General features: G+C 43.1%; 2 protein-coding genes across 12 annotated transcripts in view; one reads left to right on the top strand and one right to left on the bottom strand.

Annotated features, from left to right (window-relative positions):
* The window catches only part of SPECC1 (sperm antigen with calponin homology and coiled-coil domains 1), a 206,620-nt gene extending 194,292 nt beyond the window's left edge, over positions 1-12,328 (bottom strand). Inside the window, exon 1 of the mRNA XM_089900267.1 lies at positions 12,106-12,328. The gene's annotated coding sequence lies outside the window, so the exon portion shown is untranslated. The remainder of the gene's footprint in view (positions 1-12,105) is intronic.
* Positions 12,329-75,470: 63,142 nt separating this feature from the next.
* On the top strand, positions 75,471-142,920 carry AKAP10 (A-kinase anchoring protein 10). 11 transcript variants are annotated; one of them, XM_022560993.3, is made up of 15 exons: positions 75,471-75,539; positions 83,224-83,271; positions 88,599-88,781; positions 91,265-91,804; positions 101,509-101,607; positions 105,809-105,893; positions 106,702-106,825; positions 107,944-108,080; positions 110,309-110,453; positions 112,406-112,579; positions 123,735-123,844; positions 126,678-126,760; positions 131,476-131,528; positions 132,143-132,238; positions 142,422-142,920. In XM_022560993.3, the coding sequence occupies exons 1-15, from the start codon at positions 75,518-75,520 to the stop codon at positions 142,485-142,487; spliced, it is 1,965 nt and encodes a 654-aa protein (XP_022416701.1). In that variant the 5' UTR covers positions 75,471-75,517; the 3' UTR covers positions 142,488-142,920. The 11 variants fall into 11 exon arrangements, 7 of the variants coding, with proteins under 7 accessions (XP_022416701.1, XP_089756392.1, XP_022416702.1 ...); XM_022560989.3 differs by lacking the exon at positions 75,471-75,539 and adding an exon at positions 76,001-76,231; XM_022560990.3 differs by lacking the exons at positions 75,471-75,539; positions 142,422-142,920 and adding exons at positions 76,001-76,231; positions 136,989-142,415.
* The last annotated feature ends 1,259 nt before the right edge of the window (positions 142,921-144,179 follow it).

Here is a 144,179-nt window from a genome sequence, read left to right as displayed (position 1 = left end):
TCTTTGTTCCTACCAGGGGCCCCTCAGTCAGGTGGGACAAGGGGCAAGGCCCTATGATGTCAGTGGCACAGCTTCCAAGGAAACAGGCGGCCACTTCTGAGTCATTCTGTTCTATTTCCTCTAGAAAACAATGCAAACACTGCAGGGCATGCCACCCCCAACCCCAGTACCCCCAGCAAAACCCTCTGCCCTCCACCACTCACTTCAATGCACTTGCCCTACAGAGATGGGGGGCACGCAAGTCCCCTCCCCCAGCGCTACAGGGCACAGATGTAAACAGGGGCCCTCCGTCCACGGGCGGAGAGATGGAGCCCCACCCCACATCCACCGCCCCCCTGGGCTCACTATACGTTAGCCACATGGGCCTCTGGCCATGTTTCTGATCTTGTGTGTGTCTGTCTGTATGTATACCTGTGTGTGCATTGTCTGTGTCTGTGCCTCTGTGTGTCTGTGTGTGTGTGTGTGCATCTGTGTGTGTCTGTGTGTGTGTGTGTGTGGCAGTGGGAACAACCGATTTGTTTTAGGATTTTTTTTCTATTGGGGTATAGCTGAGGTACAGTGTTGTGTTAGTTTCAGGTGTACAGCAAAGTGATTCAGTTATATATACATATATATATTCTTTTTCAGATTCTTTTCCCTTATAGGTTATTACAAGATATTGAATATAGTTCCCTGTTCTATACAGTAGGACCTTTCTGGTATCTATTTTATATAGAGTGTATATGTTAATCCCAAGCTCCTAATTTAGGAGTTTGGGAACAAGCAACTAAATAAGCAAAGTAAATCTTGAGCTCGACAAAATGAAGAACTTGTATAGGGAAGAAACCAAGACGGACTCTGGTTGCCTTCTTGCTTCTTACTCAGAAAGGGCGGACTTCTCCTCTGATCGGTACCTTCAGAGGCCTGTGGTCCCTGACAGACTCACAAAGGACCCCATTGGCGGCTGTGGGTTTTCTATAACGATGACATTATTCTGAAAAGGCAACCCCGAGTCATGGGAGCTTGAAGGGTTCAGAGTGGCAGGGTCTCAGCTGGAGATCAGCCACGCTGCGTGCTGTGGCCCAGGAGTGTCGGGAGGCCGGCCAGGGTGGCCCCTGGCAGCCCGTCCATCTGTCTGCCTGTCTGTCTGTCCAAGGCACTGAAGAACCTCCCGGGAGAACTCTCATCCTGGGGGCCCAGGGAGGGAGGCAGGGACTCGGCCGGGAAGATGAAGGGCCCTTTCATCGTGTCTTTGGGGGCATATGGAAGCCCTGGCTCTTGGTGTTGGCGGAGGAGCGGCAGTGGGCAGGCCAGGCTCCCAGCTGTGGCCCCAGGAGCTGGGTCTGCAGCACCTCGAGTGCAGGGACAGGACAGCGGGGCAGGGGAGGGACAAAGGGAGGGACCGCACAGCTGCTGACCCTGTTAGCGGTCTGTGTTTGCTCCTGGACCACAGGAGGAAACGAGGGGGAAACAGAACTTTCCTGGAGCTTCTACAGGCACAGAGCGTGCAGGGGCCTGACTCAGGCCCGCACGGTGGCACTGGCCACCCCAGGCGTGGCAGACACCCCCTCTGGGTAAGGGGCAGAGTCCGTCCCTCCAGCAGGGCTGTAGGGCTCTGCCATTGCTCTGGACTTCCTTATTGTTACCGTCTTAAGTTAAATCACTGGACGTGCTGATTTCTTTTTTGTTTTCACATTCCTGAGATATTCTCTTCTAAGCCACAGGCTTCAGCTATTTTCCTGTAGTGCCAGCCGGCTCATGAAAGCAACTGCTGTCCTTTGCAGGGTTAACGTATTCAGCGCCTGGAGCATGCCCTACCTTTCCCCAGCACACCACACTTTGAGGATTGTGTTTTAAATATATACAATAGCCACAAATATGAGGGATCGTGTACAGGCTGCTCCTGGGACGACCTTGTCATCATGGGTGCCTCGCAGGGGTCTTGGGAGCGAATCTACAAGGAACAGCAGGACAGCAGCGGCTCTGTGGTCCACCCCCAGGGTAGGAGCCTGAGACAATGATGCCACAGCACTGTGGCCGCCCCCTAAGGATGGGCCCTTTGTGATACGGAAGAAAGATAGTCCCCTGTCCCTCAGGGGACCCGGCATGAGCCATGTCACCAGGCTGCCCCCACCTTCTCTTTGTTCTGGGATGAGGCCCACCGTGTGCTCTGCCCACGCCTGCCAGGCGCCCTGCACTCAGATCCCAGCGCCACAAAGGATGGGCAGCTATTCTGCCACCAGCCTCCAGGCCTCCCCACTGCCACTCCACACCCAGGACAATGGCTCCCCACCCCCACTCCTACTTTCAACCTAACCCCTACCGTCCTGTCCTGCTCCCCCACCACTAGGAGTGTCCACAGCACCCCAACCAGACTGACACCCTGCTGACTCATCTCCCACCCCGGCTTCTCGGCCCAGTGGATCCTGGAGCAAAGGACCATCTCATTCCTCTGTGGTTTCACAGCTCTCCACCCACTGTCCGGGCCATAATCATTGTTGTGTAAAGACAGGCTGAAAACCTCAATAAAACTAGAAAGCTGCTAGAAGAAGACAGGAGAAAATCTTTGTGCCCTTCAGTCAGGCAATGATTTCTTAGAATCAACACCAAAAGCATGATCCATAAATAAAATTTTTTTAAAAACTGATAAATTGGACTTCATCAAAATTTAAAACTTCTGCTCTTCAGAAGACATTGTCAAGAAAATGAAAAGCCAACTGGAAGGGAAGCATCCGCAAAACACAAAACTGATAAAGGACCTGATTCCTGAATTTAGGAGGAAACTCAGCAAAACTCAACAATGACAAAACACACAACTCAATAAAAAATTGTCAAAGATTTAAACACTTCACCGAAGAAGATAACTGGACGGCAAATAAACACATGAGAAGATGCTCAGTGGCATGAGTCATTAAGTAAATGCAAACTGAAACCACAGGAAGATATTACTACACGTCTAATTAGAATGGCTTGAAGCTTAAAAAAATAAAAACAAGTGCAGGCAAGGATATGGAGCAGCTGGAACTCCCATTCATTGTTGATGGAAATGCAAACTGGTGCGGGTGCTTTGCAAATCAGTGTAGCCATTTCTTATTGTTAAAAAAAAAACCCCAAAATTTAACTGAGTAAATTTTAAAGATCTTATTGGCTTTACTGAATGATTCATAAATAGAGCAGCATCCCATCTAGCACACAGAGAGGAGCTCCGAGGAACTGTACAAAGTGAAAGACTTTTACAGGCAGAAGGAGCGGGAACAGGAAGTTATACTCGGCAAAAAGCAGGCTGGTTACTGCAAGGTCACTTCCCTTTAAGGGATGCAGGGGTCCGCCCGGCAGGTGACCTCACTGGTGCTGATCAGGGGATTCCCGATTCCCTGGTTAAAGATCCTATTTCTGGGAGAGGCTGAGACTGTAATTAAGTGAAATTTGGTGGCGTGGGGCTCAGCATCAGTGACTCCATTTGGGGCCTCTTGTTTTTAACGTTACAAAATTAAACATGCGCTTGTCATACAATCTAGTAACCCCACTCCTCAGTATTTATCCAAGAGAAATGAGAACTGTGTCTGAGTGGGAAGCCTGATTCACAGGCTTGGGTTCTGATGAAATAAAACGCCTATTTTAAGGCAAGACAAGAAAGATGTAAACAGAAACTTTTTTCTCAGCTTTTGGTCTCCTCCCCCGCCTCCAGTGTACACTGTGTATCTGCATTAACCAGACTTCCCCCCAATGGCAGAGATAACTGCTCAACCGTGCAGATCAAGTTTTCTCCTTCTGCAACAAGGACCTACTGTAATAGCACAGGGAACTATACTCAATATTCTGTAATAACCTGTAAGGGAGAAGAATATATATACATGGATATATATATAACTGAATCACTCTGCTATACACCTGAAACTAACACAACACTGTAAATCAACTACACCTCAGTAAAAAAATAAAATTAAAAAACAAAAAAACAAAAATGTTCTCCCTCTGGTACCAGCCATGTAACTCGTGACAAGACAATATTCCTTTCTCAGTCCTGTAAGGGGCCACGATGACCACCACTGGCCTGGTGCGGGCAGACATCTTTGGTGGACTTTATATATGAAGCCAATATATCATTTCCCTTCAAGACAGCGATTGGTGCAGAAGAGACTGGTCAGAAGACCTAGAGAGATACGGGGCCACACCTAAAGGAAGTTCTTAGCTGAAATACTTACTTATGACCTTACATTAGCATTACTAGCTATGTTACCTGTATCCTGCCTATTTTACAAAAGGATGGCTTCTTACGTCACCAAACGTGTGACTGAGCCTCAGATAAAGTTAATGATGATCAGGGGACTTGAAACGACTGACTAAATACATAGTTCTGCAAGATCAGTGATTGTAACAGTGTAACTCTAGAATTGGGAGGAGGCCACAGAGGGAACCGTCTCCTAGACCATAACAGGCTGGAGGACAAGGGGGTCCAGAGGTTTTGGGCAACTATTAACAGGGCCTAGTCCAGTATCAGCACATCGAGGGGCACATCAACAAAATCCTCACCCGACCTGGGAATGAGCATTCCTAGGACCGTGGGACAAATTGGTCACTAAATGCCTCCCAAACCTTTGTCAAAATTAAGACCAAAAGGGAGGGGCCTGTAACATAAAGAATGTAGCACACCATCCATCCAGTTCCACAAGAACCAAGTCATCAGCCACTGCAGTCAGTGACCCATAGGACACCTTGAAAGGAATTCTGAGCAAACACCAGGATGAGGCACTTTGTGTTCTGGGAAACCTGGCAGAGCCAGCCCTCAGACAGTTAGACATTTCCAGGAGAAATTTTTTATGAACCTGGATTCTTGCATCTTCCCATACTTAGAAAAGCACTTAAAAAAAAAAAAGCATTAATTAAGGTGTCTGTTCCTAGTGACCAGCAGCAACCTTCTACTGAGATGAGTGCTTCATTGTACGTACCCCCTTTGCCAAAATCACAGCCTCCCCGCCTTACCTCTTGGGAACAGCTCTCAGAGTTACCTGACAGGCCGTCTCCCGGGTTATAATCCCTGGGTTGGCTCGTATAAAATGTCCATTTCTTTCTTAGATTGACTATCAATTAATTTTTGCATCGACAGTTCATAACGGCAAAAACTGGAAACAACCTGTCTCCATGGTGGGTGGTTAGACAGACTGGAGTGGCCGTGCAGTAAAACACGCGGTGAAAAACAGTGAAAAAGAAGGAGCTAGTGGTACATGCAAAAAAGTGGATGAATTATGCTTAGGAAAAGAGGTCAGCCTCAAAAGGCTTCCTGCTACGGGACTCTATTTACATGATGTGCTGGAAAAGGCAACACCCTGGGGACAGAGCACAGACCAGCAGTTACCAGGGCCTGGGAGTAGAAGGAGGGGTTGTGTATATGAAATATATCTGGCCTTTGCCTGTGGTTCCTGGTATGGGGCTGGTCACCAGGAAGACCAAGTGATTAGAGGGTTGGGACCTCAGCCCCTTCCCCCAGCCTCTGGGAAGGGGGAGAGGTTTGCAGATTAAGCTCCATAATCTCTTGGTGGACATGTACACATCCAGGAGGGTGACACACACCAGGTCCACAGGGACAGGAGCTCCTAAGGAAGTGCTCGGGACCCTTCTGAACCACCCCCTCTGTACCCCTTCATCTGGCTGTTCATCTGTATGTAGCCTTTATAATATCTTTGATAATGAACTGGCAAATGTAAGGAAATGTTTCTCTGAGTAGCAAATTAGTCAAATCCGAGGAGGGGGTCCTGGCAACCTCTGATCTATAGCCGGTGGGTCCGAAGCACAGGGGTCAGCCCGGACCTGCGATCAGCGTGTGAAGGGGGGACAGTTAAGCCTTTACACTCTGTCCAGGTGGACAGCGCCAGAGCTGAGTTAACTGCTTGGTGGCTGGAAAACACCTCAGAGGGGCTGACTGTAAAGAAGAGCCAGGAGACCTGGGGGCGACTGTGGCGGAGGTCACACTTTGCAGGCATTGGTCAAGCTCATGTGGGCTGAATGAATGCCATCTCTCCTTGGCCCAAGCCCACCTTCCCAAACTCGCTTCTGCTCCCCCCAGCCTGGGCTTCCCTAGCCCCCAGCAGCCTGGGATGCCCACATCCCAGGCCTGAGCTGCCTTTCTCACCCTCACTGCCCTTTACTCAAATCTCACCCATCCTTCAAGCCCCAGATCAGATGTGACTTCTTCCCTGTAACCTCATCTGACTGCCACCTCCCCACACCCACAAAAAGCTGGAAATTAGGGCTTCCCTGGTGGCGCAGTGGTTGAGGGTCCGCCTGCCAACGCAGGGGACACGGGTTCGTGCCCCGGTCCGGGAAGATCCCACATGCCGCAGAGCGGCTGGGCCCGTGAGCCATGGCCGCTGGGCCTGTGCGTCTGGAGCCTGTGCTCCACAACGGGAGAGGCCACAACAGTGAGAGGCCCGCGTACAGCAAAAAAAAAAAAAAAAAAAAACCGTTAAAGGGCTTCCCTGGTGGCGTAGTGGTTGAGAATCTGCCTGCCAATGCAGCCCTGGTCTGGGAAGATCCCACATGCCATGGAGCAACTAGGCCCGTGAGCCACAACTACTGAGCCTGCGCGTCTGGAGTCTGTGCTCCGCAACGAGAGGCCGCGACAGTGAGAGGCCCGCGCACCATGATGAGAGTGGCTCCCGCTTGCCACAACTAGAGAAAGCCCTCACACAGAAACGAAGACCCAACACAGCCATAAATAAATAAATAAATAAACTTTTTAAAAAAAGAAAAACGTTAAGGAAGAATAAAATGTTGCCTCTCAACACTGCCTCAAATGTTGCCTCTAAAATTCCTAAAATTGTGAACTTTCCCAATCCCGAGCCTCTACAGCTGGGATCCTGCTCCCTAAAATTTTCTGGCCCGTGGGCCCGGAAAAGTGTCTATTTATGTATTTATCTTACACAAATACAGACTCATGAAAAACTCAAACATGGACGTATATCTAGAAAAAGGTAAAAGAGACCTTGCCCTAATTCTCCCTACCTCTCCAGAAGTAACACAGTGAACAGCTTGATATATCCAGAACTTTTTAAAAATGAACTTTTATATTCATACAAATAAAAACCTAGAGTTCAGGTTTCTTAACATAACGACATTTTTAATGTAAATATGATTACGTTGGATGTGCTTACTTGAAAACATGTACAGTATTTTCTAAGACATTAAAGGCTATTACACGTTTTGGTAGGTTTTGTAAAATTGCCGTACAAAAAAAGCTTTGCTAATTCTTGTTCCTATTAGTTGTGACTGCCAGTGCCCATCTCCATATGTTCTCTTTGATGCTGCCTATCTGCTACAGGGAAAGTGACATTTCATTAGTATTTGAATTTGCATTTCCAAGATTCTTACCGAGGTATCTTTATTGGCTGTCAATATTTCTTCATATATTTATGGAAATAAATATACATTTCTATTTATAAGTTGCCTTTGCCCACTTTTCCTGTGTGTCTTTGCCTTTTTCTAATGGATGTGTGGAAACTCCTCTCTTATAATGGTTAGCAGCTCTCTGTGGTAAGGGCACTACACATAGTTCTCTCTGCCACATGCCTGTCTTTCAATATACCAAGTTTTTGAATGTGTATAGAGTCAAGTGTGTCATCTTTTTCTGTCTCCCAAGATTACATGAAGGGTTGTCTTAAGTCATAAAGGGAAAGAATGACACATTTGACTCTATATAAGAAATACAAGGGAACCCTCCTACACTTGGTGGGAATGAAAACTGGTACAACCATTATGGAAAACATTATGGAGGTTCCTTAAAAAAAAACTAAATATAGAACTACCAGATGATCCAGCAATCCCACTCCTGGGCATATATCCAGAGAAAACCATAATTCAAAAAGATACACGCACCCCAGTGTCCATTGCAACACTGTTTACAATAGCCAAGACATAGAAGCAAGCTAAATGTCCACCAACAGAGGAATGGATAAAGAAGATGTGGTACATATATACAGTGGAATATTACTTAGCCATAACAAAGAACGAAATAATGTCATTTGCAGCAACATGGATGGACCTAGATATTGTCATACTGAGTGAAGTCAGTCAGACAAAGACAAATATCATATGATATCGCTTATATGTGGAATCTAAAAAAATGGTACAAATGAACCTATTTACAAAACAGAAAAGGAGTCACAGACATAGAAAATAAATGTATGGTTACGGGGGGGGGAAGGGGGATGAGGGATAAATTGGGAGATTGGGATTGACATATACACGCTACTATATATAAAATAGATAACTAATAAGGACCTACTGCAGAGCACAGAGAACTCTACTCAATACTCTGTAATGAGCTATATGGGAAAAGAATCTAAAAATGAGTGGAGATATGTATATCTATATATATAGATAGATATAGACGTATCTATATAGATTTATCTATATCTATATATATATCTGATTCACTTTGCTGCACACCTGAAACTAACACAACATTGTAATAAATCAACTATACTCCAATAAAAATTACATTAACAAGAAACACACAGAATGCATATTTATGTATATAAAATAGATGTACAGGGGCTTCCCTGGTGGCGCAGTGGTTGGGCGTCCGTCTGCCGATGCGGGGGACGCGGGTTCGTGCCCCGGTCCGGGGGGGGGGATCCCGCGTGCCACGGAGCGGCTGGGCCTGTGGGCCGTGGCCGCTGGGCCTGCACGTCCGGGGCCTGTGCTCCGCAGCAGGAGGGGCCACAGCGGTGAGAGACCCGCGTACCGCAAAAAAAAAAAAAAAAAAAAAGATGTATACATATATATATATATGTCTCTACGCATATCTGTGTACCCCAAATACTTTTTCAGTATTTCCTTGTTTAACTTTATTTCCCCACCCCAGCAACCCATGGCGTGGACACTATAACCATGCCCGTTTTACAGATGAGAAGACTAAGGCCGGGGAGGCTGAGATGGAGCCCTCGCTGCCAACGACTCTTCCTTTGACTCAGCGTCCCTCCACACAACCCATTCTCTCCACACATCTTAAGACACAGCAAAATCAACAGAGTGACAACAGCTCAGACACGGTCAGCTCCTATAAATAAAACAGACAATCCAGATACCACAGAACAGCTGAGGGTATAAACTGACAAAATTATCAAATATTAGAGAACATAGAGATCACTCATAAATGACAATGGAAAAACCGCCTAGCATTATTTTGTTTAAGTCAAAGTCCACTTTTCACATCAGGCACCAAAGTAATAACTAGAAGGAAATAAATCCCTTAAAAAAAGATAGATTTCTAAAGTGAGAAGAAAGAGTTAAAAATGGACAGATGTGACTATGCAAAAATGTTAAATGGCTGTATGGTTTTAAAAAACTCATTTTAAAAAGGTAAAACATAGTCTGGGGAAAATAACTGATGAAACTTTGAGAGTAAATCTTTTAAAAACCTTTATGGGGACTTCCCTGGTGGTCCAGTGGTAAAGAATCCGCCTTACAATGCAGGGGACGTGGGTTTGACCCCCGGTCAGGGAATTGAGATCCCACATGCCGCGGGGCAACTAATCCCATGTGACACAACTACTGAGCTCACGCGCCTCAACTGGAGAAGAGAAAAACCGCACACCGCAACTAGAGAGAAGCCCGTGCACCGCGACGAAGAGCCCACATGCTGCAACTAAGGCCCAATGCAGACAAAACTAAATAATAAATAAATCTTAAAAAAAAAAACTTTATGAATTAGCCACCCCCACAAAAAACTCATTAAGACCCTAATAGATGAATGAGCAAAGAGAAGGTACAATTTGTAAACAAACGTGAAAAAAAAGTTCATCGTAACTATATTAAAAAAGATGGAAAATTACCAACAGGTGCTTCTGTTTTACCTGTTCTTTTTTTTTTCTTTCATGGTGCTGTCACTGGAATGGATAAAATTAAACTGACATCTCACACACAGTGTTGGTAGAAAAGCAATCTAGCAACACATACAAAGCACTGTTAAAAATTCCTGCGCTTTGGGCTTCCCTGGTGGCGCAGTGGTTAAGAATCCGCCTGCCAATGCAGGGGACACGGGTTCGAGCCCTGGTCTGGGAAGATCCCACATGCCGCAGAGCAACTAAGCCCGTGTGCCACAACTACTGAGCCTGTGCTCTAGAGCCCACGAGCCACAACTACTGAGCCTGCGAGCCGCAGCTGAGCCCGCATACCACTGCTACTGAATCCCACGCGCCTAGAGCCCGTGCTCCACAACCAGAGAAGCCACCGCAATGAGAAGCCCGCGCACCTCCACGAAGAGTAGCCCCCGATCACCGCAACTAGAGAAAGCCTGCGCGCAGCAACGAAGACCCAACGCGACCAAAATTTAATTAATTTTTAAAAATTCATGCGCTTTGACCCAGTAATCCCACCTCTGAGAATCCATTCTACAGATAATCCAAAAACTTGGGGAAAATTATACGGACAAGACAGTTACTGACGTGTCCTTTATCATAGCAAACAAACAAACAAAAATCAATCCCATTTTCAAGAACAGGGAATAGTTAATTAATTTATGGAACAAACCCTTACTAGAACATTATACGCCATTAAAAATAATTGTGAACTAATAATATAAAGAAGTATGCTATAATATTTAATTGTACAGGTCCAGAGAAATATAGAAATTTGAAGTCGTTTTAGTGCATGGGATTGAGTCACTCTTTCCTCTGATTTCTAAACTTACTCCGGGTTTCGAAAGACCTGCGTTCCAATCCCAGACCACCCCCACCCACCAGTCAGTCTGCCCTTGGCCAAGTTACAAGACCTTTCTGTGCCTCAGTTTCCCCACCTCGAAAGTGAAGACCGCACATGTGGGCGCCTCATGGGACGACAGTGAGACTCAGAGAAGATGATCCTCGGGGAGAGCTCAACTGCTGTGTCTGCCACGCAGTAAGCAGACAAAAGTGGTATGTTTATCATTTTTAAAAATATTAACATGTTTGAAAAATAAAATTGAAGCGCGGGAAAAAGATGCTTCCCATGCAGTGGCTTTTCCCAAATGAAGGTGTGGTCTTGTCTGTTTTGCACTCCCTCGACTTTCGCGGGTGTCTTCTGCTGAGACAACACAGCGACTTCCACGTAAACTCACTTGGCAAAGGAGAGATGAAGGGAAGTGAAATGGCCACTCTAGCCAGAGCCATGTAAAAATGTATAGTCTGTGGGGCGCAGCTGCAGAGAATGGACCCAAGGTCCAAGGAGCACATGTGTGTCTCCACCTTTGCATCCTAATGGGAGGGGGCAAAGCACATTTCTCGAGTCAACTTAAAAAATGGACTTTCTACATAACTGAGCTAAAGGTTTGATTCTACCAAGAGATTAGACTCAATGGGGAAAAAAAAGGGGAAAATAAAACCCAAACTTAATTTCCAGCAGAGTGGTGGAGACCTTTCAAAGTAGCTGGAGCCCTTTGCCAGGGCGGGTGGGGCAAAAGACCGTCTAAACAGAAACCATATAACGAGTAACTTCCTAGAAAAGCCTCTATCTTTGTCATATCTTTGAAACTCTGCCATCTAGGCCTTGCAAGCACAATGTTTGGCCCAGATACTGAGCACGGGCACGTTATCGGGCCCTCTGCAAGGAGGGGTGGGTGTGCTCCCCAGAGCTGGTCTTCCAGGGGAGAAGGCCCTAGAACCTCCTGGGGTGAAGAACCAGGCAAGTGGGCGGCTCCCCCCATGGGATTTCAGACTTCCACCCTTGGCGAGAAGAACGCACAGAAGCAGCCCTCTTCACCGCGGTTGTGAAACATAGATCTCCACGCTGCTAGGAATTAGTACCCACCGGGAGGATTTCTCTTCCAAAGACCTTTAGACGTTTAACCTAAAGTTAGCATTAATTATCCTTACTTGGCAAGACGAGAAAAGTGACAGACAGTGAGAAAAGACAGTGTTTTCAAGCTGTCAGAAGATGTCTGAAATCCATTTTTAGGCCCCCAAACATACACGTAGCATGAACTTGCCCAGTCCACAAACCACAGGACGATATATTAATAACGCTGTAGTCACAGCAGGAGTCACCGGGACTTGAGACGTTACAGCCACAAAAGAAGAACCTCTTCCCACAGATACAGCTGTTCTAAGAGTTTCCACCTCCATCTTAAAGAATAACCAACCGGGTACTTACTGCAAAACCTTTGGCTTCTCCTGCTTCTCAGAGCGGCTGGCCTCAATCAGCAAGCCAGCCGCACTATTTTGGGGTTTGGTGCCGGCCGGGAGGAAAACCACACTCGAGGGGCCAGGCACTGAGCACTGGAACGACGCTTCGCTCAGGAAACAGGCGGGCTCTGCTCTCCAGGGTTTCCGACGGCCTCTCCCTCTGCCTCTCCCTCCCCTCCACCCCCCACCCACTCCCCTCAAAAACCTGCAAAATCACTTCTATCCTACTGGTTCCTGAATACTTCCTTTGAACCTCTCTGAAACATAAGGATTTAAAGATGTAGGCTGACTAGTTTCTCGCTGATTGCTCCCTGAGATATCAAACAGAAAAAAAAAAAAAAGCCAGTCTGCTCTTCAGAGGTGAGTCTGCCCTGAAGCCTCAGGGTCCCTTCCTTTCGAGCCTGTGACTCGTAGAATGTTCTAGGTAGGATGGGAAATTCAGATTACAGCCAGGAACATTTCAAAGCAGGTGGTTCTGATCAGCAGACTCTAGGGACCTTGGAGGTAAGGCGTCTGGATCTCCAAGGCTCCGTGATCGGTTGAGATTTCACTTTTCACTCAAGATACTTTCATACTTAATTTTGAATTCAGAGAGCTCCAAAATCATAAGAGCACCCTCACAACAGGTGGCCTACAAGCCCCATGACGGTAAGATCTCCTGTTACAGGGGGCGAACATGCTGCATGGAAAACACACATGGAAGAAATTTTGTGAAGGTAAACAAGCTACTGTGCTGTATCCACACTCACCAAGAACTGAAGGGAGCAGGGCCAGGCAGAGCTTACTCACGGCCACAAACTGGATTTTAGTTGCTATTTTACTGAAAAATAGGTGTGAAAAGCAGCCGAGTAGCTCTTACATGGCGGTGTGGGTCGGCAGAGCCTCGGTGATGCTGAGTCCCCAGTGTTCACCGCGGTTCCATCCCCATCCCAGACCACAGAAAGGTGCTCTGCTCACGCAGCTTAGAACCGCTCCCCACTACCTCCACCGCCAGGGGTGTTGCTCTAACTGTGGCCCCATGCCCCCCTGGCAAACGCTGCCGCCTCTGGTGGCCCCCCTCTTTGCCTTAAAGAAAGCGAGAGGCACAATGCACGGGACACGCCCTCGTGGAGGAAGGTCCATCCTCCGGGGTGCCGGGGACGCACGGGGACCTAACTCACCCCGGGGTTCCTCCAGCGCATGGCCCCGTGGCACAGTCACAGGAGGTGGCCATGGTCGGGACTCTGCAAGTGACAGAACTCCGCTTAAGCAAAATAGCAAACTTACTGGCTAACTGGCTAGTCTGGGGATGACTTCAAGCTGGCTTTAAGCCAGTTATACCTGGAGGTTCAAACGCCATTGGGAAGCTGTTTCTCATCACCTCTCGGCTCTGCTTCCCTGAGTTCGCGTCACTCCAACACAGGTGCTCTTGGGATGGGAAAGCCTTTCCCAGCAGCATTCCAGGACTAGGGGGCTTTAAGCATTCAAGATCTCAGGAGAAGAGACCTCAGAAAAGAACCCCAGAGTGATACACTGTCCAACCCAGTGGAGGGGAGAGGGACCTGGGTGATTGGTGACTCCACTAGTTGTAAGAGCAGTTCCCAAAAGCAAAAAAAAAAAAAAAAAAAAAAAAAAGCTGGACAGACAAAAAAGTACAAGCTAGCCACCCACTAGCGTCTTGGATTTAAGCCTTTCACATGATCATGTCTTACTTCCCCAATCAGACTGTAAATCTATTAATAGAAAGATATACACAAAATGTTAACAGTGGTTATCTCTGGAATTGCAGGTCATTTTTTTTTTTAATTCACCTTGTAGCTTCTAAATTTTCTAAAACAAGTAGGTATTAAATTGTGTAATAAAATAATTAATTAAATACGTTATTGCATGCTAAACAAATCCTACTTACAAAGTAAAAATATATATATATAAAATATCTACGGGGCTTCCCTGGTGGCGCAGTGGTTGAGAGTCCGCCTGCCAATGCAGGGGACACGGGTTCGTGCCCTGGTCCGGGAATATCCCACATGCCGCGGAGCGGCTGGGCCCGTGAGCCATGGCCGCTGAGCCTGCGCGTCCAGAGCCTGTGCTCTGCAACGGGAGAGCCCACAACAGTGAGAGGCTCGCGTACCACAAAAAAATAAATAAATAAAAATGAAGCATTACAAGAGCTAGAAGAAAATAGAGGAGATTCTATATCTAAACAAGATGAAAAAGGCCCCTCGGAGCCCACCTGCCAAAGCAGAATACATAAAGAAAAACAGATTTGCCTACTTAAAAAAAAAAAACTCTGCAAAACAAAAACTATAAACAAAATGTAAATGCCAATGACAAGATGAGCTGAGCATCTATGCATAACCTTTGGTTCAGTTATTCCATTTGTAGAAATGAATCCTATGAAAATAATTATGAAGGAATTTACAGCTGTGTGTGCAAGAGTTATAAGCTTATCCTTGATTATAACAACGATGACAACAAAGGAAATAATTAAAATCTAATTGGTTAGATGATGGTATATTCACATGATTAAACATTATGCACTGTTAAAAGTGACATATATCAACCAATATTCCCTATGATACTGATGCAAAAATCCTCAACAAAATACTAGCAAACCAAATTTAACAACATATATAAAGGATTATACACCATGACCAAGTGGGATTTACCCAGGAATTCAAGGTTTTCCAACATATGACAATCAATCAAAGTAATACACCATATTAATAGAATAAAGGATACGACCACATAATCATCTCAATAGATGCAGAAAAGCATTTGACAAAATCCAATGCATGTTCACGATTAAAAAAAAAAAACAACACTCAACAGGCTAGGAATAAAAGAAATTCCTGGGCCTGATAAAGAGCAACTACAAAACACCCAGCAACTAACATCGTACTTCACGGTGAAAATCTGAAACTTTTCCTGTAAGAGCAGTAACAAGGTAAGGATGTCTGCTCTCACCGCTTCTAGTCAACAATATAATGGAGTCTTTAGCCAGGGAAATTAAGAGGAAGAAAGGAAGGAAGGGCGGGAGGGAGGGAGGGAGGAAGAAAGACAAGGTATCCAGACTGGTAAGAAAGTAAAGCTATATTTATTAGCAGATGACATGATCTCCTATGTAGAAAATCCTAAGGAATCTACAACAACAAAACAGAGCTAATAAATTTGTTCAGCAAGGTTGTAGGCTACAAGATCAATATACAAAAATCAATTTTATTTTTATACACTTGTAATAGACAATCCAAATATATATTTTTTAATTCCATTTACAATAGCTTCAAAAAGAATAAAATATTTAGAAATATATTTAACAAAATACATGCAAGACTTGCAGTACACTAAAAACTATACAACATTTAAAAAATTGAAGAAGTCTTAAATAAATGGACAGACATCCCAGGTTCAAGTACTGAAAAACTTGAGACGGCAATGCTCCTCAAATTGATCTACAGAATCAACACCACCCATATTAAATTTCTAGCTGCTCTTTTTACAGAAGTTGACAAGTTAATTCTACAACTCATATGGAAATGCAAGGGACCCAGAATAGTCAAAACAATTTTGAAAAAGAGGAACAAAGCAGGACTCACACTTCCCAATTTCAAAACTTACTATAAAGCTACAGCAGTCTAGACCATGTGGTACTGGCATAAGGATAGACATATGTAGATAAATAGAATAGAACTCAGAGTCCAAAAACGAACCCATACATTTATAGGCAGTTGATTTTGGACAAGGGTGACAAAACGATTCAATGGGGAAAGAACAGTCTTTTCAACAAGTGGTGTTGGGACAACTGGACATCCACATGCAAAAGAATGAAGGTAGACTCCTACCGCATACCACATGCAAGAATTACCTCAAAATGTAAGAGCTAAAAACAGAAAACTCTTAGAAGAAAATATAAGTATAAAACTTCATGACCTTGGATTAGGCAATGTTTTCTTAGATATTACACCCAAGACACAAGCAACCAAAGAAACACTAGATAAGCTGGACTTCATAAAAATTTAAAACTTTTGGGGCTTCCCTGGTGGCACAAAGGTTGAGAGTCCGCCTGCCAATGCAGGAGATGCGGGTTCGTGCCCCGGTCCGGGAAGATCCCACATGCTGCGGAGCGGCTGGGCCCGTGAGCCATGGCCGCTGAGCCTGCACGTCCGGAGCCTGTGCTCTGCAGCAGGAGAGGCCACAACAGTGAGAGGCCTGCGTACCACAAAAAAAAAAAAAAAAAAAAATTAAAAACTTTTGTGCTTCAAAGGACACTATCAAGAAAGTAAAAAGATAGCCCACATAATGGGAGAAAATATTTGCAAATCATATATCTGATAAGGGTCTATTATCCAGAGTTTAAAGGACAAGTAACCCAACCAAAAAACGGGCAAAGGAGCCAAACACACATTTCTCCAAGGAGAATATAAAATATACAAATGGCCAAAAAGCACATGAAAAGATATTCACCATCATTAGGCATCAGTGGTATGCAAATCAAAGCTACAATTAGCTACCACCTCACATCTACTAGGATGACTATAGGCAAAAAGACAGACAGTAATAAGTGTTGGCAAGGATATGAAGAAATTGAACCTTCATACATTGTGTGACCCAGGAATTCCACTCCTTGGTATATACCCCAAAGAACCAAAAACAGTTTAAACTAAAATTTGTACACAAATGTTCACAACCACACTATTCACAATAGCCAAAAAGTAGAAACAAAACGTTCATTAAATGATGAATGGATAAATATAATGTGTAGGTCCATATGATGGAATATTATTCATCAGTAAAAAGGAAAGAAGTAAAAAAAAAAAAAAGAGTGAAGTAGCGGCACATGCTACAACATAGATGAACCTTGAAAACATTATGCTGAGTGAAAGAAGCCATGTCAAAAAGGCCACATGTTGTATGATTACATTCATATGCAATGTCCAGAATAGGCAAATCCATAAATACAGAAAGTAGATTAGTGGTTGCCCAGGGATGAAGGGATAGGTTAGAATGGGGAGTGACTGCTAATGGCTCCAGGATTCCTTTTTGGGGTGATGTAAATATTCTGGAATTTGATAGAGGTGAGTGTTGCACAACTTTGTCAATACACAAGAAAAACTACTGTATTGTACACTTTAAAATTGTGAATTTATGGTATGTGATTTATAGCAACTTCACAAAGGATACTGTAACATATTTGATCATGTAGAACAATGGTGACAATAAATTAGTGGAAAATATGATTGTAAAAGGTGTATACAGTAGGAAACCATATTTACAATAGGCATAGAAAAAAGACTTAGAGAAAAGTCTATATATTAAAAATGTTATTATTGACTCCCTTGTTGAAGAATGAGTTGACCATATAGGTGTAGATTTATTTCTAGAATCTTTATTCTGTTCCATGGGTCTATATGTGTGTTTTTTATGCCATACTGTTTTGATTACTATAGCTTTGTAGTGTATTTTTTAATTAGAAAGTGTGGTGCCTCCAGCTTTGTTCCTCTTTCTCAAAATGATTTGTGGGTTTTTTTGCAGTTCCATATGAATTTTAGAATTGTTTTCAGTATTTCTGTTAAAAAATGCCATTGGGCTTTTTTTTTTTTTTTTTTGCGGTACACGGGCCTCTCACTGTTGTTGCCTCTCCCGCCACGGAGCACAGGCTCCGGATGCACAGGCTCAGCGGCCATGGCTCACGGGCCTACCGCTCCGTGGCATGTGGGATCTTCCCCAACCAGGGCACAAACCCGTGTCCCCTGCATCGGCAGGTGGACTCTCAACCACTGCGCCACCAGGGAAACCCGCCATTGGGCTTTTGACAGGGACTGCACTGAATCTCTAATGGGGAAAAGATAGTTTCTTCAACAAATGGTGCAGGGGAAATTAGATATCCACATGCAAAAGAATGAAACTGTACCCTTATACCATACACAAAACCAACTCAAAATTGATGAAAGACTTAAACATAAGATCTGAAACCATCAGACTCTTAGAAAAAAGAAAAAAGGTGAAAAACTTCATGACATTGGTCTTGGTAATGATATCATGGATATGACACCAAAAGCACAAGCAGCAAAAACAAAAATAAACCATCAGGACTACATCAAACCCCAAAAGCTTCTGCACAGCAAAGTAAACAACCAACAAAGTGGAAAGGCAACATACAGAATGGGAGTAAATATTTGCAAACTATATATCTGATAAGGGGTTAATCTCCAAAATATATAAGGAACTCCTACAACTCAATAGTATAAAACCTAATATCCAATTAAAAGATAGGCCAATGACTTAAATAGATGTTTCTCCAAAGAAGACATACAAATGGCCTACAGGTATATGAAAAATGGTTAACATCAGTAATCATCAGGGAAATGCAAATAAAAACCACAATGAGATATCATCTCACACGAGTCAGGATGGCTATTATAAAAAAGAAGACAAGAGTTGGTGAGGATGTGGAGATACTGGAACCCTGTACATTGCCGGTGAGCACGCAAAACAGTGCAGCCACTATGGAAAACAGTATGGAGGTTCCTCAGAAAATTAAAAACACAGTTGTCCCTCCGCGTTTTCAGGGGGTTGGTTCCAGGACCCGCCAGGGACACCGAAATCAACAGATGCTCAAGTCCTGCAGTCCACCCTCCGTATCCATGGGTACCACATCCACAGAGTCAACCACCCATGGCTCATGTATTAAGTTTGCATCAGCACTGAATTGAAGATGCAGAACCTGTGGCTACAGAGGGCCAACCATATATTTATTTTTACAAATCTGTGTGTAAGTGGACCCATGCAGTTCAAACCCATGTTGTTCAAGGGTCAGCTGTGGAACTATCATATGATCAGGTCATCACACTTCTGGGCATTCACCTAAAAGAACTGAAATCAGGATCTCTAAGAGATATTAACACTCCTGTGTTCATGGCAGCGTTATTCACAATATCCAAGACGTGGAATCAACCTAAGTGTCCATTGACAGATGAAGGGATAAAGAAGACGTGGTGTATACATACAATGGAATATGATTCGGCCTCATAAAAGAAGGAAATTCTGCAACATGTGACAACATGGATGAACCTGAGGACATTATGCTAAGTGAAACAAACCAGTCACAAAAGAACAAATACCGCATGATTCCACTTAACGTGAGGAAATCTAAAAGAGTCAAATTCACAGAATCACAGAGGAGAATGGTTGTTGCCAGGGGCTGGGGGAGGGGAATGGGTTATAAAGTTTAATTATTTAATTGCTGGGCATAAAGTCTCAGTCAAGCAAGATGAGCAAAAGCTCCAGAGACCTGCTGTATAACGTTGTACCCGCAATCACCCAACAGGTATTGTACGCGTAAACATTCAAGAGAGTAGATCTCACATCAAGTGTTCTTACCACGTTAAAACAAAAATTTCAAAAATAAATTACAAAAAAGAGGATGTTATCTCTGGGTGCTGGGACGATGGGAGGTTCTAATTTTCTTTACGTTTTTAAGATTGTTCTACACTCGTTACAATGAACGTGTAACGTTGTACAATTTTAATAATAGTATTTAAGCATAACAACAATTATGCATCTGAGAGCATCAGACTCTATTTGTGACTTGATAGCTTATACTGCAGAAAGTAAGTTCAATGTGACCCAAGGAAGGCTTTCTTAATTGTAGAAATAAGTAAACCCTGGACAAGACTCCCTCTGCAGGGACTGAGAATCTCAGAACAGAGGGAGGTGACAGACCACAATGGCATGTCCAGGTGTCCACTGGCACGGAGGCTGCACAGTACAAGGATGGACCAGCTCCTGGGCTGGGTCCATGACTCCAGACCAGCGCTAAAGGAAACCTCTGTGCCAGCCAAGTTCATAAGCGCCTCAATGGGAAACCTGCCAGCTCTCCATGGAACAGAATTTACTAAACCTTAGCCAAATATCAAAGCCTTAAAATGTTCTGTTTTGCTCTTGGAAAAATAAATGTATCAACCCTAAAAATAACTAGGACAAAGCCAAAAGATGAAAGTGGCTCTGAATGGGTTTCAAACAGATGTTTGATGAATTTTTGCAAAGACTGTGAGAGTCCCCAGGACCCCTCTGCATTCTAGCAGAGAGGTGCCCACAAGGATCTGTGATGATGCACCTTGAAAGGGCACCCTCCCAGGGGCAAAAACAGCTGGAAAATCTTCACGGGTTTCTACATTCCACCTGCCAGCAACAGATCCAGCGTTTCTTACTGGAAAATGAGTATAAATAGAAATTGCTGGCACTTCCCTGGTGGCGCAGTGGTTAAGAATCCACCTGCCAATGCAGGGGACACAGGTTCAAGCCCTGGTCCAGGAAGATCCCACATGCCACGGAGCAACTAAGCCCATGCACCACAACCACTGAGCCTGTGCTCTAGAGCCCGCAAGCCACAGCTACGGAGCCCAGGCACCACAACTACTGAAGCCCGCTGGCTCTGGAGCCTGTGTGCCACAACTACTGAGGCCGAGTGCTGCAACTGCTGAAGCCCACATGCCTAGAGCCCGTGCTCCGCAACAAGAGAAGCCACCGCGATGAGAAGCCCGCACACCGCAACGAAGAGTAGCCCCCACGCGCCGCAACTAGAGAAAGCCCACGCGCGGCAACGAAGACCCAACACAGCCAAAAATTAAAAACAAAAAAAGAAAGAAAGAAAGAATAATTGTTTACGTGATGGGTTAGCAGGTCATAATGAATATGCTGATCTACTATAGAAACTCTGCAACCTGACATCAGCGTGTAGGATGTACATTGCTCTTCCTTGTAAATATCTACAAGGCCTGACTGTAAACACTCATTCCTCCTAAGAGCAACTTGACTTTTATGTTAACCCAACCGTCTCTTTAGACGACTTTTTAATTTAGTTCTAAAGCATAAAATTTCACTGTAGGAAATTACATAGAGAGGAGTAATTACAGAGGGAGACACACTGCACCAGGAAAGGGGTGGTTAGTGAAGTTGGCCTTCATAAGAGCTCTGGGCAGGGGTCACTGCACCCTCCCTAAGAAAACACAAAGGCCAGGCTCTTTCTGTAAATGCGCCGCTAGGAACAAGAGTTCTGTCAGCTTATGAGTTACAATGCGTTGATATATTGTCATAAAAAGCACTCCTGGAGGGCCAGATGAATTCATATGCCCAAAGGAGCCTGGACAGGTCACATCACCATGAGGCATATGTGGCTCCAGGGCTGGACCCCCTCTGCTGACCTCCCACCGCAGCCCAGACCACCCTCGGCTGCTGGTGCCATACACCTGCCACCCATACTGCACTCCCCTCCTAGCCGTGTGAGGGTGCTGAGTGAGGCAATGCGTATGTTTGAATTTGTTTAATTAGCCAGGAATAGGAAAGCAGTGACTCTTTTGGCTTCAAAGCAGATGTTAAGCTAAATTTGGGAAAGAACAAGAGCCCCAGAGCGTCTGAAGAATGACTCAGCCTTGGTCCCCCACAAGTCCCATCATCCCTGGAGATGTGCCCGTCTACCTGACTCTCCTGCCATCAGCATTCCGAACCTGAAAGACCCGTCTCTGACATCCAGCGGCCCCTCTTCCAGCTGTCCCACCACCTCCTCCCTCCCAGCCTGGTTTGCCCCTGCACCCTTCCCAGACTCGTGTTCCTTCCCTCCCCTGCGGGTCCCACAGGCCTCCCGGCCCAGTCTGAACCCCAAGACCACCTGCTTCCGCCAGGCTCCCCACCAGCTCCCTGGATGCCCTTACTCTGGCCCTGCTCAGTCAGCCACCAACTGGGGATCCACCAAATCACCCATTTTTCTTTGTTTCCAATCTGGGTCTCCGGATGGAACTATGGAGACTGAACTCCCCTGCGGGCATGTAGCTCTCATAGCCCCTGAGCAGTTGATTTGTTCAGCTCTAACTGGCTTCATGTCGAACCTTCCAAAAAGCATTTGCTCTAAGACTGTCTTGGTTAAGTTAACCCAGAGGGAAAGGGTCGTTAGCCTGACTAATCCACAGGTCAGGCATTATTCTTCAAGCCAGCCTTATTATTAACAAAGCTGACACGATCTCCATCTGATGCCTGACTTGTTTCTTCCTGATTCTGAACCGTCTGTATTGGTAATGGGGGCGGGGAGGGGGGCACGCGGGGCGGGGATGACGCCAACAGTTACTCTCCCAACCCCCAACAACCATTGAACCTTTGCTCCCACCTTCCTATGTGCGCACAGAAAGCAGAAGGAAGAAATGATAGTAGTACATCCACCGAAGGTAGAAGGAAGTAATGAATAAAGAAAAAGCAGCAATTAACGAAACAGAAAACATTTTTTAATGGTCCAGAAGATTAATCAAATTAAAAGCTGGCGTTTTAAAAGGACTAACAAGATAAAAAAAAAAAAAACCGCTGGCAAATTTAATCAAGAAAGAAGAAAAGGCATCCAAATTAGAAACAAGAAAGAGAACATAATTATATATATGGATTTGTAAACTAGGCAAAATGGATAATTTTGTGGGAAAACACATATTACCAAAGTTAAGTCAAGGAGAAACCAACAGTCCCAGAGGGAAAAGAAGGGAAAGGTAGGAAAAGGCAATTCACAAAAATATTAAAGACTAATAAACATATGAAAAGATGCTTAATCTACCCAGTATCCAGCAGACATAAACTAAAGCAATGAGATACTTTTTTTTTTTTTTTTTTTTCCCCGGTACGCGGGCCTCTCACTGTTGTGGCCTCTCCCGTTGCGGAGCACAGACTCCGGACGCGCAGGCTCAGCGGCCATAGCTCACGGGCCCAGCCGCTCCGTGACATGTGGGATCTCACCGGACCGGGGCACAAACCCGTGTCCCCTTCATCGGCAGGCAGACTCTCCGATGAGATACTTTTAAACCCATCATATGGACTCCTATTTTTTAAAAGGGACACAACAGTGTGAGCAAGAAGGCAGGAAACAGGCAATTTCACACACTTGTATGTATGGCTCTCGGGAGGCAGCTGGACTGGAGATTGTAAAAGGGGACTTTTCATATTTTACTCTCTGTACTGCTATATTTGGATTTTTACAAGAATGTGTTTTATGTATTACACCTGGAATTTTGAAAATGGAATTTCTGGGCTTGTATACACAAGGATTAATGCCACAATTGTTATCGTATGTTTAGATTGGAGAAAAAAAGTAACCTGAAATGAGGACACAGACTTAAAATAGTTTATGGATCTGAAACATAATAGGTAAGAAAAAGGGGAAATAGAAAAATAAGCAGCAAAGTACAGACTGGATATGATACAGAAGGAAATCCCACACACAAAAGCCATTAGCTCCGTGACGGCAGAAGCTCTGTCTTATTCTCCCTGCCCCCTGCCGGGTGCGGAACACAGGGCACTTAGTAAATGTTTGCTGAATACTGAAAGAAAAACTGGAGGAACACATCAAAAGGTACTCTGGGAATTTCAATTTCAAAAGAAACAAATGCGACAATTTTGCTCACATGTATTTTACAAACTTGAAATGTTAAGATTATTCTTTTCACTGAAATCCTGTTGCACTCCTCATATAACTGTTAAGTTTGAAATTTATACTTGCACTCGTCATTTTTCTGCATCTAACCTTGAGTTAAAAGGATGTGGTTCATCTTGGTTGGTCTGTTACTCTATTTTCACTGTATATTTTCAAAATATTGGTGCACTGGTGTTCGTATTTGTTAAAACTCAGTTTTTATCTTTTTATATTTTGTAGCATTATATCAGTTCAGAAAAATTGATATAGCAGAGAGGTTCAAGGAAACATAAAGGTCAGGTTGAGAGTATAGATATGACTCAGCAATCAGAAGGGTCACTGTTTTTTTTCTATTTTGAATCAACGTTTTTTTAATTGAAGTACAGTTGTTTGGAAGGGTCACTATTGAACAGGACTAAAATGTAAGCTGGAGAGATGCATGTCCCATACGTTGTGACGTGCCACCCAGCCAGTTAAAACAGGGATGTTCAGGCAGAAAGCACAGCAGCGAACACTGAAGAATTGGAATTTATTGGCCCATTGATGCATTTGTTCCTAAGGGCTAGAGCACTTTACTGCTTTTATGAAGCTTCTGAAATAGTGGCGGAAAACCACGCATGCCCTCCACGTGACTTCCAAACAAAGCACCGTGGCCTCTTTGGTAAACCAACCAAGCTCTTCCTCAAGGGCAGAATAATGTTTCTCAGGGCAAAACCGATGCATTTCAAAGGAAAACTAGAGAGGCCTCATTTAATGTTGTACCCCTCAGAGATAAAACGGGTACAGAACACACACTAACGGAACGTTTTTTAGAACTGCCCCAAAGTTAATGATACATGTTTTGGTCAGAGAGAAAACAGAACAAGATGTTAGCAAAATTCCTCTATCAAATAATGCTCTGAATGTCAAGGAATACCTATGGCACGCCACGTGGAAGAGGAATTGCAGATAATTTCAACCCACCGTTGACTGAAACCTCAGGGAGCTAGACAGGTGGAGGGCCTGTCACTGGTGCAGCCAGGGAGAAAAGGAGCCGCAAAGTAGACTCAGAGACATGGCACTCAAGGCCCATCCACACCACTGCTGTTTTCCTCGGACAAGAGATGATCTGAATAAACCATCTGATCTTCACTCAGGGCTGAGAAAGGGATAAACACTCGGACTCAAACTACGGTCATGGACGATCTCTCTCTTCAGTGTGCAGTACGGAATGTGACACCAGGGTTTGCTTTTCACACTGGACAGGCACTCACACGGGTACTTAAAATGAGGAATCACAGAAAACTATTTCTTCAAGACATTGATGATGCCGATTAAGACCGTTTCTATGATCTCAGGTGACTCGCTGACACGGTATATCTCAGTAATCAATATTTGGAGCAGCCTGAATCTTAACCAAAACATCCAGGCTTTTAATGCTAAGATGTTAGGATACCTTTTTTAAAAATTTTATTGAAATACAGTTGATTTACAATGTTGTGTTAATTTCTGCTGTACAGCAAGTGACTCAGTTATACATGTATATGTTCTTTTTCAGATTCTTTTCCATTATGATTTATACAAGATATTGAATATAGTTCCCTGTGCTCTACAGTAGGACCTTGTTGTTTATCCATCCTATATATAATAGTTTGCATCTGCTTATCCCACACTCCCACTCCATCCCTCCCCACCCCCACTTGGCAACCACAAGTCTGTTCTCTATGTCTATGAGTCTGTTTGTTTTTTTGTTTTTTGTTTTGTTTTGTTTTATAGATAAGTTCATTTGTGTCATATTTTAGATTCCACATATAAGTGATATCACATATTTGTCTTTGTCTGACTTACTTCACTTAGTATGATAATTTCTAGGTCCATCCATGTTGCTGCAAATGGCATTATTTCATTCTTTTTTTGTGGCTAATGTTCCATTGTATATATGTACCACATCGTCTTTATAAGATGTTAGGATGCCTTGATGTGACCAAACTACAATGGGCAACTAAGTCTCCATGAGCCTGACTTGCCCAGTAGTTGACAGTTTTCTTTACAAATTAAATACATTTTTCACATATCATTGGCATATTTAAAAACTATACTGAAATGCTGCAAAGCAATATAAACAAGTATTCTTGTGATGGCTGAACTCTCTCCTGCATGAGATTTAGGAGATGAAGCTGCAAAGCAAGAAGGGCTCAAACCTCAAATATCTTTACCTGTGTTGCTAAGGTGTTTGGACTTGATAAGCCCTAGTCAGTGAGGAGGATTTAAGCAAAGAAGCAAGGCGATCAAATTCACATTTTAGGACAACTGCTCTGATGGCGGCGTGGAGGATAGATTATAAGGGAGTAAAGCTGGAAGCAAGAAACCAGTTAGGAGGCAATTTAAACAGTCTAGATGAGATATAATATACTAAGAGAGGGATGGAGAAATTCACAAGAGGTTGAACCTACAGATACCAAAATGGAAATAACAGGACTTGATCACCAGTTGGATCTGGGGGAGGAAGGAGGTGTTTCCGGTTTGGAAACAATTTGCTGAGATGGACAAAAGAGAAGGTTTGCCATGCATATTCGTTATCTACTGCTGTGTTAACAAATTAGCCACAAAATTTCCCAGCTTGAAACAACCAGCATTTATCATCTCACAGTTTCTGTGGGTCAGGAATCCAGGAGAGGCTTTGCTGGACTGTCCCTGAGCTGGGGCTGCAGCATCCAAAGGCTTGACCACAGCTGGAGTTCCAAGGGGTTCGTTCACGTGCCTGGCAACTAAGCGCCGGGTGTTAGCAGACCTCAGTTTCTTGCCAAGTGAACCTCTACAGGGTTGCTTGAATAGCCTTCAATTATGGCACATGGCTTCCCCCGGACCAGGTGACCCAAGAAAGAGCAAGGAGGAGGCCACAATCTTTTTAATGACCCTCAAGTCTCACACATCCTTTCTACCTTATTCCATTCATTAGGAGGGAGTCATTAAGTCCAGCCCACATTCAAGAACAGGGAATTAACTCCACCTCTTGAAAGGAAAAGTATCAAAGAATTTGTGGATGTGTTTTCAAATCATCACACCACTCAAGTGGAGGATGAGTTCAGTTCATGCTGAATGTGAAATGCTGGAGACATTCAGCTGGAAGAGTCCAGAGGGCAGACGGACATACCCCTAGGTGGTCGCTGCTGAACTCAGCGAGGACAAAGTCTACAGAAGACCGAGTTAGAAGCAAGGTTACGGAGTTAAGGAGGAAATGAGAGACAAGGGGAGTCAGGCTATTCCTGAAAACTTAGGCATAAAAGGAAGTCAACAGTTAGAGGTCAGAGTAGGGGATTTGGGTGGACTTCTTTTTAATAAGATTTTTTTTTATTTTTTAATTTATTTTTTTAGTTTTGTCTGTGTTGGGTCTTTGTTGCTGCGCACAGGCTTTCTCTAGTTGCTGCGAGCAGGGGCTACTCTTTGTTGAAGTGCGCGGGCTTCTCATTGCGGTGGCTTCTCTTGATGCGGAGCACAGGCTCTAAGCGCGCGGGCTTCAGTAGTTGTGGCTCGTGGGCTCCAGAGTGCTGGCTCAGTAGTTGTGGCTCACGGGCTTAGTTGCTCCAAGGCATGTGGGATCTTCCCGGGCCAGGGCTCAAACCCGTGTCCCCTGCATTGGCAGGCGGATTCTTAACCACTGCGCCACCAGGGAAGTCCAGGACTTTTTTTTTAAGACAGGAAAGCTTTGAGCATGTTTACAGGTAGAGGGAGAAGAAATCAGTGGAGAGGGAGAAGTCAGAGTACAAATGAGTAGGGGGTAGTTGACAAAGGTCCCACTGACAGCACAGAGGAGAGACCACTTTACTTGAGAGAGAAGGAAAAGAAGAAAGAAGTGGTGCTACTTAGGGTGGTCCTGTCTCCAGGACAAGTAGGTACACGACCAACTGTGTCGTTCGGAACGTGGATGCAGCCCCATGCTGGGAAACACACTGAAGTCAGCTTAGCTGTTCCCTGAGCCTTCCCACCTTCTCTTGTTGCTGTATGCAGACCCTTGCGACAAGCCCCTGGCCTGCTGTAGGTTTCACCGTTCTGACTTACCTGCTTTCCTGTTCCCTAAGCTCTTATAAGGCCTTTGATTGGCTGCCTATCTAAGAAGATGACCAGCTTGGCCTCAGAATCTCCTCTGTGGAAAGTTCCCATCAGCAGCCCTGACAGACTTGGTATCTTGGGGGCTCTGCCTGCTCCCGGTCTGTAGCCTAATAGGATCCCAGCCTGGACCCCTAGTTGTACGGATGAGGTAGTAAAATTCCTCTGAACCGCAGTATGTCGCATTCCTCGCGGCGGAACAGAAGAAACTGGTGGTGCTCATGTTTCTGCACTAGAACCCTGTTCTGGTGTCTAGATTTATTACCTTTCAGTTATACTAAAATTTTGCAGTGTTACATACAAATGTAGCTCCCTTTCTGTTATTTTGGACCTCAGCAAAATCTGACCAAGAGTAGATGAACATTAAACTATGATGATTCATGGAAATGAATAAGCCGATACCAGCAAGTCCCCATGTTAGCAGTTACCATGGCGACCATGGGCATGAATGGCTATTTAAACGTGCTTTCTTTGAAACATCCCATTAGGCACAAGATAGTAAACCTAATGAAATCATGGGGAAGCTTCTTGTTTTTTAAATTTTAATGAAGAAGGCAATTAAGCAAGAAATATTTTAGCTACTATTTATAAAGCAACTATTACAGATCCAACACTTTCCTAGGGTTTTTTGCTTAAATTGGCACATTTAATCCTTAAAAAGCCCCTATGAGCTACGTATTACTTTTTACCCTCAGCGCAGTTGAGGAAACTGGGGATCAGAGAGGTTATGCAATTTGCTGAAGTTCACACAACATGTGTTAAAAAAAACCCTGAGATTTGCATAGAAAAAGCCCATGCTTTTTCCATTTTCCCACATTGTCTAATGAACGGTAACTAACTTAAAGTATAATTATAGTGCCCTTCCACCAGATAGTCACTCTCACACCACCCTGCTTAACTTTCTCCGTAGAACTGATCATGACCTGAAGTTTCCTTATTGCTTGCCTATCTTCCCACTGAGATGATAAACTCAACGAGAGCAGGGTCCTTGTCTGCTTCACTCCCCACCCAACCTCAGTACCTAGAACATCATCTAGCATGGAGCAGGGAATCAAGAAGTATTTGTTGAATTAATAAATGAATGAAAAACTTCCAAAGGAAAGTGAAATTGAGCAGGACCCTGCAGGGCCTTCCTGGGGACAGACAACTCGCCACCTTCCGTGTCCCCTGCCTGTTGTTTGTAGAACAGCTTTGGCCTCCTAGGCCTTCCTCAAGTTCCAAAGAGCAAAGTTCATCAGAAAAGTCAGAAAATGCAGAAACAAAGGAAAAAAGTCTAGCAAGACGAAATAATAATAGTTTAGCCATAAAACAAGTCAAGGACCTTTAGTTCCTCCTCAAGGGCTATAGATAACATCCTGAGCCGTATCCTTAGCTGTTTGGCAGATACTGAACCCCCCCCACCAGGTGGAAGAAGTTAGCTGCATGCTGACCACCAGCACGCAGACCCCAGACCCACTGGAACCAGAAGGCCGATGACGTTGACTCCTGATTACCTCACCACCAACCAATCAGAGATCTGTGCACAAGCTGATCACACACCCTACAGCCCTCACCCCTAACAGTGTCTTTAAAAACCCTTCCCTGAGAGCCCTTGGGGGGTTCGGGTCTTTTGAGCATGAGCTGTCGGTTCTCCTTGCTTGGCCCTGCAATAAACGCTGTACTTTCCTTCACCACAGCCTGAAGTCAGTAGATTGGCTTGGTGAGAGTGGGCCCAAGTTTGGTTTGGTAACAAAAGCACTGAAACAAATGCTTATATAAATATGCGTTTTTAAAAGAAAGCATTTGACAAGTCCAAGACAGAATTTAAATTATAAATTTTAAAAAGAAATACCCAAGCGCTTATTTGGGACATAATGTGCTGTATTTTTCCATGTACTATTTTCAGTAAAGCATTTAGCAAACTTGCAAGATCATGACAACAAAGATGTGCTTCTATAGCTCTGAAATTGTGCCTAAAGGAAGTTCTTCTTTACCAGCTCGTGCACACATTTGCCCAAAAAAATTGTAGCTTTTTTTTTTTTTCCTGGAGACTATCCATGGCCAGTTTAATCAAAGGAGGATGCTTACTGAGGTGAAGCTATCAAGTATGAGCCTAAGTTAGTGCCGATATATTCTGGAACAACAACAAAAAAAATCCTAATTTCCTCTACCAACCCTGAAAATGCATTTCCTATATCACTGGGGAGCCAGGGTAAAAGACTGTAGAAAAGTCCTGATTTCTATCAGCAAAATCAATTCAAAGCAAGTAGGTAAACGGATGTCCTAACAATGAAGAGCGGGTTATGTCCAGGAGAACCATCTAAAATATCTTACTGTGAGGATGCTACTAAAATCTTTCAATGTGATTTCTCTCCGAAATAATATTATTGAATTAGTATTTTTATAAAAAATATTATAAGACTAAATTTTTAAATGTTTGACACTGGTATACATCAATAAATAAACAGAGCAACAGAATCGATAAATTGAGAACTCGGTCCATACTGCATAGCACATGGAAATATACTCAATATTTTGTAATAACCTATAAGGGAAAAGAATCTAAATATATATATATATATATATGTGTACATATATATATAAATACATATAGGTATAACTGAATCACTTTGCTATACACCTGAAACTAACACAACATTGTACATCAACTATACCTCAATAAAAATTAATTAATTAATTTTTAAAAAAGAATTAGGTCCAAACACACACAGGAATTTAATACATGATAAAGCTGGTATTTCAAAGGAAAAGATGGATGGGTTCAATAAATGGTCAGCTGGACAGGCACCTGAGGGGAAAAGTGCAGTTAGACACCCTACTTTCTCCTTACCCCCAAATGACTCCAGCAATACTAAATATTTCAAAGAAAAATAAAACTAAAATAAGTAGCAGAAGAAAGGGCAAGAGAATATTTACAGTCAGAATGGGGAAGGTCTTTCTATTTATAATATGAAAACTCAGAACCTAGGAAAGAAAAAAATCAACTACATACAAACCAAATCTTTCTGTATATTTAATTAAACACAGCACAAACACAGTTAAATAAACATCACTGAATGAACAGAGAAAAAACACTATTTACTCATATCCAGGCAAAGAGTTAATTTTCTATACATGAAAGGTGCCTACAAACCCAAGGAAAAACCACCGTTAACCCAAAATAAAAATGTGCAAATGTAACTGTTCACAAAAAATACAAATGGCTCTTCAATATATAAGATGCTCCACCTCAGTTTTTAAAAAGGAAATGTTAATTAAAACTATAAATCTATTTTACCTATCAGCATGGCAAAAATTTGAAAACTCTGGTTCCTCACAATGTTGGTAAGAATGTGAGGAAATCAGCACTCTTATTTTTTGCTAGAAGGATACATATTGATATCTTCTATGGAGGGCAATTTGGAACGTCTATTAAATTTACAAATGCATATCTTCTTTGACAAAAGCAATTTCACTCTACGAATGTATTCTATAGATTTATTCTTTCCAGACTCGGGAACTGGGGACTAGGGAACAGTGGTGAAAGAGGAACTTCTTTTTCCCCATATCTCCTTTTGAACATGTTGAATTTTGTATACTGTCATTTGTTACTTTCTCACAAAACACAATTTTTAAGCTACATGCCTGTGAACTCTTATAAAAGAAGACATATTTATTTACTCTTCTCTTCAGTTAAAGTCAAAATAGAGAGGGAAATTTGGCAAGTAACAGATTTCTCTATATTAAGAGGTAGAAGCAAGGAACATCCCACCGAGGGCTCTGGTCCCCACTGAAGGAAGATACAGGAGAAACAGGTCATCACAGAAGAGCTAATAAGACGACAGTAGGAGATGAAAACAACACAAATGGAAGAAAAAGGAAGCACCATCCCATGGTAAACGTTACACGAGGAAGAGCAAGAAGTGAAACTGAAATGCTGAAAAAGCCAGGGAAATAGAAGATTCATTTGAGAAGATGGAACAGAGGAAAACAGGGGTGAAAGTGACTAGAAAGATGTTTGTTGTGGAAGATAAAAATGTGATGCACACGTAATTGCTACATTGAAGAAGAGAGCAATGGGACAGGAAAGGGAACGAAAGATGTACTATAAGAAAACTCTCCTGAAATTGAAAAAGTTCACCGTAAATCAAGGAAATTGGGAGATGGCAATCAAGACAGGCTCTATCCTGGCAAAGTTGACTGGTGCTCAAGGACACAGAGATAACCTAAGAAAATGAAGCAGAAGCATCAGATCACCTATAACAGGGAAACAATCTTCTCCAGCCATCTCCATGACATCAGAAGTCAGAGATGAAAGAGCCATGTCTGTGGAGTGTTGAGGAGGAGAAGAGATCCAGGAATCCTTCACCAAGTTAGAATGTGACTCATTGAAAGGGAAAAAAGGCAATTTAAGATATGAAAGAACTCAAGAATCTTTTAGAGGGAGAGATAAATTAGGAGTTTGCGGTTAACATAGGCACATTACTGTATATAAAATAGATAAACAACAAGGACCTACTGTATAGCACAGGGAACTATATTCAATATATTGTAATAACCTATAATGGAAAGGAATATGAAAAAGAATATAATATATATATGTATAACTGAATCACTTTGCTGTGCACTTGAAAGTAACAACATTTTAAATTAACTACACTTCAATTTTAAAAAAAAAAGAACTTTTAGAAAAATGTAGTCATAATGCAGCCAGTTATAAGTTAGATGTAAACAATGTGCTCGTTGACAGAAATTTAATGCCTCTGGCGTGAAGTCCAGAGGCATAAAAAAGAGATTTATAATGTTACTATGTAAAAATTCAAGACTTTTATAGGGCGCCAAACCCCATAAACAAAATCAAAAGACGAGAAACAAACCAGATTAAAAATATGTGCAACACTGCTAATATCACATAAAAATAGAAAGAGCTCTTCGAATCAATTATAAGGTAAACAGTCCAGTTGAAAAAAAGAGAAAAGAACACAGATGAAATACAAATGGTTTAAAAATACATGGGAAAGGTCGCTCACACTGATTAATAATTTTAAAATACACAGTAAAACAATGATCTGTGATACTTGCTAGACTGGCAAACATAGACAATACCAAGGCGAGAGGGTGGGGGAATATTTATTATTTGCTGGGGACACATTATGTGTAAGGAATTATTCTGGGTGCTGGAGATACAAATATGAATAAAATAGAAACAATGTTCCTGTCCACACTGAACTTATATTTTTAGGGGGTAAATAGGGGAGGGGGAATTTACATAATTATTTAAATGCAATTCTGACACGTGGTACAGAAGAGAAATACAGGGTGCTTTGAGAGTGTAGGAAAGGGAAGATCTGCTTTAGTTTGGAGGGGGGGTGCCTTCTTCGCCACTGTAAATTGATCAGCTCTTTAGGAGAACAATTGGCAAAATCTTAAATAGCCACAACTTTTTTTTTTTTAAGTCTAGTTGATTTACAATATTGTGTTAATTTCTGCTGTACAGCGAAATGACTCAATTATGCACACATATACATTCTTTTTTATATTCTCTTCCATTATGGTTTATCCCAGGATATTGAATATAGTTCCTTGCGGTCTACAATAGGACCTTGTTGTTTATCTATTTTATGTATAGTAGTGTGTATCTGTTAATCCCAACCTCCTAATTTATCCCTCCCACCCCCACCTTTGGTAACCATAAGTTTGTTTTCTATGTCTGTGAGTCTATTTCCGTTTTGTAAGTAAGTTCATCTGTATCATTTTTCTAGATCCCACATATGAGTGATATCATATATTTGTCTTTCTCTTTCTGATTTAATTCACTTAGTATAATCACCTCTACTCCTAGATATCATTTCTACCAAAATACATAACTGGGCAAAGATACACACACAACAATGTTACTGAAGCATTGCTTATAACAGGAAAAAGATGAGAAATAATCCAAATGTCCCTCATCAGGATATTGCCTATACGAGAGTACATACACAGAATTCAATCATCAAAAAGAAGCATAAAGATGTCCACATATTGACATACGAAGATGTGTGTTATGTGACAACAAAACCAACGAGCAGTACAGTGTGATTATGTTAATATGAGCAGATTCCTGAAAACAAATATAGACTATGTGTTCCAGGGCACACACAGGAAATGTCTGGAAGAATAGAAACAAAACAGCTGGGGGAACATTAGGAATTTTCACTAAGTCGTATATCTGTGTTGTTTGCAATTTTTACACCAAGCAAGAATTACTTTTTGAAAAAAAAGAGATTAAACTCAGGAAACAAAACATTTCTTTAAACCTATTGGTCTTAAGCATCGCCAACTTTTCTCGTATTTTGATATCTAAGACGCACACGTGGAATGCCTCTAACTCTGTCAGTGATGATGGAATAAAAGTATTCTTCCTGATCATAAAAAAATAACACACACACCCTTTGCTTGATAAATACTGTGTTTAATATTTTAGTCTTTCCTTTTAGGTTCTGTCCCTTCAGTCAACATGCAGGTTATAAATAACGTCACTTTACATGTGCCTTCTGCCAAAGCCCACTTAAAGTCAACCAAAAAAACTATAAGCTTGCAGTCCCTTAATATTACAATCTCAAAGCTAGACTCGGTCTGCAACCACCCTGTCATTTGGAACACTTTTTAAAATGCCACACCACAGCTCCTTTAAAGAAAAAAACAAACCCTAGCATATGGTGCTAGGCATCCTTTGTTACTACTTATAATGACTAAGTCCTGCACTTTTAATACAGCTTTCACTTAATTACTACACATCAAAAGGTTTTATAGGTTTTTCTCATTAGACCTTAATTAAATTTGTTTAGGATACTGTCACACTCTTTTCCAGATGAAAATGAAGAAAAGAAATTGAGCAACTTACAAAATAATATTGAGGGAGTTTAGGTGGAAGTATAGATAAAACACGTTTGGTCACGATTTAATCATTGTTGAAGCCAGGTGATGGGTACATGAATATTTATCATATGAGGCTGTATATTTTTGTGAATGTTTGAAATTTTCTACAATAAAAGTTAAAAGAAAAAAAAAAAGGAAATTGAGCAACTGACTTAAAAGTCACAAAGCAATACAGAAGGAGCACCTGGCAGCAAGAGAAAAACCCTAGTTCACTTACCCAGAGGCTGGACACCAGTGGTGCACTGTTACCTGTAGGGTGAGCTATGAAGCTCTGAAAGTCACCTTCAGCAATGAATGATTCATTCCAAGTGAGGCATGTCCCACTGCCTTACCTGTAAGACCAGCCTCAGATCTTATTATAGCCATTGTAGCATGCGGAAGCCAATAAAATGTCTGCCGTCCTGCAGAGAACTTGTTGCCTGCTTTAGAAGAAATACTAGAGGAAGTTCTTCAGTGTAGAAGCAAGTGGCCCCAGAAGGAAATTCAAATTCACACGCAAAAATAATCAAAGAGCACCAGTGAAGGTAATTATGTAATTATAAATGATAGTAAAAACACAGGTTTTATTCTCCTCTGAATTGATTTTTTTAATTATGTAAAATATTATGCATATAATGTATTGTTGGACCTGTAACATATAGAAATATATGTGTAATATATTTGCCAACAGCTACACAAAGGAGATGGGTTGGAACAAATCTATATTGGAGGGCTTCCCTGGTGGCACAGTGGTAGAGAGTCTGCCTGCCGATGCAGGGTACACGGGTTCGTGCCCCGGTCTGGGAGGATCCCACATGCCGCGGAGCGGCTGGGCCCGTGAGCCATGGCTGCTGAGCCTGCGCGTCCAGAGCCTGTGTTCCGCAACGGGAGAGGCCACAAGAGTGAGAGGCCCGCGAACAGCAAAAAAAAAAAAAAAAAAAAAAAAAATCTATATTGGGCTAAAGAAATCACTGTAGATGGTTCAGATGATAATTATAACAATGTACGGTCAGGTTTGCAATATTCATAGATATAATATGTAATACCACAAAAGGGGAGCAAAGGGAATAGAGCCATACAGCAATAACGTTGCTATAACTCATTGGAACTAAATTAATATAAATCTGTAGTAGATTCTGATAAGATATACACGGTATGCCCTGCAGCAACAACAGAGAACATAACTCAGATATGGTGGGGGGGAAATATCACTAAAGAAAATAAAAGGTTTGTATTCGTTTCCTAGGTCTACAGGAATGAATTACCACAAATTTAGTGGCTTAAAACAACAGAAACGTCTTCTCTCCCAGTTCTGGAGTCTAAAAGTCTGAAATCAGGGTGTCTCCTCCCTCTGAAGACTCTAGGAAAGAACCTTTCCTTGTCTCTTCCAGGTGCTGGTGGGTCAAGGCGATTCTAGGTATTCCTCGGCTTGTAGCTGCATCTCTGGCTGACTTTGGGTGGACTGCTTTCTGTGTGCCTCTGTGTGTCCTCTTCTCTTCTCATAAGGACACCAGTCATTGGATTTAGGGCCCACCCTAAATACAGGATGATATCATCTCAGGATCCCCAACTAGTTACATCTACAAAGACCCTATTTCCAAATAAGGTCATATTCTGAGGTTCTAAGTGAACATGAAGTAGGGGGGAGACTATTCAGCCCACTGAAATGTTATATTAGAGAGCACTCAATGCAAAAGAAAGCAACGAAGGGATAACAGAAACAACTCTACTGGTGATAGTGAAGAGACTGAATTAGTAATTTAAAAAACTACCCTCTCAGCTCCGTGCTTTGTGATGACCTAGAGAGGTGGGATAGGGAGGGTGGGAGGGAGGCTCAAGAGGGAGGGGATATGGGGACGTATGTATGCATATGGCTGATTCACTCCGTTTGTACGACAGAAACTAGCACAGTGTTGCGAAGCAATTATCAATAAAGATCTACTAAAAGAAAAAAAAACTACCCACAAAGAAAAGCCCAGGCCCAAAAGACTTCAATGTTGAACACTACTAAACCTTTAAATAATAATTAACATCAATTCTTCACAAACTGTTCCAAAAACAGAGAGGAAGGAACACTTTCCAACTCATTTCATGACAACAGTATTTTCCTGATACCAAAACAAGATAAAGACATCACAAGAAAACTACAGACCAGTATCTCCTCTGAATATGGATATAAAAATCCTCAACAAAATACTAGTAAACCAAATCTGGCAATATATTAAAAAAATTGCATACCATGACCAAACGGAATTTATCTGAGGAATGCAAGGTTGGTTTAACATCCAAAAATCAATTAATGGAACAAATAAAAATCACACAATCATCTCAATAGACATAGGAAAAGCATGTGACAAAATCCAAGACCCTTTCCTGATAAAAAACACTGAACAAGCTAGGAATAGAAGGGAACTTCCTTAACCTGAAGAAAGGTGTCTACTAAAAACCCACAGGCAACATCATTCTTAACAGTGAAACACTGGATGCTTTCCTCCTAAGATCAGGAATACAAGGATATCTTCTCTGCCACTTCTAGTGAAATTGTACGGGAGCTTCTGGTCAGGGCAATTAGACAAGAAAAAGAACAGGCAGCCAACAAAGTGTGCTTCATCAAGCAAATTACCACTGTGAGTACCTGAAGCTTAATCCCACCAGGTAACTCTGGGCGCCAGCATATACAATACACTCCTTGGCGTTGTCCCATGGTAGGGGGAGGTGCAGGGAGCTGGGATGGTTATACACCAACTCCGTCACCTTTGGCAGAGGGTTTCTGGGGAGTTGGGAGGGTGTTAATTCCCTGGCACTTCCACTCTGCTGTTCTGGGCAGCAAAGTAGGCACCTGTGGGCCCCAGGAAGCCCAGGGCAAAGACACGCAAGTGCTAATCACTGGGAGTCGGGCCAACGTCCACCGAAGCGGTGAAAAGAAGGGGATACGGACAGGGTACCCATGCTTCTGCTACCCATCCTAACCTGGGCATCCAAGTTCCTCTTGGATTCCCCATCATGGCTGGTATCCAAGCCAAAAAAAAGGTGTCAAAACGAGCTCTTCCACCCCCACACCCAGGACCCTGAGGGTTCCAGGCCCTCTCGTCATCCCCACTGTGAAAGCCTTGGCTCACACACCATCGAGGTTCCCAACTGGCTCCTCTACACTCAGCAGACTCTTTCTCTTCTTGACAATCCTCTAAAAAGTGGCCCGTGTGAATGTTCTAAAATGCACATCTATTTACCCACCGTGTTACCACCAAACTTCAGTGGTTCTTATAAGGTACCTAGAGTAGTCAAATTCACAGGGACAGAAAGTAGAAGAGTGGTTACCAGGGGCTGAGAAAAGGAAAATGAAGAGTTGGTGTTTCATGGGGACAGAATTTTAGTTTAGGAAGATGTAAAAGTTTGGAGATGGAGGGTGGTGACGGTTGCACAATAATGTGCGTGTACTTCACGCCTCAGAGCTGTACGCTGAAAATGGTTAAGAAGATAAATTTTATGTCATGTATATGTTACCACAATAAAAAATTTTAATGCTTCAATGGTTCCCACTGCCTAAGGAATAAGGTCCAAGCATCTTACTTTACACATCAGCCCCATCCCCCAGCCCTTGCCCATCCCTCAGCCTCACCTCCAACCATCTCAGCTCTGAGCCTCCCCTCCCAGAGCTTCCCTATATGCAGTTTCCAGAGCACATCTTGCTCCTCCAGGCCCATTTGCCTTTGCACTTTCTCGTTTCTCTTCCTGGAGCGCCTTTCCCACCCCTGTCTACAAGCAATTTCTCTTCCTTCCTCAAAACACATTCATTCATTTGTTCAACAAGTATCTACTGGGTCCTTGATTCCTGACTTAGGAAACAGACAGCAGTGAGAAAGACAGTGGGGGCCAGTAGTTTGAAGCACAAGTGTACACGGGGTCCTTGGGAAGCACCCCAGAGGAGGGTCTGGCCTCACCTGGGAAACTCAAGACTGAAAGCTTGACCACCTCCTCCTTAGGGAACCCTCAGACACAGCGAGTCTCTCTCTTCTTGATGCTACTTCTGAGCCTTGATATTCTTTTAATTCCTGCACACGCCGTATTGTTTATGCTCATTTTATAAGCTTCTGGATTAGTCATGATTCTCTAGGTTGCAAGTGACATGAAACTAATCTGAACTAGCTTCACAAAGAAAGAGGGAGGGATGACCGGCTTCCGTACATAAACCGTGGAAAGCGCAGGGATGGATGCGGCCCAAGAAATACTGGGTCCGGGGACACCCACACCCCATGTCTTTCTGCGAGTTGTCTTCACTCTCTCAGTAAGGAATGGGTTCAGGCAGCACCAGGTTCCTTCGCTTAACTAACTGTGCAAATACCACAGTCTGTCGATTCTAAGACACACATTTTAACATCCCTGAAGTCAGCATGCCGCCTACGGTAGCCATTGGCCGGGCGTGTTGCTCGGCCGGTTACAAGATAAGCTCCCTGGGCTTCCCTGGTGGCGCAGTGGTTGAGAATCTGCCGGCTAATGCAGGGAGACACAGGTTCGAGCCCTGGTCTGGGAAGATCCCACATGCCGCGGAGCAACTAGGCCCGTGAGCCACAACTACTGAGCCTGCGCGTCTGGAGCCTGTGCTCCTCAACAAGAGAGGCCGCGACAGTGAGAGGCCCATGCACTGCGATGAAGAGTGGCCCCCGCTCGCCGCAACTGGAGAAAGCCCTTGCACAGAAACGAAGACCCAACACAGCCAAAAATAAATAAATTTATTTTTTTTTTAAAAAAAAGATAAGCTCCCTGAAAAAGCGCAGTGACTCGGCTTCCGTTCCAGGTGGCCTCACAGACGACTGCAATCCTACAATATTTCAGCCTACACACCAAGACGGGCAATCGAAGGAGTGGTGTGAGTCCTGGTTGCTTTATCAACACCTTCTGCTGATCCCTTCGGTGAGATAAGGAAGGGCCGCCATCAAATTTGAAGAATGGGTGTCACAAGCTCAAAAGAAAATCCTGGAGACAAGTGAGGAACAGTTTTACAACCACACGTTACCAGGGTTTCTGATGGCAGAGGGGACAACATCTGCAAGAAGTCACAGACAGATGACCTGGAGTCAAAGTGACTCAGAAGAGGAGGTTTTAGCAATGCCCTAAGCAGTGTGCTTCATTTACACTTTCCTTTCTGTATACGAACAAGAACGCTGTATGACGTGAATTGATGTCTTGAATACGTGTAAACGACCTTTTAATAAGCCTAAAATAAAAAGTGCACATAATAAAAAACATTACATCACAGTTTAATTGACAGTATTTTTTTTTTCTTTTTTAGTGGAACACAAAATAATTGTTTGAAAATGGATGGCATCTTAGATTTTATGAAATGATGTTGACTGGGCACTCACTATGCACTGGAGACACACACTGAACCAAACAAAGACCAAGTTCATAAATTTAAAATAATCAAAAAACCCCCAAAGACCAACCTCCCGCAGAGCTCACACATCCTATGACCCCCAAGAGCGAAGGGGGCTCTGGCCCCACCAGCTCCATCTCCAGCAACTCAAAAGAAAGGGATTAACCTGGTTTGGAGACATGATTATCCTTGGAAAAGTCTCTGTGAACAAGGAGTGTGAAGTCCTACAATGGTCTCAGTCTGGGTCACGGCCAGTGCTTGTGCCTGAGGTGAGGTCTACTTGGACAAAAATCAGAGTCGTTTTAATGTGTTTGTCCTATAAGATTGTGGGCACCCAGAAGCAGGGCTCTTGTCTACACTGGGCTGGGTCCAATCAGGAAAACAGAATTCAAGAGCAGTAGTTCAGTAGAGGGAACCTAATACGGGAACTGGCCACAAGGTCTGGGAAGGGCTTGCCAAGTCGGGGGACGAGCCGATCCAGAGATTCCCAACAGCGGGACTCCTCCAGCATGTTTAATAAGGCTGGAGGGACAAGGGAAGGAGGTGGGACAAAGGCCAGAGGCCACTGTCACTCAGTTGGAGCTGGAACCACCCCGAGACAGGGTCCAAGGCAGCAAACGGCGGAGAAATCCCCTGGCTTCCACCCTCCTCTCACCTCCCCGCCTCCTACTCACACCCATGGCCGCCGGCAGAGGCCAGGGGAGCACCGGGGACCAGCCTGAGGGCGAAAAGGCAAGTGACCGGCATCATCTAACTTAGCTCCGTATCTGCAGTGCCCACCACAGGACCAGGCTCCAACAGAAGGAAATCAACTAAGTATTGAGAGAGGCTAAGAATTACAACTGAAATGCACGATGAGAGGTCTGAACAGTGCTCCCTGGACCAGGGAGAAGAGAATAACCTAATTCCACACCAAGGACACAGGAAAGGGTCACAAAGGACGTGAAGAAGGAAAACGTAAAGAAATAAAGAGCAGACGTGTGCCAAGGAAACAAAAAGGTGAGGAAGTTAGGAGGGAGACTGCACACCTGAAGGCAGGGCAGTGGAAGCTTCTCAGGAAAGCACATGGTTCAGCGTTGAATTCCATGAAGTGCGTTTTCAGTTTCTCTCAAGGTGATTACACAGCTTTCCTCTTTTATTACTTACACAATAAATTAAACTAACTTATGTCCTAATATCAAAGCATTCTTCAATTCCCAGAATAAAACTTACTTGGGAAAATGTATTCCTCTTTAACTTCTGCTGAATTCATTTTGCTATTTTATCTAGGATATTTGCATACATCCATATGTTAGCTTGGTCTGCACTTTACTTTTGTGGGCTTGCACTGTACTCCATCAGGGTTATTTTAACTTTGTGAAATTAACGTTCTGTGTTTTCTTATTTTCTGACACACCATCAACCTTTTTTTTTTTTTTTTTTTTGCAGTACGCGGGCCTCTCACTGTTGTGGCCTCTCCCGCTATGGAGCACAGGCTCCGGACGCACAGGCCCAGCGGCCATGGCTCACAGGCCCACCCGCTCCGTGGCATGTGGGATCCTCCCAGACCGGGGCATGAACCCGTGTCCCCTGCATTGGCAGGCAGACTCCCAACCACTGCGCCACCAGGGAAGCCCCCACCATCAACCTTTGATAATTCAAGCACATGTAACTGTGTGTGTGGAATTTTTACCCAGTCTCTGTCTTGTCATTCCTGTTCCCACTTTTTGGCTGGTTACCACCCCTACTACATCCACCCTGAGCCCCATTCCTTGCCACCACAAAACCCAGATCTATGCTTTCCAGCTATATTGAGCAAAACTCTCGCCTCTTGGATTTGTAGATGAAGTACATAAAGGCCCTGCCCGTCTTGCCTAATTCCTCTCCCCGCTCATTTCTGATGCCTCCTTCTTAGAGAAAGTCTTCCCTGATATGCCCTACCCTAAACCCTGATGCCCGATCTGGGCTCACCCAGTCCTGGCCTGTTATCCTCCCTTGTCTGTCTCCCCACCCAGACCTCGAGCCTAAAGACTGAACTTGTGTCTCATCCATCACTATAATCTCAGCACTGGCACACAGTAGGTACCTGCTACGTAGTGACTAGGTGAATGTTATAACCGTGCACCTTAGAAACAACAGAAGGAAGAAAACATTAAGTGAGCAAACGATAGTCTGTGGGTCAAGTCTGGGCCAAATGAACGAACCACATTTATTCACATACTGTCTACGGCTACGTCTGAGCTATCAGGGCAGGAGCAGAATGGTTGTCAGAGCGCGTATGACCCCAAAAAGCCTAAAATATTTTCTATCTGGCTCTTTACAGAACAAGGTTTTAGACCCCTGGTTTGGAGCCTCCACTCATATGCGGACTCCACTAAGCCACGGCCTTTTTTTTTTTATGCATCAAAACAAGAAACAACCCAGGAAAGGTTGAAAAGAATGAGTTACTACTGCTGAAAGATGGTGGGCAGTGCAATAGGTTTTCTGTTCCTACATTGACACTCATTGGATGTCGTGAGAACGGCAACCACACTGTGCTCCCAGCTCCACGCCCACTTCACCCCATAATCGAGTTCACTTAACACCCTCATGCACACTTACTACCACCATGCTTGTTTATTTCAAGGTGCTGCTCCACACACAGCAGGGGCTGGTCATAAGCTCAAAAGACCACACAACCAAGAGGTCACAAGAATGAGTGAGGCGAGACAGCCCACCACTCGGTTACCCTAGCCAACATCGAAGCACGACTGATTCAACAGAGGCTAGAAATCTGGATTTTTATGTGGAATGTCTTGATTATTAAAATGTTGTCAATCAACAAACATAGGCATTTATCTTGGGATCTGGGGGCAAATTTTTTCTTCTGAACTAAAGTTAAATGTTGTGTTAATTCTGTACAGCAAAGTGACTCAGTTATACATATATATATATTCTTTTTCATATTCTTTTCCATTATGGTTTATCACAGGATATTGAACATAGTTCCCTGTGCTCTACAGTAGGACCTCGCTGTTTATCCATCCTATATATAACAATTTGCCTCCGCTAATCCCAAACTCCCACTCCTTCCCTCCTCTACTCTCCAAATTGGTTATTTTGATTACAGAATTAAGGATTTCTACTCAACAAAGATACCAACCACAAAATGAATGGACACATTACATATCAGGAGAAACCATTTGCATCATCTAAAAATCAACAAGTGGCTAATGTCTAAAATATTCTAGTCAGAAATTCCAGTTGAAAACTGGGGGGCATGGGACTTCCGTGGTGGCGCAGTGGTTGAGAGTCTGCCTGTCAATGCAGGGGACACGGGTTTGAGCCCTGGCCAGGGAAGATCCCACATGCCTCGGAGAAACTTAGCCCGTGCACCACAACTACTGAGCTTACGCTCTAGAGCCCACAAACGACAACTACTGAGCCCACGGGCCACAACTACTGAAGCCCGGGCGCCTAGAGCCCATGCTCCACAACAAGAAGAAGCCACCACAATGAGAAGCCCGTGCACCACAACGAAGAGTAGCCCCCGCTCGCCGCAACTAGAGAAAGCCCACACGCAGCAACGAAGACCCAATGCAGCCAAAATAAATAAATAAATTTAAAAGAAAAATGGGGGGCGGGAGGGAATTCCCTGGCGATCCAGTGGTTCAGACTCGGACTTTCACTGCTGTGGGCACAGGATTGATCCCTGGTCGGGGAACTAAGATCCCACAAGCCGAGTGGCGCAGCCCAAAAAAAAAAAAAAAGAATGAAGGAAAAATGGGGAAAGAGCGGGAACAGGCAATTCATGTTACAGGAAATTCAACAAGGCAGCAAGCATATATAAAGATATTCTCAAACTCGGTAGTAACCAGAGACATGTAAATAAAAAGAGTAAGGCTGCTAAAAATTAGAAAGCTGGACAATGCCAAGTGTTTGCAGAGATAAAGATCTTTGGAATCCTGTGCACTGCTGGGGGGAGGGGGGAATGTAGGATGGTGCAGCCTCTTTCAAGAGCAATCGGTGGTACTGGGTTCTATTAAGTATAGGCACACACTATGAACAGGCAGTCCTCTCCTGGCCTGAATCCCAGAGAGATGCTCCCAGAAGTCCATATGGGACAAATACAAGAGGTTCATGTCTGGGCGTAGGAATCAATGTGGGCGTCCATCACCAGGAGAGAGACAGGCAGAATGTGGTGGATACACAAACCAGATGGTCACCATAGCAACAGGGATGAGCCAAAGAAACATGGCGGTGAGTGATAACACTAGGAAGAGCTATAACGTGACACCATTTATGTAAGTTAAAAATACTTGCACACAAGGGCTTCCCTGGTGGCGCAGCGGTTGAGAGCCCGCCTGCCGATGCAGGGGACGCGGGTTCGTGCCCCGGTCCGGGAGGATCCCACGTGCCGCGGAGCGGCTGGGCCCGTGAGCCGTGGCCGCTGAGCCTGCGCGTCCGGAGCCTGTGCTCCGCAACACGAGAGGCCACAACAGTGAGAGGTCCGCGTACCGCAAAAAAAAAAAAAAAAATACTTGCACACGTAGCCTGGATGGGAGGGGAGTTTGGGGGAGAATGGATACATGCACGTGTATGGCTGAGTCCCTTTGCTGTGCACCTGGAACTATCACAACGTCGTTAATCAACTACACCCCAATATAAAATAAAAAGTTAAAAATAAATAAAGAAAAAAATACATGCACACAAATTTTTAAAAATATGAAAAAACATGCACACAAAACAGTACACATTCTTAGGAATACATTCCAACAACAATATGGAAATATTTGGTGGGGAAGAGACTTTCATTCAAATGCAAATATTTTGGGAAGATGTAAGCACATTATCTAATGAAGTCAAGATAGTGACTAAATTGAGTTACATTTGGGCCATACAACTACAAATAAAACCACAACTGACGCTGAAAAAAAAAAATACATACAACAAAAGCATATGTATTAAACACATTAGAATAGTCGGCTGTGGGGGGAAGAGAATGAGAGAGTGGGGTACACAGAAGAAGGAAGGAATTATAAATGAACCAACAAAAGCATGAACAAGCGCACAAAACAAGAGAGGGGCTTGGACGGACCAACGATGATAAAGTGCTAAGAAGGAGCATGTGATTAATTCAATTCCCCACACCTGAGGTCTAAAACCATGGGGAGACAGAGGAATGAGGTCTACAACTGGACACAGCCCGTAGAGTCAGAAAAGATTTGACAATCTAAGTCCACACGCAGGTTCAATGACCTCAAAAAGCCTTTCCAACGGAGACGTTTCGTTATACCATCTGCTGCTTGGGAAGACAGAACTCAGACAACCCAGGCTGTTAATGTCAGCTTGGAGCTTTCCCTCACCATCCTCAGCACAGAACAAGTCAGCAACGTGGGGAGCAGGGAATAGGATGAAGAAGAGACAGCTTCCTGTGTCCTTATAGCTGAGACAGGCTGGGACCTGGGACTCTCTCCTGCAGTGCTGCAATGCTTGCCCCTGGACACACCTCTCCGGGAGCAACAAAATACAAAGAAACTATATGGGACTAAAAATAACTGCACGAATGCTCAGCTGGGGCAAATTCTGGACCCCAAAGATACAAAGAGACCAAAAAACTCAACTGCCACTTCCGAAGAGCCTGGAGCAAAAACAGGGTGCCGGGAGCAAAAGCAGGGTACTGCGCATGCCCCCTGCACACAACACCACCTAAGGGGTGGGCAAAACAGCTAAGTCACCCCTCTGACCCGTCACCTGGACACACCCCTACCCTCACCGCATATAAGGAACAAGCTCCCCCCCCCCCCCCGCCCCCTGCCTGCCCGCCTCAGAGAGCAAGCAAGCAAGAGAACCGGTTTTTTCTAGCTTCCCCCAGCTGCAGCAGGGGCCCCAATAAAGCCTTGCCTAAATTTCTTGTCTGGCCTCTGGTCAATTTCTATTAATTAAGGAGGCCAAGAACCTGGTCTGCAACACAGCTGTTCCGTCAAGCAGCGCTTACAGGGACCAGCGTAAGCAGTCACCCTGGCAGGGAGGCTCTGGGTCCATAGCTACATGTGATTTGCTGTTTGATCCTCAGGGAATCCTCAATCTTGTGGGAGATTAAACTTAGACACAAAGTGAAGCAACAAAAGCCACTGAACACAGCCACGGAAGAGAAGTAAGAGGTGAAATGCCCCATGAGCAGAGCCAGGGCCAGAGTTTGGGCAGCAGAGCCTGCCACGGATGGGGTGACCAGAATGGACCATGGAAAAGGTAGGCATGACACTGGGGACTGCCATGTTCACGATGAGCCACCAGTTGCCCTGCAGTGACCAAAGACCAACAAGAAAACCAATGATTTAACAGTCACCCCATGCTCTGCCCCCTCAGGGCTGCTTGGCACGTGCCATACTTTGGCTTCTTTCAAAGTCAGGAAACAGTTCTTTACCCATCACTGCATCTTAATACTCAAAAAAAGCTGCTCTCTCGAGAGGGCAAAAAGCACTTGGTAAGCTGGATGGGAGATGTCAGCTCCAGGTATGGTACCCATCTTTTTCTGTGGAAAACAGGAGGCACACTTTACAAAAAAGGGTTAACAGAGCAGGCCTGAGATGGCTCTTCTGAAAAAAGCCCTGCTTGGCAGGTTGGCCCTTGGCTGGGAACTCGGGTTTTACTTCCTGACATTTGTAGGACTGTGAAGAGAGGCTCTTATTGCTCCTAAATTGTTTGTGCGAACACGGTGGTTTATGCTGAACACCTGCTTTCCTTCCGGGAGTCCGGAGTTCGGATAGGTGCTAGGCAGAGGACGCCCGTGTGGCCAGCCCCCAGGAAAGAAACCCTGGTGCCGAGTGTCCAGAGAGCTTCCTGGCGGACAGCGCTTCACCTGTGTTCTCACGACGCGACGCCGTGTGACTCAGCCAGGAGAGGACTTTTGGAAGCCTGTGCCCGGTCCCCTGGACCCGACCCCATGGGGCTTCTCCCTTTGCTGACCTTGCGTTGTATTCTTCCACTGTGATAAATCGCAGCCATACAGACGGCAATGTGTTGAGTCCCCTGAGACCTCCTGGGGAATCACTGAATCTGGGGGTGGTCCAGTGGACCCCTGACACAGAAATAAGTTCAAGATAAAAGAAATATTGGAGATCAGACCAAGAAAATGAACTAAACACATACTTCTGCCTTCCGGGTACCCTAAAATTCTTTGGAATGACAGAAGTGGTTTTAAACCACTAAATCAGTAAGAGACCTGGGAAACAAGAAACAGGGCCACTGGCCAACTAAAGCATCTAAGACACTTTTGAAAGGTGGAGAGTTCTCAGGATCAGACGGCCTGAGTGAACCCCAGCCCAGTACAAGCTTGGGCGGAGGCCGTCATGCAGGGGCAAATGGTAACGGGTTTCAGGCTCCAAATCAGCAGACAGAAAGAGGGGCAGGGATGGGATCTGACAAGATGAACTGGGGCGCGGCGGCTGGGATGGCCAGGGCCCTGGGATGCTTTCCCCACACGCTGAGCAGCCACAACATGAGCCCTTCCCCTGGGCTACACACTCCGCCCGGCAGCACGTCACAGCTCGCCAGCAATCACCAGAGGCAGCAAAGAGATAGGCAGGGAAACAGGAATCCTCACACTCAAAATGAGCACACACACGGGCTTCCCTGCTGGCGCAGTGGTTGAGAAACTGCCTGCCAATGCAGGGGACGCGGGTTTGAGCCCTGGTCTGGGAGGATCCCACATGCCCCGGAGCAACTAAGCCCGTGCGCCACAACTACTGAGCCTGCGCGTCTGGAGCCTGTGCTCCGCAACAAGAGAGGCCGCGACAGTGAGAGGCCCGCGCACCGCGATGAAGAGTGGCCCCCGCTCGCCGCAACTAGGGAAAGCCCTCGCACAGAAACGAAGACCCAACACAGCCAAAAATTAATTAATTACAGATGAGCACACAAAGAAAGGCACCCCAGGTTTTACTCAGCGTCATGAAAATGGAGACACCAAGCCAACAGGAGTACATATACCAGAAGAAGGAGTTAATACATAGAAGAAATTATTAAATGTCCTTGGAAAGACTGACGGGAGACTCTATCTGCAAAAGCAAGAGCCAGCTGATGGGTGAAGATCTCTACTGCACGTTGTGAGATTAAAAAGGAGGGTCAAGAGAATCCCCTGGCGGTCCAGTGGTTAGGGCTCGGTGCTTTCACTGCTGGGGCCCAGGTTTGATACCTGGTCGGGGAACTAAGATCCCGCAAGCCATGGGGCGCGGCCGAAAATCAAAAAAGCAGGTTCAAGGGTAGTACTGTTTGTGCAAAAGGAAAAGGAGGGATCAAGAATCTAATTCATATTTGCTTATATTTACATAAAGAGACTCTGGAGGGATACGTAAGAAACTAATAACAATGGTTACCCACTTGTGGGGTGAGGGAGAACTGGGTAGTGGGGGATAGGGTGGTGGGGAGACCTTTGAATACAGTATAATTTTTGAACACTGAATATCTCATCTATTCCAAAAATTAAATTTCAAAAAGTAGAAACCTTGAAAATTAAATATATGATAAACAATACTTAAAACACTCAACAGATCGGCTAAAGAGTTGACTGGACAAAGCTAAACACTAGATTAGGGAAATCTCCCAGAATACCGTCCACAGAGATAAAGAGACAGAACATTTGAGAGCAAAGACAAGAAACTTGAAAGATAAATTAAGATATTCTAATACCCCATTTAACAATAATTCCAGAAGCAGAAAATAAACAGAATGGAGGAGATGAGGAAATCCTCAAACTTCCCCAGGGCCAAATAAATGTATTAATCTATAGAATGAAAGGGACCACAGAGAACAGAGCAGGAAGAACAAAAGAAATCCAGCCCTAGACCAACAGTGCTGAAATTTTAGAACACTGGAGAAAAAGAAAAAACTGTAGAGCTTCAGAGAAATAAACAGTTTAACTACAAAGAAATAGGAATCAGGTGGCATAGACTTATCAACCACATTAGATGCCATGCCAGCAGGTAATGGAGAATTATCTTCAAAATTCAGAATTTTTTAACCTAGAATCCTATACCTAGTCAAGAGTATTCATGTGGAACAGCAAAATTTAAAAATATTTTTTAAACATGTGAAGGCTCAGAAAGTTTACCACCCACAGAATCTCTGGGGGAAAAAAATTTACTTAAGGACTCATTCAATCGAAATAAATAATGAATCCAAAAAGGAGGAAAACAAGAGATAAAACAATCAATGATGAGCAAATAATCAGTAAAACTTATGACTGTTGATGCATAAAGTACAAAAACCCCAAATCTCATATATGCAGGTTATCTTTAAACATCAAGAGAAAAAAATGTTTAGATATGTGTGAAAACTTAAGGATACCAAAACAGCTCAATTTCACCTGTCATCAGGGAAGTCCAAGCTAAAACCACAATGTGATACCCACTAGAATGACTAAAATAAAAAAGAAATTAACCAGGAGTTGGCAAGGATGTGTGGCGACCACGTATGCTTCTTGGGTACATAAGTTGATGCAACCACTGTTGAAAACTGTTTGACAGTATCTACAAAAACTGAGCCTATGCATACCCTATGACCAAGCAATTCCACTTCTAGACATACACTCAATGGAAATGCACACAGCCCGTTTGCTTAGGGCTGGCCTGTAAATGTATATAATATTGCACAAACTAATAGAACTAGGAATCATAGTGGAAGTCTTTAACACAACTCTCGGAATCAATAGGTCAAACAGAAAAAATAAGTGTACAGACAATATAAGTTATAATTAATAAATTTGAGATGAACATATAACTTTGTACAACCGACAGTTTGTTAGACTACAAATTAATTTGTTTTTCATCTTTCAGCAATATAGCAGAATTGAAGTCCCCAGACCTTCCAGCTACAAAGTATCTTTTAAAAATACTAGAAAAAATATATATATATAACTTTGGAGTCAATAGGTTAGAGAAACCTGGTGAAGTCAAAATTCAAAAATGTGGACAAAATTAAAGGAATTTTCAGATATTATAAAAACAGAAAAATATGTTATCACTGATGGAACTTCTAAAGAATGTACTTCAGGGAGAAGGAAAGTGATCCAAAGAAGAGTATCTGTGATCAAGAGGGAATGAAGAGTGAAGACAATGGTAAACAGGTAGATAAGTTTAATATTAACCTAGAAAATAATAATAACAGCAGTAATGTCTGATTTGAAGGGTTAAATTAAAAATAGAGCAAAGGCCCGATGGGAGGCCACAGGAATTAGAGTCCTTTGCCTCCGTCAGAAGGGGACTGATTACATAAATGATCTAATCTTTCGATTCAAAGTCTAGAATTTGAGTAAAATAAACTCAAATTGAGTAGAAAGAAAAAGAACATAAATTAATGACATAGAAAAAGAAAAATGAATAGGATTAGTCAATAAATCTTTGGAAAGACTAATAAAGTAAGCAAGCATTAAGCAAGTCTGACCAATTAAAAAAGAGAAAAGGCAGACATGCACACACACACGCACGCACACGCACACACACGTATGAACAAGAAAAAGTGCACCACAGATATGAAAGACTTTTTTGCTTGCAACAGACAACTATACACATTATGCTAACATATATTAAATATCAACAATGTTAATGATTTTCCAGGAAGATATAAAGTATTAGGTTGACTTTGGAGATAGAAAACCTGAGAAAAGTCAATGATCATGGAAAAATGAAAAGGTAGTTAAATACTGATACAACTTCCTTAAAAACAAAAACAAAAAAAACACCAGCAGCCCAGGCGGTCTGCAGTCAGATTGTGCCACACTTCAAGGTGCAGATCGTTCTTCTGCTTCAAAGCATAGAAAATAATGGAAGGTTTCCCCACTTAATCAGTGAGGACAGCATAACCTTGATTATGAACTCAGACAAAAATTGGAGGAGGGTGAAAAAATATATACCAATCTCTTACAAATATAGATACCAGAACCCTAAATAAAATGTTAGCTAAGTGAATCTATCAAACAACCCAGACGTGTATTTTAAATTATCCCAGGATTTTAGAGACAGAAAAGCTAGCAGAATAATCACCTGTGTTTAATAATGTTAAGAAGAAAACTACATGGTCATCTCAATACATGCTATACAAAAGCATTTGGGGGAAAAAATCAACAAAACAGAAACTTACTTAATCTGATAAAGAAGATACTTAGTGAAGATACACTGGGAACATTCCCCGAAAACCAAGCCCAAGACAAAAATGTCCTATTTTACCCTTAATAGTCCACACTGTGGAGAAGGTGGTCCACAGAAAACAAGGAATGAGCACAAACGCTAGAAAGAGACATCTGTTGCTTCTTAACAGAAGAAAAGATTACGCACCACAAGCAGACATATCAACTTGAAAAATTATTAAAACAGAGTTCAACGTGGAGGCTTCAGGTCTAGTTTGGGGCACCAAATTAAACCCGCTTGCTTTGCGAGTTCATCGTACAAAGCCATTTGCTGTAGAGTTAAGGCATCAGGGTTGACAGGTTTTGCTGCCCTCACCCCGTCTTAAATGAAACAACATCTTGTTTGAAACTAGATGACAAAAATCTTCTGAAACCAAAATTTGCTCGGAAGGGTTGACTTGTGCCGACTCCACGGGACTTTATCTGCTGCCTGCAGCGCCCGCAGCTGCTAATGGATAAGCGTGTCGACCAGTCCGCGAAATTCTCCCGATAGAGGGCAAGGGAGAGCAGCTTCCCCGGAACGCGTTATTTCTAACCGTACACCGCTTATTATATAAACTTACCTGCTGGTAAATACAGCGCCCACAAAAGAAAAATGAGGTATTCAGGGTCCCACTTCCTTTAAAAAAAAGAAAAGAAAGCATCTAAAACTAACTGTGCTTCCAGGATGCGCAGGGAGGAGGCGTCCCCGCTGAGCTCCTGACAGGCTGCGCGCATCCCGGGCCACCGGGCATCCAAACGGCGCCCGGGTTCCAGGTGCGCCGCGCGGGCCCCGCCAGCGCAACGGTGCCCACGGCTCCGCGGAGCCGGGATTCCACGGGCCGGCCGGCCCCCGCCACGCAGCACTCAGGACAGCTCCCGCGGGGCCGCCGCGCGCCGGGCCGCTGGCGCCTCTGTGGCCCAGTGTCCGCGGCACCGGCCTCCGTCCTGCACTCCTGGACACCCCCGGCCCGGAGGGGAGGCCGGCCACCTGCCGCGCCACCCGCGACACGGGTCCCGGCACCCGACTGGGCGGGCAGGACGCCGCCTCAGTGACGGGCAGCCCCGCGCCCCGCGCCGGACCCCGCACGCCGGACCCGGACACGCAGCCCGCGTAAACGACGCCGCTCAGGCGTGAGGAATGGGCGGTCGGCGTGGCCCCTACTCACCGGCCAGCTCTGCTCTGCAGCCCGCAACCGCCGCGGCTTGCGCGCTCGCTCCCGGACTCCCCGAGGGGGCCCCCGCCACCAAGCGGCGCCCAGGAGGCGCCGGCAGGGGGCGCGAGCGAGCAGCGCGGGGCAGCCTGGGAGATGTGGTCCCGCGGCCCTGCGCCGTCTCCCGCCCGCGCAGTGCCCGGGCCGCCCGGCATGGTACCTGTATCCCCAAGCTCTGTGCCCGGGCCGCCCAGCGCGGTACTTGGACCGCCAAGCTCGGTACCCGGACCGCTCAGCGTGGTACCCGGACCGCCCAGCTCGGTGCCCGGACCGCCAAGCATGGTACCCGACCAGCAGCTTCAGCATCGCCTGGGGACCTGGTGGAAACGCAAACTCTCCCTCCCCCTGAGGCTACGCAGGGTTTGCTGCATTGAAAACTCTATGGGGGCCGGGGGGGGGGGAGCCAGCAATCTGCCTTTTGCAAGCCCTTCAAGTGATTCTGAAGTTTCCTCAGGTTTGAGAACAACTGCTCTACATCCCCCCGACCCCCCCACCCCCACCCCCGCCAAGGGACCTCATCTCACCTATGGCATCAGTTACACACATAGCACACGCACACCCATACGTCCCCAGGTGCACCGCCGGCCCAGACCGCCCCTCTCCCTCCCGCCGGCAAGTCTCAGTGTCCACCCAACATGTCCTCGAGGATGCCTCTGAGACACTCAGACTCATCAGGGTCAACACCAGACTCGGGATCCCCACTACCCCCTTCTGGTTCTGCTCCAGTGCGCCTCGTGTCCACTGCATTCATCGACGCGGAAGTCACCTAAGACCTTAGCGGAAGCCGAAGGGGCCGAATGGCAGGACACTTAGTCATACTTGAGGGAGGATCAGAAGAGGAGAAAGGAAGGGAGCAAGGAAAATACCAACCCGTCAAGACGTGAGGGGAGGGGAAGGACAGGTGCCGGTGTAAGGTGTAAGAGTTCCCTTGAAGTGTTACTGAGGGAGGGTTTTTTAAAGATGTTGAAGTATTTATGACAAGAATTCAGTTAAGAGGGGCTGTGGGCTACACAGGAAAGAACAAGATAGCTCACACTGTATGATTCCTAAGAAGTTGTACATATGTGAGGGGGCAGGCAGAGTCTGAGGGCAAGTAGAGGGATGAGCCAGGGCTAGAGGTTCTCAGGGGCCATATGTCCCCACACCTTCCCCCCACTCGCACCCAGGAAAACTTGCTGCGTCTGGATACACTGTGGTTGTCACACTGGGGATGCCACCGCCATCTAGTGGGTAGAGGCCAGGGACGCTGCAGCCTATAATTTTGGCACAGGACGGCCCCGCAACAAAGAAAGATCTGGCCCAAAAGCCGAAAGTGCTGAAGCTGAGAAGCCCTGAGAAAAGAAGAGAGGAAGTTGTCTGTGAGGACAGACAGGTGTGCGTGTGTGTGTGTTTGTGTGCGCGCGCGCGCGTGTGTGTGTGTGTGTGTGTGATGCTGAATCTAAGCTGAGCAAGAAAAGAAGTAGGAGGGAGAAAGCTGAATGGCTGAAGGAAGTAGTGGGTCAGACAGACTGGAAGTTCTGATGGAGGTCAGTGATTTATTTATCTTACTGGAGTCATTGAAAAACCAAGCTAGAGAGGAGCTTCTGGTAAGGGAATAGGATGGTCACGGAGGCCCAGGTCAGGATGTGAGGATGGATGTCTAAGGTGGGAGAGAGGCAGGGTCCCTGAGTACCATTATGTCAATTGCACAGCCTGGGGTTGGGGCGGAGAAGTGGAGTAAATGAGAGACCAAGGTCACGTACGTGGATGCGGAAACCACTGACACACACGGCAAGAAAGTAGAGAGATATCAGGAAGGGGAGGGGAGAGGGTGGTAAAGGCAAACGGTTGAAGGCTTGGACAAGAGTGCCGGGGGAGGTGTGGGCTGGCCCTGTAGAGAAGAGCAGGCTCAGGTGTCCTTAGGTGTTCTCAGGACGGTCAGTGTTTCCATCAAGGCAGAGGTGGAAAAGTGGAGCCACCCGAAGTGCTTGAGGTTAAAGAGGGATTTGCCGGTTGTGGGGCAGATATTCCAGGGGATTCTGGGTTGGGATGGGAAGGGTTCGGGAGGTGGGTTTAGGGGAGCAGGGGAGAGCTAGATCAGGAGCAAGAAATACAGAGCATGGGGGGACGTAGGGGTGGGGTCATGTCTTATGTCTTGGAAGTTGATTGAGCCTTAAAGACCAGAGAATTTGCAGGTGGCAGGGGGGAGGGGGGAGGGGGAAACATTCATCCTGGCAGTATCTGTAATCTCAGGAAGTCCTGTGACAGCAGAGTTCCTCACCCTGAAATGGTGAGTCTTAGTTACAATAAATTCCTAATAAAAAACCTATTTCATTCCTGGAATAATCTTACTATCATATATTTTTTTAAATTGGGGCTTGATTCGGTTTGCTAATACTTTAGGATTTTTACACTGATATTCAAAAGTGAGAGTGGGCTATAATTTTCTTTTTGAATGTCCAATACTGTCTGGTTTTCAGAATCAAGGTTACAATCAACATTTGGAAGCTTTTGTTCTTTGCTTTTACTCTGGAACAATTGAAGTAGCATGAAATTTTTCTGTTCTGTGCGGTCTGATCACTGTCTAGGTGAAACTGTGTGGGCCTGATGCTTTCCTCGGGATGAATAACTCTTTAACAAGCTTCTTTATTTCTTCTGTGGTAATTTCACAATTTAGATTTTTAAAACTCTTATAGAGTTAGTTTTGATAAATTATAGTTTCCTCAAATTGTCCAGTTCATCCAGATTTCCAAGTGTATTTCCATAAAGCAGAGCAAAGCATTCTCTTGGGAACTTTTTTTTAAAATAAATTTATTTATTTATTTATTTTTTGGCTGCGTTGTGTCTCCGTTGCTGCACGCAGGCTTTCTCTAGTTGCGGCGTGCGGGGGCTACTGTTCGTTGCGGTGCATGGGCTTCTCATTGCGGTGGCTTCTCTTGTTGCGGAGCACGGGCTCTAGGGCACGGGGGCTTCAGCAGTTGTTACACACAGGCTCAGTAGTTGTGGCTCGCAGGCTCTAGAGTGCAAGCTCGGTAGTTGTTTCCCAGACCACGGCTCGAACCTGTGTCCCCTCCATTGGCAGGCCGATTCTTAACCATTGTGCCACCAGAGAAGTCCCTCTCTTGGGAACTTTTTAACTTCCCCCTAATTTCTTATTTTGTATATTTTTGCTTTCTTATGTTACAGTTTAAAACTGTATTTTTCTTTTCAAAGAATCAGCTCTTAGATTTATTTTTTAGTTCTATCATTTTTTGTTGCTATTGTTTCCTAATTCATTAATTTCTGCTTTTATCTTTACTAGTTTTTTTTTTTAATTTCTTCAGGGGTATTTTTGTTGCTCTTTTTCTAACCTCTTGAATTGGACGCTTAATTTTTCAATTCTTTTTGTAAATGTAAGTGTTTAAGGTTAAGACCCAGCCTTTAGATACAGATATGTACTATCTTAGATATAGCCCATAATTTCTGATGTATCTCCATGATTGCTATTTTGTAAATATTTTAAAATTTTGGTTTTGACTTATGGTTGATGTAGAATGTTTTTTTAATTGAAGTAAAGCTGACTTACAATATTATATTAGTTTCATGTGTAAAACATAGTGATTCAGTATTTTTATATATTACAAAATGACCACCACTGATGTCGAGTTTTTTAACCTGAAGCAAGAGTATGAGAGTTTTTAAAATTCCAGGCGTTAGGGTCTTTTGTTTCTGATTTTGTTATTAATGTTTAGTTTTATTTCATTGTGATCAGAGATCAGAAATCAATGTTGCCTGTACTACTTTATTTTTTTTAATATTTGAGTTTTCATTTACAGCCTAAATAGGGTCAATTTTTGTGAATGTTTTAAGGGCACTCAAGGAAAACGCATAGTCTCTGTTTTTGGCCTAAGGATTTTGATATGTATCAATGAGATATAACTTATTAACCATATTATGTAGGTCTTCCATATCCTTAGATGTATTTTGACCTGATGTAATCTGAGAGAAGTAAATTAAAATCTTTTACTACTACTGTGTTTCTTATTTCTCTGGAGTCCTACTTTATAAATGACGATGCTATGGTATTTCTGCACAAATAGCCCTCTTATATTATATATCCCTCTTTTCGTTATAAAGTGACCTTCCTTGTCTCATTTAACCTTTTGACCTTTGCCCTGAATTTAACCTTGTCTGCTATGATGACAAGCCTGATGAATTTTGCTTGCTTTAGCCCAATATCCCTTGGCCCTTTTATTTTCATCATTTCTGAAGCCTTTATCTTAAGGAAATCCCTTGAATAGGGCACCAAGTTTTGCTTTGTGATTCAATCTGAAAGTCTCTTTTCTTGGACTAGATGAGTTTAGCCCTAACATGAATGTGAATTATTTTATGCCACGTTTTCAGCCTTTTTAGTCCTTCTTTATTTTTATATTGCGTGCTTTGTGTTTGCTTTGCCTTTGTTCTAGGTGTGTTTCTCCTGATCGTTTGGAAGGTTTGCATGTTTATTCAAGCAGCTGCCTTTACAACGATAACTTGACAGGATACTCTGTTTCTCCAGACTGTTTCCGTTGACCCCATTCTGAACAATGTAACACAGCACTTTTCCTCTTTTTTCTTTACCCCTTCTCCTTCTCTGCACTCAATGTCAAATGATTTCATTTTTCTTTAGTGTTTTTTTTTCATTAAATATGTTTATACATACCTCTGTTACTTGATTTTTTAATCAGTTTTAAATGAGATATTTCAATCCCTGTGTATAACAGATGAGGAAACCAGTGAGTTTAAATGCCCCCTCTTTTCTTTCCCTTTGCATACCTATTTTCGTTAATTCTACCATTCCCACATTACTGGGTTTGTAAAATCATCCGTTCTGCTGTGACCATAATTCCCACATTTGTTTTGTCCCAGTCCTACAGTTAAACAGGTTCAGAATCCCTTTCACCAAAGCGTTTCCCCTGGATCATTTCGTTTTAGATTTCACCTTGTGATCTCATCTTGTGAAGATCCTGCTTCAGTAGTTTCTTCAAGAAGAATTTATGGAAATGATAGTCTCTGATGAGCTTTTCATGTTCAAAAATGTTTGTTGACTTTATCCTGAAAAACAGTTTGACAGACTATAAAATTCTTGGGTGACATATTTTTTCTTGAGGATGTAGATATTGCTTCCTTATCTCCTAGCACTGAATGTTGCCATAAAGGTCTGAAACCAGCCTGACTTCTTTTTCCTTATACGTGATTTAATTGCCTTGCTGCCCCTATGAAATCCATAAACCTCATTGTTGTACATTTTGGAGTTATCCTTCTGTGCCTGTGTTTCCTAGGACAGAGTGGATTGACTCTATGGATTCAGCTCTTCTTTTTATCTGATCATTTTTCTTAAATCTTTAAATATTTGTTTTAATACTTTATTTCAGTCTAATTCCTGGGTGCACAAAGCACCCTTTTCCCGTTGTTCCTGTAAAGTGCCAATGTCTGCCCTCACCTTGGTAGTAAAGTTTGCTGGCTCTTCCCAAGAGATCCAGGTTCCTCCTGTTTGACTTCTGTCTTCCCTCACCTGTTTTGGAATTAACACCTGTCTCGTAGCTTTATTAAAAATGGTGTTTCTGCTTCTGTCTTATATTCCTCCTTACTCTTGCGTAATTTCTGAAAGAGGACTGGGAAATTCCAACTCTATTTCACCATGTCTAAGCCAGATCCAGTTTCGACCCTTTCTCAGCCCCTTCTATTATTTTAATTTCACCTGTGACAGGGGACCATATCGTTGACTGTCCAAACCTGGATACTATGAGTGTGAAAGAGGGTGATATTAACATGATGCTGGGACTCACATTGTAACCTGGGATTATCTCTGGGAAAGCTAGAGGTGTGGCCACGCTTCCTATGGGGTGCTTGTCTTTGTATTGTCGAGTTTGGAGTTTCCATGTGCAGACCTATTTCAGCTGAACAGCCTTGCTCCCACCTTGCCTGGCACAGTTACAGGTCCCGGCACTGGCCCTGTGGGACCCGCAGTCCAGACCCCCAGTCCAGTTGTTAGCTGGGGTATTAAAGGTACTGCAGATCCCGTCACCAAACCAGAGGCTGGCTTAGCTCAGTCCCCTGTCCTCCCCGGTCCCTGAATGGCTGCTTCACAAACTGTAACCCTGGACAGGTATCGGCTGCAGCTTTTCTTAGCACCATTTCAGGAGCCAGGAATCCCCCCTCAGGCCCTACAGCCCCATCTCTCATGAGGCTGTTTCAGTTCTTATTGCCCACTAGTCGAGCCCCCAGCCTCCACTGCCTGATTTCAGACAGGGGCCCAGCAGTCCAGCGGCTTCAAGCCCGCAGCCCACTTTGCATCTCTGCCCCCCTCTAGTCCATGGAGATGCATCAATGTCTTTGAGCCTGGATACATAAATTTTGTTATTTTTATATTTCTTTGCTATATTTGAGGGATGAGTTTACAGTGCTATATTAAATAGAAATATCTGTGTGATTTCTACTTCAGGAAATATTCCATTCATAAATATTAGGCCACAAAGAAAAAAATCTCAAAAAGTTCCAAAATCAACAATCACACTGACCCTAATGCAATAAAATTAGAAATTAACCACAACATGATGTTACAAAAATGATTCAGGTCAGGGAGGAAAAAGGAAATGAACATTAAAATTATCCACTCTCTACAGAAATAACCGGCAACGTGAGAGTTATCTGTCAAAGCCTGGGGGAGGTTGACAGAGGAGGACTCAGGAAAATTGATCACCGTAAGTGAATTTATTTGAAAACAAGAAAAACAAGCCCTAAAAATAAAGGAATCAAGTTTTCAACTCTAGAAGCTAGAAGACTGTAAGTGGAAGAAAAGGATTAATAAGAGTAAAGGCAGGAAATGTTTGACCTGGTAATAAAACAAAATACTGGTCCTGTGCCTCTACACTCCTACACCCAATGCCTAATTTTCAGTTCTTTCCTTTTTTTTTTTTAGGTCCTAGTCATTAAAAAAAAATTTTATTGAAGTACAGTTGATTTACAATGTTGTGTTAATTTCCACTGTACAGCAAAGTGATTGTTATACATATATATATATATACATTCTTTTTCATATTCTTTTCCATAAAAACACCAAACATTGGCGAGCTCAAATTTACACCCATTCAGCTGAGTGCAGAGAAGGACGTCCAGCCCTGCTGACCGGTTTTGCTTCAAAATTCAAGGTCCCTCAGCCCTCGGCATTCCCCAGAAACCCAACTGTGTTTCTCTCCCTCTTCCTCTCCCAGAAAGCTATTTCCTTCCTTCTCCGTCCTCAGACCTCCAGCACTTCCTTCCCCTTCCTCAGCCTCAGCTGCTGACCTTGCTGAGAACCGGACGCATCCAAGGGGGAACTTCCACGTCCCACACATCTCTGTACACCTGCGTCCAGACAGGCCTCCCCACCGGTCGGGATGGATGAACAGTCCTGGGGTCCCGCCTCGCTCCCCAATCCCCGCTCCGGCGTACCTCCCACCCGGCACTTCCCCCTCACTCTGCTACTTCATCAGCTCCCTGCTCTCCCAACAGCACATCTTTCTCCTGTCTGATAAATATTCTTTTTCTTTCTTTCTTTTTTTTTTTTTTTGGTTAAATATTCTTTTAACCTCACCCCTCCCTCCAGCTACTATCCCACAAGTTTCTTTCCATTCCCAGAAAACTTCCTCCGATGATCTGTCTGATGTGCTGACTGTGTCTCTCTTCCCCTTCTCCTGCGAGCCCCCTCCCACCAAACTTTTGTCCCAGGCCCTCCAAGGAATACTCTGGTGGAGGTCATCAAAGACCTCTACACTCCTACACCCAATGCCCAATTTTCAGTTCTTTTTTTTTTTTTTTAGGTCCTAGTCATTAAAAAAAATTTTATTGAAGTACAGTTGATTTACAATGTTGTATTAATTTCTGCTGTACAGCAAAGTGATTCAGTTATACATATATATATGCATTATTTTTCATAGTCTTTTCCATTATGGTTTATCCCAGGATATTGAATATAGTTCCCTGTGCTCTACAGTAGGACCTTGTTGTTTATCCATCCTGTATATAATAGTTCGCATCTACTAATCCCGAACTCCCAATCCATTCCTCCTCCACCCCCTTCCCCCTTGGCAACCACAAGTCTGTTCTCTATGTCTGTGAGTCTGTTTCTGTTCTGCAGATAACTTCATTGTGTCATATTTTAGATTCCACATATAAGTGGTATCGTATGGTATTTGTCTTTCTCCTTCTGACTTACTTCACTTAGTATGATAATCTCTAGTTGCATCTGTGTTGCTCCAAATGGCATTATTTCATTCTTTTTTATGGCTGAGTAGTATTCCATTGCATATATGTACCACATCTTCTTTATCCATTCATCTGTTGGTGGACATTTAGGTTGTTTCCATGTCTTGGCTATTGTGAATAGTGCTGCTATGAACATACGGGTGCATGTGTCTTTCTGAATTAGCGTTTTCTCCAGATATATCCCCAGGAGTGGAATTGCTGGATCATATGGCATCTCTATTTTTAGTTTTTTGAGGGACTTTCATACTGTTTTCCATAGTGGCTGCAGCAATTTACATTCCCACCAACAGTGTGGGAGGGTTCCCTTCTCTCCACACCCTCTCCAGCATTCGTTATTTGTAGCCTTTTTACTGGTAGCCATTCTGACCAGTGTGAGGTGGTACCTCACTGCACTTTTGATTTTCATTTCCCTAATAATTAGTGATACTGAGCATCTTTCCATGTGCCTCTTGGCCATCTGTTGTTAAGTCTGCTTTGGAGAAATGTCTATTTAGGTCTTCTGACCATTCTCCAGTTGGGTTGTTTGGTTTTTTGTTGTCCAATTTTCAGTTCTTAATCCTACCTGACCTTTCAGCAGCATCTGACCCAGCCCATCGCTTCCTCCTCTTGGTAATACTTTTCTCAGCCACACTCTTCGGGTTGTCCTTCTCCTTCTGGATGGACCTTCTCAGTCTCCTTTGCTGGTTCGTCCTCATCTTCCCACTCTCTTGACCTTGGAGTGCCCCTGAGTGCAGTCCTTAGGCCACCACTACACTCGCTCCCTTCGTGAGCTCACCCCATCTCAGGGCTTTAAATGCCATCTATATACCAGGGACTCCCACATTTTTATCTCCCGCTGGGAGTTCTCTGAGCTCCATCCTCATATATCCAATTGCAATCCTCAGCATCTCAAATGCAATTTGCTCAAAAGTTAACACCTACTTTTCTCCTCAAACTTGCTTTTCCTGAAGCCTTTCATATCTTAGTTAATGTCAAATCTAGCCTTCAGACGAAAAATGTTGAAGTCATTCTTACTCTTCTCTCTTACACACCATATCCCATCTTTCTGTAAATCCGGTTGGCCCAATTTTTAAATCTGTTCCTAAATCAATGAATTCTCACCATCTGCCCTGTGACCACCTGGTCCAAGCCACCTTCCCCTCTCACCAGGTGGTCACAGGCCACTTTAATATATTTAGCTCAGGGTAAGATGGACCACTGAAAGAGCTGAAAGAAGCTCCAGGTTTGGGTTCCGTACTTGGCATAAAAAAAACAATGTGCTAAGAAAATTCAGAAATCAGCAGTGCATTCGAGGGTTTTGCTGCCACCTAGAGGACTGATGTAGTACTGAACTAGGCACCCTGAAATGCAGAGCCCCAAAGAGTAGGCTGCTTTCAACAGAATACAGCAGAATTATTTGGAGCTTTGAATAAGAACTTTTAGATGTTTTATGCAGGGATTCATAACACTTTGGATCATGGGCTCATGTTAAGATGTGATGAAACAATGAACACTCCAGATAAATGCACAAACCAATCCCACACATTTCCAGGGATCCTGGGACCCCCCAAGACCATAGCCAGGTTCAGTCTCCAGTTAAGAACCTCTATGTTACATGGGAATTCACTACAACTTCAGAATTCAAATTCAATTCAATTTCAAATATAAATACACTTTTTTCATATGGAGGCATATTCCTGCATGTGACATTAGCTGCATATACACAGGGAGCCATTGCAGGAATGAAGACATTTCTGGGTCTACAGATGGGATTAAATGAATGGCCAAGGCTGAGAGCGCTGGTTTTGGGGTCAGACAGCTGCATTCTGAATCTGGGTTCTTCCACTGAGGCAGAATCTGTTAGTTGCCCCTAATACCCATCCTTACCCTCTGATATGGAACGAGAACCCCCAACTATATGAAATGTGTTGTTTCAGAAGAAACAAGGCTCTAGGTCCAGACCCAGTGTTGACCCTCAACACAACAGGATGTTGACCCTGCTTTGTTCTGAGCCCATCAAAACACGGCTCTGTCTAGATGTCACCAACACGCCACCCTTCCCGCAAATCCCAGAATAACTATGCTGTCCCTTGTTTGCTGAGTCCTCCCCGTGGGTGCTCAAGTGTGCAGTCCCTCCTTGCAGGAGGTAATGGCCTGATTTTGTCGGATGGCAGGTTCGTCCCTGGGGGCTTGAGCTGCCTGGGCCATGACCGTGTGCCTGACACATCTCTGCTTCTGGGCTTTGTCCCCAGTAGACTCTGCAATATTTATATTGTGTGATGCTGGGAGCATGTGGGTTTGTGCTCCCTTCTCACGACCGTCGTCTGAAACCTGCCCAGGGATTTCCTCCTCGGCTTCCTCGAGTCCCGCTGCTCTGCAGGTGTTTCTCCCCTCACACCCCTCGGCCACAGTTTCCACTCTCAGAACACTTAGAACAGAGACTCCCTCTGCAACCCCAAGAGCAGCCGTATCCTTCTCTCCCACCCCCTCCAGACTGGGTGATCATAGCACCTGGCAGCCTATGTAAATGAGCCACTGGAGCAGGTGGACTCCTCCCTCTGGAGCTGTGCCATGGCAGCACTGCTGGCACCTGCACAGGAGGGGTGACATTCCAGGAGCCGGAGCACGAATCTCAGGGGGACGGGATGGTAATCAAGCAGGCAGCCAAAGGTTGGTAGAGTGAAGCCACCAGACCTTCCTGACCTTCCTCCAAAACAGGGCACCTGTATTGATGGTCCCTTCCTGGGGGCCACGGTCTCTGCCCCCAGTTGTCCTGAATTCCTGTGAGTGTTCTGATGAGGTCCTTTTCATACCCCAGGGCCTAGAACAGGGCCTAGACATTCAACATAAATAAATAACAAAAGCTGGCTTCCCTGGTGGCGCAGTGGTTGACAGTCCGCCTGCCAATGCAGGGGACATGGGTTTGAGCCCTGGCCCGGGAAGATCCCACATGCTGCAGAGCATCTAAGCCCGTGTGCCACAACTACTGAGCCTGTGCTCTAGAGCCCGTGGGCCACAACTACTGAGCCCACGAGCCACAACTACTGAAGCCCATGCGCCTAGAGCCCGTGCTCCAAAGCAAGACAAGCCACTGCAATGAGAAGCCCACGCACCACAATGAAGAGTAGCCCCCGCTCGCCGCAACTAGAGAAAGCCCACATGCAGCAACGAAGACCCAACCCAGCCAAGAATAAATAAAATAAATAGATTTATAAAAATAAATAAATAACGAAAGCAATAGAACCATTGCAACAGTAACAGCTGTAGTAGCTACTACCTGTTGAGTGACTTCTATAGGCTCAACTCTGTTCTAGGCACTTCCAATACATTACCTTTATTTTTTAAATTAATTTTTATTGGAGTATGGTTACTTTACAATGTTTTGTTAGTTTCTACTGTATAGCAAAGTGAATCAGCTATACAGATACATATATCCCCTCTTTTTTGGATTTTCCCATTTAGGTCACCACAGAGCATTGAGTTCCCTGAGCTATACAGTAGGTTCTCATTAGTTATCTATTCCAATATATTATCCTTAACTGAACAACCACCCCCAAGAGGCAGGTGATATTTCCATTTTACAGATGCCACTCATCAACAGTAAGTACTTTACGCAAGAACAAATATTGGGTTGGGGTAGATATCCAAATCACTGTTCCCAGACCTACATTCTTTCTGGTAAGACATAACACTCAGGAACGGAACATTTAGGAACCGGTGGAGTCAGTCTTCCTGGATAACCCGGTGGAGACAGTCTTCCTGGATAACCCGGTGGAGGCAACGGTTAAGAGATGGACTCACCTAGTCCGGCAGCTGCGGTGAGGAAACACCAGACAGGAAATCCCCATTGGCCCCGTACACACAGATCATCCCCAGAACAGGGCCTCCCTCTTTCTGGGATATGGCCTCACCATCCCTCTTCTCCTCTCACACTGGGAGGGGGACAACTCCGGTCCTGCCAGCTCCCTCGTGGCACAATTAGCCAGACGGGTTCCAGAAGCCTGTGCAAAGAGGGTTTGTACAAGACCCAGCTGCTAGCTGTTTTCTCTGCTTGGCTACAGGGTCGACTTGTCTGACAACACCGAGGGCAAGGCTCAGTTTCTCTACACATTCATCTGTTATAAAAAATTCTTACGAACATCTGTGCCCAAAAGCACGTGCAGGCTTGAGTAGTCTTTGGATGGAAAGTTCATCCTTCAGCACCTCGGTCTGAGGAATCCCAGTTCAGGCAGGTTCTGGCCTCTGCTTGTGGCTCTGCTCGGCTTACAGACAAAAGTTGTCTGGGGACATCTGCGTTTCTGCTGCAGACCCGGGTATCACACTTGCTTTCTGAGTCCCCTAAGTCAGGGCAAAGAGAATCAGGAACTGAAAATCATTCAGCCACTTCACATTCTCAAAAAGACACCTGTGTGAAACCTGGTTATTATTTTCAAATGAAATGAGTCATCAGATTTGACAAACCAACCCTTTACGCAGCATGGCACAAAGAAAGAGGGCTTTAGAGGCAGAGGAAACCGTGTTCCAATCCTGGGCTCTGCCTTTTTAGCTGAAACGTTTTAGGCAATTCATTTGCCCTCTCTGAAGACTCATTCGCTCATTTGCAAAATGAGGCAAATAATAACACCTAAGATCTCAAGCTGCTGTGAGAATTAAATGCACCATTACTTTAATCAAATAAAAAGTCCCTTGGACAATATCTGGCATTCAGTACGCACTCAGCAAATGTTAGTCTCTCATCTCTAGCTTTTCGTCTAGATACTGAGCATCTCAGGATGGATCCCCATAGTAACAGAATATGGGAGAGATGCCACCCAAATTCATTTTAAATGAATGAGTTTGATGGTATTGTACACAGGCAATGAAAGGAGGGGACAAGAGGACCGACGATAAAGGTTCGGGCTCGCTAGTCTCCTTTTGGGGGAAGGGGGACAAAACAATTTGTGGTTAAATGTCCAGCCTACACCCTAGTCACTAGAATCAGGCAGACTGGTTAAATCAGTGCCCACCTGAGACTCTTTTTCATCTGCAAAATGAGACCTCTTATGGGAATTAAGTTTTCTAAAAGTATGTCTGGTAGGTGCTCAAAAATGATAGCTGAAAGATGGATAGACCTAGAGATTATCATATGAAGCAAAGTATGTCAGAGAAAGACAAATATCACAGGATATCACCTATCTGTGGAATCTAAAGAAAATGATACAAATGAACTTATTTACAAAACAGAAATAGACTCACAGACAAAGAAAACAAACTTATGGTTACCAAAGGTGATAGCAGGGGAGGGGGGGAGATCAATTAGGAATTTGGAATTAATATATACACACTACTATATATAAAATAGGTAAACAACAAGGACCTACTGTGTAGCACTGGGAACTATACTCAGTATCTTGTAAAAACCTGTAAGGGAAAAGACCCTGAAAAAGAATATATATAACTGAATCACTTTGCTGTATGTTTGACACCAACACAACATTGCCAATTAACTGTACTGCAATTAAAAAATGATAGCTGAAATTCTCACCTTAAATTAGCACGTTAAAGACATGGGCAGTCAAACCTCCAGGCTCCACAGATGCCCTGGAATCCGTGCACCTTTGCGACCCTACAAACCCATTCCCTCGGGGCACTCCTGGCTGCTCTGAACTTGCCGGTCTGGGGTGGGGTGGTGGGCGGGAGTGTGAAGCGCGTGGTGTTTGCCCACTGCTTCCTCTGATCCCTGACTTGGGCCATTCCGGACCTTCTCGGTCTCAGCTGGCTCTACTGCCAGCTCTGCACGGGCTCCGGACGGCTTCGCTCAGGGGTAACCGGACAGCACCTCACCTCCCGCCCCCCGCTGTGCCTCCCGCCCCGGCTCCGGGGCTCCCATACTGACCGCGCCCTGAGGTCTGTACCCCAGCGCTGAAGCGCAGGAGACTCGACGCCCTGTGGGGTGACTCCCCGACGAGTGCGGGCTGGGAGCCGGTGGGCGCAGTTTGTACACTTCCCCGGACGCAGTCCCACGGACCCGGAGGTCCTGCCCACTCACGGGCAGCCCACTCGGTAACACCGGCTCCCACTGGCTCCGCCCCCTTCCCCGCTTCCCTCCCCCCGTGAAGGCACCCTGAATGCAGCCCTGCTGGGAGCCCTCTGCTGCAGGCTTTGCTTTCTGTGGTTGAAATTTGGGAGTTAGGATATTCACCAGTATAACAGCAATAAGAGCACTGTTATAAACAACAAGGTCCTACTGTATAGCACAGGGAACTATATTCAATATCCTGAGATAAAACCATCATGGAAAAGAATATTTTTAAAATGTATATATATGTACGACTGAATCACTTCGCTGTACAGCAGAAATTAACACAACATTGTAAATCAACTAGACTTCAATTAAAAAAAAAAAAAGGCACTGTTGCTGGTGGGGAGTGGAGGAGCCAGTCGCCGCCAGTGAGCAGGGAGCCCCAGGCAGCAAGATTACTCAGGCTCTCACCTGTGGCCACAGGTGTAGCTGAGGCACTTAGCGTCCCGGGGCAGCAATACCTGTAATGACCATGCAGTGGCCTGGCTGCCAGTTGAAAAATGGAAGGGGTGGGGGGCTCAGGGTGGCTAATTGCCAACTCGGGTCACACCGTGAAAGCCACTGACCCCTTGTAAGGAACAATTGCAGGACGGACTCTGCTGCAGAGCAGGCCCACGGTCTAACTGCAGGAGTGGCAGAGCTGAAAAAGAGTGCATGGTCCCAATGGGACCCCACCTGATGGGCAGGCGTGGAATCCGACCTGTGAAATGGGGGCATTTGAGAGGATACCCCTGAGCAGCTGAACCTGCAGACTCCTCAAGCCCCCTCTCCTCTCCAGAGGAGGTGGGACCACGACCTCAGGGGAGGCAGGTGCTCTGCAAGATGCCTCTGGTTCTGCTGGAGATCTGCCCTCCACTCCTGATGGCCTCAAAGCAAACAGCCAAGGCCAGGTCTCCGCACAGCCATCCCCTCTCTGATGAGAGGAAACAGCTCACGTGCCAAAGGACTCGTGGGGGCCACTGCACCTGGGCAGAGACCGGGGTCACACGGGAGGGTTTTGAAGCTCTCGGACTGGGGAACAGGTGGAATATAAGCCTGGATAAGGGGAGTGTTTTCCCCCTTGGGGGCCTTTGTCTGAAAGTCAAGATCCAGTGATACAGCAAGAACACCCAGGGCTGTTCCAAATAGACTGTTGGGATGGAACTTGGCCTAGAGAAATGGGGACTGACATAGTCTTGAGGAAAGGTGAGAAGGGCTAAGGAGGTGGAAATGTTGGAATCGATTTACTGTGTAAGAAGGACACAGCCTCTATTAAGGCCACTGGCCTGAGATGCTTAACGGTGGCAGTGCTCTGTCGGCTAGTGTGGCCAGTGAGAGGTGGCCATGAACGGGAAGAGGAGGCCAGGTGACTGCACTGAAATATCAAAGGAAGGCGAGTGTAATTATTGTGCCAGAAAACTAGGCTGGACCAGCTCTCAGGGCTCCTTAACCCACAGGGATCTGGGGCAGGGGCTATTGGGTCACTAGTGGGTCACTGTGTTCCTAGTGGGGAGAAAGATGGACAACCAACTAGGACACGCTGGCTTATATAATTTAAAAATAATCAAGAGCTCATGAGCAGAAGGCTGATGTCAGCTGTCCTAATGGAAAATCACGTTCCCTCCCAAGTTTCCAGGTATAAGTCAGTTCACAGGCCCAGCACTCATTGTTTGATAGGGAAGTCAGCTCTCCTTAAGGAAGGTCCTGCAACACCACCACGCCTATATATGGCAAATATTTCCCCAATCATCCCCCCAGAGAGACTTGAGGTCATTTTCCAGGGTATCTATGCACCAGGGAAGGAAGAACACCAGAATTTCCAAGGACTTTGTGATATGGGATCTGTGATAAGACTGACTGAAACCCAAAAACTCAAAACATCACATGCTCCTGTGTTTAGAATGAAGGCCTATGGAGGTCAGACGATAACTAGTCCTAGCTCCAGTTTAGCTGACAGTGGGCCTAGGGAGTCTTCAGACCCACCCTGTGGTTATTTCCTCAGCCCCCAAGTGGGAACTAGAGTAACACAGCAGACACTCTCTGTCCCTGGCCCACATCCCCTGGGCACTGAAACCTGACAGCTTTACTGCAAACACCTGTGACTCTTTGCGTGAGGTCTTCCTTTAGCAGCTGGCCTGTGCCTGGAGCAGGTTGGACATGCCAGAGGGCTGACAATCCTAGGTGAGAGAGGTGGGGAGTCAGAATGTCCTGTGTCCTGCCAGAGGCTCCATCAGCTGACTGTGTTTCCTGGGAAGTCCCAGAGGTCACTCCCTTCTCTGAAACAAGAAGGAATGAATTAGTGAGGAGGCCACTGGGTCATGAGAACCTGAATGGTGGCCCAGGACTTAGGGGAGGAGATGCTGCTATGGAACTGTGCTCCCTACTGTCAAGGGTCATAACAGGACTCCAGGATAGCAGAGCCCACGTGACAGCCCTAAACTGTCAGAGACGTGGTGAACATAATTGCCACACCCAAGGTGGGAAAGGTGCCAGAGGGTGACTTGACCCTCAGGATATGTGGAATGGCTGACCTAATGATGATTATGTCCCTGGAGGGAGGTTGATGGGCAGTGTCATGGACTGAATGTTTGGGTTCACCCAAGTTCACATGTTGAAATCCTAACCCCCAGTGTGATGCTATCAGGAGATAGGGACTTTGGGGGTGACTGGGATCAGTGCCTCTGTAAAGAAGACCCCAGAGAGATCTCTTGTGCCATCTGCCTTGTAAGGGCACAGAGAGAAGACAGCCATTTATGAATCAGGAACTGGGCTCTCACAAGACACCAAATCTGCAAGGAAAAAATGAAAGTTCACTGGAGGAAACTAAAAGTCCCAATGATGACAGCTTCTCATTGGCTGAGCTGTGGTGTTTTCCATTGGCTGGGCTTGTTGCTGGGTGAGAAGAAAGCCTTCCTTCCACCCTCTGTGGTAGTAGAGCAGTGGCACTTCCTGTTCAGGGGTGTAAGGTACCTCTCTCCATCTCCCCGTCAGTAACTGATGTCTTTCTGTTGGGGTAATTAATGGTGAGGGGTAGGGTGGGAGACCTCCCTCTACAGGCCTTCTCAACTCCAATTTTAGTTGAGGTTTCCTTTTATTAATTATTAATTTTCACAGTAACCACACTAAAAAAAGTTCAAAAAGCAACAAGTGAAATTAATAATACCTGTATTTACTTAGCCCAACATATCTAAAATATTATCTTTTCAATATGAAATCAATATAAAATATTAGTGAGCTGTGTTAAATTATTTTTTCATGCCAAGTCTTTGGTATCTGGTGTATATTTTACACATACAGCACATCTTAATTCAATTACCCACATTTCAAGTGCTGAATAGCTACATGTATCTAGTGGCTACCATGTTGGACAGTGCAGGTCTGAAGAATCCTTCACCATCTGGACGTTCTGCAGAACATGACACTGGGGCACTATATTGATGACATCATGCTACCTAGACCCAGTGAGCAAAAAACAGCAGGTATTCTAGATGCCCTGGTAAGACACATACATGCCAGAAGGTGGGATATAAGCCCTACAGAGATTCAGGGGCCTGCCACATTGGTGAAAATTTTAAACCTGTTAGATGTTTGTGTAGAAAACAATTTAACTTGCCCAAAGGGGAGTCTGGCCTTAGCCATGGGCTGCAGGAAAGTTATCTCTTGCCCTTGGAATGTCATGTCTGATAGGAGTGTTTTGTTTTGTTTGGCCTTGGGCCAGCCATATAATAACAATGTGATTTGGGATGGGGGCTTTGGGTCATGCGACATCTATCGGTGTGACCTCTTGAGGGCCAGGAGACTGAGATCAGCCACAAGGGCAGTTAACCACGCTTATTTGATGGCGCCCTGCCCCGCCCCAAAATATCTTTACACACGGAGGCTTGGGTAAGCTCCCCTGGTTGGCAATCCTCCATGAATACCGTTACAAATCAATGCCTGGAAGTAATGCTGTCCAGACTCCACGGGGAGAGGACAACTGGGAACTCTGTGTTTGGCACCTCCCTGGATTCTGCCCTTGGTATTTCTTCCCTAGGCTGATTCTAATCTGTATCTTTTAGCAGTAACAAGCTATAACTGTGAGTATATAACAGCTCTCAGTGAGTTTTGCAAGTCCTTCTGGCAAATTATCAAACCTAAGGGTGGTCTTGGGGCCCCCCAAACTTGTATTTGGTGTCATAAATTAGGGTGATCTTATGTGGACTGTGCCCCCTCACTTCACAGTTGGTTACTTTCACAATGTTATTAAATGTTTATTTACAATTATCTATATATTTACCACTTTCTTTGCTCTTTATAATGTTTTGCTTATCAGACTTTCCATCTGACATCACTTTCTTTTGGCCTGTAGCAAATTCTTTAGAGTATCCTTTAGTAAGTTCTGCTGGTGACAATTTTTTCCTGTTTTTGTCTGAAAATGTCTTAATTGGGGCATCTTTGAAATATATTTTTGATGAGGTTTGTAGTTACTTTTACCAGCACATTGAAGATTTAATTCCACAGTCTTCTGGCTTCCATTGTAGCTGTCGAAAAAACTCAGCAGCCAAAGTGTCATTCCTTTGAAGGTAATCTATTTCCCCCACCTCAGCAATGTTCGATAATTTTTCTTTGTTTCCTCAAGTTTCATTATTAATAATCTAGGTGTGTATTTCTTTTTCTTTATTTTATGTATTTATTTATTTTTTTCGGTACGCGGCCCTCTCACTGTTGTGGCCTCTCCCGTTGCAGAGCACAGGCTCCGGATGTGCAGGCTCAGCGGCCATGGCTCACGGGCCCAGCTGCTCCGCGGCATGCGGGATCTTCCTGAACCGGGGCACGAACCCGTGTCCCCTGCATCGGCAGGCAGACTCTCAACCACTGTGCCACCAGGGAAGCCCATCTTTTTCTTTATTTTTGTGAGGAGTTCATAATCCTTCCTGAACTGGTAGGTTGGTTTTTGTCATCACTTCAGGACAATTATCAGCCATTAATTTTTCAAATATTTCCTCTGCTACATTCTCTCTCTTCTCCTCTTCTGGGACTTTGATCAAACATATGGTAAACTTTCTCACTGTATTCTCTATTTCTCTAAACTTCACTACGTGCTTCATTCTGGATATTTTCTTCTGACTCATCTTTTCACAAATTCTCTCTTTAGCTGTAACTCAGTTTACAGATCTATCTAGTTATTTTGTGTTTCAGTTCTAGAATATCTAGTTGCTTCCTTTTCGTATATACTCTGTCAGTTCTTATAGTTTCCAGTTCTCTACCCAAATTTCCAGTTCTCTGCCCAAATTTCCAGTTGTTTTTTATATCCTTGACCATAGTAAGCAGCATTATGTTAAAATCTATCTCCAATAATTCCACTACCTGGCGCTCTGGTGTGACTATTCTATTACCTGCCACTTCTCTTGGCTCTTGTTCCTGACATGTTATCTCTTCATGTGTCTGATATCTGTGATTGTGTGTTAGGCATTGTTTTTGAAAAATTGTTTGTGGAAATAATTTGAGAATTTGAATGTTAGTATCTTATTCCAAGAGGATTTGCATTGGCTTCTATCAGGCACCTGGATCACTAGCAATCAGGATTTTCTTAATTTACTGTTAGGGATTAAGGTTTCCTGAGTCACACAGATGACTTGAAGCTAGGTTGCATCCTGGCAAGGGCTGGTGTAGATTTTTCAGAATCCCAACCCAAAGCAGGCTCCAACTTCTGTCCTTTTAGTCCGTGTTGCTGTCAAAAGCATCACTCAGCTTCTCAGTCTCTTTTCCATGAACAGTGGACGCTCCCTGAACAGGAGGCCCCAAACGCAGGACGTGATTCACTGGATTCTGTTTTTCTTCTCTATCCTCACCTGGTAATTCTTTATTACCTTCTTATTTCTTCAATGTCTTTTAATATTTTGTTCACCCTTTTCAGCTTTCCTCAGCAGGTGGCTGGCTGGTCCCAGTTACCTGTTCCACTGTTATTAGAAGTGAAAGTCTCTGTTATGCAAATGTAAGAGATTATTATTGTTATAATTTCCTGACTACTGGTTTTGGGTTCCTTTGATGGGAAAAATGTGCGCTAAACTCCCATTTACTTGGCATGACATAGAGATTACAGAAGAAATAAATTTTGTTAAGCCCAAATTGCTTTGATTCACCTTTGATTAAAACTGAAATCAGAGGCCACAATTTTTTTAGAGATAAATTTTACAGAGCTATTGATACAAATGCTTTTGATAATGTAAAACACTGGGTTATGAATTAGCCTTTGTTAGACAGTTGAGGAGAATTTTAAGTTATATGAATATATATTCTGAATTTTGTTAAAAATCTGAGTTTTTATCTGCTTATTAAAAAGGTACAAGGAGGGCTTCCCTGGTGGCGCAGTGGTTAAGAAACTGCCTGCCAATGCACGGGTCATGGGTTCGAGACCTGGCCCAGCAAGATCCCATATGCTGCGGAGCAACTAAGTCCACGCACCACAACTACTGAAGCCGGGGCACCTAGAGCCCATGCTCTGCAACAAAAGAAGCCACAACAGGGCTTCCCTGGGGGCGCAATGGTTGAGAGTCCGCCTGCCGATGCAGGGGACACGGGTTCGTGCCCCGGTCTGGGAAGATCCCACATGCTGCGTAGTGGCTGGGCCCGTGAACCATGGCAGCTGAGCCTGCGCGTCCAGAGCCCGTGCTCCACAACGGGAGAGGCCACAACAGCGAGAGGCCCACGTACCACAAAAAAAAAAAAAAGCCACAACAATGAGAAGCCCGCGCACTGCAACGAAGAGTAGCCCCCGCTCACTGCAACTAGAGAAAGCCCGTGCACAGCAACAAAGACACAACACAGTCAAAAATAAAAACAAATAAATAAAAATTTTTAAAAAGTACAAGGAGCTTTCTTTTCCTATAATACCAAACAATTTGTTTGAATAGTTTCCTTGATGTTATGAATGTTTGATATAGAAAACTAACGTGCTTGAATATTTGTTGTGGAACACCATTCGATTTGTGAATCGTATTTGTCGTAGGAGATTAATTTTATTCACTGGCTTTGTGATAATTAACTTGCTGATTTTACCTCACTGATTTGTTGTAATTAATACAACTGGTAGAAAAAGCCTGTGAGGATTCTCTTAAAATTAGGAACATAATGAAAGAAATTCCTTCTGGTAAAAACTAATTTTGTTTCACAAAAATTAAATTTGTTTTACGTGTAAATTAAAGTGGCTCTAACAAATTAACTTAGAAATGCAACGCAAAGTGTCAATTTGTCACAACTGGGTATTCAGGCTAATGGAATCTTCTTGCTTATTTTGATATTGTTGTTTTATTTTACCTCTATTCATATGTGGATCATCACATTCCAAAAGATTAAATGATAATTCTCTTAAAGCTTCCCTAAGCATATAAACACTTTAACAGGTGGTGATTCAGAAAGCGTCTGCACTGCTAAATTATCTCTCATCCCCTCATTCTTGCCCAATAAATAGACACCTCATGCTGGAACATGGGATAAATGGGAATTAGCAGCAGGTGGAGGGAAAGACAGGAGCAAGTGGTACAAGCAAATGGCCTTGAAGTCAGACTGATGGTGATTGAAATCCTGTCCCTACCCCTTACTAAGCTTTGTGATCCTGGGTAAGTTACCCTGAGCCTCGGAGTCATCAACTGTAAATTGGGGGTAATGATGGTAGCCACCTCACAAGGGTTTTTGTGGGGGAGAAGGTGAAGGATTACCTAAGATTGTGGTTATAAATCACTCAGTCCCTTGAGAGCATGTGATAAGTACTGTATAAATAATGACGGCTATTATTAGCTGACTGGGATGCATTTAGCTGTCTCAGGAATAAAGGCAGCTGCAGAATTTCTCCTAGGAGGGGCTCCGGAACAGAGATCACACTGGAAGGCGCGATAGGACCCTGCTTTTAAGTTGATTCTTTGCGTAGTTGAAGAAAAGAGGAAGGAGATTTAGAGGGACTGGAGTGCTTCCCCCCCGCATCCCTTGTGCGCTGCTCCCGTCCCGGAGATGTTCGGGGCTTGTCTTGCACTCCTCCGTCCCGTCCCATTCGTTCCAACCAATCAACCAGTCAACAAACACGAAACAGCCCTGCCAAGGGGTTGTGGACTCTGGAGAGAGGGCGCCGCACTTCTAGCTTGGAGGGTAGCCGCCCTGCGCTCGGGTCCCCGCCAGATGCCCCTTACCCCTTACACCGACCCAGTGGGAACCCACAGAGACCCACCCCAGCCCCGCTCGCCCTGGACGTCAGCCCCATCTCCCTTTCCAAGGAGCAGGGGCAGCATCCGGGGTTTCACCGGCCACAGACCGCAGAGAGTGGTCCCCCTGAGCCAGGCTGGTGGCAGCGCACTGCTGACCCGGGGAAGCCGCTCGGACCCGCTGCAGCCTCCACCGTCAGACAGGGGTCCATTCCCAGCACCTGCTCAGGTTGGGGACACACTCGGGCATCCACAGCCGCGGCCAGTCTCCTGTTCCCGCCCGGCCACTCTCCCCACCCAGGGCGAGGCTTGATCTTGGCTCTGGAGCCGACTCTGAGGTCCAGGCTTCGCCTCCAGTTAGGACTTGACCTTGGGCAGGTTATGTTTGTGTGTCCGGTTTCCACCATACCAAGATCACCCCCAAGGACCATCATCAATCTGGAGGGTTTGGCACCTGCGCTCAGAGAACTTTCAATATGCATCAGCTGTGATTACCTTACATGCCCCGAACCCAGACAAATCTATCAACCTGCTCTGATTGTATGGTGAAAAGACCCCGGGTTCTGGTTACAGTCTCAACTGCAGTCTCAACACAGACACGCCGAATACTCTGGGACCAGTTGCCCCTTCTCTCTGGACCTCTGCTGCTCCGTCCGTCACCTGATCGACGTCAGATTTGAAAAACCCATTTATTGATCTTACAGGCTCCTCCCCGGCAGGAGCGCCCAGCTACAGGGATTACGCAGTCCTGTGGGAGGGGCCCCACGAGTGGGAGGCTGGTCACTCTGCTTTAGGGCAGAGGGAGGTCAGAGGTTCATAGGAAAATGGCATTTGAACGAGGCTGGAAGGATGACCCACTGGACTCCGCCCGGTAAATAATAGCGAGGCTTTTATGTCGCTGCCCTTTCAGAGCTGAGCGTTCGCAGGGATCGCGTCCTGTAGTAGGCCCACTTTCCTCCTCCACGGCTGAGGTCGCGGGGACCGCGGAGCAGAACAGAGCAGGTGGTGTCCGGAGTCCGCATCCCGGGACCTGGCCCGCATCTCGAGGCCCGCTCCGGGGTCCGCTCGCTGGGAACGCGGGGGTGCGGCCGCTCTGGCCGCCAGTGCCCTGGCCACACTTGGCCGTGGCAGGGGCCCCGCTTCCGGGAAGGTTGGCTCGGCTCGGGCAGCGCCCGCGCAGTCCCAGCCCGCGAGAGCCACGGGGTCCCGGGCCGAGCGCAGGCTGCGCGCGCGCGCGTCACGTGGGCGGCGCGGGCGCGTCCCGCCGCGGGCGGGGGCGAGGTCGGCGCGCGGCCTCCCGTGAAACCCCGCGCGGGGAAGGACCGGAACTCCGGGCGGGCGGCTTGTTGTTAACATGGCGGCGGGAGCTACCGGCACGTCTCCAGGAGGCGGCGGGGCCCGCACCCGGAAGACGGGTCTCTTTTCGGCCTAGCGCGGCGGCCGCTGCGGACCCGGAAGTCCGGGCCGGTTGCTGAATGAGGGGAGCCGGGCCCTCTCCGCGCCAGTCCCCCCGCGCCCTCCGCCCCGACCCGGGCCCCGCCATGTCCTTCTTCCGGCGGAAAGGTAACGAGGGGCGCGGACGGGCGCGGGGCCGGGCCTGGGGCGGCGGGTGGTGGCGAGGCCGAGACCTCGGCGCGGAAGAACGCTCTGTGCGCCGCGCCCGCGGTCTTGCGAGAGGGAGCGGGGCCTCCGCGCGGGCGGGCGGGCGCCCAGCCGGTTCCGAAGTGTGTGCCGGGACCCGCGCGGAGTGGTGCCTTTTGCGGACACACAGCTTTTCGGGGACGGGGTGGTGCGTGTGTGTGCGTTTGTACCAGAAGAAGGGAATTCCTTCCGTGCTTTCTTTACGGAAGTCTCGGACTTGTCAGAATATTGAGGGGTTTATGTCAAGCAACACGTGAAAAAATTGTTTTCTTCAACTAGTGCTCTTTTCCAGTTTCCCCTTTTTTCGGGGGGTGGGGTGGGGGAGCGGGATTCTGCTGTCCCTGAAGTGACAGTGCTTAACTTATGGCTAAAAGTCTCCTAACGAAAACGACTCCTTCATTTGATGGATTAGCAAGTTTACTAAGTCCTGGCACCCAAACTTCAGAAGCAAACTGCTTATATTTCTGATTTTCAGTAGTAGCTGCCCAATTTTTGAGTAGAGGCAGCTTGATTTTGAGCCTGGGTTCGGTTGTTGGCGTTTCGTTACCTGTACGTATCCAGAGTGGACAAGTGTGGGCCTTCTGGGTTGATTAGTGGTTCTTGTATCGATTCTCGTTGCTTCCGGGAAAATTTACCAGACAAAAACGGGTTTTTGGGAAAGCACTAAACTAAATCAGGGGCTTAGGTTCACGTGACAGCTCTGCTACTAACTCTCTGTCACCTGGGACAGAAAAATGGTAACCCTCTTTCCTCTCTCACCTGAGAATTCAATGATTCCTAAAGGCCCCATTCAACTCTATAAATTAAAGATTTCTTTTTAAGTACGCACAGAGTTTTAATAACTGATGCCGTGTGATGAGTGAATGAAAAGCACTCTGAATGAATGAAAGTGGTAAAATGGTACAAGGAAGCTTTATTGGTAAGGTACCTTGGTATAGTTAATAGCTCTCTAATTTGTTTGAGTGTTGGAATGGTTGTAGTGTTTTTTTCGGGGGGGGGAGCATTCTGTGTATAATGAGGCAAATTGCATGTTGCACAATAGACTGTTGTCTCTATTCAACAAATACTTTTGAACGTCCACTGTTTGCCAGGCACTGTGCTAGGCGCTCAGTATTAAGCACTGAACAAGACAAAATCCTTATATCCATGGAGCTTGTTGTCTGCTGGGGTAGACGGACAATAAATCTCTCTCCCTCTCTCTCTCTGTCTCCCTCTCTCTGTTTACAAATTGAATACAGTGTTATGAAAGAGCTTGAGAGAAGAAACATATTTCGGTTTGATGTTAGTCAAAGGCCTCAGCAGGTGACCTTGAAACTTAGAGCTGAAGGAACAGCAGGAGGTAACATACAGAGGCCAGGGAAGAGCATTCTAGGCACAGGGAATAACGTGTTCAGAGGCTGGGGGATAAGAGTTTGGTGCCCTTCAAGAAAGAAAAGAAGCCCACTGTGACTCAGGCTTAGAGAGGTAGACAAGGATCAGATGATTCAGAGCTTTGTAGGTCACGGTTAGGTGTTATTCCAAGTGCAGAAACAATATTACTTTTAAAATTTTAAAGAGGGGTGATTTGATCTCTTTTTATGTTTTAAAAAGATCATCCTAGATGCTTTTTGGAAACTGGATGTGGCAAGAATAGAAACTGGAGATGGTCTTATTTAGGGATCCCATCCAGTCTCTGAATACCATTTTTAAATACCACCTATCTGCTGATGACTCCCAAATTTACATCTCCAGCTTGGATTCTCTGCCCTGAATTCAGACTGTGTACCCAACCGTTGGTCCACTTTATACCTAATAGATGTCTAATAGATAAATCTTTAGCCTACTGTATCTAAAATTTCCCCTTAGATTTAGTCCTCCTAAACCTGTACATCACTTTTCTCATCTTAACAAATTACATTTCTGGCCTTTTAATTGCTCAGGCTAAAACTTTAATATCTTCCTGAACCTCTTTCTCTCCTACTGTATATCTGATCTGTTAGGTCTACCCCAGAATATACCCAAATCCAACCATTTCTCACCATCCCTGACCATTAACACCCTGGTCTAGGGAGTCATCTCTATTTAGGTTGGGTGGTTAAGGAAGTCCTCTGAGGGGTGTCATTCAGATCTCAGCTTAAATGTCAAGAGGAAGCTGGTTTTGTGAAGATCAAGGAAGCAGGATTATTTTACTATGGGCTTCAATTTGGTTTCCCTTCTTCCATTCTTGACGCCTCTGGTGTATTTTCGAAATGCATTCTGCCACACCTCTGTTCAGATTCCCTCAGTGGCTTTCTGTACATGGCCCTCCATAATCTAGGTCCCATTTCTTCTCTGTGTTCATCTCCTGCTTTCTTTCTCCATCATTCTTCCATTTATATTGGCCTCCTTGTTGTTAAGTACATTCCCACCTCAGGGTCTTTGCACTTATTCTCTCTGCCTGAAACCTCTTCCCACAGATATGTGCCTATTTTGTCCCCCATCTTCTTCAGGTTTTTGATTAACTGACATCTTAGTGAAGCTTTCTCTGACTAGCTTGCTTAAGACTGTAGTCCCCAGACCCTGCACTCCCCTCCCGTCACACTACTTTATTTTTTCTGTAGCATTTGTCACCATCTGCCGTACTATGTGTTTTATTAGGATGGAAGATGATTTCTGCTCATGGCTGTATCCCCATGTCTAGATTAGTGCCTGGGATATAGTTAGGAAGTTAGTAAGTATTTGTTGAATAATTAAAGTAGGAAGTAATAAGTGCTGTGCAGGGAATTTAAAGAGTGATGTGGGAGCAGATCACCAGATGACAATTTGTGTTTGGATAGTGAGGGAAGGCTTGTCTGAGCAGATGGTATTTAAATTGAGGTCTCAATGAGGAAGGAGAGCCAGCCTTGCAAAGGTAAAAGGAGCTGCATTCTGGCTGGAAAGAACTGGTAATACAAACATCCTGAGGCAGGAAAGAGCAGGGTTTGTTCAAGGACAGAAAGAAGGCTGAAATGTGCTGGGAGTGAAGGGCAATGGGGCATGTTTTAGAGATAGAGATAGCATGACTTGAGTAAATGATTGGAGTGAAGGAAAACTGGGAAAGCTTTGGAAAGCTTAGAGCTTGAGGTAGGAGGAGTCCAGAGCTCTCTTCCGGCAGTTGTGAGTTTGCAGAAACTCTTGGACATCCGTGTGGATATGTCAAGGGGGCAGTTGGATGTACAGGTCTGTAGTTCTGGGAGGGGATCAGAATTTGGGTGCTGAATCTGGACTTAGAAGTATTTTGCATAAATGATGGTTGAAGACACAGGCCTAAGTGAGCTCATCTGTGGAGTACATATGGGATATGGATTAGTTGTGTTGAAAGGCTAAGGTACCGTGACAAAGAGACACTAAGTACAATGGCTCAAACAAGGTAGGCCTTTATCTCTATCTTGTGTAACTGTCCAAGTCCCTGGTCATCAGGTGGCTTTGCTTCACGATCATTCAGGCATCGTTTTCCTCCCATTGTGTTATTCCTCTTTCTCTTAGGGTATAGTCTGTGTGATCAAAGCCAGATCTTAGTCCCTTCTGTCAGCTTTCTGACTCCTGATAAGGGGAAAGAGAAGCTTTGGCCAGAAATGGCACATACCTCTTCTGTTCACACTTCATTGCTGAGGACCGAGTCATACGGTCACAGTTAATTAACTCAGGGGCTTCTGGGAAATGGAGAGAAGCTAGCCAGTTGTGTGCCAGGATACAACCCTCTTTCTAGGAAGGCCAGGTAGAACCCTCTACAACCCTCTACAGTGGCCAGGTAGAATCTCCTGCCATGCTGTAGACAAGGAGAGAGCTCCGGGGTTAATCCAGCTTTTAGAAGTTGAGGAACATGAGTCATTGGCAAAGGAGAATCGATAAGAAAACACCAGTGATATAGGAGTACAATATCATGGAAGCTAAGAGAAGATAATATTTCAAAAAGGAGGGGTAAACGGGGAAGGGGCTGGAAGGGGCCATTGGGGTAAGGGTGGGGGGAGTTGTTGTTTTTAAGATAAAAGATGCTAAGCACGTTTGTTCTAGGAAAGATCCGGTAGAGAGGGAGAAAATGATACCGAAGAGAGGTTACTTGCAAGAGTGAAGTTCTTGAGAAGACCTTAGGAGTTGGGATTAAAGCCTGGCTGTATCAAGATTTGATTAGGGTACACTGCAGCTGGAGATGGCAATCGACACAACCACTTGTTTAAAAACCTTCAAACAATGCTTAACCTGTTTATGAATACATAAATATATTAAAGAATAAAAATGATGGAAACCATAAACATTCCATTTCTGAGATTTTTTTCTCTAGGAAGAGGGGGAATGAGTTGAGGGAGGGACTTTAGTTGTAACTGCAGTGTTTTATTGCTCTTAAAAATTCTTCTGGAGCAAATACGGCATAATGTTAAGATTTGCTAAACCTGAGTGTTCCTCATATTAAGGTCTAGTCTTGCCTTTGTTTTAAATGTTTCATAATAAGAAATTATTTCTTATAGAAGAAATAGTGCAAAATAAGATGACAGAAATAAACCGCTTTAAATATAAATAGAATACAATCTCTATGGCTAAAAAATCTAACAAAAGTCCGTATAAAGATGGACTAAAAGAGAAAGACTCAAGTTGGGTAATAAGCCAAAATGCACCTATTTACCAGAGACACAACCAAAACATAAGGACGTAGAGAAACTGAAAATAAATGGATGCAAAGATATATCAGGCAAATGTTAACTAGAAGAAAGTTTGTGTGGTAGATGAAATACTTTAAAGCATAAAATACCATAAGGGCTAAGAAGGCCTGTAAATTATGATGAAGCGAAAAGGGTACTAGGAAGATAAAACTGTGAGCTTGTTTGTACCTAAATCAGTTTCAAAAGGTATAAAACAAAATGTACAGAATTACCAGGAGAAGTCAACAAATTCATCGTCATAGTTAGAGTTTTAAGAATGTTCTTTTTAGAAATAAAGAGCAGTAATCACAATAAAAAGAAATGGGTTAACCCAGACAATAAAAAGATGGTGATCTTCAGATTGGTTTCCTGTACTGTTTAAATGTTAAAAAGGTCATGGGAAAGTTAAAAGTAAAAGGATGGAGAAACATATCAGGGATATACAAACAGAAGGAAAGCTGGCATAGTCTTCACAACAGCACACACATGAAAAAAAGATGGAAAAGTTAAGTTTTGTGAGGGAAAGGGAACAAGAGTCATTATTCACAGATAATATGATGGCATACATAGAATATTCAAGAAAATCTAGGCTTCCTTGGTGGCACAGCGGTTGTAAACCCGCCTGCCAGTGCAGGGGACACGGGTTCGAGCCCTGGTTCAGGAAGATCCGACATGCCGTGGAGCAACTAAGCCCATGCACCACAACTACTGACCCTGCGCTCTAGAGCCCGTGAGCCACAACTACTGAGCCCACGTGCCACAACTACTGAAGCCTGCGCTCCTAGAGCCCGTGCTCTGCAACAAGAGAAGCCGCCGTAATGAGAAGCCCAGGCACCACAACGAAGAGTAGCCCCCACTTGCCGCAACTAGAGAAAGCCTGTGCACAGCAACAAAGACCCGACGCAGCCAAAAAAATATTAATTAATTAGTTATTTTATAAAAAAGGAAAAACATAAGAAAAGTAAAGTGGGCTGTGTCAGATCCCGTAAGTTTCTCACTTGGCTTGAGCTACCATGCCCCTTCCTTCCTGCATGTGATCTTGCTAGTGTGTCTGCATTAGAATTTCCAGTGTTTTGTGTAATAGAGGAGAAATGGTATAATTTTTTAAAATTTTATTTTATTTATTTTTGGCTGTGTTGGGTCTTCCTTGCTGCGTGCGTGCTTTCTCTAGTTGCAGCGAGCAGGGGCTACTACTCTGTTGCGGTGCTTGGGCTTCTCATCGTGTTGGCTTCTCTTGTTGCGGAGCATGGGCTCTAGGCATGCGGGCATCCGTAGTTGTGGCTCGCGGGCTCTAGAGCACAGGCTCAGTAGTTGTGGCGCACGGGCTTCGTTGCTCTGTGGCATGTGGGAACTTCCCGGACCAGGGCTTGAACCCTTGTCCCCTGCATTGACAAGCAGATTCTTAACCACTGCACCACCAGGGAAGCCCGAAATGGTATAATTTTTTAAGAGACAGTTGTTAAAGCTTGATTAGTAGAAGTTTTAGAATGTTTGTAATTTTAGAATATTTGTATTTGAGGCTGTGGCAGGGATACACAGGAAGTCAGAGATGTTACACAACCAGAGAACTCTGTCTTTTTCTTCAGGTTGCATCTAGTAGTGAGTGGCACATGGTAATAATGTTAACTAGCGTCTTAAGTTTGCTGTGTCCTAGCTCCTCTTGTAAGCCCTTTACAAGTACTTATGTTTTCATCCACAACCCTATTAGGTAGTCTCCACTGTGGCTGATGGAGAACCACACTGGGCAAGTACATGTTCGGTTTTGGTATGCTGGCTGGGAGGTGCTCTTGAGATGTCCATTTACACACGTTATCTTAACCACACAGTAATTCTACAGTCCGAGTTTTTAACCAGAGGTAAAAGAGTGATTTTTTTAGGGTCTAGCAGACCAGGGTTGAAATCCTGCCTATTGAAATGACTCTTTACTAACTCATAACAGTGACCTAGTTTTGTAAATGAAGGAAGTTGAGACCCAGAGAATGAAAGTAACTTGTCCAGCATCACATGGCTATTGAATGGCAGAGCCCAGATTTGAACCCAGGTGTTCTGACCTTGTCTCTCCTTAAGCTCTGAGCGTACTTGACCAAATGCTGTTCAAAGATCACTTCCTGAGAGAAACTTCCCCTGACAACTGCCCTGCCCCGCTCCAGGGCAGCTCGCCCGATGTTGCAGAACTTTGAACACACTCACCTGTCAGAATAGAGCTGGTGTGATTTTTACAAGGTCTGGAAGGGGGTTTCTGGCTGTAGAAGTTGGTCATGGTGCTCTCTTCTCTTCCAGTGAAAGGCAAAGAGCAAGAGAAGACCTCAGATGTCAAGTCAGTTAAAGGTGAGTCAGCATGTTGCAGTGATGAACTGTTTCATCCTGTTACATTCTCCCTTATTTTGCCATTAATCGTCTCTGCCTTCTTTTATAATTACTTATGACTGTGACATATTTCCCTGTTAACTTATATACTCTTCAACACCCACCATATAATAGACTTTTACTAAGCATTTATTGGTTGTCCTAGTGATTTCAGTGAACCAGTGTCGTCCTTACTAATCACACATTTGATTATTCCCCAAAAGCAATTAGTTGACTGTATTTAAAAAAAAAAAAAGCAAAAAATACTCTTTACTGAGTAGTCTGACCACTGACTTATGAAGCCTGGTTTTCTGTGGTTTATCTGGAAGTATGGATGCTTACAGTTTTCACTTCCTTATTACTTTGGATGAATGGCCTTAACCTAAAATTTATTTGGAGTCCTTTATTGGAATCAATATATTGTCCTTATTTATAGGCAAGAGCATGTTTCTTTAAGATTGTAATCTCTGCGTAGTTTTGACTGATTTCATTATGTCAGTGTACAAAAATTGAAAAGGAAAAATTACAGTGAAAATTACTTTCATGACCATTACGTACAGATTTCATAGATGTAATTTATTTACGTGAATTCTAAAGATTGCCACTTATTTAGATTTTTCTTTTAAATGTTTGTATGTTGTGTGGCTAGCATTGAGTAGTAACTCCATATGCTCCAGAGGGACACTAATCAATAACTTAGAGGTTTGTAAGATTAGGGAAGAAGTAGGGTAGCTTACAGCCTTATTTTCTGCTTATTTCTGATAATTTAAAGCCAGTTGGTTCATATTGCCTTTTTTAAGGAGAATTTGATTGATATTGGTAAAGACTTCAAGCCCTCAGCAAGCAGAGGCTTGTGAAGTCTAGCCTTGATTGCAGTAGCAGGAGGGACTTTGATGTCCGAGGCACACGAGCCTCCGACAGTGTGAGCTGGGGGAACTTTCCTCATTTGTACAACAAGGGGATTGGCCTACCTAACTCCTCAATCTGTCCCAGGCTAAAACACTCCATGCTTGTACTCTATTTATGACAGCACATAGTCTGTGCTCACATTCACTGCCTTAACTTTATTATTATTTTTATTTATTTATTATTTTTTTTGTGGTACGCGGGCCTCTCACTGTTGCGGCCTCTCCCGCTGCGGAGCACAGGCTCTGGATGCGCAGGCTCAGCGGCCATGGCTCACGGGCCCAGCCACTCCGCGGCATGTGGGATCTTCCCAGACCGGGGCACGAACTCGCGTCCTCTGCATCGGCAGGCGGACTCTCAACCACTGCGCCACCAGGGAAGCCCCACTGCCTTAACTTTAGAATAACACAGACGCAGCAGGGAAACAGGCCCTCAAGAAGTTTGCAGTCTGATTAGAAGGACAGACTCAGACCCAGAACAGTAGCAAATAAACCAAAATCATAATAACTATGGTTTATTGAGCACCTGTTCTGTTCTAGGTGTTAGACAAAAATTGTGGCTGTAACAGTGTACAAAAAAGACTTGGATCCAGATCCTGCCCTCGGTGAACTTACAAATTGGTGGTAGGAAGAGGAGCATGAATCAGATGGCTTGGGCTCAATCAGCAGTGGTGGAGATAAAGAGACCTGGACAGAGCCGTGTGGGAGGTGGAATAGGTAGAGCTTTGTTCTCGATTAGGTATGAGGGCGAGGAAGCTAAGCCTGGCGCCCAGCTTTCTGGCAGGCCTAACACTGTGGCTGGTGGAGAACCACACTGGGCCAGTACCTGTTCCTTTTTGCTATGGTGGCTGGGAGGTGCTCTTGAGACGTCCATTTACGCACGTTATCTTAACCACAATAATTCTACAGTCCAAGTAACCAGATAAAAGAGTGATTTTCTATAGTCTAGCAGACCGAGGTTGAAATCCTGCCTGTTGAAATGCCTCTTTACTACCTTGTTGACTTAGGGCAAAGCACTTAACTTTGTTCTGTTTGTGTATTCATCTCCAAAATGAGGAAAATACTGGTCTTGCAGCATTGTTGTGAGAGATAAATGAAACAATGTACCCCAAAAAAAGTACATCAAGAAACCAGTACAGGGCTTCCCTGGTGGCGCAGTGGTTAAGAACCCACCTGCCAATGCAGAGGACATGGGTTCGAGCCCTGGTCCGGGAAGATCCCACGTGCTGCGGAGCATCTAAGCCCGTGCGCCACAACTACTGAGCCTGCGCTCTAGAGCCCGTGAGCTACAACTGCCGAGCCCATGTGCTGCAACTACTGAAGCCTGCACGCCTAGAGCCTGTGCTCCGCAACAAGGGAAGCCCCCCTCTCCACAACTAGAGGAGAGGCCTGCCTACTGCAACAAGAGTAGCCCCCCCTCTCCACAACTAGAGGAAGCCCACGTGCAGCAACGAAGACCCAACGCAGCCAAAAATAAATAAATTTATTAAAAAAAGAAAGAAAGAAAGAAAAGAAACCAGTACAGTGCCTTGTACATAGTAGGTTTTATATTGGTAGCTATTACCATCTAGTTTTAACAGAGTAGGCCCTTGATATGTTGGATTAGTTGTTAGTTATTAGTATTACAGGGAGTTCAGAGGAATTTGAGATCAGCAGATGGTTTCTGGAGCATAGGGAAGCCTTTATAGAAATGAGAATGTGTATGAAATTTGAATGATAAGGATTTGAATGAAAGAGTCAATTCTTCCTCTTTCCCTTACCAGCCCAGCTTCTTATTTCTTTGAGTATATACTGGGCAGAAGGACCTTCAGCCTACTAAAAGGAAATTTTTAAGATAGATTGAGGTCAGATTGTAGAGGGTCTTAAAGACCAGAAAAGAGTTGAGACAGAGAAAACAGGGAACCACAATGGGCTTTTGAGCAGGATGTTGATGCTTTACATATGGCATTTATAGAGGTTAGTCTGAAAGAGTCATGTAGGATGGAGACCCTAGAAGTGCTTTGCTGTGATACAAGAAGGCCTGTACTAAGGGTGTGGTGTTGAAAATAAACAGGTCAGTATCTTGAAGGAAAAGTCAACAGATCTTAACATGTAAACAGGTGTAGTGAGAAGAGTGGGTCCAAGCTCTTGAGCTTTAAGCGACTGGTGGATTGACAGAGATAGGGAAATGAGAGGAGAATTAGTCTGGAAGAAGATGTTTTAAGTTTGACGTTTGGAAAAATTGGTCTTGAGATGGTAAAGATGACAAATGAGAGGTTGGTTAGTAGCAAATAATTAGAGCCACAGGCTGGACGCTGAGCTCAGAGGTCAGCCTGAGATCGGGTCAGGGTCCCCTCTGCCTCCAGCTCTGCAGGGGTGAGCCCTTGGAGCTGGCGCTGGGAGGGCCCGAATCAAGCGCACGTGTGAGACTTTCCCCTTGAATCAGCCAGAGTTACAGTTAACTCTGTTTTGTCTATTTTAGATAACAATTTAGATTTTACATATCTGTTTTAGCTAAAGTTTTATCTATTTTACAGACATATCAAGGTCCCACTTAAGTTTATTTGGGTGGGGGGAGCTTACAGCTAAAAAAAAAGCTTGGAAAAGATTGCTCTAGTAATAACTGAAGGTTTGAGAATAAATGTGCCTTCCAGCAGAAAGAGTAAAAGAAGAACAGAGAACCTTGGGAAGCAGAGGAGTGGTGGATGCCATGTCTGGCCCCGTGGGCGCTGATATGTGCATTAAAGAGAAGGAGAGGGAGGAGCTCTTGGGAGAGGAGAAGGGGGAAGAGTACGGGACCGCGAGGCCTGGGGGTGGGATGCTAAGAGGGCGAGTGTGAGAGAGGTGGCTCTAACAGAATTAAGAAAGAGAGAAGAAGGCTTGCACAGATGAGTTAGTATTATTTCACATCGTCATACACGTCTAATTAGGAAACAATCAGAAAGTCTCACTGTTCTTGATGCAGGGTATTTGTAGCTTGTCTGTACAAAAAAACTAGATATTATTGTTTATAAACCTACCAAAATGATTCTGCTCCCTTCAATTTATCATAAAAATAAAAACAAAAAACAACTTCTTTCTAAAATTGAAAAAATCATTTGAAGACAACTCCATTGCATAATTCTCCGAGCTCTTATTGAATGACTGATAAATACATATGCCTAAGATAAACATTCTCATCTGCTTTATCCTGTAAACACATCTCCCAGTAATAGGCTGAATTACAGTACTATGCATTCTTCATAGGAGGCATTACGCGGTGTCACTCACATTCTGTGTCCGGGAACCGTTGGCTAAGATTGAGAGCACTTATCTGTTGACCAGTTTATCATAAATTGACCGCTCGGTAAAGTAAGTGGTGCTAGTAGACAGAAGTTTAGTCATCTGAGAGTATTTATATTGAGGGTGTGGAATGCTCAGTGACCTGTATGTTTCTAGCCTTCTTGCTATAGCAATGCACAAAACCAAAACTTCTTAAAAACCTTTCATGAGAGTCTTTGATATTTGTGTAGAATAAATGGGATAGGTGGAATGTTAATTCAGCTGTAGCAACAAGTTCATAGGGTTACTTTGACCGTATTATAATATGGAGTTGATGATTTCCTACTAACACATTGGTGACTAACCTCTTTATTCTGAAGTCAAAAGGATGATATTAATATTTTTTCAGACTACTGAAGCAAATATGTGAATTTTTAAGTATGCTTCATCTTTAGGCAGCTTGAACTTTGATCAGTTTTTATTAGACGGTGGAATTTTGTTACTCAATTAAAAAGTAAAATAAGTATCCTGAAGAGTATTTTTCTAATTTTTTTCCTGTAAGCTTTTATTTTGGAATTTTAATTTTGTTCCTTCAGCAAGCAAGTATTAAGGAATTGAAAAGGGTCCATGTTTCAGAATGTTTGCTGCCTTTGGTACTTTCTGTCTTCAGTAGAGTTCTCAAAGAGAACTCAAAGAAAGATCTCTTTTTTTTTTTTTTGCGGTACGCGGACCTCTCACTTTTGCCGCCTCTCCTGTTGCGGAGCACAGGCTCCGGACGCGCAGGCTCAGAGGCCATGGCTCACAGGCCCAGCCGCTCCGCGGCATGTGGGATCTTCCCGGACCGGGGCACCGGGGCACGAACCCGCGTCCCCTGCATCGGCAGGCGGACTCTCAACCACTGCGCCACCAGGGAAGCCCAATCTCTCTTTTAAGTTACATTTTTGGCACAGTATTTTGAGAATTACAAATAATATTAGGACATTTCTTTCCAATTTTCTGCTGCTTGGTTAATTTACCATTTCCCCAAGTATTTTTGTTGAGTGTATGTACTTAAGAGAGGTGTTACAAAATCTAATTTTTCAAGTTCCCTTAAAGCCCTCTTAGGAGACAGTTTTAGACTATCAAATTGTGTTTAATTTTTAACAATTTTTTGAAAAATTATAGCTTCAATATCCGTACATTCCCCACAAAAAAGCACTAAAAATCATGCCTTGCTGGAGGCTGCAGGACCAAGTCACGTTGCAATCAATGCCATTTCTGCCAACATGGACTCCTTTTCAAGTAGTAGGACGGCAACACTTAAGAAGCAGCCCAGCCACATGGAGGCCGCTCATTTTGGTGACCTGGGTAAGTGACTTTGAGTTTTTGTTAACTTCCTAGGAGGAGGAAATGAGTATAATATGTGAAATTCCTGCCAAAGGATACCGAACTGTGTAATTGGATGGGACTTTGAAAAAAATGTTTTAACTGAAATAACAGCTATAAGTGTAATTAATGGATGACTCCATGTTGTGTTTCTATAAATATAAAAAGCAGGCCCGGTAGAAAAATGGGCCATTTCCAGAAAAAGAAATACATTTGGCCACTAAATATATGAAAAGGATGCCTCACTGCAGTAATACTAGTGAAATGCAAATTAAAATAATGAGTTAATGTTCCCCCTAACACACTGGCAAATGTTTAAAGTTTGATAATTGGGATGTTAATGTAGATGCAGAGAAATAGCCACTTCTGTATAGTGGAAGTATAAATTGGTAAAGATTTTTTGGAAGGCAGTTTGCAAGTATTTATCGAAAGGTAAAGTATAAGATGTAGCCCTCAGATATGCTCCCATATGTGCACAAAAATATATGTACAAGTATGTATGAGGCTATTCATTGCAGTAATGTTTATGATAGCAAAAAATTAGGAACAACATACAAATATCCATTAATAGAGAAGTAATCCAATTGTGATATACCCATACTCTGGAATACTGTGTAGCTATATGAAAGCCTTCAGAAGACATTGAGAAATGTCTAAGATATGTTAAAGTGAAAAAAGGTGGTCACATAGTGGTATGTACAGTAGGATCTCTGTTATGTTAAAATAATTCCTCCCTCTCCCCGCAAAAAAAGAAAAGACGTGCAGGAGATCCTTGTTTTCTGAATATTTGTTGCCCAAATTTCTGTACTTATAAAAATTGTTTGTCAGTTTATCATAAATTGAAAAAAGTCTGTGAATGGATCGACTTTACTAAAATTAGTCCCTCTTCTGATACCTCTCTCTGCTTAACGTTTGTGTGTATTCAGAGCTGAGGTGTCGGAGTCTTTGTGGGTCACCCTCAGCAGTGCACTGCAGATGACATTTGTGTTGGTCACAAAGTAAACTTGTAAGTCACTGGGTTACTCGTGTGTCTGGTGGGAATGTCAAATGGTAGAGCTGCTCCGGAAAACAGTTTGGCGGCTTCTTACAAAGCTAATCATGCAGTTACCATACGACCCAGCCATTGCAGTTTTAGGCATTTATCCCAGAGAAATGGAAACCTATGTCCACAAAAAACCTGTACACCAGTGTTCATAGCAGCTTAAAAGCCAAAAACTGGATGTCCTTCAACAGGCGAGCGGTAAACAAACCGGTACATTCATACCACAGAACACTGCTCAGCAGTAAAAAAAAAAGAACAAGCTCTTGATACACATAACAGCTTGGGCGAATCTCAAGGGGATTATGCTGAGAGAGAAGTGTTTCTCCGTTCTGGGGATGGCGGAGAGGTAGAATGGGAGACAGAAGAGCGCTTGCCGTTGCCTGGGGTGGAGGAGGCAGCCGTGAGAGGCCGCATGAGGCACCTTTGTGTCACGGGGCTGTTCCGTGTCTTGGTGGTGTTTACACGAATCTACACATGGGACAGAATTGCATAGGACTAAATACACAAGTGAGTGCTGGTAAAATGGGGGAAATCTGAACACGGTTGATGGATTGTGTCAGCGTCAGTATCTTGGTGTGATATTGAACTGCAGTTTGAAAGGTGCTACCATAGGGGAAACTGGGTAGAGGTGCACAGGTTCTCTCTGTGTTACTTCTTCTACCTGCACATGAATCTGGCAGTATCTCAGAATTAGAAGTTTGATTTTAAAAAGTGCTTAAAGTCTACAATGGATCGGGATTTCCTGAAGTTCACGAAAGGAGGTGTTGGCAGAGATGGACTCGTTAACATTGACAGTAGGATAGTTAGCAAGGATGATGATACACGAAGTGCTTCAGAAGAAGCATCAAAGGATTAAGAAGAGCCCTTTTGAAAAACCGATGAAGCCCTCAGTGAATTTTATGAAAATGAGCCTCTTTATGTCATGCTGTGAAAGTTAAAATTTTTTTATTTTTTTCTTTATTCTGATAATCAGCTTGTGGTTATAATCATAACCTAAATTTAGTTAACTATAAAATAAACTTCTATTAAGTTTTATTAAGTTTGGTTTTATTTTTCAAGATAAAATCGCAGAGCTAGCTCTTTATTTTGTTATAAATAATGCTAAGAGTTCATAACATCTTTCTAGCTATATCCACACATCCACAATTTTTCCTCAGGATAAGTTCCTAGAAATGGAGTTACTGGATTGAAAATCCAAAGAGGTCTTGCCATTTTACATTCTCATCGTCCGTTTTGCTATGCCCTGGTTAGTGCTTGTTATTTTTTTAAAAAAACATTTTTCAGTTTGACAGGCAAAAATGTTATCTTCTATTAATTTGCTTTTCTGAGATTTTTAATGAGGTTGAGTTGTTTAAATATTTTTATTGTACGTTTTGGCGGTGGTTGTCTGTTACTGAACTGCTAACTCTTCTGCTTCTTTTAGGCAGATCTTGTCTGGACTACCAGACTCAAGAGACCAAATCAAGTCTTTCAAAGACCCTTGAACAAGTCTTGCATGACACTGTTGTCCTCCCTTATTTCATTCAATTCATGGAACTTCGGAGAATGGAGCATTTGGTTAAGTTTTGGTTAGAGGCTGAAAGTTTTCACTCTACAACTTGGTCCCGAATAAGAGCACACAGTCTGAACACGGTGAAGCAGAGCTCACTGGCTGAACCTGTCTCTCCTTCTAAAAAGCACGAAACTACAGCAGCTTTTGTAACCGACTCTCTTGACAAGAGATTGGAGGATTCTAGCTCAGCCCAGTTGGAAGGAATTGACCTGAATAATAGAACTAGCAACACTCAGAATCACTTGCTGCTTTCCCAGGAATGTGACAGTGCCCATTCTCTCCACCTGGAAACGGCCAGAACAGGAGCTCATCGAGGTTCCGTGGAAACCCAGGAATCCTCCAGACTTATAGTAGCCAGTAGAAATAGTCCCTCTTCTCCACTAAAGGAATTATCAGGAAAATTAATGAAAAGTAAGTGTGTGATTTTTGTCTCTCTTTATCCTGTTTTGTTGTGTATTTTTAAAAAATTTTTTTGAATCTGTTTACAAAGTGAAACTTGAGATGGGGAATAAAAGGGTTGGAATAGTTTTCTCCCACACTCACTTGCAGATCTGGGAGTATTTGGGTAGTGCCCTGGAGTAGGGTCAGTGTATGAAAAAGGAACAGAAGGGCTGTCCACAGTGATTGGATCCTCTAAGAAAGACGTTGGCAGAATTAACAAATGAAGGAGGGTCAGGGGTCATGCTGCTTTTTCCCTTCCACAGATTTTGAAATCAGATCCTTACCCAGATAGGCTGATTTCGGCCCTGCCGCAGTCTTAGTTTTGTTACTATTTTACTGTAGTTTGCAGATAAAATTATTTTTTAATTGCCAGCAGGTGACATTAATTGAGTTCTGTGCTAGGGGTGTACTTGGATTTCATGGAATAATCACAGCATCCCTGTGAGGTAGGCAGTTACCCCGTTTTACATGTGAGAAAGCCATGGTTTAGGCAGGTGGAGGAGACTTCCGGGGTCACACAGCAGGTGGGAGCTGGGATTAAAACCCTGGCATCTCAACAACAGCACCTCTTTCTCTTTTCTGTTAGTTTGGAAATTACAGGCTCTTCACTTTTCAGTTATCACCTCCTGGAATTCTGATTAGACAGCTTCCAATCCATGCTTGTCCTCTTCTCTTTTATCTTTTCTCAGGGGTCTAGATGATTTCTGGATTTTCCTTGTGTGTTTTTTTCTTTTCTCTTTTCTACGAAGACTTTATGAGGGCAGTTTTAAGGTCCACAGTGTAATTGAGGGGAAGGTACAGAAATTTCCTGTATGCCCTTCTGCCCCCGCACTTGCGTCGCCTCCCCCACTGTGAATATCCTCCACCAGAGTGGAGCACTTGTTGGCATCAGTGAACCTGCCTGGGCACGTCGTAATTACCCAAAGTCCGTAGTTTACTTTAGGGTTCACTCCTGGTATTGTATGTTCTCTGGGTTGGGCAAATGTATAACGACATGTAACTGTCATTATGGTGTCATACAGAACATTTTCACTGCCCTAAAAATCCTCTGTGCTCTACCTGTTCATCTCTGTATACCTGCTGATTTGACCCTGGCAACCACTGATCTTTTTCCTGTCTCCACAGTTTTGCGTTTTCCAGAATGTCGTGTAGTTAGAATCATACATAGTAGCCTTTTCAGATTGTTGGTGACTTCTTCAGATCTTTTAGTTCATTGATTCTCTCTTAAAATGGGTCTAATCTGCTATTGAGTCAGTCTTTAACATGTTATCTTAATCTAAAAGTTAGTGAATTTTTCATTTCTAGAAGTTTTGTTTCTTCAGGTTTGCCTGGTCGTTTTTTAGTTTCTTAGTCCTTTAGCCCTCCATCCCACTTTTGAGCCTACTTTTTATTTATTTAAATTTATTAAACATATATTCATTATCTGAGAAGCCCAATATCCCAGTTTTTGTGTATTTGAATCAGCATTTATTTGTTTCTTCAGATTCACACTTGGTAGCCTGTGGTTTTAACGGGTTTTGGCTGTGAATATATATCTTTGGATTTTTATCTTTGGTAATTCTTTGAGGACTCTGTGATTAAATTGCGTTATTGCAGAGTGTATTTACATTTGCTTTTTTAAAAAAATTTATTTATTTAATTCATTTATTTTTGGCTGCATTAGGTCTTCGTTGCTGCGCGCAGGCTTTCTCCAGTTGCAGTGAGCAGGGGCTCCTCTTGCTTGAGGTGCACGGGCTTCTCATTTGCGGTGGCTTCTCTTGTTGCGGAGCATGGGCTCTAGGCACGCGGGCGTCAGTAGTTGTGGCACGTGGGTTCAGTAGTTGTGGCTCGCAGGCTCTAGAGCACAGGCTCAGTAGTTGTGGCATGCGGTCTTAGTTGCTCCGCGGCATGTGGGATCTTCCTGGACCAGGGCTCGAACCCGTGTCCCTGCACTGGCAGGTGGATTCTTAACTACTGCGCCACCAGGGAAGCCCCTGCATTTGCTTTTGCCATACTTCTGGGGCCAGCTTCATTACTATCCCATTATCACTTAAAACTGAATTTTTGTCTTGGGTTTTCCAGGCCTTAAACTCTTAAGGCCTTCTGCCTGGTTTTGGTCTAATCTACCCTGTTTGGGCCCTGGGCAGCTGCCCTTGAAAGTGCAAGCCTCAAGTCTCTTGGAGTTGGTGGTTTTTCTCAGGTGAATGCCCTCTCTCTTGTACTTTTGCCCATCTTGATTTGTACTGACTCCTACAGGTCCACAATTCCTTGTCTGCAGTCCAGAAATCCAGAAAGCTTTGCCTATCACAAGTTGTTTTTTAAATGAACAAAACTTGACCTGAAGGGATGTGAGCTTATTGCAGAGTCATGAATGCGATCGTCTCACATGCTGCTGGGGTATTAAAACGGTATATATAGGGACTTCCCTGGGAGTCCAGTGGTTACAACTTTGGAAGCACTATTGTAACAAATTCAATAAAGACTTAAAATTTTTTTTTAAATGGTATATATAAACACAGTGCGTTACCTCTGTAAAAACCTCAAATTCCGAATGCTAAAATATTAGTGGTCCCAAAGCTTTCATATAAGGAGCCTGCTTGTACTTGTTTCTGTTTCTCACTATTTCCCACAACCTCTGATGTAGTTTTCAAAAGCATTTTGGGAGAATTCAGTATTAGGAAGTGTTTCTTTGAACATCTAGTGAGGCCTGTTTCTGGAAATGAAAGTCCAAAGTCTGTTTCTTTGATTGTAATACACTTTATTGTTTTTGGAAACTGTCTTTGTTTTGGTGTTAATTTATTTCAATAGCAGTGGAGTAATTAAAAGAGTACTAGTTTTTCATCTTTTTGTTATTTAAATATTTTGCATGCAGTGAATTTGACACCTTTTGATGTGTATTTGAGTTTTAACACATGCATAGATTCCTGTAACTGTCATCTGTTAACTTTAATAATATAATAGCCAGTCATTTTACCAGCAGAAGCAAGTTTACTTGGAAATAGCCAGAAGAATTGCAGTTTGAGATATGCGAATTGTGGTGGACCATAGGCAAATCCAGAGAAGGGGAGCTTGCTTTTTTTTATATGGAAAGGCTAGGGCGCCGGTAGTAATCGGAGACCATCAGAGGAAGCTGGGGGGTCCAAAGTGTGGAGCCTTCTCATTGGTTGGGCTGCTACAGTGTCTGATTGGCTAGGCTGCCCTGGGGCAGAGAAAAGTTTTCTTCTTCCTGCTGGATGATAGAATAGACAACACCTTCGCGTTGAGACATAGGTGCTGGTCTCTTCCTGTTTGGGGTAATGAGGATGCCTCGCGGGGTGTGAGAGCTCACCCTATAGGCCTGTCCCCACTCCAACTTTAGCTGAGGTTTCTTTAACTCCACACATCACAATCAAGATGAAGAACAGTTCTGTCGCCTTTGTAGTTAAACCCTCTATCCCAGCAGTTGACAACCACTGATCTATTTGTCTCTTTTTTTTTTTTTTTTGCCTTTTCTGGAGTGCCATATAAGTGAATTTATATAGTATGTAGGCTTTGAGACTGGCGTCTTTCACTTAGCATAATGGCTTTGAAGTTTACCCATGTTGTTTCTGTCATTGCTTTCTATAGCTAAGTTCCGCTGGATGGATGTTCTATCCATCCACCTGCTGAACCACGTTTGGATTGTTTCCAGCTTTTGATTATGAATAAAGCTGCTTTAAACATTTCTGTACAGGTTTTTGTGTGGACAAAAGTTTTTATTTCTCTGGAGAAATACCTAGTAGTGGATTTATGTGTTAAATGTGTGTCTAATTATATGAGAAACTGCCAGACTGTTTTGTAGAGTGGCTGCACCATTTTGCATTCCCAGCAGCAATATATGAGAGTTCTAGTTGCTTTATTTCCTTGCCAGCGCTTGATGTAATCAACTTTTTGTTTATTTGAGGGGTTTTTTAGCCATTCTGATAGATGTGTGGTGGTATCTCATTGTGGTTTTACTTTGCATTTCCCTAATGTCTGAGGATGTTGAATGTTTTTTCATGTGCATATTTGCCGTCTGTATCTTTGGTAAATTGTTCCAGTCTTTCCCAATATTTTATTGTTGAATTTTGAGGTTCTTTATATGATCTGGTTATAAGACTTTTATTGGCTCTGTGACTTGCAAATGTTTTCTCCCAGTTTATAGCCTTGACTTTTCATTCTCTTAACAGTATCTTTCAGAGACCAAAAGGACTTTTTTGATTAAGTCCAATTTATCAACTTTTTTCCTTTATGGATTGTGCTTTTGGAGTCATACATAAGAGCTCTTTGCCTAATCAAAGGTCATGAAGATTTTCTCCTGTGAGATATAAGCTGTGGTGGTTAGGTCAAGTTTTTGTTTTTTTTTTGCGGCACACGGGCTTCTCACTGTTGTGGCCTCTCCCGTTGCGGAGCACAGGCTTCGGACGCACAGGCTCAGCGGCCATGGCTCACGGGCCCAGCCGCTCCGCGACATGTGGGATCTTCCCAGGCCGGGGCACGAACCTGTGTCCCCTGCATCGGCAGGCGGACTCTCAACCACTGTGCCACCAAGGAAGCCCTTAGGTCAAGTGTTGTTTTTTTTTCTTTTCACATATGGATCATTCCATACATTATTAGTTAAAGACTACTCTTATGCCATTGAATTGCCTTTGTACCGTGGCCATATTTGTGTAGGTCTATTTCTGGACTCTCTGTTCTGTTCCATTGGTGTATATGTCTGTTCCTTTACCTGTACCACACTGTCTTGATTTTTATAGCTTTGTAGTGAGTCTTAAGATTGGATAGTTTGAGTCCTCCAAGTTTGTTCTTTTTCAAAATTGTTTTTTCTATTCTAAGTCCCCCCCCTGCCCCCGATATAAATTTTAGAATAATCTTGTCAATATCTACAAGAAACCGTGCTGGGATTTTTATTGGAGTCGCGTTCAGCCTATAGGTCAGTTTGGGGAGAATTTATGTCTTAACTGTATTGAGCCGTAAAATCCACAGATATGATGTGTGTCTTCATTTACTTGGGTCTTTGATTTCTTTCCTCCACATTGTATAGTTTTCAGCATACAGATCCTTAATGTGTTTTGTTATTTGGTGCTATTGTGAATAGTATGATTAAAAATTTTTTGTTTCTAGTGTTTTTCATTGCTAGTACACAGAAATATCAATATGATTGACTTTTATATGTTGACCTTCTATTCTGTGGCCTTATCACTCACTTGTTATTTCTAGGAGCTTTTGTGTAGGTTGCTTGAGTTTCTTGTCTTGTTCGTGATCTTAGAAAGTATTCAGTCTTTCACCATAAAGTGTGAGGTTAGCTGTGGGTTTTTGTAAATACCCTTTATCAGGTTGAAGTTCCCTTCTCTTAATAGTTTACTGAGAGTTGTTGCTGTTTGAATCATGAATGGTGTTGAATTTTGTCAAATGTTTTTCCTGTGTCATTTGATATGACAATGTGGTTTTCCTTCTCTGGTCTGTTAATATGATGGATTACATTGATTTCTTTTTTTTTTTAATATTGAATAAGCTTGCATTCCCAGGATAAGCCTCATTTGGTTATGGTGTATTAGTCTTTTTATATGTTGCTGGACTTGATATTCTAATATTTTGTTGAGCATTTTTGCATCCGTTTAGATGGATATTGGTCTGTAGTCTTCTTATACTGCTTTTGTCTAGTTTTGGCATCAGTGTAATTCTGGCCCCATAAAATGCGGTGTCATTTCGTGGAAAACAGCTGAGAGTATTTGTTGCCCAGTGGTAAAATTTAAGTTTACAAGTGAAACTTAGAATTTGGAAAACTTCTATTCACCACCGTGTGCTCTAACAGCTTTATAGAGTGTTCTGATAAGATCATTGTGATATTAATGATGTGATTTTTTTTTATACCGTATGATGCAGTGCATCAACATTTGTAAGATCTTCATAAGTCAGCAAACCAGTATTTTCTACAATATTTGAAAATATATGATGTTATAAAATCAATCATGAGTAAAAGACTCTTTAAACATGGGAGATAGACCAATAGATATTAATGTAACAGAATACAACAAGTTCATTACATGGTTTCAGATTCCACCTTCTAGTTAACCTTTAAGAAACTACCACTTTTCAAGTTTTGGTATAGTATCAAAGAAGAATATATCCACAGTTATCTCAGAAAGCTATTAAAATACTCCTTTTCCCAATTACACATCTCTGAGGCCAGCTATTCTTGATATAAATAAAAGAAAACCATTTCTTTATTCATAACACTTCTGACACCAAATATGTGGGTTTCCCACATTAAGCAAGTCTCTAATTCTCTGTGGACAGTAACTGGGTACCCTATAGTTTAATTCATTCTGACACTACCCGGAGTTATTGCAGACGCCCCCAGGTTAAGGGCTCAGTCCAGAAGACTGTCCCCCCACTTCAGATGCCAGTCACAGGTCCCAAGTTGTCACCTGTACTTCTGGCCAACCAGCTATAAATCAGGGGTTCCCAGTACCCCTTCCTCTTTCAATAATTTGCGACAACAGCTCAGAGAACTCAGGGAAACACTTTATGTTTATTAGTCTATTATAAAGGATATCGTAAAGGATAGAAATGAACCGCCACATGAAGGGGTACATAAGTCAAGGTCCAGAAGGGTCCCAAGTGCAGGAGCTTCTGTCTGTGGGGTTGGGGTGCATCACCCTTCCGGGACATGGATACATTTGCCAACCCAGAAGCTCTCTGAACCACTTCATTTAGGGGTTTTATGGTTCTGTCACGTGGGCCCAGTTGAGTAAATCACAGGCCATTGGTGATTAGCTTGATGGTCCCTAACCCCTCCACCCTCCCCAGAGGTTGGGGAGTGGGGCTGAAGTTCCGTGGTTGCTTCTTTGGCAACCAGCCCCACTCTGCAAGAGTCACCTCATTACCATAAACTTTTCCCCTGGTTGAAATCAGAGGCTTATTATAAATAACAAAAGATGCTCCTCTGGCCCCTGCCACTCAGGAAATTGCAAGGGTTTTAGGAGCTCTGTGCCAGGAACCAGGACAAAGACTATACATACATATACACACATGTACACACACATACATACTATATATATATACACACACATACATACACATACATACTATATACACACATACACACTATATATACACACATACTATATATATACACACATACATACTATATATATACACTCACACTATATATACACACACACATACTATATATATACACACACATACATACTATATATATACACAAACATACTATATACACATACTATATATATATACTCACACATACTATATATATACACACACACATACATACTATATATATACATACACACACACATACTGTATATACACACACACATACTGTATATATATACACACACACATCCTATATATACACACACATACTATGTATATACACACATACATACTATATACATACATACATACTATATATACACACATACATACTATATACACACATACTATATATACACACATACTATATATATACACACACATACACACATACATACTATATATATACACACACATACTATATATATACACACATACGCACTATATATACACACATACTATATATACACACACACATACTATATACACACATACATACTATATATACACATACATACTATATATATACACACATACATACTATATACACACATACATACATACTATATATATATACACACATACACACATACATACTATACACACACATACTATATATATATATAAAACACATACATACTATATATATACACACATACTATATATATACACGCACATACACACACATACTATATATATATACACAGACACTATATATACACACATACATACTATATATACACACATACATACTATATACACATACATACTATATACACACGTACATACTATATATACACATACATACTATATATATATACACACATACTATATACACACACTATATATATACACACATACACACATACTATATAGATACGTACTATATACACACATACTATATATATATACTCTTACACACATACTATATATATACACACACATACATACTATATATATACACACATACTATATATATGCACACACACATACTATATATATATGCACACACATACACATACTGTATATATACACACAATGCATACTATATATACACACACATACATACTGTATACATACATACATACTATATATATACACACATACTATATACACACATATACTATATAGACACACATACTATATATATACACACACATACATACATACTATATATACAGACACACACATACTATATATACACACATACATACTATATATATACACACATACTATATATACACACATACTATATATATACACAGACACACATACATACTATATACACACATATACATACTATATATATACACACACATACATACTATATACATACATATATACTATATATATACACACATACTATATGTATACACACATACTATATATACACACACATATATATACACACACATACTATATATATATACACACATACACACATACTATATATACACACACATACTATATATATATACACATACATACTATATATAGACACATACTATATATATATACACAGACATACTATATATATACACAGACATACACATACTATATACACACATATGCATACTATATATATACACACATACATACTATATGTATACACACATACATACTATATACACACACATACTACACACACATACATACTATATATACACATATACATACTATATATATACACACACATACATACATACATACTATATATATACACACATACATACTATATATATACACACACACACATACATACATTTCTTCTCATATCATGAGAGCACAGTATATTTCAACTAAAACAAAGATGCACAACAGATTGAATGCCAAAGCAGATTTGAGAATCTAACAGTTTGTTATCAAGAGGAATAGAGATGCAAAAATGTAAATTGATGCCCTCTTCTCATTAATTTTTTTCAGTTTGGGAAACAGTTATTTTCTGTAAAAAATAGTATTTATGTTAACTTTTAACAGATTTAATATTGTTAATTTAAACAATAATTTTTTCTCATTTTAATTTTTAATACCTTACTATCTATAGATAAAACTCACATAAACAAAAGCTCTTTAGGGTCCTCAGTAATTTTTAAGATTTCAAAGTCCCAAGACTAGGAAATTTGAGATTCACTGTTTTAACGTTCCAGGGTTGTTGAAGGTCAAATGAATGTGTTCATGAATATGAAATTTGGTAGAATATGTAAAATGTAGATTTAAAAATGATCTTTGAGCTCCCGCTATGTAAGTCCTTCAGGTCAGGACTTTGGAGAGGAGAGATGGAAAGAGGACGTGTACAGTGATTGCGGTTACTCATCAGCTTGTGAGCTGAGGCGAGGAGGGCCGCGCGGTCACATGTATCTCCTCTGCTCCAAGAACCAAGCAGTGCAGAAGCAACGTTACCATGGAGGCTGTTTTGTCCTAAGTATATTTACAAAGATATTTATTTGTAATAAAAGATATGTTTGTGTGTGTGTGCCTGGGCGCACGGCAAACAAACCTTGCTATTCATGAATATGGTCCGTTACTGGTCCAAGTTGCTTTTTGATTTTTGAAGTTGTCCCCTTCTTACCTTGCAGGTATAGAACAAGATGCAGTAAATACTTTTACCAAATATATATCTCCAGATGCTGCTAAACCAATACCAATTACAGAAGCAATGAGAAATGACATCGTAGGTAAGCAGTGCTTGAAGCTATGGCACCCAAAAAAAAAAAAATTTGGTTATTATTAAGAGAATTTTTCATGAACATGTAATTCAACATATACTTTCCTTGTCTGTTTTCAGGCTACTTTATTATATCTGATTGTAGCTCACTTCAAAAGTTTCCCTCTTACTTGTTGGACCCAAATTATGAGATTTTTGACTTGAATAATAGTAGCACATGTTTACTGAGTACTTGCTGTGTTCCAGACAATATTCTAAGCATTTCCCATTGACAAACTCATTCAATCTTCTAAAGAACTTTGCAGCATAAATACAGTTATTATTTTATAAGTGAGGAAGCACAGAGAAGGTAAGTAATTTGCCCAAGGTGACAGCTCAGACACGGCAGTTAGGACTTGAAACCAGACCCCTACATGGTAACTAGTATGCTATTCGGCAGTGTTTTTCAAACTCTGGATTAGGACCAGTCTCCTCATAGGTCCTCACCCCCCTGCCAAAAAAGACTAGACTGGAAAAATCAAAGTGCTTCACAGTAATAAGGGCAAATACACACCACTTCAGAACATTGTTTCCATCATATGTACATATATATACTGAGTCACATAAATAGATTTTTCTGTAGGTCATAATAAAAATGTTTGAAAGCTTTGACTGTTGTGTCAGAAGGACTTCAGGTACACCTGTAACCACAGATACAAGTGGTTGATTTATTCATTCAACAGATATTTATTATACTCTCATCAAATCCTAGCACTAAGTTTTGAGTTTTTAATACAAAAATTAAGTGTTTTTGATTTCTGAACGAAAGCCTATTATTCTGCTCCTAGCAGAGTCGACCCAGCCTGGGGCTCTTTCGGTCTCTCCTCGTTATTGGGGACAGCAGAGCCCCTCCCGGTCTCAGCTGAGCCTCTTGAACTGGCCGCATACTTCCAGGGCACACCTGCTGTCTGCCGCAGGCTGCCGGGTGCTGCCCCCATTGTTTCCTTTTTCTTCCTCTGCAGACGCCTGTGACACATGGGTCTTGTGGCTGTTGGTGGCTGTCCCCGTCTGCTTGTATTTTGGAGTTTTCACCCAGTTTTGTTGCAGATGTTGTCTTGGGATTTTGGTTTTTCTATGTAGTTCCTCTATTTCTATCTGAAAATTTGTTGCTACCATCTTTTAGACTTTCCTAGACCAATTGTGCCTAATAATAATTGTTAGGTGTCCGAACAGATTAGCATTTGACTATTTGAGGAATTGGTTGGCTAGTAATTCCACTGGGTGTTTGTACCAATTGGTAACTAAACTGTCTGGGGTAGGTGGGAAAAGGAGAGAGTTTTGAGTCAGAAATTTTAAAATGAAGTGTCACTGCAGTTCTAATTTTCCTTTCCTTAAACTTTATCAAATTAACGATGTAATCCCATGAGGGGAAAAATCTGAAGGATCAAGTTGATAACATTTAATGATCAAGAAGTTTCCATTCCAGTGTGTATTACTGTGCATTTTAAAATGTTAATTACCTCTGTGTCTTTAGACCACTCACTTTTCCTCTTTGGGCCTCATTCTTTTGAACCCTGCCCTAATTATTTGTCTCCTCTTCAAGCTGGAATATTTTAATATAGCTGTACTTCAAGTAGGTTATAGTTTGAAGAAGCCTCCACTTAAGCTTTTATTGTGTATCCTACCTGCCTGGTTTTGTTGTAGATGTTATCTCTGGGTTTTGGGTATTGCTATTTAATTTGTTTGTTTTTATGTGGGGAATTAGATTGACCTCAAAACTGTGCTTCCACTGCTTGTTCCATCTTCCACAAATCCTTGAAGTGGTGGAATTTTTAAAATATTGTGGAGGTACAGTTGACAGAACGTGCTGATGGTTTGGAAGGGAGTGGTGTGAGAGGAAAAAAGGAATCAAGCATGACTTCATTTTTTTTTAACAATATATTTTTTAGAAGTTTTATAGTTTTATTTTTATTGATTGATTGGTTGATTGCTGCGTTGGGTCTTCGTTGCTGCGCGCCAGCTCTCTAGTTGCGTCTAGCAGGGGCTACTCTTGGTTGTGGTGCGTGGGCTTCTCACTGTGGTGGCTTCTCTTGTAGAGCATGGGCTCTAGAGCGCAGGCTCAGTAGTTGTGGCGCACAGGCTTAGTTGCTCCGTGGCATTTGGGATCTTCCCGGACCAGGGCTCTAACCTGTGTCCCCTGCATTGGCAGGTGGATTCTCAACCACTGCCCCACCAGGGAAGCCCTGACTTCATTTTTTTAAAACCTGCATACCTGGGGGAGTATTTGTAAGGTGAAGAAGATGCAGGAGTAATGGCTGACAGAGAACATCGGGAGTTTGGGTTTCAGACATCCAAATGCTGAGCACCAAGTAGGCAGTTGGATGTTAACGTTAGGAGCTCGTGAGAGAGGTCCAGGTTGGAGATGTATGTTTGGAAGTGATCAGCCTATGGTTGGGTTTAGAGCCATGAAACTGAGTAACATCCCTGGGAGGAGTGTGGTGAGTGAGGACGCGAGGTCTGAGGACTGGGTGCTGTGGCAGGTCTAACATCTGGAAGAAACAGCCAGTAGTGGAGGCCTTCCTGCATCAGCTGTGTATCAAGAGAGTAGTTTTTTCTGGAAGCCAAGTGAAAAACTCATTCTGGGAGGAAGGGAGTGATCAAAGATGGCAATTTGCGCTGATAGGTTAAGTAAGGTGAATACCAGGAATGGGATGGACTTGGCAGTGGTGGGCATCTTAATTACAGTGGACCATTAGGGACAAAACTTAACTGGAGGCATCTTAAAAGCAAATAGGAGGAGCGGAGACAGCAAGTATGGCAACTGTTCGAGGCATTTTACTCAAAGGTGAGCTGGCAGGGGGTGTTAGTCAAGGGACAGTGGTTTGGGGTTTTGTTTTTAAGGTGACGTGTCACAGCATGTAAGGTGTATGACAGTATACAAACACATATATATGTATAACATACAAACAGTTCATAGCTGGTGAGAATGAGGCAGTAGGAGGAAGTTGATACAGTAGGGAGAGGGGGCAGTTGCTGTAGAAGAGGTGCCTTGAGGAGGTAAGAGAGGATGGGACCCGGTACTCCTAGAGTTTTCCAGATAGGAGCGAGGACAGTTCATCTGTAGTAGCAGGAGAGATTGCAGAGTCAGTGATGCGGGCAAGTTGGTAGAGGTGGTGGGAGTGGATGGAATTTGTTTTCTGATTGCTTGTTTTCCAAGTCATCAGCAAAGAGGGTAGAGAAAGAGGCGCTAAGACGTCTACAGAGAGAGGAGGTGTGCTGTAATGGACCAGGTAACTGTAGCACGATCCTTGGGTTTCATGAAGGTCCCACTAAGGTCCTGAACTTGAAGTGAAACCAGCCATCATGGTGGGGTTTTTCCAGCCATGTTTAAGAGCTAGCTAGTAAACAGCTTATTGATTTGTTGCAGTTTATCTAGGCAGTTCCTAATTTTAGCCCATTTTATGTTTTAAAATTTCTACCAAATAACATTTTGATAAACAGATAATTCTTTCACAAATCCGTAGTTCCTTAGGTTACAACCCTAGAGATAGAATTGCTGATTGCAAGGGTATGTTCATTTTTAAAGCTTATGCTAGAAACTGCCAGATTGCCCCCCATAAAAAGATACACCCATTTATATGCCCACTAACACAAGTGTCAGTTTTCCCATGCCCTTGCCCAAGCATATGTATCATTAGACAATTAAGCTTATGGATTGTTAAAACAATTTTGTGCCAAGCTACTAGACAGAAGGTGGTGTGCCTCCTCCTTCTAATCTATAATTATATTTACTTGGTTACTAGTGAGCACGCATATCTTTTTATATTGGCCATTTTATATTTGTTCTTTAGTGAATTTTTCTTCGTGTCCATTTTTCTTTCAAGACTTTCTTGTTAGTTTGTAAGAGCTCTTGATACATGAATGAAAATAATCTGTCATTCATAAACTGTCATATATGCTGCAAATTTTTTCCCCCAGTTTACCCTTTTATTTTGTTTTGGGGGTGTTTTAAGGTATAGAAGTTAATTTTATATTGTTGACTCTTGATTTGTGCTTTTGCATTTATGCTTAGAAAGACCTTCCCTACCTCAAAATCAGCTGTTCACCTGTATTTTCTCTTAATTCCATTTAAAACCTGCTCATCTTTACGCCTTTACAGGTACTTCCTACTTTGATTTACAAATGTGTATAGTTTGGACTTAGAGAAAAATTATTTACCATTTCTTTTACAGCAAAGATTTGTGGAGAAGATGGGCAGGTGGATCCCAACTGTTTTGTCTCAGCACAGTCCATAGTCTTCAGTGCAATGGAGCACGAGTACGTCGATTTCATATTTCCATGTTGTGCATTCTGGGTAGTTCGGGTTCAGCCTCAGGAATAACTAAAACCAAACTATCTTTGAGGATTTAAATATTTTGAATGTTTACAGGATCTTATAGACATTTCCTAAGACTATCTTGGGTAATGGTTTCTTTTAAATATAAATTACGTGAGTTCTATTAAAAATAAAACAGATTTTTATTTTTAATGTTAGTATTTCCTAAGTTAAAAGAATTTATTTTTAATTCCAAAGTCCTTAGGGGTGATTGTGACTGTAATGTGATATAGTAATTGGTTTATCCATTTAAACAATGCATGTCTTCAGGTGGATATCCTGATTTGTTAGTGCATGCTTTAAGCTTAATGGATGCCATATTACTAAATCCACATAGATTTGTTGAAACTGCCTCCAAAGTTTTCTTAGATTAATTATTGCTGCATGCCCTCAAAAAAAAATCTCCATATTCATTCTTTCATTTAACATTTATGAAAAGGGTGCTATGCACAGTTTGGATGTAGTGCCTGCTTTGAAGGAAATTACAGCCTAATAAGAGAAATAGGGCATGTTCTTTGCTTACTGTAATACAAGGTAGCGTGAGTTAGCTATCAGAGGAGAGCTGCACGTCATTACAAGGTGGGAGAGATTACTTACAGGGAGAGGAATCAGGAAGGCGCCGTGGGAAGGGAGGTCACGTTGACCTAGGCCGTTAAGATGCAGTAGCACAGTGGGGAAAGAGTGTGTTCTTCCCAGATGAGCCCTTTCCTTGGTCGGTCCCTCAAACTTTACCTTTTCGTCCACGTGCAGGCACTTTAGTGAGTTTCTGCGAAGTCACCATTTCTGTAAATACCAGATTGAAGTGCTGACCAGTGGAACTGTTTACCTGGCTGACATTCTCTTCTGTGAGTCAGCCCTCTTTTATTTCTCTGAGGTAAAGTCTGCATTTCCTTTCACACTCTGTTAGAGCATTCCAGCCTCTGAGCTGTACGTGCTGGGCCCTGTCTATAGGAAATAACGTAGAAGACACAAATCATTTCCAAACTGATCAGGTGGATTTAAGTACTGTGATTACTGTTTTAAGTTGTATCTAATGGCAAGAGTACTTGAATGGCATTAGTCAGACTAAAGAGAACATGAAAATTCAAAGTAAAGTAACTCTAATTTTGAAAAACCTAATTAAACTGCTTATAAGAGAATGCAGATTTTTAGTTATTTAGAGCTGTTTTAAAACCACGAAATTTGATACTTGATTCCAGTGCATAAGTGTTTGCAGAGCAGACTTTAGAAGAGAGAAGGAAAAGTAAATATTTTCCTACTGTCTTCATTTTACTTTAGCCACTTGATAGGATTGCCCTTGATCGGACTGAAGCATTTGCAACAAGCAATGAGTATATATACATCTCTGTGAGGCATACAGTGTAGAGTGATGGGATTTGTTAGGCTTCAGCAAATGAAATTCTTTTGTTGCAAAGCAAATGACTATTAGTCGAGATAAGAGGATTCCCGGTCTCACAAAGCAGTAACTTAGACTCACACTTGCATCCTGCCTCTTGACAAGGATAGTTATTCAGCTGATTTGTGTTTTCACTCCCTCTCTTTGCCTTAAGTTTAAGTCAGCATTTGTTCAGGTTAGTATGGCTGTGTGGAGTGGTGGAAATGATCAGGTATAAAAGATTTGGTCTGGTTGGTTTACCTTTTGTATGTTTGCCAGCGAGGAGCCACTAACCCATCTCTAATTGTTACTCCAGTCACTGAAGTTTGCATTCAGCTGTGTAGTGGTTGCTTTTTGTTGTTGTTAGGTTTTTTTTTTGTTTTTTTCCCCCTAAAAGAATATTTAAAAATTATTCAATCTCAAATGACTGTAAGTTGCAGACTGGCATTAACTGAACAAGTGGATCTGTTTTGGGGTGGGGGGGGTTTCTTTTGTGGGGTTTTTTTTTTTTCCTTTATGTCCTATATTTTAATAGTTGGGGCTTAGATATAGACGAGAGATAGTGAGAGAAATCTGTGTATAGCCTGATTTTCCTCTTTTGTGTTTTTCCTTCCCAGTACATGGAGAAAGAGGACGCAGTGAATATCCTACAGTTCTGGTTGGCAGCAGACAACTTCCAGTCTCAGCTTGCTGCCAAAAAGGGCCAGTATGATGGGCAGGAGGCACAGAACGACGCCATGATTTTATATGACAAGTGAGTCTTAGTGATAGACACATCCAGCTTTCTGCGAATATTGAGTACTTGAAGCGTATTTCAGAAGTCACCTTGGTCTCTGCCGCCAGGGAGCTCACAGGGAGCCGCATGAGAGCTGCTTTTCATTGGTGTGTTCAGAGTAGGGGTTTCTTAGAATAAGTTGCCGGCGGGGCAGGGGGAGGCTTGTGTGTGGCAAGCAAGATGATGTTGGTGGAGGTCACTGAGGGCTTCACAGAAGGGAGATTTGATTGGCGACTGAAGAATGGATTGAATTCTGCTAGCAGGGAAGGACACTCTTGGCAGTCATCGGTACGAGCAGCGCCATAGAAACTTTGCGTAATTGACACTTGGTCAAGGGAACAGGAGAAGATGAAACTAGCTGGAATCTATTGCAAAGGGTCTTAAATGTCTGTGTGGAGTATACCATGTTTTCTGGTGCAAGTCTGCTCAGCCAGATTAACTGCTTGGTGAAGAGTAGTTATTCATTAGTTTTCACTGAAAATGAGAGGGCAGCACAATCTTAGTGAACAGAATTGAAAACTGTGTCTGTCCCCCCTTTCATCTAACTTTTCTTGTTCTATAAAGAAATGTGTTATTTGTGCCTGTGAACATTTGCTAAGAAGATAACTTGAGAGGCAGAGAAAAATCCATGGGATATTAGGATTGGGAGAGAACTGAGAGCATCTAGGTCAGTGGTTCCCGAACATCACCGGGCTGGTCCGTGCTCCTGTCGGCATGAGAGTCACCTGGGAGCTTGTCAAAAATAGGTTTCCAGTCCTCTTCTCTAAGAGATTCTGATTCAGCAGGTTTGAGGTGTGACCCAGGAATCTGATTCTGATGAATAGCCAGATTAGGGAGCTGGTTTGATTTTCGCATTTTGCAGATGAGAAAACTAAGGCTTTCAGGGGTAGTGACTTTCTCCAAGTCACAGGGCAAATTAGTGGCAGAACTTGAATGCAATTCTAATGTTTGTCCAGTGTTTATTTTTGTGCAGTATATTTGTGGGAAAATATTATATAAGAAACATTGTTATATGGATGTTAATGTAGCAAGCATTTACCTTTAGAAATTTGAGGGAATTCCCTGGTGGTCCAGTGGTTAGGACTGCGCATTTTCAGTGCCGGGGCCTGGGTTCAATCCCTGGTTGGGGAACTAAGATCCCACAAGCCGCGCAACATAGCCCCCAAAAAAAGGTCTGGGCTGCCCCAAAATTCAAATCGTGGAGGAATATTTGCCAACTTAGTTGTTGCATGATGGGAGACTCACTTTTTGTTAAGAAAATACTGATAGCAAGATAAAAGAAGAGTTTTCTCTTGCTGGAATAGAAGAGTGGCAGTGGTAAGGTCCTGCCTGGAGCTCAGTGCCATGCAGAGCAGAGACTGGATCCCATTTTCAAATTGGGAGCCATTTTTAAATGAAGATTACTGTGTGACATCCTCCCGGCACTGTCATTTTAACAGCTCCTGCTTATTTGTTTTTCTATCTTTACTTTTTAATATCATGCCTCATCAGCCTGTCTGTATTTGTATCATGGACAGGAGTTAGAAGCCGCAGAATGCTCAAAAGACAACATATATGTTTTTCTGCTTTTAATGCTTTTTTTGTATTCAGTTTATAACCAGTTTACCAAAACACCAGTTGCATTATATCCTATGAAGTTAGAAATCTTTGAGTTATCACTGATTACTCCTTTTCCTTTCTACACCAAATCGTTAGCAAATCCTGTTATTCTACCTAAATACATCAAATTCATCCACTTCACCCTCAATGCTATTTTGTTTTGAATTCCTACATGTATGTTATGTATGCCACATAGTTATGCTGGTATGTTCTCCTTTGTACCCTGTACAGGGATCTTTTCTGTTCTCTTTCCAGGGGACATGCCCATGTCTTACCCTGTTTTAAATTTGTTTCTTTCTCCCAAGCACTGAACAGAGACTAGGTGCCCATTAAACGTGTGCAATTGGTTTCTTTGCCTCAGTTGTAACCTGACCTGGAAAATCTTAAACAAGAACCAAAGATGGTGGCAGGCAGATAGGGATGAGGGGCACGTTGGCTCAGATATCTCTTCGGTGGTGGGAATACAGGTTGCAGCAGGGCTGTCATCAACCCAGCTCTATAGTCCTAGGTCTGCAGGAGCCTCATAGAAGGTTCTCTGGTGTAGGTGCCAGAAATTGCTTATGATTGCTGTGAAGTTGGGGTTTACTTTGGCTCTCTTTCTGCCATAGGTACTTCTCCCTCCAGGCCACACATCCTCTTGGATTCGATGATGTTGTACGACTGGAAATTGAATCCAACATCTGCAGGGAAGGTGGGCCACTCCCTAACTGTTTCACCACTCCGTTACGTCAGGCCTGGACAACCATGGAGAAGGTAACCAAAACTTGAAAAGCATTAAACTACAAGAAGTTTTTAACTGGTGGAGCCCAGAAAATAGAACATGGGAAAAAGCAAACAGAACAGAACAGTGGGAAGTGGAAGCAGCGCAGCAGTGGTGAGAGCGGGGGCTTTGAGTCTGACTTGGTATGTATTAATCTTAACCCTCACAGGCTGAGTGACTTCAGGCAGCTACTGAAGTCCTTTAATGCCATGTTCCTCCTCTGTGAAATGGGGCTAATACAGATACTTAGAGTTATTTTGAGGATAAAAATGAGGTACGACGTGGAGAGTGCTTATTAGCAACATAAGCATTAAAAAATGTTAACTGCTATTATTACTGTTATTATAACATCTTTTAGATAATTAGTATTGAGCAAAGTTAGCTTAGGGATGATCCAAATATTTCACCAAAACTCTCCAGCAGGGTTGGAGCACTAGTTTTCTGCATCATGATCACTTACAGAGTATCACTAATGGCTGCTAATAAAGTGTTGGAATTTGTGAATTAGTTGTTGTTCTGATGAACTAAAGTAGATTTTACTAGGAATTGCAAGAGCCCAGGATAAGCCCACGAGGTTATTTTGCTCATATGTGTCATGTGCATCTAGGTGGAAAGGGATTAAGTAAGCACTGCCACATGATACCACACATAAAAACTGAATTTCAGGAATATGGAGGAGTTACATACAAAAATCAAATCGGGGCTTCCCTGGTGGCACAGTGGTTGAGAGTCCACCTGCCGATGCAGGGGACACGGGTTTGTGCCCCGGTCCGGGAAGATCCCACATGCTGCAGAGGGCTGGGCCCGTGAGCCATGGCCACTGAGCCTGTGCGTCCGGAGCCTATGCCCCGCAACGGGAGAGGCCGCAACAGTGAGAGGCCCGTGTACCGCAAAGAAAAAAAAGAATAAAATCGTTGAAAGGCTGGTAGTAAAACTGGATAGACTATCGGCTGTTGTCCAAGGTCGATAATTTTTTCATGATTAAAATTAAAATTTTCTGATCTTAAAGGAAAAGTTCAAGATATGTATCATATAAAGAATGTAAACTTTCTGGGTAATAAAGTTAAAATACAGAGAAAAACAAAATGTAAAAGTATTTCTTACTAACTGTGTATCTAGGGAACTTATACTAATTTTATTTAAGAGTACTATCAAGTAGGTACATGGTAAAAAGATACGTATGCTTCGTTCCCTAATACTTTGAGTATTTCTCTGCTAGGTATTGTTATGGGGTAAACAAAAAAAGAAACATAGCTTTTGCCCTCCTGGAGCTCTGTCTATAAGGAGAGCACATATTAAACACAGACATAAATATTTACAGTTGGGCTAAATGCTGTGAAGGAAAAGTTGGTAATAGGAAATGCCAGTAATAAAGATGGGAACTTAACATCATTAATAATTTTTAAATGGAAATAAAAGTATCCATGTACCATTAGACATTTATTTAACAACTATTTGAAAAGACAGAACCCAGTGTTGGGAAGCCCATGTCAAGACAGATGCCTTGATGATGCTAGTGATGCATCCTCCACATTTATCAAAGCTAAAATGTTCATATCATTTAACTTAGTAATCACACTCCTGGTAATTTATCTTAAGGAAATCAGATCAAAAGTGAAAATCAGTATATACACAAAGACTTCAATATTTATAACAAACAAGAAAAATGTAGCTTCAAATTAGATCCCTCCCTGTTATCTAAGAAGTCTAGATAATCAAGTCCATTCAGTAGTTTCATGGCAAGTTTTCTGAGGGAAAAAATCTATAAATTGTACACATTGTAGTTTTAGTTACAATGTAAACTGTGTACACAGGGATAATACTTGGAGTGTAAGAAGAGTAAAATCGTGTGCTAACTGGTAGCATTGAAAGTAAAATTTTGTTGTAAAATAAAGTTTTAGTGTATTTGATTTCAACTTTAAAATAAATTGTATCCTCTCTTCAGGTATTTTTGCCTGGCTTTTTGTCCAGCAACCTTTATTATAAATATTTGAATGATCTCATCCATTCGGTTCGTGGAGACGAGTTCCTGGGAGGAGGTGTCTTGCTGACGGCTCTGGGCTCTGCCGGCCCCACTGAGGACTCCCACCCCGGGTCGGCCGACAGCTCTGCTGTGCAGGTAGTGACCCCTGTGCCTCTGCGCCAGGATTGTTTCGCTCAGATCTTAGCATCAGATCCCGTTTGTAGCTTTTAGGTGGTAGAAGAAACAAAGGAGAGATAAAATTAGCCTACTTAATATATATGCTAACCAAAGTCTTTGTGATGATTAACAGTGTGTCGTATTGTAAAGATGTCAGACCATTATTCTGCTTGACACTGCAGCTCTTGCTTTATTTTTTTAAACATTTATTTATTTACTTATTATGTATGTATGGCTGTGTTGGGTCTTTGTTGCTGTGCGCGGGCTTTCTCTAGTTGCAGTGAGCGGGGGCTACTCATTATGGTGACTTCTCTTGTTGCAGAGCAGGGGCTCTAGGTTCCCGGGCTTCAGTAGTTGTGGCTCTTGGGCTCTAGAGCGCAGGCTCAGTAGTTGTGGCGCACGGACCTAGTTGCTCTCTGGCATGTGGGATCTTCCCAGATCAGGGCTTGAACCCGTGTCCCCTGCATTGGCGGGCAGATTCTTAACCACTGCTCCACAAGGGAAACCCAGCTCTTGCTTTAAATAATCAAATCACATGACATATTTATAGCCTCCGAAAAGTTGTTTGTATAATTATTTGGGAAATTTTAGTAACTAAATTTGGAATGCTTTTTTAGAGAATAATTGAGTGAACTCCTAGATTTATTAATATTTCACTGAAGAGCTTTTGGTTTCATTTTGAACTATAATGCCATTGTACATTTCCTTAACCTTTTTTGTTTTTTTGGAGTGCTTTCATATATCAGGCCTTCTCTGACTGTCTGCAAAATCACACAAAGTGGGTTATGCCCAAGAACAGAGTAAGGAGGTAGTAAAAAGTTAATTGATTTTATTGAAGTCACACAGTAAGTGGCAGAGCCATGAATATATTCTCTGTCTAGTTTTTTCCACCGTAAGTTTAATAATATAACATAATTATTTTCTCATCACTATTGGCAAATAATTTTTGACCCTGGGCCCTGGATAAATTTTCTTAAGTTTTAAGACAGTGCAGTTTTCTTGCCGTCAACAAGGCTGTCTGTCCTCAGTACCTTTTCCTCTTATTGAGGTTGCATAGGAGGTGACCTGCTGAGTGTGGTTGCCATTTCGTTTTTTGATATAAGCTGGAATGCTTTGTTTTTATTTAGGTACTTAAAAGGTCTAGGTGCTAACCATAAAATGTAGTTTTACATTTTTGGTTGAAGTATAATAACATATACAGAGAACTCTACATTTCATAACTGCATACAGCTCAAAGAATTGCGGTAAGCAGACCTAACCCATGTAACCAGCATCCAGATCAAGGCACAGGCCGCGTTACCAGCAGGTCAGAAACTCGCGCCCCCCGCCCCTCCGGTCACTATCCTCCTCTTTTCTTTTCTCTCTCTCTCTTTTTTTTTTTTTTTTGTAGAGCCTTATTGAGATATAATTCACATACCATACAATTTATCCATTTACACTGTATAATTCAGTGGTTTTTTAGTATGTTTATATAGAGTTGCTAAACTCTCACCACAATCAATTTTAGAACATTTTTTCACCCAAGAAAGAAACCCTGTATCCTTTCACTATCACCTCCTAATCCTCTGTCCTCCAGCCCTAGGCTACTGCTAACCTACTTTAACTTTACGTCTCTATAGATTGCCTATTCCAGACGTTTCGTATAAGTGGAACCATACGATATGTGACCCTTATGACTAGCTTCTTTCACTTAGCATGTTTTCAAGGTTCATCTGTGTTTTTAGCATGTATTAGAATTTTGTTCATTCTTATGGCCAAATGATATTCCACTGTGTAGACACACCACACTTTGTTCATCCATCAGCTCATCGACATTTGGGTTGTTTCCACCTTTTGGCCATTACGAACAATGCTACTGTATAACTTTTGTGTGGATATGGGTTTTCATTCCTCTTGGGTATATACCTAGGAGTAGGATTGCTGGGTTGAATGATACCTGTTTAACTCAGTCTTGGTAACTGTTGCTTTGTAATAAGTTTTGAAATCAGGAAGTGAGAGTCCTCCAACTTAGTTCTTTTTCAAGATTGTTTTGACTGTGTGAGGTCCCTTGCAATTCCATGTGAATTTTAGGGTCAGCTTGTCAATTTCTACGACAAAGCTAGTCAGGATTCTGATAGGGAGGGAGTACTTTGACTCCACAGATCAATTTGGTGAGGATTGCCATCTTAACAATACTTTGTAGTTTTCAAGTATAATTCAGTATTTCTTTTCTTAAATTTATTTCTAAATGTTTTATTCTTTTTGATGCTATTATAGATGTAATTGTTTTCCCAATCTCACATTCAACTTGTTCATCGTGTTTAGAAATAGTTTTTTTTAATTGAGGTAAAATTCATTTAACATAAATTTAAGCATTATAAAGTACACAATTCTCTGACGTTAGTATATTCACAGTATTGCGTAGTCATCACCACAGTGTTTCATCATCCCACAGGGAAGCCTCGTGTCCATTAAGTAGTTACTCCCCATACCCACCCGTTTTTGTTTGTTTGTTTTGGGTTTTTTTGCGGTACGTGGGCCTCTCACTGTTGTGGCCTCTCCCATTGTGGAGCACAGGCTCCGGATGCGCAGGCTCAGCAGCCATGGCTCACGGGCCCAGCAGCTCCGCGGCATGTGGGATCTTCCCGGACCGGGGCACGAACCCATGTCCCCTGCATCGGCAGGCGGACTCTCAACCACTGCGCCACCAGGGAAGCCCTGCTACATTGTTTTGATTACTGTGGTTTGCAGGCTCTGTTTTGAAATCGGGAGCTGTGTGTCCTCTGACTTTGGTTTTTTTTTTTCATTTGCAAGATTGTTTTGGCTATTTGGGTCCCTTGTAGTTCCGTGTGAATTTTAGGATCAGCTTTAACGGTTTGGTCAGGATTACACTGAATCTGTAGATTCCTTTAGGGAGTATTGCCATCTTAACAATATTAAGTCTTACAGTCCATGAACATGGACTATCATTCCACTTATTTAGGCCATCTTTAATTTCTTTCAGCAGTGTTTTGTAGTTTGAAATGTACAATTCTTACACCTCCTGGAGTCAGTTTATCCCCGAGTATTTTATTATTTTCAATGCTATTATAAATAGAAATTGTTTTCTTAATTTCATTTTCTGATTGTTCACTAAGTGTATAGAAATGTAACTGCTTTTCGTGTGTTTATCTTGTACCTTCAACTTTACTGAATTCATTTGTTAGCTCTAATAGTTTTCTTGTGGATTCTTTAGGATTTTCTATATGTAAGATCATGTCATCTGCGAATAGTAATAGTTTTCTATCTTATCAACTTTAGATGCCTTTTATTTCCTTTTCTTGGCTAAACTGCTCTGGCTAGAACTTGCAGTATAGAAGTGGTGAAAGTGAGCATCTTTGTCTTTTTCCTGATTTCTCAGAGAAAGCTTTCAGTTTTTCATCATTTATTGTGATGTGTGGGATTTTTATAAATGCTCTTTATCAAGCTGAGGAAGTTCCCTACTATTCCTAATTTGTTGAATGTTTTTTATCATGAAAGGCTGTTGGATTTTATCAAATGCTCTTTCTGTATCAATTGAGGGGATTATGTGGGTTTTGGGGATTTACTCTGTTGTTATGGTATATTACATTAATTAATTATCAGATGTTAAACCAACCTTGCATTCTTGGGATAAATTCCACTTAGTTGTGGTATATAATTATTTTTATATGTTGCTAGTATTTTGTTGAGGATTTTGCATCTGTACTCCTAAGAGATAGTGGTCTGTAGTTTCTTTACTAGTGATACCTCATTTTGGTATCTTACCTCAGTGGCCTCATGGAAGTATTTCTGTTCTTTTATTCTGGTGCCTCTCTTTTTAATTATGTGCCCTTCTCAGCATGTAAAGAGAGCCCTTTTTACCCCTACTATAGAGTGTTCTATAAGTGTCTGTTCAATTATTTTTTTTTTTTAAACATCTTTATTGGGGTATAATTGCTTTACAATGGTGTGTTAGTTTCTGCTTTATAACAAAGTGAATCAGTTATACATATACATATGTTCCCATATGTCTTCCCTCTTGCGTCTCCCTCCCTCCCACTCTCCCTATCCCACCCCTCCAGGCTGTCACAAAGCACCGAGCTAATATCCCTGTGCCTTGCGGCTGCTTCCCCCTAGCTATCTACCTTACTACGTTTGTTAGTGTGTATATGTCCATGACTCTCTCTCGCCCTGTCAAAGCTCACCCCCCCCCTCCCCATATCCTCAAGTCCGTTCTCCAGTAAGTCTGCGTCTTTATTCCTGTCTTACCCCTAGGTTCTTCATGACATTTTTTTTCCCCTTAAATTCCATATATATGTGTTAGCATACGGTATTTGTCTTTTTCTTTCTGACTTACTTCACTCTGTATGACAGACTCTAGGTCTATCCATCTCATTACAAATAGCTCAGTTTCATTTCTTTTTAAGGCTGAGTAATATTCCATTGTATATATGTGCCACATTTTCTTTATCCATTCATCCGATGATGGGCGCTTAGGTTGTTTCCATCTCTGGGCTATTGTAAATAGAGCTGCAATGAACATTTTGGTACATGACTCTTTTTGAATTTTGGTTTTCTCAGGGTATATGCCCAGTAGTGGGATTGCTGGGTCATATGGTAATTCTATTTGTAGTTTTTTAAGGAACCTCCATACTGTTCTCCATAGTGGCTGAACCAATTCACATTCCCACCAGCAGTGCAAGAGTGTTCCCTTTTCTCCACACGCTCTCCAGCATTTATTGTTTCTAGATTTTTTGATGATGGCCATTCTGACTGGTGTGAGATGATATCTCATTGTAGTTTTGATTTGCATTTCTCTAATGATTAATGATGTTGAGCATTCTTTCATGTGTTTGTTGGCATTCTGTATATCTTCTTTGGAGAAATGTCTATTTAGGTCTTCTGCCCATTTTTGGATTGGGTTGTTTGTTTTTTTGTCATTGAGCTGCATGAGCTGCTTGTAAATTTTGGAGATTAATCCTTTGTCATTTGCTTCATTTGCAAATATTTTCTCCCATTCTGAGGGTTGTCTTTTGGTCTTGATTATGGTTTCCTTTGCTGTGCAAAAGCTTTGAAGTTTCATTAGGTCCCATTTGTTTATTTTTGTTTTTATTTCCATTACTCTAGGAGGTGGGTCAGAAAGGATCTTGCTGTGATTTATGTCATAGAGTGTTCTGCCTATGTTTTCCTCTAAGAGTTTTATAGTTTCTGGCCTTACATTTAGGTCTTTAATCCATTTTGAGCTTATTTTTGTGTATGGTGTTAGGGAGTGATCTAATCTCATACTTTTACATGTACCTGTCCAGTTTTCCCAGCACCATTTATTGAAGAGGCTGTCCTTTCTCCACTGTACATTCCTGCCACCTTTATCAAAGATAAGGTGTCCATATGTGCGTGGGTTTATCTCTGGGCTTTCTATCCTGTTCCACTGATCTATCTTTCTGTTTTTGTGCCAGTACCATACTGTCTTGATTACTGTAGCTTTGTAGTATAGTCTGAAGTCAGGGAGCCTGATTCCTCCAGCTCCTTTTCTTGTTCTCAAGATTGCTTTGGCTATTCGGGGTCTTTTGTGTTTCCATACAAATTGTGAAATTTTTTGTTCTAGTTCTGTGAAAAATGCCAGTGGTAGTTTGATAGGGATTGCATTGAATCTGTAGATTGCTTTGGGCAGTAGAGTCATTTTCACAATGTTGATTCTTCCCATCCAAGAACATGGTATATCTCTCCATCTATTTGTATCATCTTTAATTTCTTTCATCAGTGTCTTATAATTTTCTGCATACAGGTCTTTCGTCTCCTTAGGTAGGTTTATTCCTAGATATTTTATTCTTTTTGTTGCAGTGGTAAATGGGAGTGTTTTCTTGATTTCACTTTCAGATTTTTCATCATTAGTATATAGGAATGCCAGAGATTTCTGTGCATTAACTTTGTATCCTGCTACTTTACCAAATTCATTGATTAGCTCTAGTAGTTTTCTGGTAGTATCTTTAGGATTCTCTATGTATAGTATCATGTCATCTGCAAACAGTGACAGCTTTACTTCTTCTTTTCCAATTTGGATTCCTTTTATTTCCTTTTCTTCTCTGATTGCTGCGGCTAGGACTTCCAAAACTATGTTGAATAAGAGTGGTGAGAGTGGGCAACCTTGTCTTGTTCCTGATCTTAGTGGAAGTGCTTTCAGTTTTTCACCATTGAGGATGATGTTTGCTGTGGGCTTGTCATATATGGCCTTTATTATGTTGAGGAAAGTTCCCTCTATGCCTACTTTCTGCAGGGTTTTTATCATAAATGGGTGTTGAATTTTGTCGAAAGCTTTCTCTGCATCTATTGAGATGATCATATGGTTTTTCTCCTTCAATTTGTTAATATGGTTTATCACATTGATAGATTTGCATATATTGAAGAATCCTTGCATTCCTGGAATAAGCCCCACTTGATCATGGTGTATGATCCTTTTAATGTGCTGTTGGATTCTGTTTGCTAGTATTTTGTTGAGGATTTTTGCATCTATGTTCATCAGTGATATCGGCCTGTAGTTTTCTTTCTTTGTGACATCCTTGTCTGGTTTTGGTATCAAGGTGATGGTGGCCTCGTAGAAGGAATTTGGGAGTGTTCCTCCCTCTGCTATATTTTGGAAGAGTTTGAGAAGGATAGGTGTTAGCTCTTCTCTAAACGTTTGATAGAATTCACCTGTGAAGCCATCTGGTCCTGGGCTTTTGTTTGTTGGAAGATTTTTAATCACAGTTTCAATTTCAGTGCTTGTGATTGGTCTGTTCATATTTTCTATTTCTTCCTGATTCAGTCTTGGCAGGTTGTGCATTTCTAAGAATTTGTCCATTTCTTCCAGATTGTCCATTTTATTGGCATAGAGTTGCTTGTAGTAATCTCTCATGATTTTTTTTATTTCTGCAGTGTCAGTTGTTACTTCTCCTTTTTCATTTCTAATTCTATTGATTTGAGTCTTCTCCCTTTTTTTCTTGATGAGTCTGGCTAGTGGTTTATCTATTTTGTTTATCTTCTCAAAGAACCAGCTTTTAGTTTTATTGATCTTTGCTATCGTTTCCTTCATTTCTTTTTCATTTATTTCTGATCTGATTTTTATGATTTCTTTCCTTCTGCTAGCTTTGGGGTTTTTTGGTTCTTCTTTCTCTAATTGCTTGAGGTGCAAGGTTAGGTTGTTTATTCGAGATGTTTCCTGCTTCTTAAGGTGGGCTTGTATTGCTATAAACTTCCCCCTTAGAACTGCTTTTGCTGCATCCCATAGGTTTTGGGTCGTCGTGTCTCCATTGTCATTTGTTTCTAGGTATTTTTTTATTTCCTCTTTGATTTCTTCAGTGATCACTTCATTATTAAGTAGTGTATTGTTTAGCCTCCATGTGTTTGTATTTTTTACAGATCTTTTCCTGTAATTGATATCTAGTCTCATGGCGTTGTGGTCAGAAAAGATACTTGATACAATTTCAATTTTCTTAAATTTACCAAGGCTTGATTTGTGACCCAAGATATGATCTATCCTGGAGAATGTTCCATGAGCACTTGAGAAAAATGTGTATTCTGTTGTTTTTGGATGGAGTGTCCTATAAATATCAATTAAGTCCATCTTGTTTAATGTATCATTTAAAGCTTGTGTTTCCTTATTTATTTTCATTTTGGATGATCTGTCCATGGGTGAAAGTGGGGTGTTAAAGTCCCCTACTATGAATGTGTTACTGTCGATCTCCCATTTTATGGCTGTTAGTATTTGCCTTATGTATTGAGGTGCTCCTATGTTGGGTGCATAAATATTTACAATTGTTATATCTTCTTCTTGGATCGATCCCTTGATCATTATGTAGTGTCCTTCTTTGTCTCTTGTAATAGTCCTTATTTTAAAGTCTATTTTGTCTGATATGAGAATTGCTACTCCAGCTTTCTTTTGGTTTCCATTTGCATGGAATATCTTTTTCCATCCCTTTATTTTCAGTCTGTATGTGTCTCTAGGTCTGAAGTGGGTCTCTTGTAGACAGCATGTATAAGGGTCTTGTTTTTGTATCCATTCAGCCAATCTGTGTCTTTTGGTGGGAGCATTTAGTCCATTTACATTTAAGGTAATTATCGATATGTATGTTCCTATTCCCATTTTCTATATTGTTTTGGGTTCGTTATTATAGGTCTTTTCCTTCTCTTGTGTTCCTTGTCTAGAGAAGTTCCTTTAGCATTTGTTGTAAAGCTGGTTTGGTGGTGCTGAACTCTCTCAGCTTTTGCTTGTCTGTAAAGGTTTTAATTTCTCCATCAAATCTGAATGAGATCCTTGCTGGGTAGAGTAGTCTTGGTTGCAGGTTTTTCTCCTTCATCACTTTCAGTATGTCCTGCCACTCCCTTCTGGCTTGTAGGGTTTCTGCTGAGAGATCAGCTGTTAACCTTATGGGGATTCCCTTGTGTGTTATTTGTTGTTTTTCCCTTGCTGCTTTTAATATGCTTTCTTTGTATTTAATTTTTGACAGTTTGATTAATATGTGTCTTGGCGTATTTCTCCTTGTATTTATCCTGTATGGAACTCTCTGTGCTTCCTGGACTTGATTAACTATTTCCTTTCCCATATTAGGGAAGTTTTCAACTATAATCTCTTCAAATATTTTCTCAGTCCCTTTCTTTTTCTCTTCTTCTTCTGGAACCCCTATAATTCGAATGTTGGTGCGTTTAATGTTGTCCCAGAGGCTTCTGAGACTGTCCTCAGTTCTTTTCATTCTTTTTTCTTTATTCTGCTCTGCAGTAGTTATTTCCACTATTTTATCTTCCAGGTCACTTATCCGTTCTTCTGCCTCAGTTATTCTGTTATTGATCCCATGTAGAGTACTTTTAATTTCATTTATTGCGTTGTTCATCGTTGCTTGTTTCATCTTTATTTCTTCTAGGTCCTTGTTAACTGTTTCTTGCATTTTGTCCATTCTACTTCCAAGATTTCGGATCATCCTTCCTATCATTATTCTGAATTCTTTTTCAGGTAGACTGCCTATTTCCTCTTCATTTGTTAGGTCTGGTGCATTTTTATCTTGCTCCTTCATCTGCTGTGTGTTTTTCTGTCTTCTCATTTTGCTTATCTTACTGTGTTTGGGGTCTCCTTTTTGCAGGCTGCACGTTCGTAGTTCCCGTTGTTTTTGATGTCTGTCTCCAGTGGCTAAGGTTGTTTCAGTGGGTTGTGTAGGCTTCCTGGTGGAGGGGACTAGTGCCTGTGTTGTGGTGGATGAGGCTGGATCTTGTCTCTTTAGTGGGCAGGTTCACGTCTGGTGGTGTGTTTTGGGGTGTCTGTGGCCTTATTATGATTTTAGGCAGCCTCTCTGCTAATGGGTGGGGTTGTGTTCCTGTTTTGCTAGTTGTTTGGCATAGGTTGTCTAGCACTGTGGATTGCTGGTCGTTGAGTGAAGCTGGGTGCTGGTGTTAAGATGGAGGTCACTGGGAGATTTCCGCCGTTTAATATTATGTGGAGCTGGGAGGTCTCTTGTTGACCAGTGTCCTGAAGTTGGCTCTCCTACCTCAGAGGCAGAGCCGTGACTCCTGGCTGGAGCACCAAGAGCCTTTCATCCACACGGCTCAGAATAAAAGGGAGAAAAAGTAGAGAGAATTAGTAGAAGTATGAGGAAAGAAAGAAGGAAAGGAGGAAAGGAAGGAAGGAAGAAAGAAGCAAAGAAGGAAAGACAGGAGGGAGGGAGGGAGGGAGGAAGGAAGGAAAGGAGGAAAGGAAGGAAGGAAGAAAGAAGCAAAGAAGGAAAGACAGGAGGGAGGGAGGGAGGGAGGAAGGAAGGAAGGAGGGAAAGAAGGAAAAAAGAAAGAAAGAAGATACAGTAAAAATAAAATAAAGTATAATATAGTTATTGAATTAAAAAATATTTAGGAAAAAAAAAAGGAACGGATAGAACCTTAGGACAAATGTTGGAAGCAAAGCTATACAGAGAAAATCTTACACAGAAGCATACACATACACCTTCACAAAAAGAGGTAAAGGGGGAAAAATCATAAATCTTGCTCTCAGAGACCACCTCCTCAATTTGGGGTGATTCGTTGTCTAAAGGAGGGAAGGAAGGAAAGAAAGAAAGAAAGAACGAAGGTAAAGTATAATAAAGGTATTACAAATAAAATTAATTATTGAGAAAAAAAAATTTTTTTAAAAAACCATGGACGGATAGAGCCCTAGGACAAATGGTGGAAGCGAGAGTATACAGACAAGATCTCACACAGAAGCATACACGTACACATTCACAAAAAGAGGAAAAGGGAAAAAAATCATAGATCTCGCTCCTAAATTCCACCTCTTCAATTTGGGATCATTCCTTGTCTATTCAGGTATTCCATAGATGCAGGGTATATCAAGTTGATTGTGGAGCTTTAATCCGCTGCTTCTGAGGCTGCTGGGAGAGATTTCCCTTTCTCTTCTTTGTTCTCACAGCTCACAGGAGCTCAGCTTTGGATTTGGCCCTGCCTCTGCGTGTAGGTTGCTGGAGGGCGTCTCCAATTATTTTTTTAATTTAACCTATGCTTTAGTCATGGATGTTAAATGTATTTGTTACTTGAAATAATGCTACAATAAGTATTCCTGTGTTTAAGTCATTTTGCGTAAGTGTGAGTCTGTCTATAATTGAATTTTTAGAAGTGGAATTTCTGGGTCAACCCATGACTCCGTATTTCACAGAAGTACCAATTATGACTTGCTTTTTATTTTTGTGGGCATGAGGAGTAGGAGATAGAATGCTGGTCATTTTAGAAAGTTTCCTTTATCTTCTCTTTTGTCACACGGCCACACTGAGAATCAAAAGCATTCATGTTTATCCTGTAAAAGTTGGGCTTTACATTTATTAGGCAAGATACATATGCTTGGAAGAATGGGAGTTTTGCACGTTTGGGAACATAAGCACGTTTGTTGGAACTTCAGTCATTAAGGAAAATACATTTGCCACATAGACGCATGTGTCGTACGCTTTAGTATTGTGCTTCCCTCCTGTAGTTATGTTCAAGATGACATTTCAGAATCATTGCTGTTAAACATCTCATTAGTGACAGGGTTGAGTGAAAAGTGCATGTGTTTCAAACACTGAAGATTTTGTACGAATCTGTTATTCCAAACCCAGGACTGATTTGACTCCTGAATAACATACTACTAATTTCACAATTTCTGTTGTAGTCTAGTGTGAAAAAAGCCAGTGTTAAAATTCTGAAAAATTTTGATGAAGCGATAATTGTGGATGCTGCAAGTCTGGATCCAGAATCTTTGTATCAACGGACATATGCAGGGTGAGCATCTTTTTTATTTTTTAATTTAAAAATTGTTTTCTACTCTCTTGAATATACCTGCAATGCACTAGAGCATGGTTAAGGGTGAAGGCTCAGGAGTGACTTCCTGGGTTTCAGTCTTGGCTCAGCCGCTTATGGCAAGCTACCTAACCTCTTTGTGTCTCAGGTTTTTCATCTGTAAAATGAGGATAATATTCCTGCTTCCTTGGGCTGGTGGGATTAAATGAGATAATACGTGAAAAGCATTTAAAACATTGCCGGATGTCAGTGAACACTCGGTAAATATCATTGACATCATTATTCTACCACCATATACGACTCTGATGAGTGTCACGTTTACATAGTGTGTTTTAGGCTATCTCTTCCACATTTCATTGGATTCATATGTTAGCTATTTCAAAGTCTCTGTCTTAAAACCAAAACTAAACTACAAAGATGCCGATATCATTCATCATGGACTGTATAACTATTACTGTTATCCCTCAGTAACTGCAGGGGATTGATTCCAGGACCCCCTCGGATACCAAAATCTGAGGATACTCAAGTTCCTTATAGGAGGTGGCCTAGTATTTTAAGCCTGTATAAATCATCTCTGGATTACTTATAATACCTAATAAAATGTCAGTGCTATGTAGATAGTTGTAAATACAATGTAAATGCTATGTAAATGGTTGGAATGCACAGCAAATTCAAGTTTTGCTTTTTGGAACTTTCTGGCTTTTTTTTCCTAAAGTTTTCAGTCGGCAGTTGGTTGAGTCTGTGGATGTGGAACCTGCAGATACAGAGAACCAACTATACTTGGAAAAATGGAATAAAATGATTCCTTTGTATTTAAGAATTAACTTGGCTGTTTATTTTTTCCTGTAACAGAAAGAAAGTGATTCCTGTGTTACAGCACTTCTTGATCCTTACCACAGATCAAATCATAAAATCACTTCCTCTTCCCTAAAGATGGCTTGAAAACACAGAAACCTGTGTAAAGGCATGATTACCGCACCCCAGTCCTGGCAGTACCATAAAAAAGGGATTTCAACATGTTTAATTGCTTTTACCAGAAAGTAAATTGATATTTGGGAGACCAAGAAGTCTGAAAAATACTTTGAAGTAAATAGAAGGTTATTTTGACCACATTGTCTTCAGCTGTATCAGTGTTGTGGTAATCTTTATTTCTTATTTTAGGAAATGGCGGACAGTAAGCCTAAATGAGTTAATTCCCAAAGATGATATTTATTCTTAAGGAATGGTTGGTTCATTTATTTCAAACCTGACTTAAGAAAGTCTATCAATTGCAAGATGTTTTACTTCTATAGTTTTTTTTGTGTGTAAAATAAATATATTTTAATTTATAAAATTTAAATTTGTAAAATATATATATAGTGTGTAATATACATATTTTTTAAATTATAAAATGGGTCATAAATAGAGAAATAATTATTTTTCTCCATCTTTAGAGATAGTTTTCAGTGTTTGTTTTAGTTTTATGGTTTTAGCATCTTCCTGAAATTTTTCTAAAGGCAAACAAATTTGTATCAGTTGCTATATTGGCACCCATATATTCATTGATGACTTATTAGGAAGGCTGTCTCTAAAATAAGATGCACTTTGCCAGAAATGAAGTAATATATAGGCATCATAGGATTCTTTTTTCTTCTTTTAACTTTTAATTACAAATATATTAATCTCTTCTTATAAAAATTAAATTTACAGATAAGGCTAATGTGCCCTTTGATTACACACCAATGCTTATTTCCCCCCTTCCTTCTCAGGATAGTCACTGTTATGTTATTGTGTATATTTTTGTTTGCTTATTTTTATGTAACTGGTGTTATACTCTATGCTGTATCTTGTGTTTTCACTCATAGTGAGTTTGGAGATTTTTCTGTGTTAGTCTGTACATATTACCTCATTTTTAACTATGTTGTAGTATTCCATAAATAATATTAATTATAGCTCATAACTGTGGCAAAATCTTCCGTAATGTGGTATGTTACTATTTGGCTATTTTGGTATTAATGGGTTATTTAAATGGCTTGCAGTTTTACTGTGATACACAGTATAGCAAAGACTTCCTTTTATATTTCCTTGTACCAAGAAGCAGATTTAAAATTTTCATAGCCCTTAACCAGTTTACAGTTTACCTTTAAAAGGATCTGTACATTTTACATTCTTACCAATCATTAATAAAGTTACTAATTTTCCCCACATCCTTGTCAACAATAAATAATATCAGACTTTAAATGTTTTACCAATCTGGGTTTGTTGCTTATGAGATTGAGCTTCTCTTGTCATGTTTGTTGGTTGTTCAGGTTTTTCTTCTGTGAATTGACTATCATCTCTTCTTCACATTTTTCTGTTGGGTAATTTCTTAGTGGTTTGTTGGAATTCTGTATGTTTATGGTTATTATCAGTTACTGCATCTATTAAAAATAAGACCTCACTGTATTTTTTGCCTTTTAACTTTGCTTTCTATTACTATAGCTTTATAATGTATATAATTATATTTTTATCTTGTTAGGGCAAGTCTTACCTTTTTGTTTCTTTTACAGAATTATCTTGGCTATGCTTGTGCCTTTTCTGTATGAATTTTAGAACTGTGAATTATCTGTTAACTCATGTTTCATAAACTTTGAGGATTTTGAATGGAATTGCATTGAATTAAAGATTGCTTTCTGTGGGGACAGTTCTTTTTGAAATTAGCCCCACTTAGAATAACATGGGGTAGATATAAATTGTATTTCTAGCTTTCTAGATCTAGAAAAGATGCTTAAAAATTATTTTTTTTTTAAATTTTAAATTGATTTTTAGAAAGTATGTTCTTTTCATACTTATTTAGGAAGATGACATTTGGAAGAGTTAGTGACTTGGGGCAGTTCATCCGAGAATCTGAGCCTGAACCTGATGTAAAGAAATCGAAAGGTTTGTGGTGTTTTTATACATTGTATCAAGCCCTTACTCACATTAGTTACTGACTGTAAGTAAAGGATCGTTGAAGATTTAAACTGTCTATTTTGCCAAATAACTGCCATCTCTTGACCTTGTGTTTATAGTCACGAGCGAGTGCAAGGGCTTCGTGTAATCAGGTCTCAGTACAGTCTCTCTCTGAATCAGAAGTTACTGAACTTGCTTTACCGTTACAGAAGGCGCATCTACATGAAAAGATACTCTTCACCTTTGATTTAAAGGCAAAATACCCAATCCAGGTTGGACTTGAGGCTTATCTTGATACCCTTTATTTTACTAAATTTCCTCTAAATTGCTGAAAGTTATTATGAAATATATGTGGAAAATATTAATAGGTTGAAATTGAAATCCTTTGTTTAATCAGCAAAAGAGTGCTTGGTTAATTCCAAGAGTTAAACACAGACATACTCTTTGTGACTGAGCTCAGCTTCCAAACAGTTGGTTTACACAGGAAGATTTAGGAAACCACTGTGGGTCCATTCGATAATATCTAGAAAATTTTCAGTGTGATTGGATTGACAGTATTATCTTGAGTAAAAGATACTAACTTTTGTTAGAAGAAAATGTTCCATTTTGATAAGTGTGTTTAAAATTAAGAGCTATTGGCAGTCTTCCTATTGAATTGAACTGCATTTCTATTCTGTTTATCTTATTTTTTAATGCACGAATTGTTTAGGTAATGATTTGCACCACATTTTTTTTTAATAGCTACTAACTTTAGATTTTGTTTGTTTGTTTATTTTTGGCTGTGTTGGGTCTTGGTTGCCACGCGGGCTTTCTCTAGTTGCAGCTAGCGGGGGCTGCTCTTCGTTGTGGTGCGCGGACTTCTCATTGTGGTGGCTTCTCTTGTTGTGGAGCACGGGCTCTAGGCGCGCAGGCTTCAGTAGTTATGGCACGTGGGCTTCAGTAGTTGTGGCTCATGGGCTCTAGAGCGCAGGTTCAGTAGTTGTGGCTCATGGGCTTAGTTGCTCCGTGGCATGTGGGATCTTCCCGGGCCAGGGCTCGAACCCGTGTCTCCCACATTGGCGGATTCTTAACCACTGCACCACCAGGGAAGCCCTGCACCACTTTTATGTTGATGAATAATCTACTTTGGGGTCAGATATAAATTAACAGAGTAAACAAAAAGTGCAACAATTGTTGAAATAATTTAAACGAAGGAAGGGCCTGTTAACCTATTTGTCTTTATTAGTTTATCCAAAAAATTGATTTTATTTCCTATTTAGCCAGAGAATTCTGAGGTACACAGTTGGGAAAGTGTAAAGACCGAAGGAAGTCTGCACAGCTTATTCTGTAAATAATTATTGAGTGCCTCTGTGCACTCAGACTCACGGGGCAGTTAGAAGATACAGAGCCTGTTGTTAAGAAACTTACAGTCCAGTAGTGTCTTTTATTGGGTAGAAGTTGAATACTAGGAAGAGATCAGTGGTAGCCTAGGTGTAGAGAAAGTGCTGGACAACCTCTGGAGGTATCGGTCAGGAAGGCCTCCACTGTCATCAGGTAGCTTCTGTCAGAGACGGTAATGGGGTCCCCAGTAATAATAGAGTCTCTGAGCTGTTTGGGTTTTTTTTCTGAAGCTGGTCTTATTCCTTTGACAGCTCATGAGGTGCTGCTGCTCCAGAGAATAGGTGTTGGGTGTTTGCAGTTTGTTTTTGTATTATATGAATTAAGATATATTAAAGATATATGAGTAAAGATGAAGGTAAGATGTACAAAAAACTTCCGCAAATCACTGTCTCTGCTTATTCTATTCATTCAGTCTCTTCATATTATTCATTTGTTCATTCATTCTAACATTTGAGTGCCTACTATATGCATCTACTGCTCTAAATACTGGGAAGAAAATAAGATTCCTGCCCTCATGGAACTAACGTTATAGTGGAGGGACAGTAAACAGATAAATACAGTGTGTGTGTGTGTTTGTCTGTCTGTGTTTATACACAGACATATAAGCAGAGTGAGAGACTGGAAGAGTGGTGGGTAGTGCTGTCTTAGAAGTGGTTGTCAGGAAAGGTCTAACTGAGGAAGTAGCATTTTGAGTAGACACCTGAGCAGGACGGGGGACTAAGCCCTGGCTCATTCGAATCGTAGATGATGCATCTGTGGGTACCGCCTCCTTGTTCTACAGGTGAAGAAGTTGAGGATCAGGGAAATGGTAACTCGTTACGGATCACAGAGCAGATAGAGCGCAGCCTTGAGCTTTGGTTCAGAATACCACGTTTGTTTGCAGTTCAGCTCTGCTTCGTCCCCCTTCATCTCCTTGCTGAGGGCAGCTGCAAAGAATGTTTGTCATTTACCAACCTGTAGTTTCATTTTGGATTTTAAAGCTCTGATAGTAGAGCACAGAAGAAAGGGCTATGTTTTGGGGCGGGTGTATCTCAGAAGCTTCTGAGAATGTGAGAACTTTGCTTTCAGGGCAAGCAAGGTAATTTTAAAAGTTACCTTCACATCATCTAGGAGAAAGTGTAACAAGAAGGAATGGTAGAGGATGTTGTGAGAAGGTAGTCCCTGCAGTGGCAGTCTCCTCATGCACCGGTGCAGTGGTGGGAGATAGAGCCACGTGTACGCTGTGAAAGCCCGCGCATGTCATACTAGGAAGCCTGCGGTACTGTCTGTTGAGCAGCAAAGATTTCTAAGCAGAGTGCAGTGAGATGCTTTTTTCTGGCTGTAGTCTGCGAATGAATTGGAGTTGGGGAGAGACTGGTATCAGAGATTCAGGTAGTAGTCAGGTAGTATAATTTGCTAGTAATGTAGATAGAAGAAAAAGAGGACCCGAGGATAGGTAGTGGTAGCAGGAACTAGAAGGTCAGATTTATAAGACTTCCAAGGGGGAATTCAGGAGACTACATCCAAGGTGGAATTTGGTGACAGATTTCATACGGAGAGCAGATGAGTTTTCTAATATCGGTTCTCTAGGTGAAGCGTTACGATGTTAATTTTTAATACAGGATTAAATTAATTTCTGAGATAGAGGCTACAAGAAAAAGAGTACATGGGAGATAGAAGAGCTCAACTCGGAACATGTCATGTTTGAGGTGCCTTAGGACAATTTGTAAGTATTGGTTTGACACCCAATGACAAGTTTTTGAGTTATTTGCATTTTGAAGGAAGTTAAAGCCACAGGAGGGGATGAGATGCCCCAGAGAGAAAGTGCCGAACGGAATGGAATCCTGATGAAGCTCCTTGTTAAAGGGGGCAGGGATGCACAGGAGTCAAAGACATTAGAGGGCATTAGAAGAGGAGGAGGAAGTGTTCACAAGTACGCTGCCAACAGGGTGACTGCAGGGGAGCCCGAGGACAGAGCATTGCGGCAGGGGTGAGACTATAGGCAGAGTATGTAAAGTTGTGGCCCTGCTGGCTCTGCTTGGCTATAAAATTTAACTAGATCAGTGTTCAAACTTTTAGCTAATAATACAAAACATTGGGTTTCCCTGGTGGCTCAGTGGTTAAGAATCCACCTGCCAAGGCAGGGGACACGGGTTCGAGCCCTGATCCGGGAAGATCCCACATGCCGCGGAGCACCTGAGCCCGTGTGCCACAGCTGCTGAGCCTGCGCTCTAGAGCCTGTGAGCCACAACTGCTGAGCCCACGTGCTGCAACTACTGAAGCCCACACGCCTACAGCCCGTGCTCCGCAGCAAGAGAAGCTACCACAATGAGAAGCCCACATGCCGCAATTAAGAGTAGCCCCAGCTCGATGCAACTAGAGAAAGCCTGTGCACAGCAACGAAGACCCAACACAGCCAAAAATAAATAGATAAATAAATAATAAATTTGTAATAATAATTTTTAAAAAAAGAAAGCCACTGTTTTAAAAAATAAATAAAATAAAAATATATTAAGGGGAAAGGATCCAGGTTTTGTTTTTTTTCATGAATGCTACAGTTTACTATAGCGTATCCCAGTCATTGAACTAATCAGGATCTTGCCTAAGAAATAATCTACCAACCACTTAGTTTAAGGCAAAGTTAGGGTGTGAGCCTATATGTATTAATGAAAGGATAAGCTGTGTATTTTATACCTGGAAATAGAGGCTAGCCTACGTCCTTGGTGACTCCTCAGCATCTAGAGTACAGATGTAGATAGACTTGTGTGTCTCCTGGGAAGTTGAGGTGTATTATGGCCTGGACAGAGCATGGCTGTTTAAAACTCTGATCTTACCCAGCAAATTTACACAGACCAGAGATCCAGCATGTAGCAGCACAATCTGCGCTGGAAGCCCTTTTGTAGGAGCTGATGCAAAAGATTGATGTACATGACATCTCCTGACGTACTGCTAGATTCTTATCTCAAGACCAGATCCTCGTCATGGTTTTATTTGATCTTTGAATGTTTACTGCAGATGTAACACTACATGATAGTTTCTTTCATCAAGTGAGGAGAATAGAAGAAACATCTAGAGCTCTAAAACAGCTTTTCAGAGTTTTTCAAACCATAATATTTGCAAGTTAAATACTCTGCTATGGAGCCAATATAATCAGTTTTTATTAATGGTAATATTCCTTAATTTTGGGGTGAGGTTGTACCCCCAAAATAGTATCTTTTAAAAAAGATAACATCTTTAAAAAAAGAATATCTTTTAAAAGCTGGGAAATAGATGTTTATATAAGAGCATTTTTTAATGTAAAATTATGCATGAGGTCTACATTCAACTTTGGCTTTGTTTACTAGGATCCATGTTCTCTCAAGCTATGAAGAAATGGGTGCAAGGAAATACTGATGAGGTAAATTCTGCTTTTAGCGTAAACAGATTCCTGTTTATAAGGGACACTTACTCTAAGCAAGGTTTCGAGTTTTCTCTTTCCTTAGTTCCCTTGCTTAAGCAGCATGGTACATCCTGCTTCCTTATCTAGGAGATAACAAGAAGGTGTGGGCCCTCCCTAGCATCTCACAGTTGTCTGGTAGAGGCAGTGGAGGTATCCTCAGTCCAGAGACTCTGGCCAGTGAAAAATATCCAAGCAGTCAAGGTTCCATTAATCAGCAGAGGCACCAGTAACAGTGTAGAAACAAAAGCTCAGTGTTTCCTTCCTCGCTGTCTGTTACACTTTCAGAAGTAGAGGCTTGCTTTTTGAATAGTTAAGTACATTGAAAGATGAGAGTGGGAAAGAAAGACGTTTTGACCACCTAACGTGAAAATAGTCATGATGTCGGATAGACAGTGAAGAGCATGTTAATATATCACAACCAGAGTGTGGCCCGGGTCCTTTCATACATGGGGACGTGCTTCTTCCCAAATAAGTAGAAATGATATGCATATACAGGTGTGTTTAGAACATGAATAATGTTTGCTTATTCTGCTAGTGAATAACCATCATCAACAGTTTAATTCCTTTTATAGGCCCAGGAAGAGCTAGCTTGGAAGATTGCTAAAATGATAGTCAGTGACGTTATGCAGCAGGCACAGTGTGATCAGCCGTTGGAGAAGTCCACAAAGGTAAGGAGAACTTGTGTTCTGATCTAGCGTGTGTAAAACTGGAGAGAATTAGATCCCAGACGCACACAAATTTAAAAGGGCATAAGGGAGCTTCTGCTTCTGCCGTTGAAGGGTTAACTGCTATAGGAATTGCCCTCTCATTATAAACAACTAGAAAACTGACAAACTAAATGAAACAGCTATTTCCAGATATTAGACAACACGCAGTAGAGGACTTTGATCCTTGAAAGGAAGGTAACATTGAGATGATCCCTAGTTCACTTCCTGGAAGCAGTTTCCAAAGTGTAGGGAGGACAAACTGTAAGCTTTCAATGAATTTTAAAGGATTGAAAGCATACAGTTTCTTCTCTGACCATAAAGGAATTAAACAAGAAATCAGTAACAGAAAGACACATGGAGGGAATTCCCTGGCTGTCCTGTGGTTAGGATTCTGGGCTTTCACTGCTGAGGGCCTGGGTTCAGTCCCTGGTCGGGGAGCTAGGATCTCACAAGCTGTGTGGCACAGCCAGAAAAAAATAAAAGAGAAAGAAAGATATGTGGAAAATCCCCAAATATTTTGAAATTAACATACTTCTGAGTAACCCATTAGTCAAAGAAGAAATCAAAAGGAATATTAGAAAATATTTTGGACTGAAAACACAACATAGTAGAATCTGCCCTCCCTATTCGTGGGCTCCACATCTGAAGGTTTCACATCCATGGATTCAACCAGCCACGAATCAAAAATATAGTAAAAAAAATTTTTTTCCATAAAGTTCCAAAAAGCAGAACTTGAATTTGCCATGGCCTGGCAACTATTTACATAGCGTTTGCATTGAATTAGGTATTATAAGTAAGCTAGAGGTGATTTCAGATACACAGGATGAGGTGTGTAGGTTATATGCAAACACTGTGCCATTTTATGTAAGGCGCTTGAGCATTCTCGGATTTCGGTATCTGCAGGGGTCCTGGAACCAATCCCCCACCATTACTAAGGGACAACTATATTTGTGGGATACTGCTAAAGCAATTCTTATAGGTAAATTTATAGCATTAAATATTTATATTAGAAAAGAGGAAAAGTCACAGTCTTCTATCTTAAGAAACTAGAAAATGAGTAAATGAAACCCAAAGAAAGCAGAAAGAAGGAAGTAATAAAGATAAAGGTGAATATCGATTACTTTTTTTTTTTGGATCTACTAAGTCATTTACACCTTCCATTTTGTTGTTGCCTCTTCTCTCACTTTTCCCTTTCATGTGACTTTGGTTTTTTTGTTTGGTTTTTTGTTTGTTTGTTTGTTTGCTTTGCGGTACGCGGGCCTCTCACTGCTGTGGCCTCTCCTGTTGTGGAGCACAGGCTCCAGACGCGCAGGTCCAGCGGCCATGGCTCACGGGTCCAGCCGCTCTGCGGCATGTGGGATCCTCCTGGACCAGGGCACGAACCCGTGTCCCCTGCATCAGCAGGCGGACTCTCTGGGTTGTTTTTTTAAGTACTACTTTAGGAAGGAGTGAATTGAATGGATGTGATCAATGTGCTATCTTTACCTGGAGGTCAACAACAGTAATCATTAGGAAATTCTGACTCGCCCCCAACTGAATACTCTGTTTTTCTATGGCTTCACCAGCTGTGCCCACAAGAGCCACACAAATAACCCAGCAAATTGGAGGCAGCCACTTAGCACCCCCAGTTATCTCTTCAGGCAAAGACTCCCAGTTCCTCCACCACCTTTGCTTTCTGTAACTTGAGTTGACTCACAAAGACTTCATGTGATAGGAGAACCTCTGCTCAGACTCTTTGTGAAGGTGTTAAACTCTTCTGTCTACTTGATCAGGAGTTAGGAACACTATGTTAGTTACCTGTGTTCAGATGGAGGCGTGAACTTAGATTTGGGTCCAGCATCACCTTTCCTTGCTAACTTTGTAGCCAGCTTCTTACTCTGTTATTACCAGAGCTTGGTTTAATTTTGAACTTTTCACTGAGCTGATTCATACCAAAACTCTGTTTACTTGCAGACTCCATCCTCTTTTCTATGTAAGGGTGATAATTTTTGCCTGTATTCACTGGCTCAGTCAAACCCAGAATAGCAAATAACATGGTAAAGGTGTATAAAGAAGTGCAAGGTAGTTAGGTTGTGGCTCCCCACTGTCATGCTGATGATCAAATGTTTGACTGTGACGTGTTCTTTAGAACCATTTTGGAAAGCAGATGTCTAAACTTAAGGCTTTTCATTGGAGTTGTGTGCTCAGATTTTATCACCGTATGCTTTTCATTTCTAAGATACACAGATATATTTTGCTTTTAACCTTGCTGGACCTTCTCTTTGGCTGGCCAAGATGATTGTCCTGTCTGTCCCTTAGGAATCAGCGGTGTATTGGTATGGAAAAAGCAGTAGGCCGGCAGACCTCGTTCAGTCCATTTTTAGTATGTGTGACCTTTTGCAAGTTAATTTTCTCCGGTCCCTTCATTTCCTTATCAGTAGATCAGAGAAGTTGGACAAGAAAATCTAAGATCCCCTGTAATTCTCATTCCATGAATGTGTGAATGTGAGAAGTCCTGCACCCACAAAGGAGTACCCAACCCCTCTTTAACCCCTGTGGATACCTCTCTGCTTTGAATCACCTACTCTACATTTGTCTATAGAAAGCACTTGGGCATTTAATGTAAATGACCTCACAGCATTACTGAATTGTTTCATGTGTTTATGTCCCATCTCACAAATAGCAGGGACCATGTCTTCTGTGATGTTTGTTTCCTCCCCAGTGTGGTGAAAAAGAGGGCTCAGCCTCAGAAGCTTGGTCTTAGGAGGCCAGAAGAACAAAGCTCTGTTTTCTTTCTAAAGGCTTTGGCGCATTCCATATTATGGCTCTGTCTTCATCTAATGAATCCCCTGTGGATGGTCACTTAGGTCATTTGGGATCATTCCCTGTTACAAACAATACTTTGATGAATGTGTATGTAAGTCTTTGCCCTCTCTTATGAGTATGCTTTAGAGTTAATTCCTAGAAGCAGAATTATCTGTCAAAAAGTAGATGTTCCGTTCTAGTATCTGTTGCCAAAACGGAAAGATAAAAGCAAGTCTGGGTGCCAGTCCTCGTTATATAACCTTCAGGTGGGTTGCTTGGCCTCCTTAGGCTTCCATTCACTCAGCTGTAAATGAAGATAATTAGGGCATTTTACCTCCCGTGACTGTAGTCAGGTCCTGGCTGTCATGAACGCTGGTATGTAGTAGGCGCTCACCAAGTGTAAGTGTTGGTGCCCTTATTCCTTAATCTGTGATGGTAATGTTTCACTGGTTGTAGAAATGTACCTTACCTTTTTCTTTTCCTTTCTTTCATCAGCTATGACTCAAGACCTGAGATAAAGGAAATCTGCTTTTGGAAAATAGGAGCACTTTTTTCCTTTGGTTGGATTCTTCCCCACAGCCAGTGAAAACAGAGCACTGTATTTCTTCTCACTGTTGTTCCCAAGACAGAATGGCAGACAATCCTAGACTTCCACCGTCGGCAGGGTGTCGCGTAGACACGCCTGCACGTGATGATCGCACAGTGAAGGTCTAGAGACAGAGTGGTGGTGTTTACATTACTAGAGAATTACTAGTTTTCCAATGGCAATAACCCATGTGTGGAAGAGTGTTACTCCACTGGGATAGGCAGGGGCCACACGCTATGGGAGACGCAGAGGCGTAGAGCCGGTATTTGATGCACCTCCCTTGGCGGTGACCCACCCCAACAGCATCAGACAGCGGGTACCAGAGGGGCCTCACTTGGTCTTCTGAACAGGCAGGTGAGTCGGCCCCTCAGGAGCCAGGCAGTGTGGTGCCAGCAGGTGGCTTTTCTTCCGGGGAGCGGGGTCTGCGCAGAGGCGTTAATTTGGAAGGAAGCTAACGGGCCGTGAGTCAAGTCTTGGTGACGTTGTCCTCCCCTTTGGTGACAGTGTATGGTTTTCACGTTTTAATTGCTCCTGAGACGCAGTACTCTTAAAACCAGCTCCCCCGCTGCCGGAAGGGCGAGCCTCTGCACTGCAAGTGGTAGGACTTGCTCCTCCGAGATTCTGGGCTCCGGTGACGTCACCTCCCCTCAGAGTACTTGTGGAAAGGGATGTGCAACAGCCATCACTCCAGTTTTCCCCTGTGGTTCCTTGAACAAAATGTTTATTCCCAGATTGTAGAGTTTTTAAAGAAGGTGGGCGGGCAGGTGTGGGGACAGAGAGGCACTCAGTTCTGACTCTCTCCTCTTCTTTGCTCTGCGCTGGGAAATGTGCAGGTTGTGGCCTTTTTCTTCTGTCTGTGGGGCAACGAGAGGCCCCTCCCTGCACTTCCACTTGGTCAGCTTCAGGGTCTGGACCTCGCTGCCATGGGCGGGGCCGCCCTGTCAGCCAGCACACTCCATGCAGGCGGTGCCAGTGCTGCCTCACCACATGGACTGTTGGAGGGAAAGAATGTTCTCTTAGGTGTTACTGCTTGTGCTCAGACTTTGCAAAAAATACATATATACACATATGAATATATAATTATCACCTCTGTCCTTGAGAAAGTCTTGAATGAACAGAGAATTTATTCCACTGCAATATTTGGTTGTATAGATATGCACTGTTTCATCAACAGAAGAAGCAGAAAGGCTGTGTATGAGTTTTTGGTACTATGTACCACCTCTGTTATTCTTCTAAAGTGAAGTATTCATGTACTTAAACCATATTCTATTTAATTGTGTTTGATTTTAAAATATATATATATGAATTATATTTAAAATTGTGTCAACTTTCTGCTTTCAGGGCATTTATGGCTCCTCTGTTGAGATGTGTTGATTCTTCCCAATATTTCCATTTGCTTTACAAGAACCCAGAACATGAGCCACTCCTGGACTCAGCCTTGTGTTTGGAGCGTATGGCATAGACCTGAGGTGTTATTAGATGCATATGCTGTGATTGACTCACTTTGTTCTTTTAACAGAATATTTCCATCCACTTCACTTTGCTTCAACCTTTAAATAACAGAAAAGCAATATAAAGGTCATAGAATAAACTGTGGTTTTGGGTGACTCTTGCTGCCTCTGCATGGTTTGAAATAACATTTTCCGTAAGACTCTAGGCTATTTAAGCTAGTGCTTTCAGTTAAGATACTGTCCAGTCATGTCTTTGTGTGCATTGTGTGCTTCGGAGCTAGAGATGTCGGTAGTTGTAAGGTTCTTAAAAGGAAAAGAATAGCAAGTTTGAGACTGAGTTACTTTTTCTGCCCCACCCACTGTAGGACACAGAAGCAAAGTGTGGCCTGAAACTGGTAGCCAGACGAGACATATGCTCTCACGGAGCTCCTTGCGCTTATTTTCAGATCAGGATTGGAATCATCTGACCTCGAGTGCCAGGCTCTGTGTGGTGTGCCCACAAAATAGGATTCCCTGGCAGGGTTTTTATAGGTGCAGTGAATCAGGTGAACATCCGGCTTTATCACGATGTTGACATCAATGCATATTGTTAAAAAAAAAAAAAAAAATGTCAGTGAAAAGGGGTACCTTTTGTAACTGGGCGTGTCTTCATCACTCATGTAAGATGTGATGAAAATTAAAAAAACAAGTACCAGCCTAGCCCAGTGAAGGTCAGTAAAACAGGGAGCAACTTTTTGTAACCTTTTCTGCTTGGGTTTCAGCTTCAGTACAAGTTTGTAAAATGCCGGTCATTTACGTTTCTGAAGCTTTGGCTAGTTCAGTAAGCATTTGGAGGGGAAGGTCGCTCTGAATAGAAAAGTACAGACGTCTTTGTTTTAAGTACTGATAGCTAAGCACTGCTGAAGCGGCGGGCGCCTCTCTCAGTACCGTGCTGTGGGGCCTTTTGTACACAAGGGCCTCGTCCCTCCCCTCCCCCGCACACCAGTTGATCAGACCAGGGTTGATCTTCTCCCGATCCAAACAGGCCCAAGAACATTCTTTATCCAAAGAATTTTGCAAAGGGCAGGAGACATCCCAGTCCCTGTCTGGGGTGATAGCACGTATGGGGCACTTGCAAGTCAGGACCCCTGAGCCGGTGCCACGTGGACGAGCAGAGATGTGTACAAGCAGAAATGACAGACACGAGAGCAAGTGGGTGAGAGCAGCTGCCTTGTAGCCTGGAGGTGGTGAAGGTTTCTGGCTCTAGTCCTGCATCCTTGCCGTGGACTCCATCAGTTCCTCGGGTATCCTTAGGATGCACTTTGGCTTTTTAAAAGTCAGTCTCAAGGGAGTTTTTCCTTTGCACAACCAAAAGGACCTTGACTACAGTACTACCAGATTGATGTAATCACTAATGATCGCATGTGCTCAGCATGTTTGCAAAATACTGGTGAATTCTGGAGAATTTTTCTTCAGTAAACCTTCCTTGGTCATTTTGTATATTCTCTCAAAATGGAATCCTAAACTCACGGAACTAAAAGACACTCCCTCATTTTTCCAGGGGGGAGTTACTCAGGCCTGGGAAAAGGGCAGGTCTTTGGCCTTTTGTTGGATGGTCACCTTCTGGACCAGGGCCTTTGCACGCTTCCCAACTTCCTTCTGAAGGATAAACACCATTCCCACTTCAGCACCTACAATAAAACCCAGAAATAGAAGGGCATTTCTGTTAATGAGTGATAAAAACTTCAAATGAGGGAGGGCAATGATTATCACAAACTTTGTAAGTGCTGACCATTTCTACGTACTAGGCAAGGTGTCTGGGCTTTGGCTGGGGCCGGAAGCAGGAGTAAGTTCCAGCAGGACATTCAAGGTTACAGCTTCAAAGACCCACCAGGACAGCTGCTGTGCGGGGCCCTCTGCAGATGAGCCCTGGGACGCCGCGGAGGCCTCTGCTTGGGCTCAGGAGTAGGAAGTGGGGTCCTCCGCGGACTCGGGGGGTGGGTGGAAAGGGCCAGCAAAAGCCTGGAGGGCGTTCGTGACCACGGAGGAAAGCCCGTCTGCTGCCTGTCAGTCGGAGTTGGAGCTCTTCCCGCTTCGTGGTTCATGCCAACGGGTGTTTCCTCGTCTGGTCCCTCCACGCTGCCTGCTCTGGCTGGCGCACTGCCCGGGCACGATGGGGCACCCACGGGGCTGCTCCTCAGCTGCCCCCGAGGGAGCACTCGTGAGCCCAGGCAGGGGTGGCTGGACCCCGTCGGCGGTGGGCGGGCAGGTGCCCGGATAGAGTGGCTTCCATTCAGCCAAAGGCAGCTGCCATTTGCCAAGGAGCAAGTGAGGGTTGTGACAGTGGCGTTTCCTCGGACGCCTGACTCCCCGATCTTGAATAGCCGCCAGGCTTAGCCCGAAATGACCCCACGCCGGCCTCCACCTCCATCCCGGTAAGAACCCCACCTGTGGGCACCTCATGGAACGGCCCGAGCTGGGCCTCCAGACCAAGCAGAGCTCCCCATCTTGGCAAAGGGCCCTTTGTTCTTTCTAATGAGAGAGCTGCCGGGTTAGCAGGTGTTCACCTACAAAGTGTTGATGGTGCAGGGACGCAGGAAGGGGTAAAAAAAACCTCTGGGCCCCCTGGAGCTTCCATTCTACCGAGGAGGTAGAGGTTGGAGCTTCATCTGAAGTGGGTGCTGGTATTTTTCACTCAAGACAGCCCTTTGTTTTTATTTTTATTTTTTTTAATTTTTTTTTGCGGTACGCGGGCCTCTCACTGCTGTGGCCTCTCCCGTTGTGGAGCACAGGCTCCGGACGCGCAGGCTCAGCGGCCATGGCTCACGGGCCCAGCCGCTCCGTGGCATGTGGGATCTTCCCGGACCGGGGCACGAACCCGTGTCCCCTGCATCGTCAGGCGGACTCTCAACCACTGCGCCACCAGGGAAGCCCCAAGACAGCCATTTGAGCCAGTGATTTAACACCCTCCCAAAGCCCTTCCTGGCAGAGGTCACCAGGTTTCGTGACCTCTTGCCCGCGCCCTTCCACGTGCCCCCAGAGGGCCGGTGGCTGTGCGGCTCCATTTCCTCGCCGTCACCTGGCTGACAGCGAGGGGTGGGCACCTTGACCCCGGGCCCTTCAGGCTGCTCTCTGATTCGGGTGGGCCTAGGAGCAGCCACAGCCCCGTGGGGCTCTCTGTAGAGCTCCGGGAAATGTGGAGCCTTAGAAGCTAGAAACAAGGGGACCAATGTAGAGTTATTACACGCAGGTGATATAAAAACCCCAAGCTTGGAAAACCCAGCTCCCTACTGAGCTGATGCCAAGAGGTGATCAGCCCCTCCCGAGTTCTCCTTTCACGAGAATAACCAGCACTTGTGTACTTGCCGTGTGCCGGCCTCTCTCTCAGGTAACCCGTGTGACAATCTTCTAAGCGTGTACTTTTCCCTCGTTGTAAATGAGGAGACTGAGGCTCTGGAGGCAAAGGAATTCTCCAGGGGAATCAAGTCCAGGCAGCCATTAAAAACATTCCATTAGCTTAAAGCAGCGGTTCTTAACACTTGCGTGTGCATCAGGATGCCCCACAGAACATGTTAAAATGGATTGCTGGGCCTCCACCCCTCCCCCCTGCCCACAGTTTCTGAGTTGGTAGGTCTAGGGTGGAGCCTGAGAATGTGGATTTTAGCAAATTCCCAGCTGCTGCTGCTCACAAGACCACACTTTTGAGAATCACGGCCTTAGAACCTGTCCTGTAAATTGGGAAACACATGTTTTCATTCCCTTCTATTGGGCCACAGAAGTGTAATTTGAGATCTATTACTCATTCACTCAAGCACATAAATCCTTTATCAGTATTCAGGTATTTGTCAAAGCCGAGGGGACCCAGACACCAACCCGCTGTCTCATTGCCTGGGCAGGTCTGAGGCCGTCCAGGCAGGCGTCTCCCCCGGGGGTGCGGCTTGGAAGAGGCCCAGACCAGCCTCAGCCCCCCAGTGCATTTGCTGGGGACAGTGCACGTGTCCTCCCTTCAGGGCTGAGTCCGGGCTGGTGGGTCACACCAGGGTCCCGGTGGAAGCTTTTGCACAAATCCTGCCTGGTCCACTTCCTTCCAGCTTGTCCCCCAGGTCCTCGATGCCACCTGCCCCTGAGGCCCTGACCAGGCCTCTCCTGCCCCCTCTCCATTGCTGCCTCTTTTTCAGGTCCCTCCCGCAGGGCTCGGGTGCCTTGTTCCCCTTCCTCTGTCTTCTCCCTTCAGCACACGCTTCCTGGGGGCCAGCTGTGGGCGTGTCCCCAGAGCAGACACTGCCCACCCTCCTTGCTGCCTAGGAAACAAACCCTGACACATTGCTGGGGTGAGTGACCTGCTGGGGGCAGCCTAGGTGGACCCGAGTTTCATGGACTCCTGATCGCAGTCTTGCCCTGGAACATGCCCACTGTTTGTTCCCTCAAGACTGTACCCTCCCCTCCCCTCCCCCAAATGGACCAGGACTCCACATCAGCATCGCCCATGACTGCCCACTGCTGGCCCAGCCCTGCCATGTCTGTGCTCCACATCCTCCGTTACTGCCTGAGGAGGCTGTCCTCTTATCTTCTTACCCAGCTCGGGTCCACTCGCCCGCGCACAGCATGGCCAAGCCACTGACACAGGGTGAAGGAAAGTGCAGCATTTACTGTAGAACCCCAAGCAAAGAACTGGCAGCTCTTGCTCTAAAGACACAGGGCTTTCAGGGAAGGGTTTTAAAGACAGGGTGAGGGAAAAGGTCAAGGGGTGTGTGATAAGCTTGTGCACAAGTCTCTGGTTGGCTGGAGGTGTGGTAACAGGGTGGTGGCTCAAGAATCTCAGTCATCAGCCTTCTGGTTCCAACCTGTCTGGGGTCTGTGTGCTGGTGGTCAGCATGCAGCTAACTTCTTCCACCTGGTGGGGGTTTCAGTATCTGCAAAACAGCTCAAGGATACGGCTCAGGATGTTACCTATAGCCCTTGAGGAACTAAAGGTCTTTTGGCTTTGTTCTATGGCTAAACTATTACTATTTTGTTCTGTTTGACTGTTTCCTTTTGGTTTTGCATTTTCTCACTTCTCTGATTAAATCTGCTCTTTGGACCTCGGGGAAGGCCTAGGAGGCTAAAGCTTTTCATCAGACAAGAGGTGGGGGACACGGGGGTGGGTCGGTCCCGGGAAGCCCCTGCGGGGTCCTGCCCGGCCCACTCTGGCTCTTTCTTCGGAGCTTTCATCCCTTTCTCACCCCTACCCCAGCAAACTGCACTGTCCATGATGGCGACCCCGCCTGGGGCTCTCCAGTCACACCCATGGCCAGACTGTCATCTCCTGCAACTGCTCTACCTCTGGTTTCCCCTCACATTTCAGCCCCCGGCAACCTCAAGCCATGCAAGCTTTGCAGGGTTACAGATGCCTCCTATTGGAATGGGTTGAAAGAGGAGTGAGAAGAAGCTTGCGAGTGATCCCAGGGGTTTTCCCCTCACTGTTACTAGAGTTGGACTTTGTAAACCAGCATCAGAGAGCAAGTTCAAAAGCAATAAGTGAGTAGTTTTGTTATAAGGATGACAAGCGGGGGCTGGGGAGGACCGTGCTGATGTGGGACTTGGGTTAGTCTTCCCAGTACCAGTGTGGGACACGTGTCTCATGCATCGCAAACAACTTAGATACAAGGAGAAACACTTCGAGAAACCGTAGCTCTATCGTGATGAAGACTTTGGTGTCCCAGATGCACATATAGTGTGAATAACATTGTTACTTGAAATGGGAGATGGGGAAAAAAAGCAATATTTTGTACTGATGTATTCTTGTATATAATGTTATTTTAAATATGCATGTGTAACTAAATAAATTAGATATTATAACTAGACATCTGACTATTTTGTCAACATTCCAAAAACTTTAAACTCAGATTGATACCTTACTTTTTTTTTTTTTTTTTTTTTTTTTTGCGGTACGCAGGCCTCTCACTGTTGTGGCCTCTCCTGTTGCAGAGCACAGGCTCCGGATGCGCAGGCTCAGCGGCCATGGCTCACGGGCCCAGCCGCTCTGCGCCATGTGGGATCTTCCCGGACCGGGGCACCACGAACCCGTGTCCCCTGCATCGGCAGGCGGACTCCCAACCACTGCGCCACCAGGGAAGCACGATACCCTACTTTTTTTTTTTTTTTTTAATTTTTTCTTTAGGAAAATTGGGGCTTGCCTTAAATATAGAATCACTTATATCATTCATTACCTCCCTGTGGTCTGCTGAATAAAATCCAAATTCCTTATTCAGCACTGAACGCCCTGGCTGACCCAGCCTCCAAGACCTTGGAACCCTAGACCCTTAGCTCCGCCTCCCCACACTCTTCCCCTTTGGGGTTCTGCAGACTTCCCCCCTACACTCTGCCTCAGGAAGCCCTTCCCCTTCAAAGACTCACTCCTCCCCCTCCTCCAAGACCCTCCCTGATGTCCGGTCCCCCTGAGTCCCCCAAGCACATCCTCACACAGCATCCAACTCGGCCTTATCGCAGCTGGGTCCTGGCCCTGTCTGTCCCACCCAATGTGCGCGAGCTTTTCCCAGGGAAGGGTCCCAACCAGGGAGCGTTGCCCAGGAGATGCTGGGGAAGAAAAGAGAAAATTCGCTTTAAATGAACCAGTCACAGCTCGTGGTCTTCCTGGGCTCATCTGCCCAGAATCGCGACCAAGGCCTCCCATGCCTTAGGGGCTGAAGGGGTCCCTACCTGCTGGCGGCAAGAGGCTGACGTTGAGGTAGATATCTCAACCCAGGTCCAGCAGCTCACAGGTTGCCCAAGTGTCCTGAGACCCTTTCAGAAGGTCTGCAAGGTCAAAACTATTTTCGTAGTAACACTAAGACGTGAATTGTCTTTTTCACTATGTGAATATTTGCATTGATGATGCAAAAGCGATGGTGACCCCCTAGCAGGAATCTGGACACACTGTGCCAGTGGTCACCGTACTCTTCCCCGCCAGGCACTTGCCATTTAAAAAAAAAGAGCCAGTTTCCCATAAGAGTGTCTTGATGATGCAGTAACAATTATTAATTTTATTAAATCTCAACCCTCAAGTGCCTGTTTTTAATGTTACGTGGGACAACACGGGAAGGACACAGGAAGCCCTTCTGCA

The sequence above is a fragment of the Delphinapterus leucas genome, chromosome 19, assembly GCF_059928025.1.
Source record: "Delphinapterus leucas isolate spDelLeu-1000000601 "Yukka" chromosome 19, BTC_Dleu_Yukka2, whole genome shotgun sequence".
In the NCBI taxonomy this organism is placed as follows: domain Eukaryota; kingdom Metazoa; phylum Chordata; class Mammalia; order Artiodactyla; family Monodontidae; genus Delphinapterus; species Delphinapterus leucas.
The sequence above is the reverse complement of the archived record's forward strand: the minus strand, read 5'-3'. Positions and strand labels throughout refer to the sequence as shown.

Bases quoted from the DNA above. Each gene is read 5' to 3' on its own strand.
- AKAP10 (XM_022560989.3), top strand. From the start codon at position 76,144: ATGAGGGGAGCCGGGCCCTCTCCGCGCCAGTCCCCCCGCGCCCTCCGC. The intron at 83,272-88,598 runs GTGAGTCAGCAT...GAAAAATTATAG, and splicing joins AGATGTCAAGTCAGTTAAAG to CTTCAATATCCGTACATTCC. The intron at 123,845-126,677 runs GTGAGCATCTTT...ATACTTATTTAG, and splicing joins TATCAACGGACATATGCAGG to GAAGATGACATTTGGAAGAG.